We start from the raw sequence: 144,179 nt of genomic DNA, 5'->3' as shown, positions 1-144,179 counted from the left end.
GCCAAACACTACGCACCCATAGAGCAATGTATACCTGCATGACAGTACTGGCACCCTGTGTCTGCATGTGGGTTGTGATGCTCCCAACCACAGTCACTCCCAGTATAAACCTTGTTTGCATACCAACAGTTGTCAAGCACTTTCACATGGCCTAGCCCATAGAACCTCCAGCTATCCCCTGTGGTGCATGTGGTTCTGTGCATTACTGCGGTGTGGCAAACTAAGTAGTTACTTTGTGTATTTGCCGGCCTGGCAAAGGTGTCAATGCGTGTCCATTAGAGGGTGGTTGTGGTGACAATGACATCCGTTCACGTGGACTGACATGTTTGCCACACCTAAATTATGTCTACTATATCTGTTGCAGATGGCACTCACTCACCTACACACATGTTCTTACAGCATTGCAACATGCCGTCTCTGTGGTACATGTAGTAACGTCATGCACATGTAATAATAATGAGGAGTCAGGGGTTTGCCCCTGTACTATTCAGCATGTGCCAGATTATGGTTAAGTCTCCAAGCCTTCCCTGGTGTACATCACCTGTCCTGCACACACATTCTCTGGTGGATGTGAAGGTGTACACCTGCACAGCAGCAGCATGTGTATTGTAACAGATGGAAATGGTCAGGTGATGGCCTCTGCACCTATTGCAGTTCTCCTCTAGCTGATTGCATGTGGTACAGCTGTGATGGTGTTCCCATAGCCATCCGCATGATAAACACAGTACACTATCTAGGGAAACATGTTATTATCTGGCCATGACAGTCGCTGTGAGTGGTACCCGGATGTGGTGTTCTGACACGGCATCGCAGATGATATCTGGATGTACCTCAATCATTTTCAACAATGGTAAATAGCCTAATGACAGGAAAGTGATGTGTCACACAACTACAGCATGTAAGTGTAGCTATGCTGCATTGAGACTACTGCCTGTTTAACATGTGTGTGGTAATGGCTATTCTGCATGTTAAAATACAGACATGACTGTACTCTGTTCATGACAGAACCCTCTGTAGGGCCATCTGTGAACAGGTCAGTGTGTGCAACCATTTGTTTCCTGTGTTACACACTGAACACACTTATGTGCATAGCAGAAGCATGATGTGGGGGTTGCAGACAGTACATGATGATAGGGATGTGTTACTGCCATTGCATCCCTGAATGGTCATGTGTCACATGAGACAGTGGCATGACTGGCACTGTGTGGGATTCCCAGTGACTAGCCAATGATTGGCAACTGTTCACTGTCACACATCTACTACACATTGTACAGTTGCCATGCGGTATATATGCATGTGTTGTGCTCCCTCTGCAAATGTATATGATCTGTTGTGTTGATTTGCTGGTGATATCTGTGCATACTGTCATAGGTAATCCTGTATGCTGTTGTCTATCACTAAGCCAAATGTGGGTTTAAAACACAACACCACAGGCCAAATGGTTGGTAGGTCCCAGCAGATCCTCCTGTCCCACTTTAGCTGACCATGGCACTGGGCACTAGCACATCTGGGGCCCAGCCATTAACATCAACCTCTGTTGGCTCTGCACCACCTTCTGGTGGTACCACCACTGAGGATGGAGCATGTCCCCCTTGGGAGCGGGACTAGACACGTACACATCTGCTGTCGTGTGGTCCCGGGCATGTTGCGTAGGTGGCTCCCTAAGGGGTTACGAAGCCAGATACACCAGTTCAAGGGTGGAGTGTCACATTTATAGGGTGATGCTGCCCCTCCTGGACAGCCCCCAGCACTGCCTTCTTTGCAGCTGTGTAGGTGCAGTGGCAGTTACCCATGGCTGGAGACCTCCATCCCACTGTTCCCATGGGCTTTTGAATGCCAAAGTCCCATCCCCATCCAGGGTGTACCCCCCCCACATGTGTCATATACCAACCCTGTATGCTGTCATTTCTGTGCTCCTACCTATCCTCCACAGCCATACCTACACTCCTTCCCCAATATCTGACCCTCACCTACAGGCACATAAGGCCATTTGGCTCCTAGGACATCATCTGCCCTATACATAGCTGTCCATTACACACACATGCCCACTGGACACATGAAACCCTTGTAATATGCATCATAACATACTACTGTTATCCTCACCACTGTCCCTCAGGCGCACCATCCTGGTATGCAGATCACTCCAACATGGTTCAGGTGCACGTGAGGAGGACAACTCCATTGTACACAAAACACTACCGGTCCTCTGTGGTTACCCCATTTACCTTTATCATGATGATGATGTTGCACACAGCACATTGCAGGAGTACTTTTCACACATAATGATTGGACAGGTACTGTTGTGTTAATGTACATTACATGCACAGAGTGATGTATACGGCCAATGTACAACTATTGTCTGTCTGAGGGAGTCTTGTGATCACATAGAGAAACACCACTACATAATACAGGCATCGCTGGTGTTTCCCATTTCATTCATTTTTAATGCTTTGTTGCCACATGGCATGTCCCTGATACATCTCTATATATGTATGTACCTATATGCTGGACATAAACACTCACATGTACATCTACATGATGGGATACATTCCTATATTGTTGAATGACTGCGCTGTATGATATCCTCTGGTTACAGCTTCTTACGCTTGATTAGCCTCAACATTGCTTAACCAATGCAATACTCTCATACTGGTAGCCAAACACGCTTGCACCCGCTCGACCCCGCACTTGCTAATGCACCGGCATTGGTGCTTGCATCTGTCACTCACACCCCTGGGTGTGATCGAGGACCACAATATTATTTTGTGATGCCTATTACATCGTACTACATGACTCCAGTATCGGGATTGGCCACCAATTAGGCGACGGCATCGCGTTCGACTGTATGGAATCAGCGGCCTGTCCAGTGACACAATCATATTTGTGTGTATCTCATACAATGTGCTCCCACCCTGTGATGCCTATTACATCGGAATACATGAATACAGTATCGGAAACGACTGCCTATTAGGTGACTGCATGGCGTTCGTCTGTATGGAATTAGTGGCCTGTCTGGAGAATCATTCATATTTGTGTGTTCCTCTTGGGCATACCTTGTGATGCCTAGCACATCGGACTACATGACTACAGTCATAGCTGGCCTTAGGCATAGGCCAACTAAGTAGCCGCCTAGGGCACCGCTTTAGTGGGTGCACTTTACCAGTATTTATTTGGTGTAGGTAGACCAGGATGGGGGCACTGGGTGGTATGGTGGGGGGTGCCATTGTGCCCTCTGCCTAAGGCACCAGTTGACCTAAGGCCACTCCTGACTACAGTATCAGGAATGGCTGCCCATTAGGCAACGGCATGGCATTCGACTGTACGGAAACAGCAGCCTGTCCAGTGAATTAATCATATTTGTTTGTTCCACATACACTCTGCTCCCATCTAGCTGATACATGGCAACCGAGACCCTGCATTACAAATGAGTAGTTGGGCTGTGGTAGCCACATCCGTCGGACAGGTCATGCTACCGCATACCTATTATAGGTTTGCCACCTTCTCAATTGGCCAAGGTAGGACTTTAGGGTTACCATTTGTCCCACTTTGCGAGGGACAGTGTGAAAATAATCAAGACATAGCGCATGTCCAGATTACAGGACATTATTATATTCTACGTTTCATTAATAATTGCATACAACTGTTGTTTTATATATGACACTTCTATATGTTATGTGAAGTAGCATAAGTAATTCAAATGCAACTAGATTAAGCTTTTATTTGTGCAAATAAGTGTAATCCTGTACTATGCACGGCTGTAGGTATGTTTAGTCCTGGAATGTCTGACATTTCTATAGAATATGTCCCCACTCTGGCCATTTGGAAAGGTAGCAACCCTATAGGACCTGTATGTAGAGACATCAGACTTTGCAGGGCAATACACCCATAGCCAATTGAAAGGGGTGTACTTCACTGTTTTGCCTAAATAAAAGGTTACTCTTGTAGCATTATAGTTGCTTATACTGTTACCTATAACATTTAGGTGTTTCAGAGGAACATAATTGTTTTATGCTACTACTACAGACAATACAGGTAGTCTTTGCACTAAATCACAGGACATTTGCCTTAATTACAGTTATTATGCTGGACACAACTGCCCACAGGGAAGTGTCCCTTGCAAAGATGGACAGGTGGTAACCACAAACCTATTATTCTATCAACCTTCTAAGGTAGTCGGCGGAACATGCGCTTTCTCTCACTATCAGACCTCTCATACGAATGGGGAAGAATAAACACTGAATCAGGGACACTGCATAATGACCTTAGGGACACATTTAGAAGGCTGGTGCTATTAACCTGACACATCGACGGACACAAAGCACATATGTATTCATACACATTGTCTGAGGTGCATGCAGTTTATGACTCTTACATGTTGTCATTATTCATTATGTGTATTCTGCCACCTTTCCTCCTAATATCACTAGTTCTAGGATGGTTTAGTTGAGACTGTGTTAAGATTCTGATTCGTAATCATGGACGTCCTGGTAGTCGGGGAGAGTTCAATGATATGGTCACTATGTATTCCTCCAGTGGTTTACGGACTATCCAGTAGATGTGCTGTTACGGTTTGGGAGGTATGGGCATCTGCTATACCCACATCGGAATATTACTTACACCCATGGGGTGGTCCTAATATGTGTCTGCCAGCCAACACCTGCACGCCTAGCCCAATAATCGCTTACCCATAGTTTCCCCACCTGCCATTACTCTACAACACTCATACTTACTGTGGGCACAGGTGGACGCAGGTGGGATATGAACACACCACTACACATTGCCCACTCTCCCCGAGTCGGGACACATGTCATACGTTCTGTCAACAAATGTGTCATCAGGCTTGCACAACCTACTGTTCCGTGTACAGCTACATCCTGGTCGTAATGGTGTTCCCCCATTGGTTGAAGGTACCACATTTTTGGTGTCCCGCAAGGGATGTCGATGTCCATGTTTAAAGTGTAGACCTTGTAGATCTCTCCCACTGGTAGTTTCCTGCTGGTGGTCTGTGAAGCAGTGCTGTAACCTAGGTATATACATGTGTATATTTACTGAAACATATATATATATATATATATATATATATATATATATAAATATATATATATATATATATATATATATATATATATCTATTTTCATTAATATATACAGACATATCTGCATATGTATTCTTACATGTATATTCATATCTTGCTGTTTTATATATATATATATATATATATATATATATGTGTGTGTGTGTGTGTGTGTGTATGTATATGTGTGTGTGTATATATATATATATATATATATATATATATATATATATATATATATATATATATATATATATATATATATATATATATATATATATATATATATATATATATATATATATATCTATATCGGTTGTCTGCATGTGAGTATGCATATATACCTATTATGACCTAGCTGACCTCCACGGGGCAGTCCATTAGAATCGGCCCATCCAACCCTGGCATGCCTGGATCCATAATTGCATACCCATAGTTCCCCCACCTGCCACTACTCTACAGCACTCATCCTTACTGTGGACACAGGTGGATGCAAGTGGGATATGAACACACCCCTGCACACTGCCCACTCTCCCCGTGTCGGGACACATGTCGTACATTGTGTCAATCCATGTGTTATCAGGCTTGTACAACCTACTGTTCCGTGTACAGCTACATCCTGGTCTTAACTGTGTTACTCCCACTGACTGTAGGCACCAATTTTTTGGTGTCCCGCAAGGGACGTCACTGTCCATGTTTAAAGTGGAGACCTTGTAGACCTCTCCCACTGGTAGTTTCCTGCTGGTGGTCTGGGAACCAGTGTTGTATTTACCTTTATTGCATGTCTGTATGCCTCACTGGCTTAGCTGGGGGAGCTGATAAGTAGATGCTTGTTGAGTGGATCTCCCACCAACATATGCCCGGTCTAAACATGTTACTCGTAACTGCTGTAACATAACCTAAGTATATACATGTGTATTTCACTGTAACATATATATATCTATTTTCATTAATATATACAGACATATGTATTCATACATGTATACTCATATCTTGCTGTTTTATATAAATATATATATATATATATATATATATATATATATATATATATATATATATATATATGTACGTATGTGATATATATATAATTATATATATGTACATCAGTGTGTCAATACATTCCCCGCTCATACGCACTTACACATGCGTAATGATGTTTATAAGCTTCACCAGCATACTAGTGCCTTATTCATTATAACACCGACACACTCTAATCATCTTGTAATCGGTATGTAGCATGTTATACAGTGGACAGATGTCGCTATATGTTAATGTATGGATTACCGATGGTAATTGGAATGTGATAGTGTGATTCGACCCATCCCTCTTCTGCACAGCCTATTATTCCATGTACTGTCGATGATTGTATGAGTACATTCCTATTATTTATGTCAACAAATGGAATGCATGTGTTACAGAATTTGTACGTCAACATATATTGTTGTCTGCATGTGAGTATGCATATATACCTATTACGACCTAGCTGACCTCCACGGGGCGGTCCATTAGAACTGGCCCATCCAACCCTGGCATGCCTGGATCCATAATTGCATACCCATATTTCCTTCACCCCAACCATGTTAAATTTACATGCGTAACATCCACTATCCACTTGTTATTGCAGCCATGACACACCTTTACACATTTCCCTCTCCAGAGCATTTGGGGCCCTACACACATTCTGTCATGCCTCGTGTATTCACAGGGTCTCCCGCCATCTATATTTGCACATACGTGCCTTTCCTGGGGTTATGGAATACAGCCATTTGTGCTTTCCAATTTTTGGAGGTCCCAGCATGGGACTACATTCCATCTGTGTGTAAAGTAGACCTAGCATTTCAACGATGTTACTCCCACTGGTAATACCCTGCCTATGGTGTGAGTAGTGATGCTCTGCTCACTCCTGAGCAGCTTTTTATGACATACGCTGAAAGCACTTTATAATACCAGCATTGCTCTTGATTCCCTTCAGATCCCTTGTGTATGCTTTACTGTTACAACGTCCATTCTTTATATATATATATATATATATATATATATATTTTTTTTTTTTTCTCATGTATGTAGATATATATCTATACACATATATGTGTGTGCATGTGTGTGTGAGTGTGTGTATATATATATATATATATATATATATATATGTATATACATATATGTGTGTGTGTGTGTGTGTATATATATATATATATATTTTTTTTTTTCTCATGTATGTAGATATATATCTATACACACATATATGTGTGTGCATGTGTGTGTGAGTGTATATATATATATATATATATATATATATATATGTATATACATATATGTGTGTGTGCTTGTGCTACTTTATGTGCTATTGTCGACCTTGAACCGTGAATGCCTTTTCGTTAGGCGAATGCTCTAACCACTACACTGTTGGTGTTCTGCCTCATTTATATGTATATCCATGGTGCATTGTTACCCGAACACAAGCCTCATCACTTCACTTACACAGCAGGCATCCATTTACTTGTTGGGAAAAATGCACTACTACACATGCACGTTTCCCTATTCCCTACTGCTCTGGACTCGTGCTGCATGTTGACTCACTCCGAGGATATTCAGACCTCTACAGCCTATAGTCCTGGCACATACATGTGTTCGATTGTCAGGGTGTTCATATGGTCTTCCGGGTTTAGACTTTTCTGACTGGGGACTGGGACTGCCCTGTACCTAGTTGAAAGTCAGACTTAGCAAGGGGAGATCGTTCGTTCCACTTTTAGCGTTCTACCTGTGGTTGGGGATGCAGAGGTGTGCTCACCTATGGCCATCCTGATATATAACAGCACTAACTATTACAAGGATTTCCTATATTGTGACCTTGTTCATTCTTCATATCTACATATATATATATATATATATATATATATATATATATATATATATATATATGTGTGTGTGTGTGTGTGTGTGTTTGTGTATATATATATATATATATATATCGGTCTGTACATACACATGCATATACACTTACATGTTCATTTACATTTCCCATACCGTTGAATCACCGCCAACTACCGTTGCGCATACACGCTTGCATATCCACTTACGTCTCAGGTTGCCACCTTTTCATATGGCCAAAGCGGAGCATTTTCGGGACACACATCAGACTTTACAGGCCAACACATACCCACGGTCAGTACAAAGGTTAGAACTTTACTTATTTGCCTAAATAAACGCTTATTCTTGTAGCAGTTTGTTTGCTTCATCTGTTTCTTGTAACTTTGAGTGTTTACATAAATAACTGTTTTATGCAACTGTTACATGAAATATGGGACATATTTCCTACAATCACAGGACATTTGTCATTGTATTATATTTGGTCTGGACACAACTACCCAAAAAGGGACTGTCCCTCACAAGGTGGGGCAGGTGGTAACCCTACTTACGCCTGCTTTACAGCGCCTTAAGCACCCTATATCCGACTGTCACTATCTGAATGTGTAAGGTATATATTCCCAATAATGCATGTGGGGAGACGTGCATCATGGTCAGGTGTTTAATCCTGAGTCATAGGTTCTACAGGACTGGCTGGAAGCTTGAGTAGTCTTGTGGACAGCTACTACTCATACAACTTGTGTCCAGATGTATACAGGACTGGACATCATGTCGTGACACCAAGTCTAATGTTTAGAACAGATACATATCCCATGAGAGATATCCAAAAATTGTGGGGACCAATGACCATCTTTGCTTTATGGCTGTAAGGTAGGGTTATACATGCAAGGGATACATAGTTTGCAATCCTGAGAATGCTAAGGGTGAGACTGCCTACTAGATATGGGTAGGGGTCACTATGTGCAGATATGGCCGTGCCTATCTAGCAGCCCGAGTATGGCTGATTTTGGTATACATTCAGGAAGAGGGGGGTGGTGTGCTGTGAAGGGGATGATGGGTATTCAATTATGTATCCAGGTGTGTTGGGGTTGGATGGCTCAGTTCAGGCCAGACCATTATGTGGGTATGTGCCAGTAACGTTTCTGTACATGTGTATTGCACATTTTAATGTTCACATGTTTGTGGGATTGTATTGCAAATGTGTATATTTGTTCTTTGGTTATCTTCCTGATTCACCCACCACTCCCTCGTAGACCTCCAGTTCACCTATTGTGCATCCAACTCAGTCTCCCCTTGGCAAATTATTACATTACCCATCGCCCCCCACCCCATATTCCACAATCAACATTCATCCCTTCTCTAGTTGATGGCCCATGGTACAGTCAACAGAACACATTGCGTACACTACATATCTCTGGGACCAATATGGTTGTGAGGTCTACACTAACATTTTAGATCATCCACATGCTGTACTTCACACACATAGGTACTCACAAATACTTATCTTTCATGACATGGTAGGTAGACCCGGGTAATACCTGTTCATCTATGGGCCATCCTGGCAAGGACGACTTGGACCGCGAATGGGCAGATATTGGGCGAATGCTCTGACCATTGGTAGGGTTGCCACCTTTTCATATGACCTGGATGGGACATTTTCATGGCACACATCTGAGTTTACAGGCCAACACATACCCACGGTCATTACAAAGGATAGTACTTTAGTTTCATGCCTACATATAAGCTTTTATTGTTGTAGTGGTGTAGTTGCTTATTCTGTTTCGTTTACTTGCTTATTCTGTTTCTTGTAACATATAGGTATTTTATATATGGACATACGTATTGTATGGGACTATTACATAACATATGGGGCATAAGTATGTCCTACTATCGCAGGACATTTCACATTTATTATGAATTTGGTATGGACACGCCTGCCTAGAGGGGGACTGTCCCTCACAATGTGGGACAGGTGGTAACCCAAACCATTGGGCTAGGGTTGGCAATTGGCGGAGTGCTAACATGATGCCTTTCACTTCCACTTGGTATAACTAATGACACTACAATGGAATACAGGCACAGGGTTTTAAATATCTTTGTTAGAGGGATGGGGACTCAATATTCAGCTACATGCCTTTGTGTTTACTTCTTATTGTGGTGTTCGCAATGATGTCTTGTATGCTTTGCATACATTTCAGTATCCATGGACACTGACAAGAGTGATTACTATTAGAGGTAGGCTGTACTAGTCAGCATTTTAGGTTGCGCGTATGCAACTGACATGATCATGCCTCCGTGCAGCGCTTGGACACACCCCCTGCACTCGTACACGTTTCCTATGCACTTGGCCGTTACGGCAGCGTGCCTTCATTAATATGCATGTAGTGCTGCTGCGCCATCTCTACGCCGCATGGTTGGCGTATGGCTAACACCGTCCTTGCACTGAGCTTCATGAATCCCGGGCTATATCATCCTTTCAAAGATAGATTGTCTGATTCTAGAGAAATTATAAAAGGTCAGCACTAAATATCTGTGTAAGTTCCTCATAGACATATATTTTTCTTGTTAGCAAACTAGCTATGTTGAAAGAGAGGCATTGCATTCCTCTTCCTTTTTTTGAATTAAGCAACAGGTCTTTCAAGGTAAAATAAAGACGTTAGATGCAAAATTCTGCATGAAGGTAATGACCACAACATGGAAGCATTGCAATAAAACATTTTAATGTCTGTTCCTTTTTAATTCTATTTGACTTTTGGAAAAATAAGTTATATGTTCTATTAACAAGCACTCAGTAAAGGGATTTCTGTCTCATTTTTTTTTGGGTGGGGAGGGGGATCTTGGGGAACTAATACTGAGAATATGAATCTAAACTTCCAAATTATTTATATGGCTGCTTCTAACAGGCTATACATAGAAGAGATTGGATTAGAATTCAAAAATGAACTTTTGCTTAGTTCTTCTGTAATCTAGGATGCTTGCCTTAGCTTTCTCTGCATTCCAACCTTCTTCTTATTCTCATTATTTCTTTCTATATACAGGTTCAGAGTAATTACATGAATCTGAGATTTAACTGCAGACCGGGAGAACAAAGTGTTACATTTGTGCAAGCATTTCCTCTCCATCGTATTTGTGAGTGACTGCCTCATGAGCTGTATAATGTATATAGTTTTATCTTCAGATATGTCATAATGCATAGAAGTATTTGGTGTATATGAAATATTGTATTCATACTTGCTTTTCATGTACAGAGCAATGTTTTATGTGATTTATGTTATTGTTCCACATTTTCCCAAGTGCCCTTGTCATGCCGAAGACAATTTTGCTTAATTAAGCACTCCTAGCTACTTAATAAACAAATAGGCACACGTAACAGAGGTGGCTAGTAACTTCAAAGCAAAGTAGGATTACCAGGAGCAGATGAACAGATAGAGCTAACTGGAATGGGCAGGACTAAATTAAGATAGGGTCAACAGTGGGTATAGTTACATTTCAAATATCTGGTCATACAGCATTTCACATGCTAATGAGTCTTTCAACATCAGTCTTCCTCATCAGATCTGAGAAAAATGTTCATTTCAGACATAAGACATTACAGATAGGTTTTACTCTTATACATAAACTCCACAGGATCTGAACACAGAAGGGGTTGTCCTTGATTGTGTGAAATAACTTACCTGCATACACATGTGATGTAAATGGTTTATGTTCAGCTTATAACAAATCACACCTCATTGAATTATCAAGCTAGATATGCTTAACGTGAAACTATAAAAAAATGTTAAGAATCTATTTTTTGTAAAGGGAAGTCCCCTACCCCCAAGTCAGTGGGGGGCTCACCCATCTCCCAAAATTATATGTGCACCATCCCCGTGGTACTTTTAGGCACAGTCACCCCCACAATGGAGTATCCCGCTGGCTTGCACAACACAAAAAAACATGTAATTTCAACAAATTGTGATAAAGAGAAATTTAAAAAATGTCACTCATAAGAAAATGTCTCAATGAATTATGGGTATGTGGATATAAGCTCATGCACTCTAACTGTATGTTAAGTGCAATGAAAACACACACATAAAAACTAAAGAAAGAGCTAAAAACATTGTTTTTACATATGCATAAGATGTATTTATGGTTTTATGTATTACATATTCACCCTGTTTGAGAAAAAGTAAAAAACAATGGTGTGTTTTCTGAAATTGGATTTAAAGGCATTTTGTGTTAGGAAGATTACAAAATAGCATTAAAATAACTTTTTCAGCACTGGGAAGCCTATTAGAAGTAGAATACTCATTTACAGTCCTGCAGCCTGTATCACTTTAATGTTATGGTGCTGAGCTATATGTTGTGAATAGTTTGCACATTTGGCAGACAAATGTTTTCACCCAGGTAGAATTCATGGTCCAATTCAACTACTAGATTAACAAAACTGAGTAAATAAATGCTGTTATTTCTTTCCAGAGAGTGCTCTGGCCACTCAGCTTAGCCCTAAGAAACAGGGGTTACTCTGCTGAACGTGACATTGAGGGGTTCTCTGAGGGCCTGTATGGCCACTTCTGGGGGTGGCAGAGGCTTCTCTTCTGACAGTGTAACTAAGGGATTTGCCACTCTCTTCTAGTGCCAGCTGTGGACACCAGTGTCATCCAAGGTGCACCAGCTGCTGGAATCTTGCCATAGCATGGCAGAGCAACTCTTGGTATGGATAAAGTTGTATGACCATCAGGCCCTGACCATTTGGCTACCAGAGACACAGTCTAGACATGATATCAGACACAGAGGCAACTGATGGCTATATGTAGTCTGGGTGCTGTTTTAGCATCTAACCATGCCCACTGTTCTGTCCTTATCTAGGTGTTTCTGTTACTATTGTATCATTCACCACACCTTTTCAGTTGACCAGCCCTCAGCATTACCACTTTGTCCACCATCTGTCATTCTGTGTCTATCCACTGTCATCCCTACCTTTTGTGGGTATAGCTCCCCTAGCTGTATGTGCCTGCATTTATGCTTGTCTGGCTCTGCTGCTTTCCCTTCTCCCCCTATCTTTTCCCCAACCAATTTTCTCTACCTGCTGCTTTCCCTTCTCCCTCTATCTTTTTCCCAGCCAGTCTTCTGCCTGTGCCATCAACTCTTCCTCTTCATATGTTGAAAATGGTGCCTTCTACACCATAAGAAAAGGCTGCCTTTCCTTTCCACCTCCAGTCATATCTTATAATGACCCGTGGGTGCCTTCATCTGCTTGTTGTAGATCCCTTTCATACTTTCCTATTAGCACTATATTCTACTAACCCTCTGTATGCTATCTGAAGTGACAGCTATACAGCACTGTATTGTGTGCATGAAAGCACAACTCATAATCCATCTCTTATGAGCCTGCCTTTTCAGCAACATCAGCCATGTTGAACATGTGCCCATCTGTTACACTACTACTCCACTGTATCATCTTAGCATACCTTTCTCTGGAATTAAGGATTTCCAATTTACTATGCAGCAATTTGCTTAGTATCTCGGTCAACTTTTGGGCTTTCTACATATCTGAATACATTTGGGCATATTATGCTACCAGCTGCTTGCCATTAAGCCCCATGTAATCACACAGTGCTTGTCTATGAATCTCTGCCATTGTTTTGATGGGATTTTTTTTCCTCAGGCACAGGAAACCACAGCTAACAACTGTTTATAGAAAGATTTAGTTCTTGAAGCATAGGACTGGCTCTCAATAAATTATGGGGCTGTATTATATGATGAAACAAGGTGATTAGCTCAGGTATATTTTGTCTTAAGATTTTATAGCAGCTTGTGTAGAAACCTTTTTATTTTTATATAGTGAGGGAGTGAATGAAATGATTCCAGTAAGTTAATCTTCTGTTAAGGGATGTAGAATGTTGCTTGCTGCTGCATTTTTTTTCATTACTGATAAAAATAAATCAACAGAAAAAAAAATTTTTGGTGACCATTGTTTTGTATTCATGTCAAGTCGCTTAAGGTGGTTTTAGTGAATGCAAACAGATCAAAAATACTTCAGTGAAACTACTTTCAGTGAAGATAGGAAGAATTTTTTTTTTTTTTGCAGGGGGTGTAAATCCCCCAGCACCCCCAACACTTATATATATATATATATATATATATATATATATATATATATATATATATATATATATATATATATACATATTTATAGCAACTGAAAGGTTGGACAACAGTGGAGAAAGAGGCAATCTCCACTATTGATGAAAGTAGTTTCAGTGAACAGTACTCAGTCTTTCTGCATTTGCTGAAACTACCTTCATTGACTTAACACATTTCTCATTGCATCTTCTTGATGTGGCCATTCATATGAAAAAAGGTTTTTGTCTACAGATCTCTCTTATTTTTGTCTGTTCAGGATTTATGAACTAGTTGCTTCTCTGAGAAGGATAATGTGTTATTGTTGCCTATGCATATTGCAGTTTCCTTCTGCAATGTCCTCTCTGCTACATAATTTGTGTTCATGTGCACCTCTTTTTGTTGGAATACCTTTATGGCCATGCCAGTCACAAATGTTCTTTCTTTGGTCAGCTCTCAAAATTCTACCATTGCCGTAAGATTATTCTCAACTGTGTCGTCCCTTCACTTCATACAGTTTACTCTGTTATTACAAAACTTTCCTTCAAATGGCTAGTTCCACACCCTCAACTCTTGACAGGCTAGCAATGTCTATCTTTTCTACTGCTTCTAAACTGATATTCCCTTCCTGACTTATGATCGACCTTCCTTTTGGATCTTAATGTGACCCAAATATATTCCCATCTGGAGTTCCTTAACTTCCAATTTCTCCCCGTCTTATTGTCCCTACTGAATCTCTACTAATCTTCAGTGTCTCTCCCGCACTGCTTGCCTCTGCCCTAATTGTCTTCATTCTTTCTCCTTCCTACACCCCATCTTCCACTGTTCCTTAACTAATCTCATTCTCTTCCTTCTTTACCCTGCCTCTGCTTCACCTGCCAGTCAGATGCACAGAAGCTTATTTTAACTTTCAGAACAGGAACTACTCCAACAAATTCCTCTTCCGTTTTCCCCACTTGCAGGGTGAGCTTCAGATAATGCTTAAGCATACCTTATTTTTTATTCTTTTCAGATGACTTCTCATATATTAGAGCTATGCATGCTTGAATTATGTCAATATTGTTGACATTTCTGCCATCTTAACATGCTTTTTATAGTCCTGCAACACACCTCCTAGGGAAAAAAAGACATGCCTTGGAATACACAAACAGATTGTTTCCTCCAGTTCAAATACTCATTTGCTCCCAAATGTCTTTTGCAATTTGGATCTGAGTACCCATTGGGAACTTAGAAAATTTCTGTCATGTGCTCTTTTTCTTCTTTTTGCAAAACTATACTGCCTAAGCTTTTATAATTCTTCACCCCTGCTACATAGCTTTTGTAGAAACTATGCACCACTGCTGTTTCATCTGAGCAGCTTCTACCCTGCTAATGTCCTTGCAAACTACGCTACTCTATTATGTGTCTATAAAGAGGGCAATCAGCTTCTGTTTTTCTACCTTCTTTGCTATATTCTTTTATTGCTGTCTTTATTATACATCCAATATGTCTTCTTTATCACAACAGCTATTTCAGGTTCCTCCTTGCCAGTTGTACATGCCCTTTGTCATTTTGCTTTTCAAATTCACCTTCTGCACAGGATATCAGTTGCAGGGGCATCCCGTGCTATTGGACTGCCAGACTGCAGCCCCCTCAACTTTAAAATAAAAAATAAAAAAAGAAATAAATAGAAAAAAAAAATCGGACTGCTGCTGAAACAGTCTGGAGCATGCGCAGATGTCTCAGCAGCAGTCTTGACTGGGAAACATGGACAACAGAGCTCCCACAAGTCAATGCAGTTTTAAACTGCATAGACTGTCCTGGGAACTTGCTGGGGAAACACGTCGGCAGTCAGGGATGTAGGATCTCATGACGGGCAGGGTCGGATTTGCGCGGGTTTTGGATAGGGATCGGATGTGTCGTTTACATGTACTTTGGAGTTATGGATTTGGACTTTACGGTGGTATGTGTGTGTGTGTGAAAATGCCCCAGTTGCAATATACTGGTGGTTAGACACATGGTGGTGTGGTAGGGAATATCTCAGGCTTGAACCCTGTACCTTGTATGCAGGTGTTAAAGACCTGAATTCCCTACCCACCACCATTTGTAAAAAAATTGCAGATTTTTGCCTCATATTTGATCTGATCTATTCCTCATAATATCTGTGGTTTGTAAATATTGCAATGCTTGATATTTGATGGTGCAGTGGTAGCATTGTTTCCTCACAGCTGCAGGTTCTTGGGATTGATTCTTGGCTGGGGTGCCTTCTTTGTGGGGGGGGGTCTGTATCTTCTCCCTGTGTTTGTGTGGGTTTGCTTTTGTGTCCTCCCATGTTACAAAGACATGTCTGCATTATTTCTTCCTGGGCCTCTGCTGAAAATTGTTTTTTTTGTTCCAAGTCAGACTGTCCTGATTAACAAATGTTAAACAAAACTGACAGGCATTTGAATTTCAGACTTCAGGTTTCTGAATGTTTACTTCCTTGCATATTTGATGGTGCAGTGGCAGTATTGTTGCCTCACAGCTATAGGTTTTCTGGTTTGATTCTTGGCTGGGGCACCTTCTGTGTGGAGTCTGCATCTCCTCCCTGTGTTTGTGTGGATTTGCTCTGGTGCCCTGTCATTTTACAAAGACGTGTCTGCAGTATTTCTCCCTGGGTCTCTGCTGAAAATTGTTTTTGTTCTGTCAGCAGTAAAATTGACAGGCATTTGAATTTCGGACTTCATGTTCTTCAGAAAATACATAGTAACACAACCGTAACACAACCTTTTATTCTAGCAATTTTCTAAGGTTATAAGATGAATATTTGAAATTTGTCCCTATTTTTGGGACTGTATTCCCCCATAATTGGCTTTGTCCAGGTTTTTTGTGCTAAGGTTGACAGCTCTGGTGAGAACTGAATTCACTAAATGATAGCCATTTAAGTTTCAGTCTTCCTCTCTTTTACAAAGCAGCTGATTTGGCATAGTGGTATGTTGCTCTGACTGTTTTGCACAGGGACCTTGGCAGTAAAATGTATGGTGGTAACGCAGCATTTCTCTTTCACAAAGCAGCTGATTTGGCGTAGTGGTATGTTGCTCTGACTGTTTTGCACAGGGACCTTGGCAGTAAAATGTATGGTGGTAACACAGCATTTTATTCTAGCAACTTTTCAAGATTATACAAGCAATGTTTAATGTGTCCCTGGTTTTTGGGCTTTTGACCCCCCCCCCCAATACATTTTGGCTTTTTCCAGTTTTCTTGTGCTGCGAAGTTGAGATGCAGTTGAGTATTGAGTAGATTTTACAAGGAGCTGAGAGCTGCAGGGGAACAGAAGTTTAGTGTTGCTTAAGTGAAGTTAGCTTGCCTTGTTAATAGCACAACAGGTTGTGTACTTGCTTTTGATGCAGAAGGCTGTGGGTTCTACTCCCACAAGGGGTGGATGGTGCCATACTGAGAATGTTCTCCTTGGTGAAGATACTAACTATGAGTCTGTTATCAGTTTGCCATCCATTTCCTCTTGCAATATTACTAGCTTATAATTTTTTTTAATGTAATATAGGCAATTTATTCCTGAGGGGCAACAGACACTTTTATTTTTCGATGAAACCATGAAATATAAAGGTGTTTGCTAGCAGCAACCTCTTCATTAGTTACAGATTTCTTTAATGTGGAATTATTTAGATGACTTTTACTTCTTCAGAGATTGTGCATATTTTCTGATAATGGACTGTAGAATTGTGCATATTTACTGATAATGGACTGTAGAATTGTGCATATTTACTGATAATGGCGGACTGTAGAATTGTGCATATTTACTGATAATGGTGGACTGTGGAAGTCTGAGTAGACTTTTATGATAAATATTCTGAACTGGGCAGTTTTGCCATTATGGGTGCATGCGTTTTGTTTCATTGCTTACTGGAAAAATGTTCAAAACAAATTTAAAACGCCCTCTAACAACTGTACTGTATTGTACAAGGAATATAGTTTAGTACAATGAGGAAGGTGTATCAAAGAGCACATGTATGTTTCATATGCAAGGGGCCTATGATTTGAAAACAGCCCAAAATTAATCTTTATCTGCCACTGGCAAAATGTATTTTCTTTGAATGTGGGTTTCAATGCTGTTTCAATGAATGTGAGTTTCAAGGGCAGAGAAGTTTTAATGCTAAGTTTTCATTGTGAGACTGCATTGCTTTGTTTAGCAGATTACTTAGTGTTTGTGCTGTAAAATACAAAATAAAACTTTCAAATGAAGTCCAACTCATCATAGAAGTAAAGCAGTATGCACATTAGTGTTTATGGTAAATGGAGTGAAATAGCCAAGTAATGGTTCATTGGAATGGCTGCAGAGGCTCCATTCAACCATGATTTTGTCAGGAGGGATGGGCAGCAAACTCAGACAGGCCCAGCTGAACTATATCTCCCAACTGTCCAGATTATCAAAGAATGAATAGATTTTTGCTTCTTATTTTTGGTTTGTTCTTCATAAAATTTGTAGTTTTCTGGCAAATCATTTAGGAATTAAGTCACTAAATAATGATACACTGAGTTTCAGACTTAATAACCTTCAGAAAAATGCATGCTAAAGTAAGAACTGTTATTCTATCAACTGTCTCAATTTATACAAGAGCAATTTTAGTACTGTTTATATGTTCCCCCAATATATTTGGCCTTGTTCAGATTTACTGCATTAACAGGTTGAGAGGTACATGCAAATAAATTGCTTTATAGAATTAGGCATAGCCAACCTCTCAACTGTCCCCGATTTTGGCTCAAAATGTTGCTCTTCCCCCTAATAATCCCTCCCCAAAATAGCAATTTTGGAAGAAAACATGGAGGGTTTACAATTAAGAAATAACTGTAATAATCAAAGTTATAGATTACTTGAAATGCATGTAGATTCTTTTATTTTGTCAGCTGCTCAAGTTAGCAGTACTAATATTAAAGTGTCCCTTCTTTGACAGGTTCCCAGGTGTATTGTGTGGCTATTTTATATTTTTGCATCACATTTTTGGTCCATTTTTCATAAAATTGTGTTTTTTGGCAAATTAGTGACAAATCACTAAAGACTGAGTCTATAAATATGACAAGAAAAAGACCTTTCAAGGGAATGTACCCTTGTGAAAATTATAGGTAGCAACCTATTCTATTTATTGCACAATTGTTGTTTTAATGTTAGATTATTTCTGAAACTAAAACTAGGTGCATTACCAATAAAATAATGTAAACAAGGAATCTCATGTAAAATGTGCCAATGTTGTTTAATAATATTAGTATACTGATTAACATTACTAGCATACTGAAAAACCGCTCTAATGCTATTATTTTGTGTATTATTTCTCAAATTACTGCTATCTGACGTAATAGAATTAGAAGTTTGAAAATACGCTTTACATTTAGAGTCCCTGAGTGTCCAAGCATCAGAAATAGTTCTATCTATTTCATCCATATGATATCCTCTTCTTAAAAAAATCAGTTTTCAATTTATTCAAACCTAGTACTGCATCATTATCATTGTTGTGTAATCTTAGTGTTCTGTATACCTGCCCCTTGAGCACATTTCTTGGAATGTGTCTAGGATGCATACTGGTTTTGTGAAGGTATGTATTTTTCTTTGTGGGTTTGTGAAAAATTTTGCTGGTAAAACCTGTCAACACTGATTTGATTATATGTACATCTAAGAAATCAATCTCAGATGTAGAAAATTTGTATGTGAATCTCAGAAAATCAGTAGTTGTATGCAAATAGTTAATAAATAATATAAGCTCAGATATATTGCCTTTCCATAATAAAAAACATCATCCACAAAACGTGTATACCATAAAAGCTGACTAATAAATGGATTCTTATCAGAAAAGACATGTGTTTGTTCCCAGAATGTAAGAGATAGATTGGCATAACTATTTGCACATGGTGTGCCCATGGCAACGCCGATCTGTTGCAGAAAGAATTGTTCTTCAAAATATACAACATTATTTTCCAGAATAATCTCTAACAAACTGCATATAAGTTGTACTTTTTCATTGGTGAAGCAATTATTTCTTGTAAGAAAATTTCTAATCATATTAATGCCCCATGTATTCGGGATACTTGTAAACAATGACTCTATATCCATAGTAACAAGAGCAAAGTCATTAATATCTGATAAACTTTCAATTCTAGTATGTAATTTCTCTAGAAACATTTTGGTGTCTCTTAAAATATTTTCACATTTGTCTAAGAGTACATGCAGTAATTTTTTTGACTGAGAGTGATATAAAACAAGCAGTTGAACAGTTAATTCTTTGTCTGATGAAGCAACGAAGGTTGCGAAAGCGCTCACCTCTCCTTTTTACTTTGTTTAAATAAAGACGTTATTGTGTGGTACCCGGTATAGTGCTTTCTCTCATATACTTCTCTTTTTATATACTGGGTTTTACCTGTATAGCCGTTTTGCTTTTCGTTTATTACTTAGTGTTTGTGCTGTAAAATACAAAATAAAACTTTCAAATGAAGTCCAACTCATCATAGAAGTAAAGCAGTATGCACATTAGTGTTTATGGTAAATGGAGTGAAATAGCCAAGTAATGGTTCATTGGAATGGCTGCAGAGGCTCCATTCAACCATGATTTTGTCAGGAGGGATGGGCAGCAAACTCAGACAGGCCCAGCTGAACTATACCTCCCAACTGTCCAGATTTTCAAAGAATGAATAGATTTTTGCTTCTTATTTTGGTTTGTTCTTCATAAAATTTGTAGTTTTCTGGCAAATCATTTAGGAATTAAGTCACTAAATAATGATACACTGAGTTTTAGACTTCATAACCTTCAGAAAAATGCATGCTAAAGTAAGAACTGTTATTCTATCAACTGTCTCAATTTATACAAGAGCAATTTTTAGTACTGTTTATATGTTCCCCCAATATATTTGGCCTTGTTCAGATTTACTGCATTAACAGGTTGAGAGGTACATGCAAATAAATTGCCTTATAGAATTAGGCATAGCCAACCTCTCAACTGTCCCCGATTTTGGCTCAAAATGTTGCTCTTCCCCCTAATAATCCCTCCCCAAAATAGCAATTTTGGAAGAAAACATGGAGGGTTTACAATTAAGAAATAACTGTAATAATCAAAGTTATAGATTACTTGAAATGCATGTAGATTATTTTATTTTGTCAGCTGCTCAAGTTAGCAGTACTAATATTAAAGTGTCCCTTCTTTGACAGGTTCCCAGCTGTATTGTGTGGCTTTTTTATATTTTTGCATCACATTTTTGGTCCATTTTTCATAAAATTGTGTGTTTTGGCAAATTAGTGACAAATCACTAAAGACTGAAGTTAGAAAATAATGACAGACATTTGAGTTTCAGATTTTATACCCTTCAGAAAATTCATACTAATGCAAGACCTATTCTATTATCTTTCTAAGTTTATTAGAGCAATATTTAAAAATTGTCCTTATTTTTGGGCCTTTGTCCCAATTCTGTGTATGGCTTTGTCCAGATTTCTTGCTCTGAGGTTGAGAGGTATGACAAATGTGTCAGGGCCATCACAGTCAGCCAGAGACATTTCAAATTGTGACATACTTGTTGCACCCCACTCCCCCATGTAGTGACTCTGGATGTGTCCAAGCAAGGCAAGGAGTAGTTATGCAGTGTAAATGTGCAGTGTGTCCCCCATCCAAGGTAGACACAAGTACTACAGTGGCTTTTCATCTGTCCTTGATTTTGCAGAACTGTCTAGTTTCTGTCATATTTTTGTACTGTTGATTTATGCTTATTACTCAGATTTATGCTTATTACTCAGAAAGTGCCTGTTGCTCTGTGTTTAAGTAGCAATGCTTTAATGACCATAAGGTAAGCTTGTCTGAGATCGTAAGATACAAGTAAGCTTTAATAAGCATACTGTTAAAGAATTGCCAACATTGAAAGCCTTTCTGTTGTTGCCATGCAGAGAATACTTGACTAGATAATGTATAAGCCTTGGGTATTAAAGGACAGGATTCCATTATTTTAAAAAGCTCATTACACTTGTTGAAGACTTCCAGTCATCTCTACAGACTTTACCCATAAACTAAACAGAATGCCAATCATGTGTGGTCCATAACCTGTACAGTAATCCTTTAAGCAATGTATCTTGAGCTTGTTTCTTGTTTGCTTTGCTTTTCATTTTTTACTTTGATCATGTTTTCCCCATGAAACAAGTAGATAGTTGTCAGGCAGCAGGTCTTTTTTGGATAAGAAACATTTTTACAAGTGGGGGCATCACAGAGATTTCTACTTTCAGCATGTTACTTGGTACTTTAATAAAGCTGAATATAAATTATAATTAGAACTGCAGTGCAAGGAGAAGTGGTTTGAGTTGAGTGCTTCTAGTTTTTCTTATACTTGATTTTGACTGGCATTCCAGTAATGTATTTAAAAAGTAATTTATTTTTTCATGCCTCACAACCTTTTGTTTCCATCTAGATATTAAGTAAGCTGTCATGCAGCCAATGCATTGAAATAGTTTTATTCTTCTACACTTATTTTTGTCTTGATTGGACTCTCATAATGATGGTTTGCCACCCAGGGCAGCGTATTTAATTAAAGTTAGTTTTTGTGGTTTTAGCTCCTCCCTTTTCTAGTTGACCACATCCCTTCCCCTTGACCCCACCCATTCAGCTGTCTCCTGCAGCCCCCCTTTGATTTGAAGTCACCAGCCGCCACTGCACTGCAGTTGCCATGTGTTTTTGACCAAGTATTCATTCATGTCAAATCCCTTCTCTTATCTAGAGGCTTTTCATTCACACAAATCCTGCTGTGCCTCTTTATGACACTAACAAGAAGGCACTTTACTGACTGTAATGGGCAACACCCCCTTCTTTTGACTTGAAAACACAGAGAAGTACTTTTTTAGTAAAGCATTCTGCCACCTCTATTGACTTTTTGCTGTCTCTGCCTTTGTCTATTGTAGATTTTATGTCAGTAACATTTTGACTCTTCTTCATTGAAATAAATTTTCTCTTACTTTAGGTTTCTAAGTTTTTGACTGCCTTTCTTGATTCATTTATCTTTAATTTTTCTCATTCTGCACTTCTTTATATATCCTAAATACTAAATCTTTCACACGCTAGTAATGACAACTCAATTCATAGCAACGTAGAAAATTATGAGTGGGTCACCGATCATAACTAGCCTAGTCCAGGTACAGATTTGCTGTATCCAGGATTGTTAGTAAGCTTCTGAGCCCCCCAAGCCTTTCTGTGTTGGTGGGAAGCCTTCTAGCTTATCAGTGGGAGTGGTAAGCATTAGGTAGCTTATTTACCACAAGAGGAGTGGTTCCTGGCCCAGAAATTGTAGCTATTGGCCATTTGGGCAATTTTCTTCCCATCTCTTTCAACGTTCTGGTTTAAAAGCAGCACTTGAGCTTGTTTCCCACCTTTCCTGTAACTAGCCTAGTCCAGATACAGAGTTGCTGTATCCAGGACTGTCGGTAAGCTTCTGAGCCCCACAAGCCTTTCTGTGTTGGAAGAAAGCCTTCTAGCTTATCAGTGGGAGTGGTAAGCACTAGGTAGCCTGTCTACCATGAGAGGAGAGGTTCTTGGCCCAGAAATTGTAGTTTATTGACCATTTGGACAGTTTGTCCATCTCTTTCAACTTTCTGGTTTAAAGACCACATCTGTGCTTGTTTCCCATCTTTCCTGTAACTAACCTACTGGGTAGCACTAGAAAGCTTTAAATTGATACAAGCCTTCTAGCTTAGAAGAGAGACTTTGGAGTGATTAATTATCCATTTTCTGTACTTTCTTGCAATACTTAACTGTTTTCCACCTAAACGCAGATTTTCCAGCATTTATTGCGATTTAAAAGCTTGTTTTCTTTTCACATATTGTACGTATTTGACTGCCTGCACTTTTAAAATGTTGTTTTTTGTTTAAATAATTTGTTTAACTGTTGTAGGCTACACACTAAAGTGCAATAGCCTTTTTTGATCGTTTGTAGTCGTTTAAAGCTGTTGTAAGTGTATTTTTTACTGTTTTTGCCTTATCTTTTCAAAAAACAAAAAAATTCCTTGTTTCATCCCTTTCTAAGCTAGTATAGTCTAGTTTACAGGCTAGTGCTGAATTCAGGGCTGTGATACTAGTTTCTGAGTTGCCCATACCTTACTTGGATAGAAGGAAGTTTCTCTGTTCACCTGTGAGAGAGGGGAGCTTTGAGCAACCTATCTGTCCCTGGAGGAGTGGTTCCAGCCCAGAAGTTAGTAGTTTATTGACCATTTTTGGCTAATTTCTATCTCTTTCATTTCCCTACTATAAAAACCACGTTTGCACGGTTTTGCACACTGGGCAGTGCCAGTTAGCTATGGTTAAATTATTCCCGGCTCCACTAAGTCTCTTCAGTTTTTTCCTTGAAACTAGTCTAACTCTCAACCTACGCACTCAAAAAGCATCTTACAGCCCAGCACTTACTCAGACCTAACAGCAAGCACTAATATACCCTGACACTGATTGCCCAGCAGGGCAAGGCTCTTTATTCACACCTCACCAACCAAATGACTAAGCAGCTCACCCTACTATTCAGGCATGACAAAAGGGCAATTTCAGGTGCACTCTTCAGTCCAGCTGGTTAATCTGGGTATCCTGAGGCAATGTTACAACTGGCTCATGTACATAGACAGCCCTCTCCTTCTACCACAAAACACTAACATATACAAAAGATGCAATTATACAGCCAAACTGGAAGCTAAGCTGTCTCCACCCAAGACTGGAACAGACAGTCAAGAGGAGAAGGTTAACACTTGCACCACACCTCCAGCCGCACACAGACCTACTAAAACAGCACTGGCAAAAAATACACATAAATACACAAAATCATACTTGGAGGCTATTAATAAAAACCTGCAAAAGCATCAGAGACCTCCAAAGCAGACACCCAAACAACCTGCACTTCCCGTCACAAACCAGACAACACATAAAACACAAAATCAGTGTGCTGCACAATCACAGCCCTAAAGGCAAAATAACATACCTAACACACTAGTAATAGGTGACTCTATAGTCAGGCACACTGACATCCCACTCACTAGGCTGGACAAGCAGAAGGTTACTGTTAGCTGCCTGTCGGGAACCAGAAACCGCCACATAATACAAGCACTCAGGTCACTCCAGAACAAGTACAAATATGACTCTGTCATTGTTAATGTTAGTGTGAATGACCTGAGATGTACCTCCCTGGACTACATGAAAAGAGACATGGAAGAGCTCTCTGATCATGCAGCCCAGGCTGGTATGACCCTGACCCTGAGTAGCATCCTGCCCTCACCAAGAATGATACCTCAGTATAAAGAAAAAATTATCAATTTGAACAATTGGCTAAGCTTCTGGTGTCATTCAAAGGGGATCCAGTGTCTGTCAGCCTGGAACGACATGCTCAACAAGCCGCGTTGCTTTGCAAGAGACGGCTTGCACCTGTCACCCCTAGGCTTTCAAATACTGGCCAGGGCTCTTGCTGCCCCCATAGTGCCTTTTTTAGGCAAGGCTCAAAAGTCAAACCCACCTCCGTAAACAGCACAACTAACAAAAAACTGAGGGTTATGCTACTCAACTCCAGGAGTTTAAATCTCAAAATGCAAATGCTCGAAGCATTCCTCAGTATGGAAAAAGTCGACATCTGTGCAGTAACTGAAACCTGGTTCAAGGCTCCAGAGAACACCCCAGCACTACCGGGCTACAACTCATACCACATGTTTCGGCCACAGAACATGGACTGAAACACAAAAGGAGGGGGTGTATCCATATTCATCAAAGATACCTACACCTTCAGGTTAGTGGCGCAGCATGATACCTCTGAGATCATCCATGTGCAACTAACATTGGGCAAATCTGTGATGCAAATTGTGGCCTGCTACAGATCACCCTCCATGACCCAGGACCACCAATCCACCTTTCTGGAGACAATGGAAAACATGAAGGTCCTACCGAACACCCTGATATTGTGTGATTTCAATTACCCTACCATTCACTGGGAAAACTATTCAAGTAGAAATTCCCAGGCCCAGCGCTTCCTGGAATTCATCAACTCAAATGCCCTGGATCAGCTGGTAAACTCCCCTATCAGAGGTGAAAACATATTGGACCTGGTCATCACCAACATGGGCGACAGGTGTTCCACACCAGAGGTCATCCCATCACTGGTTAGATCAGACCATAAACTAATCACTCTGGATGTCCACACCCCACCATCACCTCCAACTAAGAAAACCACAGTAAAAAACTTTTCTAAAGCAAACTTCACCTTACTTAAGACAGAGGTGGTAAGTTTCACAGCCCCCACACTAAAGGATAACACTGCCCAAGATGCAGAAACCTTTACAAATGCACTCTATGAGCACCTATAAGGCTGCATGGATCGTGCCATCCCTAGCAAAACCAAGATTCACTCCCCTAAGAGAAGGAAACCAGTTTGGTGGACCCCTGCATTAAACAGGCTATACAATAGAAGGAGGAAACTAGTTCAGACAAAAAGCAAATCCCAAGAAGGAAAGACATCTCTGATCAGTATCAGTAAGAAACTAAGGTCCCTCATGAAATCATCCAAGGTTAACTTCGAAAGAAAAATAGCCAAGGATTCAAAAGATAACCACAAAGCCTTCTTTAGCTATGTTAAGAATCTAAGTGGCAATTCACAGATATGCACTGAACTAGTGCAAAATAGCACAAAATATACTGAACCTACTGATATTGCCAACATCCTGGCAGACAGATTCAGTGCAAACCTTACCCCCTCCCACCTCCAAAAGGGCCCACAACAATACCAAAAAGTGTAGTGTCCCAAAAATCACATCGCACAGGTGAAAACAGCCCTTTCAAAAAGCCAAAAACACAGCATCAATGGGACCAGATGGTGTCCCAGGCTGCATCTTGCATGAACTACAGAACGAACTAACCCCCCACCTAAACACGCTGTTCAACCTCAGCCTCTCCACAGGCTACATGCCCATAGAATGGTGCACAGCAATGGTTATTCCTCTCCACAAAGGAGGGGCCACAACTGACCCTGGTAACTATCGCCCCATAAGCCTAACTAGCCTGGTCTGCAAGGCTTTGGAGTGCATCATCATGGAACTCATTAACAAAGACATTGGGAACCTCCAAACACTTGACCCGACCCAGTTCAGCTTTGTTAAGGGCAGATCATGCCTACTAAACCTAGCTGACTTCTTCAAGACAGTTACCAAGGCCATAGATGAGGGAAAGATGGTTCACACAGCCTACCTTGACCTCGCCAAGGCTTTCGACACCATTTCCCACTCAGGTATTACAGTAAAACTCACCAGCCTGAACATAAACCCCTACATCATGAGACAGGCTTCCAACTGGCTTACAGACAGAACTCACACTGTAAGAATAGCAGGCTCCAGGTCTGACTCTAAACCAGTCACAAGTGGTGTCCCACAAGGCTCGGTCCTGGGACCGCTACTGTTCAGCATATACTTCTCAGAAGTACAGGCAAACACAGGAGGACTATGGCTAACCAAGTTCACTGATGACTGCAAACTGTGAGCCATAATTGACTCTCCAGCTGACACAGACATCCTTCAAAAGGGCCTTACTGAGATGGAGACCTGGTGTCAAAGTCATGACCTCAAGTTAATGCCAACAAATGCATAGTCATCCCATTTGGGAAAAACAAAACACCCACAAATTACCACATAGGTGGCAGCCCCCTTAATACAGAAGAGGTAATAAGAGATCTGGGGACCCAGGTAGATAGTAATCTCTCCTTTGACCATCATATTGCCAAAGTAGTTAGGAAATCCTTCTATGTGGCCCATCTAATTACTACAGAGTTTGCATCTAGAAATAAAGAGGTTATAGTGCCCCTCTACTCGTCACTCATTAGACCCATCATAAAGTACAATGCCCCATTTGGGATGTACCTCAAAAGACACTTCCAACAGCTGGAAAGACCACGAAAGTACCTCACCAAGAGGATTACTGGCCTCAAACATATGTCCTATGCAGTCCGACTGAAAAAACTCCGGTTGTACTCAGTGGCATATCGCTTACTCAGAGGTGATCTCTGCCTGACTTACAAAGCCATGTCCAACTCAGAATTGATGGACATGCTCCACCTAAAGAAATCCAAGTCACTGAGAGCCACACGGTCTAGTGAGCTAAATCTTGCCACAACAATAAAAAGGACATGCTGGAGGGATAGATTCCTGTCCCGGAGACTCCCCATGCTTTGGAACAAAACTCCAAATGACATCAGACAGAGCCCCTTACTAACACTCTCCAAAAGAATCCTTGATGAGTGGATAGGTAGCAGAAAATACACCCCTGGGATCACTTCATTGGTTCTGCTTGATAGAGGATCAGTTAATTAATCAATGGGGTGGTGAAAGCTGACACACTCTGGCTAGGGTTATAAATGTCCTCGGGCAGATAGCCTAGTACCTACCTATGAACCTATGAACCTATAAACATTTTTTTACGTGTTTGAAACATGGATGTCAAGAAATGTGAATCTTGGCATCCATGTCAAAAACACATAATTTAGGGTTATGACTGGAGACCTGATCATAATTCTTTGTAGTGCATGGAGCTTTATCTGCTCCAGGTACTGATACTTACAGTAAAAAAAAAAACACTAAGCGTTTTGCCTGCTTTCAAGCCAAAAAGCACTAAGCAAACACTGTCAGAAAGGCAATGTAATACACAGTCTGTTACAGTTACACTCACCTTTCCATGCCTATAAACTCTACAAATTTTTGCATAATATCCAGATTTTTGTTTCATTTGTTTGATCTGTTCCTCATAAACTCCATGGTTTTCGACAAATCACGGAGGACTAAAGTCACTGAATAGTGGCATACACATCAGTTTCAGAGTTTTATCCTTCAGAGAAAATGCAGGTGAATACCTGCTATTCTAGCTACTTTCTAAGTTTGTAAGAGGAAGGGACACCTTACCAGTACAGACAGCAGGGAGAACCAAATCTTTTATTCTGCAGCTGTCTTTGCTGGTCACTGTTGCTCTTCTTATGTGTGTTAAGAAGACGTTGAGGCTTGGGTGTTTGTATAAGTAGTTTATTGTATACAAATACATCTGGATGAATGGCAGGAATGTTAAACAAATTATCTAACTGACTGACTACATACTTGCATGCTCACACTCTGGTTGCTCGCTCAAAATGGCACTCTAGCTTGCATAAACAGTACTTATATGCATGTGCTGGCTCACTGGAATGCTTCTTAAAGGTATATCACACACTCTGATCTACATCCTCCCTCTTTACTGAGCTATCTTATATAAACAATAACATTTGAATACACAAGCAAATATACAGACACTAATAAAGAAAAACAACAGTTATGTCCAGGTTACCATGCATCTGGAAGTAGGTTTTGAGATGCAAACTGATCTCATGACATAATAGTTAGGACTGGGTTTAGCAACAGGGACAGTCACTGGGGAATGTTCTGCTTGAGGAGTCTCAGGGATTTTCTGAGGAATGGGGATTGCTGATGGAATGTCCTCTGGAACAGTAGCATCAGATAAGTCACTCTGAGAACTAGAGTCTTTGTCACAGGCAAGATGCTGTAATACTAGTTCAGACACTGGTAACAAATACTTCAAATTCATCTGAATTCCACTCCTCGTGATTCTACAATGTACGATCTAAGCTCTTGACAAAAACTTCAAATCCAATGTGATCAAAACCTTTCGATGTCTGCATCTTCACTATCTCCTCCTTTTCTAAAGAACGGAGCAGTTTTCTGGTTTTATCATAGTAAGAGTTATGGGACAAATGTTTTTCAACAGTTGGGCTTTTACTGCTTTGTTGTTCTTAGCACTTGGAACCAATAAATTACTGCTGATTGGTAATGAGGTTCTGGTTTGTTCATAAGTTCATAGGTGTGTACTAGGCTAATGGCCCTGGGGCCTTTACAAGCCTCCCCATAGGATTACCCTGGCATAGTGCCACCTGACCTTAGTTCCCAGTACCTCTGTCGAGTAGAGCCACTGGTGTAATCCCCAGGGTGAATTTTCTGTTTCCCATCCACTCATCAAGATTTCTCTTGAAGAGGGTCAGTAAGGTGCTCTGCTTGACATGTATGGGAAGTCTGTTCCATAGCATGGGCAGTCTCTGGGTTATGAACCTGTCCCTCCAGCATGTTCTGTTAATTGTGGTAATGAGGGTGAGGTCTCTGGAGCATGTGGTGCAGAGAGATTGAGATTACGTTAGATGTAGCATTTCTAACAGAGCTGGGTCAGACATGGCCTTGTAAGTCAAGTAGAGATTGCCTCTAAGTAGGTGATATGAGACAGAGAATAGCTGGAGTTTTTTTGAGTTTGTTCATATAGGACAAGTGTTTAAGGCCTAGTATCCTCTTTGTGAGGTACCTTTGCGGCCTCCCCAGTTGTTGCAGGCGTCTAGTGAGGTACATGCCAAATGGGGCATTGTACTTGATGATTGGCCTAATGAGGGAAGAGTAGCGGGAGACGATGACCTCTTTCTTCCGGAATGCAAAACCCTTAGAAATGAGATGTGCCACATAGAAGGACTTTCTGACCACAGTGGCAATGTGGTGGTCAAAAGACAGGTTGCTGTCAACCTGTGTTCCCAGATCTCTTATAACACCTTCTGTTTTCAGTGGACTACCATCAATGTGATAATTCAAGGGAACCAGGTTTTTCCCAAAGGGGATGAAGACATATTTCTTGGCATTGAGCTTAAGGCCATGGCTCTGACACCAGTCGTTGGTCTCATTAAGGCCTTTCTGTAGGATGTCAACATCACATGGGGAATTAATAATAGCTCCCAACTTGCAATCATCTGTGAACTTTGTCAGCCAGAGTCCCTTCTTGTTGGCCTGGACTTCAAAGAAGTAGATAACACAAACAGGAGAGGACCCAAGACTGAACTCTGTGGGACTCCACTTGTGACTGATCGGCAGTCTGACTTGGAGTCAGCTACTCTCACACTGTGGGTTCTATCTGTTAGCCAGTTTGCAACCCATCTGGTGATATAGGGTTGATGCCTAGCTTAGTAAGTTTTTCTAGGATTTCTGAGTGGGGAATGGTATCAAAGGCCTTGGCCAGATCAAGGTAGGATGATGAACCACCTTACCTTCATCCATAGCTCTGGTGACTGACTCAAAGAAGTCGACCAAGTTGAGCAGGCATGATCTATCCTTCAAAAAAACAGACTGTGTAGGATCCAGAGTTTGGAGATTCCCTGTATTCTTGTTTATTAGGTCCATGATGATGCGTTCCATAGCTTTGCATATCAGACTCATCAGGCTAATGGGGTAATAGTTCCCAGGGTCTGTAGTCACTCCTCCTTTGTGGAGAGGGATGACTGTAGCAGTGCACCATTCTGTAGGGACAAAGCCTGAGGTGAAGCTGTGATTGAATAGGGCACACAGGTGAGGTGCCAGTTCACTCTGTAGTTCATGCAGAACACAACCAGAAATACTGTCAGGTCCCATAGAAGCTGTATTCTTGGCCTTGGACAGTGCTGTTTTAACCTGTGCAGTATTAATACTGGATGGCTGGCAATCTACTGGTATTGTGATTGGTCCTTTGTAGGGGAGGGAGAGGGGTAAAGTTAGCACTGAATCTGTCTGCCAGTATATTTGCAATATATGTTGGCTCAGTATAGGAGGTACCATTGTGCAGCAGCTCAGAGCAAATCTGGGTATTGCCATGGAGATTCTTTACATAACTGTAGAAGGCCTTGTGGTTTTCTTTACTATCTGCTGCAATTCTGTTTTAATAGCTAGCTTTAGAGGATTTGATGAGGGATTTCATCCTTTTGTTGAGGCTGATAAGGGAGTTTTTCCAGTCTTGGGACTTCACCTTATTCCACATCAGTTTCCTCCTTCTGTTGTAGTTTATTTATGGCAGGGGACCACCAGATTGGCTTCCTTTTTTTTTGAGGAGAACATCTTAGTTCTATTGGGTATGTTGAGATCCATGCATTTGTGTATGTGTATGTACAGTGCATTGGTGTATGATTTGGCGGTCATGCAACTATTCTCTATTTGCATGGGTGCCATGAAGTTAGCCACCTCTGTTTTTAGGAGCCCAAAGTTAGCTTTGGAGAAGTTTTTCATGGTGGTTACCTTTGTTAGGGGTGGGAGGGATGTGGACTTCCAAGGTGATTAGCTTGTGATTGGATCTTACCAAGGAGGAGTTGACTATTGGTGTAGAGCAATGGTTGCTCATGTTAATAGTGACCAAGTCAAGGATGTTGCTACCTCTAGTGTGGCTAAGAACGAGCTGGTCCAGGGCACTGGAATTAATGAATTCCCAAAAGCGTTGGGCAAGTGTATTGGTACATGAGTAGTTTTCCCAGTTAATGGAGGGGTAGTTGAAGTTGTCCAGTATGAGAGTCTTAGGTTGGAGCCTAATATTCTCCAGGGTGCTTAGGAATGTGGAGTGTGAATCTTGGGACATGGGTGAGGATCTATAGCAGGCTATGACCTGAATCGCTGTCTTATCCAGTGTTAGCTGCACCTGAAGTATCTCATATGCATTATGTTGGGCTACCAGTCTAGAGGTGTGTACATCCTTTATGAATATGGAAACACCACCATCTTTGGAGCTTCACTCCAAGTTCTGGGGCCAAAAGATGTGGAATGAGTTTTAGCCTGGTAGTGCAGGGGATGCTTTCTGCTGCCTTGAACCAGGTCTCTGTTACAGCACAAATGTCGATGTTCTCCATTTTAAGGAGTACTTCGAGTGAGTGCATTTTGAGATTTAGACTTCTAGCACTGAGCAACATGACCCTCAAATTGCATTTGTTTGTAGCTGTTATGGTGGTAATTTGGTCTTTGGAACACCGCCTAAGAAAGGCACTATAGAGGTGGCAAGAGCCTTGGCCAGTATCCGGAAGCCCAGGGGTGACAGATGCAGGCCATCGCTGGCAAAACATTGAAGTCTGTCAATCATGTCATCCCATGCAGACAGATACTGGATCCCCTTAGAACCCTAACCCCCCACTCCCACTACTTATTGTCACTTAATGGTCACACTGTATTAGAGATTAGTGCAATATACAATTTTGTCTGAAAATGTGCTTTGCACTAGTCTCTGATGTTGTGCAACCTCAGTGTGAGGGTGTCTAACTAGTGGGAATAGGGGATACAACACTCTTAACAGGCATGTGGGGAAGTTTACCCTACTGTATATAAATTACTGTTCAGACTACATTCTTCAAAACTGTGTTGCATTCCAGATTCAACATTTTCAGGACTCTGTGCTATACATATTTTAAGCTAAAGCCTTGTGGTCATCAGTATTGTGCACCTCAAGCAGCTATGGCTCAGTCTTGTGCATTGAACTCATTGTACTTCCTTCGTTTTCAATAGGTCATGTCTCAGTTTTGCTTAGATAGGTCAATTATGTCTTTCATTTTTTCCAAGTTGCCTTAGCCATGTGTGACTGTCTTTGACATTTTTTAATTTACCACTGTTTTACTGAATTTGTTTACAGGATATTTTTTGCGCCACACATTTCCTCCTGATTAACTGAAATATTTGCTGATGGAAAGTTTTTAATGTGTTATTTAGGGTCCTGATTTTCGTCATGTGCAGATACTCATCATCACAGTTTTACAGACCAGCATCCTCTAAGTAGATTCCCAGGATCTACTGAAGTCACAGCCTTAGTCTCTAGCTGTGCCAGTTGTTTAACCAATCATTATATCCTGTGATGAGAAACACCTTAACCATGCCCATGCTAAGAATAGACAGCACTTTAGAGATGTCATTGTTTACTTGCACCTGGCTTTCTTCCTCTTATACTTCTATCTTTTTCTGTGACACATTTTCTGTCCCTATACATGGCATACTTCCTAGATTTATAGTCAGTGTAGGTTTTCCTGAGATTCCAGGGATTCTCTCCTGTCCATCATCTCCATCGTACAAAGGAAGTAACTTATATCCATGCCTTTTCCACTTTGGAGTCCTGGATCTACTGTCCTAAGAATCCTAAGCTATTTCCTTCACTTTGGGCATCCTAACACTCTTAGGTTCATAGGTTCATAGGTAAGTACTTGGCTATCTGCCCGAGGGCATCTATAAGCCTAGCCAGAATGTGTTGGCTTTTGCCGCCCCCTTAGATTAGTTCCCTGTGCCTCTGTCCAGCAGAGCCACTGCAGTGATCCCCGGGGTAAATTTTCTGTTTCCCATCCAATCATCAAGGTTTCTCTTGAAGAGTGTTAGTGAGGGGCTCTGCCTAATGTAGACTGGAATCCTGTTCCAAAGCATGGGGAGTCTCTGGGACAGGAATCTATCCCTCCAGCATGTCCTATTTATCGTTGTGGTGAGGTTTAGATCCCAAGAGCATGTGGCTCTTGGGGATTTGTTTTTTTTAGGTGGAGCATGTCCATCAATTCTGGGTTGGACATGGCCTTGTATGTCAGGCAGAGATCACCTCTGAGTAAGCTGTATGCAACAATGTACAGCTGGAGTTTCTTCAGTCGGGCTGCATAGGGCATATGTTAGAGGCCAGTAATCCTCTTAGTGAGGTACTTCTGTGGTCTTTCCAGCTGTTGCAGGTGTCTTGTAAGGTACATCCCAAATGGGGCATTGTACTCTATGATGGGTCTGATGAGTAATGAGTACAGGGGCACAATAACATTTTTGTTCTAGATGCGAACCCTTTTGTGATTAGGTGGGCCGCATAGAAGGATTTTCTAACCACCTTGGCAATATGATTATCAAAGGAGAGATTTCTATCTACTTGGGTCCCCAGATCCCTTATTACATTTTTTGTATTTAGGGGACTACTGTATGTGGTAGTTTGTGGGTACTTTGTTTTTTCCAAAGGGGATGACTATGCACTTTTTGGCATTTAGCTTGAGGCCATGATTTTGACACCAGATATCCGTCTCAGTGAGACCCTTCTGGATGATGTCTGTATCAGCTGGAGAGTCAATAATGGCCCCCAGTTTGCAGTCATCTGCAAACTTGGTCAGCCATAGACCTCCTGTGCTTGCCTGTACCTCTGAGAAGTATATACCAAACAGGAGGGGTCCCAGGACTGAGCCATTGGAGATGCCACTTGTAACTAATTTAGAGTCACACCTAAAGCCTGCAACTCTCACCGTGTGGGTTCTATCCGTGAGCCAGTTGGCAACCCATCTCATGATGTAGGGGTTTATGTTCAGGATGGTGAGCCTGTCTATAATACTAGAATGGGGAATGGTGTTGAATGCCTTTGCGAGGTCTAGATAGGCTGTGTGGACCTCCTTTCCCTCGTCTAAAGCCTTGGTAACTGTCTCAAAGAAGTCCACCAGATTTAGGAGGAATGATCTGCCCTTATCAAAGCCAAACTGGATAGGGTCCAATTTCTAAAGGTTCAAATTGTCTCATTTAATGAATTCCATGATGATGCACTCCATAGCCTTGCAGACCAGGCTAGTCAGGCTTATAGGGCAATAGTTCCTGGGGATCCGTTGTGGCTCCACCTTTGTGGAGCAGGATAACTGTTGCTGTGTGCCAGTCTATGGGTATGTAGCCTGTAGAGAGGATGAGTTTGAACAGTGTGTTTAGGTGAGGGGTTAGTTCATTTTGGAGCTAGTGTAAGACACAGCCTGGGACACAGTCTGGTCCCACTGAAGCTGTATTTTTGGCTTTGGATAGGGCTATTTTAACCCATGTGTTAGTGATTGATGGGGCACTACCTTCTTCTGGTATGGTTATGGGCCCTTTAAGGGGTGAGAGGGGGGTGAAGTTTCCTAAATCTGTCTGACAGAATGTTGGCAATATCAGTCGGATCAGTGTATTTTGTGCCATTCTGCACTAACTCAGAACAGACCTGAGAGTTTCCACTTAGGTTCTTGACATAGCTAAAGAACGCTTTGTGGTTATCTTTGGAGTCCTTGGCAATTTTTCTTTCAAAGCTAGCCCTTGATGATTTTATGAGGGATCATAGTTTCTTGCTGATACTGATCAGGGATGTCTTTCCTTCTTGGGATTTTACTCTTTTCTGCACTAGTTTCCTCCTTCTATTGTATAGCTTGTTTATTGCAGGGGTCCACCAGACTGGTTTCCTTTTCTTGGAGGAGTAATTCTTGGTTTTGCTTGGGATAGCATGATCCATGCATTCTTACAGGTGCTCATAGAGTGCCTTTGTAAGGGATTCAGCAGCTTGGGCAGGGTTGTCCTTTAGCATGGGGGCTGTGAACCTTTCCACCTCAGTCTTAAGTAATGCGAAGTTTGCTTTTGAAAAGTTTTTCACAGTGGTTTCCTTGATTGGGGGTGGGTGCAGAATGTTGATATCCAGTGTGATTAGTCTATGGTCTGATCTAACCAGTGAGGGTTTGACCTCTGGTGTAAGAACACCAGTCGCCCATGTTGGTGATGACCAGGTCCAATATGTTGTAACCATGGTGGGGGTGTTGAGCAGTTGATCCAGGGTGTTCAAGTTTATAAATTCTAGGAAGCGTTGGGCAAGAGAGTTAGTACTTGAGTAGTTCTCCAAGTTAATGTTTGAGTAATTGAAATCACCCAATATTAGGGCATTTGGTAGGACCCTCCTATTTTCCAGTGTCTCCAGAAATGCGGAATGGGGGTCCTGGGTCATGGTGGGAGATCTGTAGCAAGCTAAAATTTGAATTGAAGTTTCACCCATTGTTAGTTGCACATGGATGATCTCTGAGGCATTGTGCTGTGCCACTAACCTGGAGGTATGGGTATCCTTGATGAATATGGATACACCCCCACCTTTTATGTTTCAGTCTGGGTTCTGTGGCCGAAAAGTATGGTATGAGTTATAGCCTGGTAGTGCTGGGATGCTCTCTAGAGCCTTAAACCAGATTTCTGTTACTGCACAGATATCACTGTTCTCCATAATGAGGAGTGCCTCAAGTGCATGCATTTTGAGGTTTAGACTTCTGGCATTGAGTATCATTACCCTCAGTTTTTGGTTACTTGTGCTATTTACGGTGGTGGGTTTGACTTTTGAGCCTTGCCTAAAAAAGGCACTATGGGGGTGGCAAATGCCTTGGCCAGTATTCAAAGGGCCTAAGGGTGACAGATGTAAGCCATCTCTTGTGAAGCAATGTGGCTTATCGAGCATGTCATCCCAAGTGGACAAATACTGAATCTCCTTTGAATGACACCAGAAACTTAGCCAATTGTTGAAATTGATCATTTTTTCTTTATACTGTGGCATCATTCTTGGTGAGGGCAGGATGCTACTCAGGGTCAGAGTCATACCGGCCTGGGCTACATGATCAGAGAGCTCTTCCATGTCTCTTTTCATGTAGTCCAGAGAGGTATGTCTCAGGTCATTCACACCAACATGGACAATGACAGAGCTGTATTTGTATCTGTTCTGGAGTGACCTGAGTGCTTGTGTTATGTGGTGGATCCTGGTGCCTGACAGGCAGATAACTGTAACCTTCTCCTTGTCCAGCCTAGTTAGTGGGACATCAGTGTGCCTAACTATAGAGTCACCTATTACTAGTGTGTTGGGTATGTTATTTTGCCTTAAGGGCTGTGATTGCATGGCACACTGATTATGTGAAGTATGTGTTTCATGGTTTGTGATGGGGTGTGGAGGTTGCTTGGGTGTCTGCTTTAGAGGTCTTTGTTGCTTTTGCAGATTTTTATTTAGAGCCTCTGAGTATGTTTTTGTGTATTTATGTGTGTTATTTGCCGGTGTTGGTTTAGTAGGTCTATGTGAGACTGGTGGTGTGTTGCAAGTATTTTCTTTCTCCTCTTGACTTTCAGTTCCAGTCTTGGGTTGAGAGAGCTTTGCCACCAGTTTGGCTGCATTATTGCATCTCTCGCATATATTAGTGTTTGGTGGTAGGAGGAGAGGGTTGTCTGTGTACATGAGGCAGTTGTAACATTGCCTCAAAATACCCAGACTCACAAGTTGGACTGGAGAGTACACCTGAAACTGCCCTTTGGACATGCCTGAATAGGTAAAGTGAGCTGTTTTACTGATTAGCTGGTAGGGACGAATAGAGAGCCTTGTCCTACTGGACAGTATAGGGGGTCTAGTGCTAGGTAATTAGTGCTTGCTATGAGTTTTGAGCAAGTGCTGGGCTGTGAAATTAATGGTTTGAGTGCTTAAGCTGAAAGTTTGTCTAGTTTCAAGGGAAAAATTGAAGAGCAGACTTTGTGGAGCCGGGAATAGTTTAACCCTAGCTAACTGGCACTGCCCAGTGTGCAAATGCATTTTTTTGTAGCAGGGAAATGAAAGAGATAGAAACTAGCCCAAAAATGGCCAATAAACTACTAACTTCTGGGCTACAGCAAACAAGGTGCACAAATTTCAGAAAGAAACAGATCAAATAAGCAGGCACAATAAGCCTTTAACCAGAAATTCCCAGCTCAGAAGGGCAAAATCTAGCCTCTCCTCCCACAAGTTTGCAGACTACAAACCTTAATGTAAAATAACTGGCCTGAAGCCCAAGTGCTTAAACCAGAACTAATGCACTTTTAGAATAACAGACACTGAGCCTTCAATCAGTAATTCCCAACTTAGAAGGATGCAAGCTACCTGTCCTTCCACAACAATGCACTCCACAAACCTTAATGTAAAACAACTGGTTTGAAGCCCAAGTGTTTAAACCAAAAGGCTTAGAATAACAGTTACAATTTAATCAGGCTACTACCAAGAAGTAATAACTGCAGCAGAATAATACAATTGAGTATTTTTAAGACGAAGCACAAGCAAAATAAGGCAATAAAGTGGGAAGAAACACAATTACAGTAAAAGCAGATGAATAAAGTGCACTTTTTTTGTTTTTGTTTTTTTTTATGTATATAACAATAGAAAATGAGCAAACTGATTTAAACAAATTACCCAATTAACAAGTAAAAAAACTCAAAACTGAGCCCTGTTCCAGCAGTCTTCAATCTGACAAGTTCTAACTGCACACCCCTGCCACTATGTCGCAGGGGAACCTTCTCCAAAAAAGATGGCTTAGATTAGTGCTCAAGTTATACAAAAAAGCTAAATTCAGCAGGCCTGAATCTAGTCTATGCTACAGCAGACAAGGCGCACCAGTATCAGAAAAACAGTTCAAGTGAACAGGCACAGTAAGCCTTTAACCAGAAATTCCCAGCTCAGAAGGGAAGAATCTAGCCTCTCCTCCCACAAGAGTGCAGACCACAAACCTTCTTAATGTAAAATAACTGGCCTGGAGCCCAAGTGCTTAAACCAGAACTAATACACTTTTAGAATAACAGACACTGAGCCTTCAATCAGCAATTCCCAACTTAGAAGGATGTGAGCTACCTGTCCTGCCACAACAGTGCAGACCACAAACCTTCTTAATGTAAAACAACTGGTCTGAAGCCCAAGTGCAATAACCAAAAGACTTAGAATAACAGTTACAATTTAATCAGACTACTACCAAGCAGTAATAAATGCAGCAGAATAAACACAATTGAGTACTTTTAAGAAGAGGCAAAAGCAAAATAAGGTAATAAAGTAGGAAGAAACACAAATACAGTAAAAGCAGATAAAGTGCAAATTGTTTTTTTTTTGTATATATATATATATATATATATATATATATATAAAACATTAGAAAACAAGCAAACTGATTTGAACAAATTACCCAATTAACCAGTAAACAACCTCAGAAATGAGCCCTGATCCAGCAGTCTTCAATCAGACAAGTTCAGGGCCTAGAATAACAGTATAAAAAAGACCAAAAACTCAAAACAAACTGCCACATAGACTAGAATCCAAATGGATCCAGAATTTATTTAAGACAAATAATCCAAGGTAAGCACTTTCGCTTGGTAGCTATCACCAAACTTCTTCAGGCAAAGTAATAGAGCAAATACAATCCAAGTGATACTACAAGAACACACCCTACCTCATTAATCAATTAAAATCAATTTAAAAAATCATACCAAGTTTTAAAAGGACATATACCCTGAATTATACATATAAATACAAATACATACCTAAATAATGCAAACATTTTATGTACACATATATTTAAATAATGTAATGCAATGAAAAGTTCAGGGCCTAAGTGGGTATGCCTACCCAAATGTTCTCTCTGTATTAGGCAGGATGAGCTAATGAGACTATACTAGGATAGAGCTGTGTTAGGGCTGAAGAGATTGACAGTTGAGTGAGCAATTGAGATGGGCCCAGGAGGAGTGTTCAAGCACAAATTTACAGGAGGGGTGGTCAGTTCCAAAGCCACCAAGATTAATACCACAACAAGAACAGGGAGGATGGGTGGGGAAAACTAAGTGCAGACAGGTAGAGAGCAGATAGAGAACACAATTTTCAATAAACAAATAAATAAGCAGATAAATGCAGTACTATTTTTAACACAATATTCAATGAAAACACAACCAAACTAATAAGAAAGAAAGAAAGAAAGAAAGAAAGAAAGAAAGAAAGAAAGAAAGAAAGAATGAGCAAACAGTTCTAAGGCAAACACCAAATCCTTTTATTTAGTGTTTTTGTCTGCTTGTCAGCCTTGACTTAATCAGAATACATCTCCTACTGGTTCATCTCAAATTTATACAAAATAATCACATGACTTCATTTAATTAATTAAACAATCAATTATATTAAAACATTTTTTAAAAAACATACCATCTCATTACCTAGCTATAAACCTAAAATTATTATTTTAATCTTATTTTAAAACATATTAGCAGCAGAGGCACATAATCGTAACTATGAAATCCATACAGACTTAACAAAACTTGAACGAACAAACTTTGTTAGTCACATAAAGGTTTCATACTGTCACTAACTAAAACCTATATTAACTAAATTCATTTATTTACATATGAAAATCAGCTTTCAATTTAAGGTAACTAGAAAGGCTAACAGTTTCATTAAGTCCCAGGGGTATGTCACATTACATTTTAACTGCCACATTAATTCTCGATACTCCAAGAAAATATCCAAAGGCCCCCCCACACTATTGTTCCTCATCTGTTCAAGAGCACTAAATTTACATTGATGCCCCTCATGTTCCTTGATATGTTTAAAATTAGCATTCTTAAGATTGTTCTTACTAATATCATATAAATATTGATATACCCGCCTGTTCAGACAGTTGATAGTTTTCCCTATATAAAAACTCTGACACTGTTGACAAATCACTATATGTATTATACTTTTACTATAACAGTTACACTTTTGTTTCAAGGCCACCCAACCAAACCCCTTGATGAACAAGGATTAATTTTCCATCATATGAGGACATTGATTACAATGCCCACATTTTAACATCTTACCTTTGGTCCCATTTGTTATGTTGGTCTCTAATAAGTTTTTAAAGGATTTGCCCTTTGAGCCATTTGCTCTTTCTTTCTTTCTTTCTTTCTTTCTTTCTTTCTTTCTTTCTTTAATATTCAATTAAACAAACAGAAAAATTAAAATTTTTCTTCTGAGAATGAAGCTCAAATGGCATCACACGTGACTGTGCTCAGATTTAAAGGTGGAATCTAAAACATCAGTACTCTACTAATAAGTCCTAATAACTATAAAATCATATACATAAAAAGCCCACCTAACTTATAAAGAAAATGTATATAAAAATTCAGATGCTCTGATATTTTTATTTTAAATATGGTGAAATGAAAATGTTATTATTTTATTCCAAGTTTACGTTATGTATGTGATTAAACAACATCTGCATTATACACGAAAACCCATGCTAGTCCACATCTTAACCCCATGGATGATGTCCAAGTTAATGCCTCACTGATTGTTATCTCCTGTGCATGGTTCTACTACTCCACTGGAGGAGTCTGGGCCTGTTTCAGCCCCTCTGTGAGCTTCTTGAAAACCCACTGTAACACAAACTATTCCACCTGAAAACATAGTCTTGCTCTATTGATATTATAACATTACTTCTCCTCTTACCCCTGACTATTAAAGTTTCCTGACTAATAAACAATGCATTCTACTTTAACCCTGCTTCCTCTTGACTACTCTGCCTTAAAACTCTCTAAAACAACTTAAATATGTGTTCCTATCTTTCCCTGGCCCATTCTCAAACCTCTGTCAGAACATGGTAGAGGATATTAATAAAAATATGCTAATAATGCATTGTATACTTCTTAATTGTCATACATTATCAGTGTATTACAATCCTACTGTACACTGGACTTCATATTATATCCATTACTGTACAAATTCTTACAATTCTATTGCATGCTTGACTTCTTATGCCCACTAATGTGCATTAAGTAGCATATTACAATCCTATTGTCTATTTGACTTCATGGTATGCTTATTACTGTAAAAATTAATTGTGTATATTATGTTTGTCTGTCACTATTCAAACAATTTTGTAAATGTATTTCTTTTACAACATTGAGCTTTTCTCCCCAGGATTCTGCTGAAAAGGAATACTTCTTGCTCAATTGGTATACAAACAGAAAATAAATACCCTGCTATTAGCCTGAAAGTTAAAAGCTGATCTGAGACTCATTACTTATCATGTGTTTATTACCAAATCTGCTTGAATGGAGGAGCTCATTGCTAACTTATTATTGCAAAGGCCAATGTGATTCTATGAAGTAAATTGCAAGGGCTGAGATTGTGTGGAGTTTGTTCAAACAATTGATGGGGGTGTTATATTGTATACATGGTTATCTGCTTCCGCTGGGGAAGTGGTTACAGGGTGCGGGGCAGGTAGCATGATCATATGCGGCAGTGCCTTCAGAGCCTTGTAATGTAGTGCACTATACCATATACTATGCATTATTTAATGAACTTGACCACCTTTTCCTGCTATGTATAGAACTTTGGGTTGTAGTCCCTACTATTGCTACTACTTTTCTTGTAATGTTCTTTACAAGATCAAGAAAGAAAAGTCACAAAATTATGTAACTGTACAATGACTTTGAGACTTTAACATAGTCCCACCATGTTCCTCAATTCCATTTCTTACCTGTACAATGACATCCCACTGCCTGCTGTGCAATGATAAAAACATTGATGGGAGCTAATTACTGTTCTAGTTTGCAACCTAGTTTATGATGTTATGCTGTATACTGCAAAAATTATGCTCAAAATGTGAAAGGAGACATGATAACATCACAGTATTTTGAAGCATAAAGGTTCTTGAAGCACAAGATGGACTAAGTCATGTCAGCTGTATAGACCTGGGGAGGTGGTTATGTGCAGTATTGTGTCCTGTATTTGATACAGTGATGTCAAGTGTTGTGAGATTATCTCCTGTAACTATTCCTAAAGTGGATACTACACAAGTGGCACAGTTTGCCAGTGTGTGTGTGTCTAGCATATGTTTGTCATGAGTTGCTGTAAAGTAGCTACCAGTCATATCATGCAGCATATGTATATCACAATAACAATGTGCACCACTCCTGTACTATACTACTGTATCCTTTCCACAGTGCTACAATTAATGCTTCCACTTGTGCTGATGGAACATGCATGAAAATCCTCTGGCACATAGTAGACTGTACACATGCTTATGCATCTCTTGGGTGGCACATGGCACTGTGCTGTATGCAGATTACATTCACATTTCAGAGTTACATTAAAGAATAGTGCAATATGCATGTTTGCGTGCAGTTCTGCTGGCAATGTGTGATAACAACAATCTAATGTAAATTATTTGATGTTGGAAGCCTTGTTGGCATAGTGTGATGAATGATGATAAAGAACCACATCATAATTCCCAGCAAGATGCTGATTTTTATTGCATCTAGCCATCTGCTGATATGCTGAAACTGTTTTCCTAAGTGAAAGGGAAGTATAGGCTATTGCTTCTATGCCTTTAACAGGTTGCAGGTTTTGCAAGAGTAATATGTTGTAACACCATCCTGAATCTAACAAAAAATATATATTTCTTCATGTGTTTATCTCTTTTTGTATTTCTTCTTTTCAGGTTAAACACTTTTAACAGACATTTACTTTTATGGCTGAATGTGATTTCATTAACACATGGTGATGTCATCACCCTAAAACTGCATAATTTTAGTACTCCTGTTTGTTTTCTCTTGTAAGCTTCTTTCTTAGTACACACTGATATTTTCCACATTCTTCTTTCTAAGTTTATTATGTTATTGACTTTTCCTAACATGACTTACCATACCTCTCAACTTCTTAGCACAAGAAATCTGGACAAAGTCTAAAATAAAAGGGCAGGGAAAAGGCCTAAAAATAGGGACAGAGTTTAAATATTGCACTTGTAATCTTAGAAAGTTGCTAAAATAACAGGTATGTGTTAGCATGCATTTTCTGAAGTATATAATGTCTGAAACTCAGATGTATGTCATTATTTGGTAACGTCAATCCTCAGTGATTTACCAGAAAAGCCAAAATTTTATGAGGGACAGACCAAAAATATGAGGCAAAAATTAGCATTCTACAACAATCTGGACAGCACAACATCCACCATATGTAGCATATAACACATAGCACATATATATCACAGTGGCAATGTGGTGGTCAAAAGAGAGGTTGCTGTCAACCTGTGTTGCCAGATCTCTTATAACACCTTCTGTGTTCAGTGGACTACCATCAATGTGGTAATTCATGGGAACTGAGTTTTTCCCAAAGGGGATGACGACACATTTTTTGGCATTGAGCTTAAGGCCATGGTTCTGACACCAGTCATTGGTGTCAGTGAGGCCTTTCTGCAGGATGTCAACATCACTTGGGGAGTTAATAATAGCTCCCAACTTGCAATCATCTGTGAACTTTGTCAGCCAGAGTCCCTTTGTATTGGCCTGGACTTCAGAGAAGTAGATACCAAACAGGAGACGACCCAGGACCAAACCCTGTGGGACTCCACTCCTGACTGGACGGCAGTCTGACTTGGAGTCAGCTACTTTCACATTGTGGGTTTTATCTGTGAGCCAGTTGGCAACTCACCTAGTGATATAGCAATACATTTTCTCTTTATACAGCATTACATATGATATTATAACCGGGAGGTATAATTTTGGAGTTGTTTATTCTGGGTTTAAGCCAAGTTTCAGTTAGAGCAAAAATATCAGGCTTATGTCGGGTAATCCAGGCATGTAGTTCAGCAATTTTATTTCTTATGCTTCTAAAATTTATGGCAGCAAATGTTATATTACCAGGGTCAGGGTATGGCCATTATAAGGTTAGAGAAATGCGTGGAAGATAATTCTCTTGATGTTCATTGTAAAGGGTGCAGCCATGATTAGAGTGAATATATCTTCCTAAAAAGACTTTAGTATATTGGGCAATTATTGATGTTTGTTTTTTGAACAGCATTTTCCACTTAATTCTGTTTTAGTCCAAGTTGAAATGGAGTTGTCTGTATTAGGGGTAAAGATGAGGAGCATCACTAAATAGGTTTGGTGCAATGTGTGGACAGTGTAGGGATAAAGAGAAGACCTGGAAACTTTACAACAAAAATAAGCACCCTGCTACCCTCCTTAAATATAGGCAACTCTGCAATCTAACCCTTCTCCAACCACATCTTCTCCCCTCCTCCCAATCCTACTTCCTCTTCCCCTTCCCAACCCTCCACTCCTAATCCTTCCACCCCTTTTCATCTAAAACCCGTCTCAACCTCCTACATCAAAAAGCTTCTTTCCAGAATTAAGCCATGCTCCAATGCCCCTGACAATATTCCCTCCCTCTTTCTCAAGCTCGCTGCAGATGGTATTGCCATCCCCTTCAGCATTCTCTTTAATAGGTCTATCCAGGAATCTTATGTCCCTAAATTATGTCGTGCTGCCTTTATCTTACTGCACCACAAAGGAGGCAAAAATAATAGCATCAATAACTTCCGACCAATAACCATTCTTTCCCCAATTTCAAAAATCCTTGAAAAATGCATCCACCAACAACTCATGCCCTACCTAATCAATAATCAACTCCTCACCCCTACAAACCATGGCTTCCGTCCTGGCCATAGTACAATAACTGCTCTCTTATCTTTCTCAGACATAGTTAACCATGCCTGGACTCTGTAAAAATTGTCTCCACTGTCCTTCTCGATCTATCCAAGGCATTTGACACTGTCTCTCATATCCATCTTCTAAATCATCTTTCTAACCTCAATCTCTCCCAAAAATCCCTTATATGGTTCAATAGTTATCTCTCTGACAGATCCCAGGCTGTGAAATGGAAAACTGGTAACTCAACCTTCCTACCTACCCCAACCGGGGTCCCCCAGGGGTCTATACTGGGACCAATGCTCTTTAATATATTCATCAATAGTTTGTACGCTGCAATTCCAAACACTCAAATAGTGCAATATGCAGATGACTTCACTTTAGTCTGTTCTGCTCATAGCCTTCCTGAGCTCCAGGCAAAAACCCAACTGGCCTTTACAACTACAGAGAACTGGATGCTTCAAAACCATCTCTCCCTTAATGCCAATAAATCCAAAATCCTTCTTTTCTCCCCCTCAAAAGCCATCTCTTTCAGCAAACAATCCTTCGATAACATCAGCCATACCAACTCGACTATAGAAGTCATTCCTTTTGCAAAACTTCTTTGGGTTACCATTGATGAACACCTGAAATTCGATACACATGTCCAACTAAATATTAAGAAAACTTATCAGAAACTTGGTATGCTATACAGAAACTCTTACTTTCTCTCCCCTTCTACAAGGCAAACTCTCTCCATGACCTACTTGCTACCATCACTACTGTACGGTGCTCCACTACTAACAAACTACTCTTCCACCATCTCTGCAAAACTAGAAATCTGTTACAACAAAATCTCTAAATTCTCTACTAAATCTAACCACTCATCCCATCATTGTAGCTCTCTCTAAATGCTAAACTAGCTAGAGCTTCACAAATACCCAGACTACATCCAACTCACTACAGCCCACAAATTAATCTTTAAACCTACTGCATGCCCTGCTCTAGCAAATATCTTAACATCTTACATACCTCACAGACCCCTGAGATCTGCCCAACAAAATCTACTTTCTGTATACAAACGAAAACGTCCTGCTGGCCAGTTTCTCCTATCCTTTTCCTTAGCCAAAAAATAGAACTTTCTCTCACCCTCACTACGAATCTCTAAAAACTTTGAACACTTCAAATCCCAGCTCCATTCCTTCCTCTCCTATACTTGGAAATGTAATTGCACCCTACCTACTTAATCCTGCTAATATCCCTATACATGTACTTCCACATGTACTTCTACACCTTGCTGTTTTTCCTCTACAGCTTCCCCTCTCTGAATCTAACGTAATATAACATCAAAACCTTGAATGTATATAATGTAAATACTGTACATAGCTTTGTAACTCTACTCTCTCTCCCTATCTGGAAATTTTCTCTTTCCTTTCTACCTACATATAAGGCCCATGCTAAGAGATACTGCTAACTAGCTGCTATAATCATTCCTGATGTGTGTACTCCACTTTTGCTACTAAACAACTGCCTCTCTCTACTTACACCAGGTTTCTTTTTCTTCTAAACAACCACCTCCCTCTCTACTACTCAGCGTTCCCTCTCTTCTCTCACCAGAATCTTGAATGTATACTTAGTACACATCGCACTTTCCTCCTTTATTACTTCCACATACTACTAAACCTATACTTCCTATTTTCAAATATTCAGTCTTTGCAACTACTTACAATTTCATAGTTTTTAAATATTTGTTAGCTTATGCCACTGCCTCAGTTCAACTTTATGCTGTGCAAATGGCTCTCTAAGCAACTACATATATGTCATGAAGAGTATTCATTTTTTTTTCAATTGTATTTTGCTATATATCAGTATATAATTCTACATTTGTTTTAAATAATCATAAGTTTGATTTTCTTGTATGTAATATGGAGCTTTTCTCCCCGGACCTCCACTGAAAACGGGCTCCTTGAGCTCAGTGGACCTCCCCGGTTATCAAACTGGAAATAAATAAATAAATGAATAAAGGGTGAATATTTGGTTGGGACAGAGTTGGAGATATGCTGAGAGCTCTTATAGAGTCATGGCAGGATGAGAGATAGTCTAGTAGCAGGAGAAGGATAGAGCATAAGCTAAAGAGTAGCGTGATTAAGTAAATGGATCTGAAAGTTGGCAGGTAGTGGGGACGTAGAGATCAAGAAAGAAAATGAAGTTGTGGGTAGAAGGATATTTAGTGGTGGTGGAGTCTGAAAGTTTATACAAGGCAGGTAAGAAAGAAATATTTTCTGTGAAGGAAGAGAGTTAGGTTGCCCTAGTATCTTCTCTGCAATGTAAGAAATAGAGGTGTTTAAAAGGATGGAGTATGAAAAAGTAGTTAAAATAGGAAGATGTAGGGCATTATTTGGGAAAAGTATAAGAAACAAAGAATGGATAGCTGCTGCTAGTAGAGGTGTGACTATGAATGAATAGAAGGCAAAGCAGTATGGGAAAGAGAAATGTATTTGGGAATGGTGCTAAAAGATTAAATGGAAACAGGCAATTAGGTAAAAAAGAAACAGGAGTGTTTGCATGATAGTGATAAGGTTGTTTGGGAGGGTTAGAGAATAGGAGTCACAATGAAATGTGCATATAGGAAGTAAAATACTAATGTAAGAGGGGTGGCTGGAAATTGGGGGTAGGAGACCAGAGTGGGATTCCACCCTCAGGTCAAATTATAACACAGAGTAATTAGTTTATAGCCAATAAAAAGCAATTAGCAGAGAGGTACAAAATAGAACAGGCTTTCTGAACGCAGAAACCTGTCAGCTAAAAAAAGTAAGTAACTGGCATATACAATGTAAACTATTGGTTAAGAGAAATTACAGTGGCTGACTTAATAAGTGGCCCTTAGAGTGCAAGAACTGCTTTTTTGGGGGTGTCAAAGACAGTCTCCATCACAGATGGATATTTGACAAATTAACATTAATATATAGCAAGATTCTTCAAGTTAAATTTGATTACATTATACAAAGTTCTTAGTGAAAACATTTGGGAGTTGGTCCTTATGGCAGAGCTCCTGCAATATCATGGACAGATATCGTGACCACAGGCTGTTATACAAAGACAAATTTTCAGTGAAAATGTTTTATATGGAAAGCAACAATTGTGGAGCTTAACATTAGATAGCAGAACATAAAAACATGCGACCTCATCCAGTCTGCAGTTGGCAATGTATTAGAAATCTGGATATAGTTTACATAAAGGTCAAAACATGAAACCCTTGATATTTACATGTTACTTGCACAACACACATTCTTTGATTTACTGTCCTTGCATATTCACATTCTTTGATTTCCTGTCCTTGCATATTTAAACTGGTGCATGTGAAATAATTCCTGCTTTAAAACCTCAGCTTGGCCAGCTAGAACTTGGTTATATTCAACTGGACGTATAAGAGAATTTAAGTACCTTTATCTGCACTTTTGTTTTAAAACAAATACAGTATTTAATTTGATTTAAACTGTGTATAAAGGAGTGTTGAAGGAATTTTTAACTGAAGTTATTCTGCTCTTCAGTAACTTGAACTGAAGCTAGTGTTGGCTGAATTTTGTTATTTGCTAGTAATTACAGGTGTGGGGGTAGCCACATTCTTTGATTTCCTGTCCTTGCATATTTAAACTGGTGCATGTGAAATAATTCCTGCTTTAAAACCTCAGCTTGGCCAGCTAGAACTTGGTTATATTCAACTGGACGTATAAGAGAATTTAAGTACCTTTATCTGCACTTTTGTTTTAAAAAAAATACAGTATTTAATTTGATTTAAACTGTGTATGAAGGAGTGTTGAAGGAATTTTTCACTGAAGTTATTCTGCTCTTTGTTTTTCCCACCCGCCCTGTTTTTGTTTTGGTGTTAATCTTAGTGGCATTGAAACTGCCCGCCCCTCAGCCTGCCTCTGGGCCCATCTCATTTGCTCACTCAACTGAGTGCAGTGAGATCATATTCTGATTTCAGGCACTCCTACTGTGTACAAAGAGAGCATCTGGGAAATAGAATAAAAAAAAAAAAAAAAAAAAAAATTAAGCTTATTTCCTGCCTTTCTTGTTAAGTGGTACAGACTATTTGTAGGCTTCTGAGCCCCCAAGCCCTTCTGTGTTTGAGGGAAGCCTTCTAGCTTGTTTTTTTTCTTATAACTAGCCAGTTTTCTAGTTTCAGCTCTCAAATCTGTTTCTTTGATCTCAGCACTTGTTCAGAAAAAAAAAAAAAAAAACATTTTTCATCTGCTTTTACTGTACTTGTGTTTCTACCTACTTTTTACTTTTGCATCATCTTAAAATACTCAATTGTATTTATTACTGCTTGGTGTAACTCATTCTAAGCCTTTTGGTTTAAACACTTGGGCTTCGGACCAGTTAGTTGTTTTGCACTGAGAGGGTTTGTGGTCTGCACTGTTGTGGCAGAACAGGTAGCTTACATCCTTCTAGGTTGAGAACTGCTGATTGAGGGCTCAGTGTCTGTTATTCTAAAAGTGTATTAATTCTGGTTTAAGCACTTGGGCTTTCAAGCCAGTTATTTTACATTAAGAGGGTTCGTGGTCTGCACTCTTGTGGGAGGAGAGGCTGGACTCTGCCCTTCTGAGCTGGGAATTTCTGGTTAAAGGCTTATAGTGCATGCATATCTGAACTGTTTCTTACTGAAGTTGGTGCGCCTTGTTTGCTGTGGCATAGACTGGATTCGGGCCTGCTGGATTTAGCTTTGTTTGTGTAACTTGAGCACTAATCCAGACATTCTCTAAAGTATTCAATGGTATTTATTACTGCTTGGTTGTAACTTGATTAAAGTGTAGCTATCATTCAAGTCTTTTGGATTAAGCACTTGGGCTTCAGACCAGTTGTTTTACATTAGGAAGGTTTGTGGCAAGCACTGTGGTGGCAGGACAGGTAGCTTTCATCCTTCTAAGTTGGGAACTGCTGATTGAGAGCCCAGTGTCCAAGTGTATTAGTTCTGGTTTAGGCACTTGGGCTTCAGGTCAGTTATTTTACATTAAGAAGGTTTGTGGTCTGCACTCTTGTGGGAGAAGAGGCTGGACTCTGCCCTTCTGAGCTGGGAATTTCTGGTTAAAGGTTTATAGTGCCTGAATATTTGAACTGTATCTTACTGAAATTGGTACACCTTGTTTGCTCTAGCATAGACTAGATCCAGGCCTGCTGAATCTAGCTTTGTTTATATGCTTGTTGTTTGTTTGCTTGTTATTTCCCTGGAAGCTAATTCCACCTAATACGCAACTTCTCAGCACTTCTGTGGATCACTAGTGATATCTGCATTGCTTACTGTACTTATTTCCTTGTTTCACTTGAAAGAAAGTTACTGTTTGTCGTTTTTGCATTTAGTTACTTGTAACACATTGCACTCAAGTTACCTGGCACTTGCTCACTAAAGCAATTATATAAGTCAGCACTAAAAATTAAAAGCACTACACCCTCACTCCCCACTGGCCCTTGTTTTCAATTAAGGATTTCCCAATATTATTCTAGCATGTCCAAAGGTCAGTTGTCAATCTCCTCTCCGGTCCAGCTGGTGAATCTGGGAATCTTATAGGTTCATAGGTTTATACTAGGCTATCTGCCCTAAGGCATTTATAAGCCTAGCCCAAATTTTTGTGGCTTACGCCACCCCTTATATGAAAAAATACTGTGCCCATTAGTTTGTTGTGCCTCTGTCCAGCAGTGACACAGAGATGATTCCCGGGGTAAACCTACGATCTTCCATCCACAGGTCTAGATTTCTCTTGAACAGAGTCAGCGAGGTGCTCTGCCTCACATGGACCGGGATTTTATTCCACAGCATAGGGAGTCTCTGAGTGATAAATCTATCCCTCCAGCACGTCCTATTTATATCCATGCTAAGGTTTAAGTCGCTTGCTCTAGTGGTTTCGGTGGATTTGGATTTTTTGAGGTGGAGCATGTCCATTAATTCCGGGTTGGACATGGCCTTGTATGTCAGGCACATGTCACCTCTGAGCAGACGGTATGCGACTGAATAGAGCTGGAGTTTCTTCAATCTGGCAGCATATGACAGATTTTGGAGTCCCTTTATCCTTTTGGTGAGGAACTTTTGGGGTCTCTCCAATTGCTGCAGATGTCGGGTGAGATACATCCCGAATGGGGCATTGTACTCGATCATTGGTCTGATAAGTGAAGAGTACAGGGGAACAATGACATCACTAGATCTGGATGTGAATCCCTTCATGATCAGGTGGGCAATGTAGAAGGTCTTTCTAACCACTTTAGCAATGTGAGTGTCAAAAGAAAGGCCACTGTCAACCTGGGTCCCCAGGTCCCTGATAACCTCTTCTGTGCTTAGTGGATTGCCACCTATATGGTAGCTTGGGGTTACCTTGTTTTTCCCGAAGGGTATGACTATACATTTTTTGGCGTTTAACTTCAGGCCATGGCTCTGGCACCAGCTATCTGTTTACATGAGTCCCTTCTGAAGGATATCCGTGCCCGATGCACTTTCCACTATGGCGCCCAGTTTGCAGTCGTCTGCAAACTTTGTCAGCCAAAGTCCTCCCATGTTGGCCTGTACTTCTGAGAAGTAGATGCCAAATAATAGGGGGCCAAGGACCGAGCCCTGTGGGACACCACTTGTGACCGGCTTGGAGTCTGACACAGCGCCAGCAACTCTAACCCTGTGGGTTCTGTCCTTAAGTCAGTTTGCAACCCATCTTGTGACATATGGGTTTACATTTAAGCTGGTAAGTTTTTCTACAATACCCGAGTGGGGTATTGTGTAAAGCCTTGCAAGGTCAAGGTAGGCTGTATGGACTGCCTTTCCTCATCAATGGCCTTGGTGACTGTTTCGAAGAAGTCGACCAAGTTCAAAAGGCATGATCTTCCCTTGACAAAGCCAAACTGGGTCGGGTCCAATGTCTGCAAGTCCCCTATATCTTTGTTTATGAGCTCCATTATGATCCTCTCCATAGCTTTGCAGACTAGACTTGTTAAGCTTATGGGGTCGTAATTACCAGGGTCCGTAGAGGCGCCGCCTTTGTGGAGTGGGACCACAGTTGCCGTACGCCACTCCTTGGGCATGTATCCTGTGGTAAGGCTGAGATTAAACAGCTGCCTTATGTGCGGGTTTAATTCCTCATTTAGCTCGTGTAGCACACAGCCGGGGACACCATCCGGTCCCATTGATGCTGTGTTTTTAGCTTTAGAGAGAGCAGCTTTCACCTGCGCATTTGAGATGTCCGAGAGGCTACACTCAGCTGGGATAGTTATCTCTCCTTTAGGGGGAAAGAGGGGGGTGAAGTTTGCACTGAACCTGTCTGCCAGTATGTTGGCAATGTCTGTGGGTTCAGTGATTTTTGTATCATTTTGAACTAATTCTGAGCATATCTGGGAGTTTCCACCCAGGTTCCTAACATAGCTGAAAAAGGCCTTATGATTGTCTTTTGAATCCATGGCAATTTTTCTCTCAAAATTGGCCTTAGTTGATTTTATGAGTGCTCATATTTTTTTACTAATAATGATCAGGGGTGACTTCCCTTTTATGGATTTTGTTCTATCATGTAATAGCTTTCTCCTCTTATTGTAAAGTTTGTTAATGGCTGGGGTCCACCAGACTGGACGTCAATGTTATAACTGCCTCATGTACACAGACAACCCTCTCCTCCTCCCACATAACACAAATACTTGCGAGATGCAGCTATTTAGCCAAACTGGAGGCTGAGCTCTCTCAACTCAGGACTGGCAAGACCAGACAGGAGGAGAAGGCAACTACACACACCACAAAACCAGCCTCACATAATGCTATCACTCCACTGAATCAAACACATAAACACACAAAGACATACTCGGAGGCTCTGAGTAAAAATTTACCTAAACAGCAGAGGCCTCCAAAGCAGACACCCAAACAACTGCTACCTCAAGACACCCCACAAGCAACACATAAACCACAAAAGCAGTGTGCAAAGCAATCACAGCCCTTAAGGCCAAATACAACACCAAACATACTTGTCATAGGTGACTCCATAGTCAGACACTCTGGCGTCCCACTCACCAGGCTGAGCAAGGAGAGGGTCACAGTAAGTTGCCTATCGGCGAGCTAGAATCCGCCACATAATACAAGCACTCGGGTCACTCCACGGCAAGTACAAATATGACACAGTCATTGTCCATGCTGGTGTGAGCGACCTGAGACGTACCTCCCTTGACTACATGAAAGAGACATAGAGGAGCTCTCTGATTATGTAGCCCAGGCAGGTATGACCCTAACCCTGAGCAGTATCCTTCCTTCACCAAGAATGATGCCACAATATAGAGACAAGATGATCAGCTTTAACAATTGGCTTAATGTCTGGTGTCATTCAAAGGGGATCCAGTGTCTGTCTGCCTGGGATGACATGCTTGACAAGCCACGCTGCTTAAGGGCGGCTTGCACCTGTCACCCTGGGATTCGGATATTGGCTAAGGCTCTTGCCACCCCCATAGTGCCTTTTTAGGCAAGGCTCAAATTCTAAACCTACCACCCTAGAAAACAAAAATGGGAAGAAACTGAGGGTAATGCTGCTCAATGCCAGAAGTCTAAATCTCAAAATGCACTTTCGAGGCCCTTCTCAGTATGGAGAACATCGATGTCTGTGCTATAACTGAAACCTGGTTCAAGGCTCCTGAGAGCACCCCGGCACTATTAGGTTTTACCTCATATCATGCGTTCGGCCCCAAAACCCGGACCACACCACAAAAGGAGGGTGTATCCATATTCATAAAGGATACCCACACCTCCAGGTTGGTGGCAACGCACGGCTTCGAAACCATCCAGGTGCAACTAACCATAGGCAAAACTGCTCTACAAATTGTAGCATGCTACAGGCCACCCTCTCAAACTCAGGAACCCCACACAGCCTTCCTGAAGACACTGGAGGGTATAAATGTATCTCCAAACACCATCATATTGGGTGACTTCAACTACCGAATATAGACTGGGAACATTACTCAAGCCCTAACTTTCTAGCCCAACGGTTCCTGGAGTTCATAAATTCAAATGCCATGGAACAGCTAGTCACTGTTCCCACGAGAGGAGAAAATATACTAGATCTCATTGTCACAAACATGGGGACAAAATGCTCCACACGAAGTATATCCCTCATTGGTGAGATCTGATCATAAACTAATCTCACTGGAAATTCACATCCCGCCCCCACCCCAAACAAAAAAGTCCATAGTGAAGAACTTCTCTAAAGCAAACTTCACACTACTCAAGACTGGTGTGGTATCCTTCAAGGCCCCTGAGCCAGAGGAAACCACAACCCAAGCTGCGGAAGCCCTTACAAATGCCTTCTATGAACACCTCCAGGACTGCATGGATCAGGCAATCCCAAATAAAACCAAGACTCTTTCCACAAAGGTAAACATCCAGTCTGGTGGACCCCAGCCATTAACAAACTTTACAATAAGAGGAGAAAGCTATTACACGATAGAACAAAATCCATAAAAGGGAAGTCACCCTGATCATTATTAGTAAAAAATACGAGCACTCATAAAATCAACTAAGGCCAATTTTGAGAGAAAAATTGCCATGGATTCAAAGGACAATCATAAGGCCTTTTTCAGCTATGTTAGGAACCTGGGTGGAAACTCCCAGATATGCTCAGAATTAGTCCAAAATGATACAAAAATCACTGAACCCACAGACATTGCCAACATACTGGCAGACAGGTTCAGTGCAAACTTCACCCCTCTCCCCTAAAGGAGAGATAACTATCCCAGCCAGTGTAGCCTCCCGGACATCTCAAATGCGCAGGTGAAAGCTGCTCTCTCTAAAGCTAAAAACACAGCATCAATGGGACCGGATGGTGTCCCCGGCTGTGTGCTACACGAGCTAAATGAGGAATTAAACCCGCACATAAGGCAGCTGTTTAATCTCAGCCTTACCACAGGATACGTGCCCAAGGAGTGGCGTCGGCAACTGTGGTCCCACTCCACAAAGGCGGCTCGGACCCTGGTAATTACGCCCCATAAGCTTAACAAGTCTAGTCTGCAAAGCTATGGAGAGGATCATAATGGAGCTCATAAACAAAGATATAGGGGACTTGCAGACATTGGACCCGACCCAGTTTGGCTTTGTCAAGGGAAGATCATGCCTTTTGAACTTGGTGACTTCTTGAAACAGTCACCAAGGCCATTGATGAGGAAAGGCAGTCCATACAGCCTACCTTGACCTTGCAAAGGCTTTGACATAATACCCCACTCGGGTATTGTAGAAAAACTTACCAGCTTAAATGTAAACCCATATGTCACAAGATGGGTTGCAAACTGGCTTAAGGACAGAACCCACAGGGTTAGAGTTGCTGGCGCTGTGTCAGACTCCAAGCCGGTCACAAGTGGTGTCCCACAGGGCTCGGTCCTTGGCCCCTATTGTTTGGCATCTACTTCTCAGAAGTACAGGCCAACATGGGAGGACTTTGGCTGACAAAGTTTGCAGGCGACTGCAAACTGGGCCATAGTGGAAAGTGCATCGGACACGGATATCCTTCAGAAGGGACTCACGGAAACAGATAGCTGGTGCCAGAGCCATGGCCTGAAGTTAAACGCCAAAAATGTATAGTCATACCCTTCGGGAAAAACAAGGTAACCCCAAGCTACCATATAGGTGGCAATCCACTAAGCACAGAAGAGGTTATCAGGGACCTGGGGACCCAGGTTGACAGTGGCCTTTCTTTTGACACTCACGTTGCTAAAGTAGTTAGAAAGACCTTCTACATTGCCCACCTGATCATGAAGGGATTCACATCCAGATCTAGTGAGGTCATTGTTCCCTGTACTCTTCACTTATCAGACCAATGATCGAGTACAATGCCCCATTCGGGATGTATCTCACCCGACATCTGCAGCAATTGGAGAGACCCCAAAGTTCCTCACCAAAAGGATAAAGGGACTCCAAAATCTGTCATATGCTGCCAGATTGAAGAAATTCCAGCTCTATTCAGTCGCATACCGTCTGCTCAGAGGTGACATGTGCCTGACATACAAGGCCATGTCCAACCCGGAATTAATGGACATGCTCCACCTCAAAAAATCCAAATCCACCAAAACCACTAGAGCAAGCGACTTAAACCTTAGCACGGATATAAATAGGATGTGCTGGAGGGATATATTTATCACTCAGAGACTCCCTATGCTGTGGAATAAAATCCCGGTCCATGTGAGGCAGAGCACCTCGCTGACTCTGTTCAAGAGAAATCTAGACCTGTGGATGGGAGATCGTAGGTTTACCCCGGGAATCATCTCTGTGTCACTGCTGGACAGAGGCACAGCAAACTAATGGGCACAGTATTTTTTCATATAAGGGGTGGCGTAAGCCACAAAAATTTGGGCTAGGCTTATAAATGCCTTAGGGCAGATAGCCTAGTATAAACCTATGAACCTATGAACCTAAGAACACATCCATTACTTGGTTTTCTGAGAAAAAATTTAGAAAACAGAATCATAAACATTTGGATATAAGGAGCAGTTCTGATGTGGAAGCATTTAAAATAAATCGTATTCATATTTTGTAAGTATTTTCTTTGTGGCACGAGAAAGCCTTTTTGTAATAAATATTCCAGTTAATAAATATTCCTGCCAAATTTTAGTCCATTCCCTAAACCATTCCCTCTGTGCACTTCTCTCAATGGCAAGTATATTATGCTTGCTGTCAAGTGTGTTGGGATTTTGGCATAGTTGTCACCTGCATCACCTCTTGATCTCTTTCATAGCAGTGATATGGCTGTCTAAGTCTTCAGGGCTGATACTTGAAAGCTATTAGGAAAGGTTACATCAGCATTGCACAAAGGAACTGTTAACAAGTTTAATATAAGAAGCATGCACTAAGACAACATGCACTTTTCCCCAAAAGGGAATAATTGAAAAATTAAATACTAACGCATGTGTATTTTCCTGGACAAAAAATACTGGTTAAACAAGACACAACAAATCTGAGTGAGGTGCTGCCTATTTAATTTGTAAGGATTGGCAGTGGTGTCCCACAGGTCTCTGTACTGTGTCCATTTTTTGGAGTATTCTTGTCAGACATAAAAATGAAAAATGGACTTTGAATAACCAGATATGCTGAAATTAGCCAACGTTTTACTTCAACAAAAAAGACCAAAGTTACACAAAATAGTACACCACTAATATGGCATTAATGAATGCATCTGCAATTTAACTTTATCATCATGAGATTTTGTGAAAAGTACATAAATTATGATTGCAAAAAGTTAAATAGCAAAAGTGACATTACTAAATATTGAAGAACACAGTTAGACAACCATTTAAACTCTGACCAGAGTATATCTGTGTCAGAAACTATACTCTATAGCCTGTAGGATTCTAATTCTAGTCACTCCAGGAAATTACCATACTATCTTTACCTTGCAGATCAGACACATTATTGAATGCAGTGCCACAGATTTAACCTAAAAATAGAAAGGTACACAGGTCAATAAGAAAAAAAGTCATAAGTATGAAAAACAAACTATTAATGAAGTTTCATTAATTCCCTGGCCCTATGACAAAGAGGGATAGAACCCTTACTGCAGCGCAGGTGGCTGAGGCTTATTTACCAAACCAAGAACTGGAGGAGCCTGGAAGGAAGGGAGAGAAGTGAAGGGGCATAGCTTGCTTACCTCTCTTGGGATGGAAAGGGCAGTGGGTACTCTGGGAACAGCTAGGGAAGTACGGTTTCTCTGCTAGTGACCAGTGTAACCATTTTCTGTGCTTGAGGGAAGGAGGCAGGACTTCTTACTGAAAATGTCCTTTCTTTAAGTGAGGGATGATCAAAGTGAGCATCCCTTTACACATTCCCTTTAAGACCTGCAAGCAAAGCAACTATGGGTGAAATATAGGACCAAAGAATATGTTTTCTAAGTGGGGGAAACTCTTGGTTGACACTTGCCCATGTGATAGGGAATGAATAGGTCAAATCACAAGGTATGATGGTCAACAGGTATTAGGGAAATGATAAAAAATTAAATGTTTCAGTAACTTCTCTAAATTCACCATCTGGTATTGAACTAGGCCATTACAGGGATTTGCATCTATGGTGGATCAGCTCATTTTGAACAATAGTGCTGGCAACCTGTTCTAATATGAATGGTCCACTATGAATTAATCAGTACCTAAAGCATTAAAGTTTGCATTAATGCAAAGCAAATGGATACTATGTACTTCAATTAGGGCTGGATCTAGCACAGGGCAAGCTAGGCAGCAACCTAGGGCCTGATGCTGTTTGGTGGGGGCCTCCCATAACTATTAGAAAAAGAAAAGAGAGGAGGAAATAAAAATAAAGAAACTGTCTCAGTCTCACTAACTCCCTGATTTACTTCATAGCTGGTGTGTTTTTTGACATAAGATGTGAAAAGCTGCTGGAAGTCTCATTCATTGACTCAAATGTAGAGCCATAGAGCCAATGAGAGAGGCTTCCAGGAGGTTCACAATCGAAGTGCATGCTTCCTAGAGCTTCAAAGTGTGCCACCAATGTGTGTGTGTGTGTGTGTGTGTGTGTGTGTGTGTGTGTGTGTGTGTGTGTGTGTGTGTGTGTGTGTGTGTGTGTGTGTGTGTGTGTGCTCATGTTCATGTGTACATGTGTGTGCCTGCAGAGACCCAAAAGCTCACCCAACTTTCAAAAGACCGAGACAAAAAAAATGAAACTCCAGAACACCAACTGCTCTCAACACCAACATGTGATTGAAGCAGATGTGCTTCAGTTTATGTCTCACACACACACACACACACACACACACACACACACACACACACACACACACACACACACACACACACACACACACACACACACACACACACACACACACACACACACACACACACACAAACTTGGAGAAAAGGAACAAAATGAGGAAAAAGTGATGTTGTTCTACAGCACGTTTTCAGTGTCATTGTTTTCACTGCAGCTCACTTAGTCTGCTGAATTTTAATCATGCAACTTGGCATGGCTATAAATTTTTTGCTATGTTAATGACCATCACCTTCTGCTATGTGGTAGCAAACTATATAACATTATTTTGCAGGGAAACAACTAATAACTCAGGGCATAATAAATTCACAAAACAGTCTGCAGGATCTTTAATGTGTTATGTTTTTGTTTGCTATTCTGCTTTGCTATATTGAGACAAAGCATTCTGGTTTCTTACATATCTCATCTCATCTGGATAGACTTACATTTGAAGTGCCGTCATTTGAATGAAAGGTGATATAGCATGAAGTACATTAGTCCTAAATACTAGAGTATGATTAAATAAATTAACATAGTTTCATGCAAAACCCATTCTAAAAAGCCTTAACTTGCTTTTTTGTGGTTGGAATGGACAGGTTTGGTACAGGCTCGGCTTTTTTAGCCTGTAGTTTAAGTATCCCTCAGCCTGTTATATAGCCCAAATAATGGTTTTCTTGCATGCCAGACTTGCAGTTAGACAATTAGTGGTCAGTCCTGCATGACATGGGGATTTCACAGTGACCTGCACTTTAGACAGATATTGTTCACATTATTTGGTAAATAATAAAACCACAACAGGCACCCAAAGAGGCAGAAGGTAATAATAAAACACGAGCCTGTAGGTGTAAGCAGCAGCAGGTTTAATCACATGTGATTAAACCTGCTGCTGCTTATAACTATACTTCTTCTACTTCCTGTGATTATTTGGTAAATATTACTGCATCATCCATTGAGGCTTAATTTGACTGATTTATGAAGTGAACTGGTCCATATGATCTGGGCTCAAATCTTACACCAAGAATGTGTGTGTGTGTGTGTGTGTGTGTGTGTGTGTGTGTGTGTGTGTGTGTGTGTGTGTGTGTGTGTGTGTGTGTGTGTGTGTGTGTGTGTGTGTGTGTGTGTGTGTGTGTGTGTGTGTGTGTGTGTGTGTGTGTGTGTGTGTGTGTGTGTCTATGCACTGTTATAGATGCAAGGTACACAATTTGGTCTTGACCAACTCTGTTCACCCTTTGCTAGAGCTTGTATGTTCTCTCCATATCTGTGCAGAGTTCCTCCTATCTACTAGTAACAAGGTTGGTGATTTTACCTCAAGGATGGAAGATACCAAATTCAAACCCAGCCCTCTCAGTTGTACCTGACAGGTCTGTAATAAGATCATATCCAATTATGTATGGAGCTATGGACAGCAGCACAGACTGTAGGTGGTACTTATTGGAGGATATGTCTTTTGGACCAACCACTTTAGGCATTAATTGTGGCACATAGTACATTCTAGATAGGAGAACATGAGACACAAACTGCAATGTCATGCCTAGCCATTATGTGGTGCAAAAATTATCTCCAGGTAATGTAACTAAAAGGGACTTGGTTATTTGCCTGTGCTATGTGGGTTGAGGACCTATGTTATTTCTTCACCCTACACAAGGAACTTATGCCAATAGTAAAAGGGGCGGTCTGCATGCCCCTGTTGGCCAGTATGTGTGCCTGCCATAAAGCCCAGAAGCTATAGGTCAGTAAGCTATTGGCCAGATAGTGACCACTTGCCAGACTAGGTTACCTGAAATAAAACTTTGTTGAATGAAAGATGTATATTAACCCCTGAAAGATGTATATTAACCCAAGCATCCTGTAAAAAATGAACTAAGATTTAGTACATGAAATACAGGTGCACTGATTGGACAGAGTGGAAGTGGTAAGGAAAATATTGGATATTCTGTGCATCCAGGAGACAAGCTGGAAGGATATTGCAGCAAAGACTGTATGCCTGGGATACAGGGTAAAGATTATAAATGGGGTGGGAATTGTAGTGAGAGAGAATATTGTGAAGACAATGAGGGATGTCATCAGAATCAGTAACAGACTCATTGCAATTGGACTCCAGTGTAAAGATGGAGCAGTCTTAATGATCTCAACTTGTGCCTCACAGCAGGGCTGCAATGGAGAGAAAAATGGCATTCAGGCACTAGACTGCAGGATCTTCTCAATAAGGTACAGAAGAAAATGAGTTAGTTTTAATAACTGGAGACCTGAGTGCTCATATTGGAGCAGACAGAACAGGATATTATATTTGCATTGGTCCACATAGTTGGGGTACAGGAATTATGTGGCATATGGCTTAAGGTTTGTCAACATGTGGTTTACAAATTAGAGACAGTCATAAGATTACCTACAAGTGACCAACATGAAACTCAGACAGGCTTTCTCCTAGTAATGAAAGGACACGAGTCAAATCAGAGATTGCAAAGTCATCCTTAATGAAATAGTCAGCGCAAAGCATAAACTACTAGTAGTCACAATCATCCACAAGCAGTGGTCAGAGAAGGCTTTAAGATCAGAGATTATGGTGAAGACCTGAACATTGACTGAAATGAAAGCATATGAGTTCAAGGAACTATACAGGACTGCAGCACCTCAGGAAGAAGTGGAACCGGGTAGAGACCGTGAAGGGTGACTCTGCAGATTGTATATATAAACTCTATGTGGTTTTGAGGCAAAACCAGAAAGAAAGATAATCAAATGATGCCATTCAAAAGGGATATCAACAGCAATCTGTTTAGGAGTCCTGAGGTCATAAATGGCAGATACAAAGACTAAGTCAGGAGATGAATGAAGATATGCTTACAGAAGCTGTACTGCCATATGCACAGCCTACAATAAAAGACAAAGGAGATCCCACCTTGGAAGAGGTGCAAAGTGCTCGAAGTAATATGAAGTCACAGCAGCAGATATGATCAAAATGTTGGGGCATTAGGAAAGAAAAGGATCCTGAAAGTACACATTTCACTATGGAGAGAGAGAGGGAGAGAGAGAGGTGTGTCTCAGATGACTGGTAGATAAGAGTTCTAGTTTCAGTATTCATGAACAAATTGGATATTTGCAAATGCAGGCAGCACAGAGGTATCAAACTCCTGTTATACTACATGAAGATGCTGAAGAGGGTGATTAGTAAACAAATGCAAAGAGGAGAAGAAGCAACAACCAAATTGGGAAAAATTTGTTGATGATGATGATTACAAGTGCAGGATATGTAAATGTGAATGCCCCATAGAAAGTGTGAAGATTTTCCAGAGGGTCTCACAGAAAGTGTGAAGAAGGTCCAGAGGGACTAATGTCGTACCAAAGTTTTAATTGCTAAAATATGACTACATCCAGATTAATAGAATTCTGAAGAGTAAATAAATGGTGTGACTATCACCACTATTCCATAACACAGTAAAGGATAGGAATCTTATTCAAATCCTTTGAACCATAAAGAGATTTGGAAGGGTGAAATCAGTAAAATAGACACCCCCAAATGCACCACTTTCCAATTCATGTTCGATCTTTGCACTATTCTATCTTCTGAAGGACATACCATCACTGCAGATTAAAGATGGCACTGAGAGTCTTCAATGAAAAAAATCACAGGAGAGGGCTAGCAACTCCAGGTATGAAGAATGCATCTTGTCTTGGGTGCTTAAAGTACTAGTAGGGTGGAAGACGCAGTGTGACATATTTAAGTCTGATAAAGACAGGAGCAAAAACATAATCAAACGAACAAATTAAAGTGCAGAAATTTTTATGCAATAGGCATACAGGAATACATGACTTGGCTTGAAAAGACATATGAGATATGTAATGGAGAGGGCATCATAAAAAAAGCAGAGTCATTACCAGATGTGTCCTTATCTGTGGCTTGAAACATTCATATATGGTACTTAGCATCACAGTTATCAGTAACTAGATGAAAAACTGATAAACAGATTGAGAATTTAGTTGCATTGTTTAAAAGGAATCCATCTGTAGAAATTCAAATGTATGGTCTAAGTGTTCATGAAATAAGATTCAGGATGTAAGGTGAAAGGATCACAGGTTTCTTTCACACGCATTTAGGGGGCACAGAGTAAACTTTCCAGGAATTTCTAACTTACTCTCAAATCAGTAATGTGCGCCAAACATGGCAGAAAGGTAATGCAGACCATTAAGCCTCTGATAGGATCAAACCTGGACCCTGCACATCATAGCCAACGTGATTTACCACTAAGCCATCTCAGATATACTGAGGCATCCCATTAAGTCAATAAGGTAATGCAGACCATTAAGACATCACATTAAGTCGAATATCCCTTTACAGTCAGACTTCCAATTGTTTTTTCTCTGACCACTACGGGAAAAATACATTTGTAAATATCTTTAACAAAAGAGGAAACTGACTTGAAAATATGGAGAAAAAACAGTCTGAAATGTTTTACTAAGTGTAAATGTGAATATGTGATGGTGAGGAGACTCCATAAGCAGAGTATTAGATCACAAAATACTGGAAGTTATAACCTTGTTAGACTTTATGCAAGAAACTCTTCTAGTAGTGCCTTCTTGATTGACTCATAGCAATTATAGAACTGCTATAGCACAGTACACATTCAAAATAAACAATCGGATGAGCTAAACAATCACATCCAATTACAATAAATGCATCGTAGTATATTGTCATGTTGATATCGTAGAAGAACCTCAGGACACACCACGAGAAGGTATAAATCCAATTTATTCAATGGACATGAAAACAATAAAAAAAATAAAAAAGATAAGCGCTTTCACGTGCTGAAAACGCACGCTTCATCAGATCTCATTCAATGCCATAAAGTGCTTCACTTTTAAAGTAAGTTAAAACCAATAGCAACCCAAACCCAATCAAGGTATGCTTAATCATTATAACAGCTGTATCTAATCAGTTCCCTTTTTTCAATCAAATATGTTGCCCCTGGTATCCGCTCATATGCTGCAACATAAAAATGCGAACTGTAACAAATGTTAATATATTGTGACAAGTTTTAAAAAAATTTTTTGTATGACATAAAACATGACCATTATTTTCATATCTTAGTAATAATCATTAAGGGACTTCATTCATTCATCATAACATCACTATCGAAATTATGATTTCAGATATAAAATAATTCCATGAATCATTCATTTATCATATAGCTTAACAACACCTTAAATATCAGCAAATGTGAACTAATTTTGAACATAAAACTAATGCATGAAAATATGAAATGAGAGCTCTGTGCGTATCACTTAAGGCTATTTAAAGATGGCATATCATGAATCTATTCCAAGTAATGCTTACATCATATAACTTTACTTAATTAAAATTGACAACAGAAACCTGCCCTAACAGAACTTGATCACTTGCATAATTTCCCTCACTGACTTCTCTGGCCAACAACTTACGGAAGTCTGCAGAAATGCCATTGAACACAAATAACTAAATCAGCAGAATCAGTGATTTTTAAAAAAGCACTGTTCTACTGTAAACCATAGCTCTAGGCAGAAAGCACTGTTTCAACTAGCATCTAAAAAGTGTGTACATTACATTGTTCACGTGTCCTTGCTTTAAGAACTCAACCATATAATGGCTGCAAGTCCAAAGGAAAAAGATACCTGAAGACATGTAAAAAATGTGTAGTATCTAAGAAAATGAACATTATGTTCATTCTCAAGTTTCACTTGAGTTCAACCAAGGTAAAAAGATGTCAAAGTTCTGAGTTCTAGACTAGGGTTTGCTCAAATGAGAGTAAATATCAAGTTCAATCACTGATGAGTTACATCATGTAGGCCTACTAAGTGTCTCCAGTGAAGGGACTGAAATCCAACCTTACTACCCCAGTCCAGATCAATTATTCATCTTTAATGTTAATCTATATAATTTAAACTATATTGACTGTCAGTTAACAACATAAAAATAACCATATAAGGCACATTATGTGCAATGAAGTTTTATAAAATGACAAAACCTTCAAAACGTCAAAACAAGCCCATCAAGTCAACTTTTTATCTTATAATAATATTTATAAGAAACATCAAAAGGAGAATGTGAAGCACTCAGAATAAGATTATCTATCAATCAGAATAGGCTTCAAAGATATGTAATTATTAATACCTGGCTCAATATGGGCTCCTGTTTTAAAGATCCAGTCTAATTCTAGTTTAGCCAACTGGTTAGAATTATCACCCAGCCTTCCACTTCTCTTTAAAGTTTGTAACACTCTAAACTTGAAGGCATGTTCTGGATGTATTCCTATGTGTCTAGCTAGAGCATTAGACTCTTTGTTTTTCCGTATATCATAACTGTGATTATATATACGGTCTCTCAGCTTTCGAGTTGTTAAACCTATATAGAATGCTGGACAGTATTGACAGTTGGCCATATAAATCAAGTTGCTAGTGTTGCAATCATAATATGCCCTAGGTTCAAATTCAAAAATCCCATTCACATGTGTAAAGACCTGGGTAGTAGTTATCCATTTGCACATGTTGCAATTAGTGCAAGGAAAAGTACCTACTTTGTTGTAAAAATTATGTGTATCTGCCTCATTGAAGTTCTTGGAAAATATCATTTTAAGATTGTCACATGTTCGAAAAATGAAATGAGGTTTCATACCAACTAAAGTTCTAATCTCTTCAGTGACTGTCAAGATGTTCCAATGTTTGGATACTATCTTTCTAATCTGCTCACTATCATTAGTATATTTCATCATGTAAGAAAGTCTATTCTTATTGAACACACCTTTCTTCTGAACTGGGCCTCTATTCCAAGGGTAACTATGTGTCACATTGTTGGTATTGTCTACATAAATCGGAGTGTTCAATAAATAATGGTATAAGGTTTTCTGTTTTATCTCATTTACCATAGTATTGTCATAGCCTCTGGCTAGAAATATCTTAGTCATATTGTCCGCTTCCTCTTCCAAACTGGTGGGATGCTGTATAATTCTTTGTAACCTAGTAAATTGGGCTTTCACTATACCAGGATAGACATGCCTAGGATGCATGCTACTAGACTCAAGGATGCTGTTCCTCCAGCATTCTTTCCTATAGAGTCCAGTTTGAATATTGCCTTCATTATCTTTATATAACTGAACATCTAAGAAGTTGATCTGTTCCTCAGACTGTTGTAAAGTGAACTTCAAAAAGTCTGTGGTAGAGTGTAGGTAGTGAACAAAATTGTTCAACTCTTCAGTGGTACCTCTCCAAAATAGCAGGATGTCATCTACAAATCTTCTATATAGGCATATTTTATTCATCCAATCATTATTAAACAAGCAATGCGTTTCCCAAAAGTGTAATACCAAATTGGCATACGAATTCGCGCATGGGGTGCCCATAGCCACACCCCATGTCTGTAAGTAATACCTCTGATTGAAGGTAAACACATTGTTGCTGAGTACTGTATCAAGTAAATGGCCTACAAGGATCTGCCTATCATTAGAGAAGCCACTCATACTCACCATGACTTCTCGTATAGCTTGCAACCCATATGCATTGGGAATGCAAGTAAACAAGTTACATACATCCAGGGTAACTAATAAAAAAGAATCTCTAATATTATCCTGCTTGTTGAACATCTGGATATCTTGTAATAAATTTTGTGTATCTTTCAATACTGTTGCTATTCGGTCTACCATGGGTCTTAGTAACTTTTCAATAAAAATTGAAATGTTATATGTGGCCCATTTTCTCCCAGATACAATGGGACGCATGGGAATTTTTATTTTATATTGTCATGTTAAAAATGTCCTGAATTTCTCCAATATTACCAGTACACACAAATGGAGTAGTATTTGTTCAACTTATCTATGAATGGTCATAAAGGATACGTCCTATTACTTGCATGATCACTGAAAATGCATAACCAATAGACAGCATACATACTATGTTTAAAATTTCCACTAAAATGTATTTCCCGGCATTATTTTCTACTCACCTTTATGTTTATGTTACATGTAACCCTACACCTGAATGTTTCTAAGACCTGAGAGTAAACCAACAGAAAGATGTATTATTATTATTATTATTATTATTATTATTATTATTATTATTATTATTATTACTTTGTAAGAATACAGGAAGAATCCCAACCCTTAGGACACAAAATCTCTCAATACCAGCAAAAAGAAAAAGTGCCACAAAGCATTGCATTTTGCAGTTGTGTATAGCATGTTCTTCATTTTGTTTCTTAATTCCAATATATATTCAATTATTCTAACCTTAACAAGCTTTAATGGCTGACACAAATGGCACTACCCCCCACAGGCTTACTGGCAGACATGTTCTGCTACTTGTACAGCAGGTGGCCCAGTAGTTAATGTCATATACTGTATTTGTACTGGCTGGTGCAAAATACTTAATAGTTTAAACATATGTACAGTTCATAGATCTTTCACAATTGAAACAATTCATCTGATGTGATTGCATTTTTTTCATCTGTAAGGACGATATATTCTACTGTGCTTCCCATTTTATATATTGCTTAAGCAAGACCCTAATATGGTAGAACACAAATAGCTGATATATAAATAACACTTTATTATAGTTGACCTTTGGTAGTATCATTGGTAAGTGCATTTGCTAGTAAGCAGAATACAGAGATTTCTAGGAAACGTTTACTCCATTGAATGGACTATAACCAGTTGAGTAACATATGCGTCATTAAAGGGTTATCTTTGGTCTTCCACAATGCTTAGAGAGATTTACCATCTTGCTGAGGACACAGAGTTGTAAAACAGGTTCATTCTAAAGATGGTTCAGAAAGACAGGAAATACTTTTCAAGGTTAGAGGACTTGTCTAAAATGCTGAAGCTTACGAGCAGGGTAAAACTACTGATTAAGCATATGGGGAGAAAAGCACATGAATCTATGTTCCTATGAAAGAATTATGCAACTGTTGTGGGGGATAGTAGACAGAATAAAATAGAAATAGATGTTAAAGCAAATGATCCGAAAGCAAATCAGTGTTATAAACAGGCAGTGATGTTTAGGAGAATATTTGAAAATACAGTAACAAGTGTCACCGTTAAAAAAAGTAGTTTAGAGGAAGCAAATAACCTGACACTTCTGCATCCAAACTTATAGGTGCAGTGGCTAAAACACATTAATGCATACTGTCTTGATGAATGGAGTTTGTAGTGAATAAGCAAGACCAAAATTTTTAACTACCTGAGGGAAATCCACAGAATTCAGTTGGGTACCACATCTTAAAATGAAAATAGCGTGGGCTGGCCTGGAGAAGGGGAAGGAAGTTCACTATTTATTGCTTTTAAAGGTCATTAAGCATTACCTTTATCTCTCAGAAATAGTTCTGAGTGATTGCAAATAGCCTTCAAAAGGTTGTTGAATGAAAGACAATGGCTTAATTCTACAATTTAGGAAGCAGTGACAAGGCCAGTCTTATGAAGACTGGGAAAGAAACTATCAGATAGGTAAAAATTGCAGCTAAAACAATATTGTTCTGTATACTTCCATATTACTTTTTACATTAGATTTATCTAAAAGAAGGAAAACTATTAAATTACAAAAGACAAAAGCTGAATGCTTTGACACCTGTGATATATAACATTCCCCATTAACACAGGGAACAATTCTCCAACAAACAGAAAATGTTATACACTGATTGGTCTAGACCAATGTGTATAGCAAAATTTATCTAATCTTGTTAAGATAATATTAAAACAGTTACATACCTAAGAGTATACTGTTTCATAGTTTTGTTTAACATATTTATTAATATAAATAAGATCCACAGACAGCAATTTATAAATATAGGTAAGGATACTCTGTTTGGATATGTTATGTATGTTTGAATGAGTGACATATTTTCAAAAAGGTTAGATTTGCAAGCATGTAACACTTCTAAATTAACCAGATATTTTTCACTGTGCTTTATGCAAGCAAATGTCATCTTTGAAGAAAGAAACTGCACAGCAAAAAATCCTGTCCTTGTTTGGCAACACTTATAATTGCACAGTCACACTTCTAAATTAACCAGATATTTCACTGTGCTTTATGCAACCAAACATCATCTATGAAGAAAGAAACTGCACAGCAAAAAATCCTGTCCTTGTTTGGCAACACTTATAATTGCACAGTCACTGAAAGCACAATATTTAAATATACTGTGCCTTAAATCTATCATTTAAAAGCATCAGCTTCTGAATAGTATAAATTACTAATTCTTTCTTTTTTTATATGACAATAATAAAGTTTGTATGGCAAGAATAACAGACTGCAGTTCTTGATTTTTATGTTCTATTGATATAAAATGAAGTGTACCACAGAACATTCAGAAATGCAATCACAGACCCATGTACCCAAGTAAAAAAATAACCTTATCACAGCTTACACAGTCATTAGTAAACATGGTTTCTAGGAGATGCAGAATGTTTTTGCAGATGTTTTCTTTTTTTTTTTTCTTAAGTGATGTGATGAATTGTATTTCATTCAGTGTTTTCTGGCAGTTTTGAAAATGCAGGTGAGACGTAATAAGAAATAGAATGTTTAACAGAAATATGCAGACTTGTTATAGTGTTCATAAGTGTGGTAAATGTATGCACAGGGCTAGGACATTGAAATGAACACATTCTAGAGCCATGTGTAATTTAAGTGCCCCTATAAATGCAGAAGTTAACTTACATGACTGTACATGTAGATCAAGCCTAGTATGCAGTACAAATGCAAATCCTCTAGGCTAGTTTTTTTTTCTGTGATTCACAAACATGACACTATTTGAGCCTATATGGCCAATAAGCATGTAAAACTACAAGTCATCTTGTGTGTACTATCCACACCAGACTCAAAGAACAGTATCCTGGCCTCATCGATACACTAACATTTTGCTCAGCAGAACATGGCTGAGTACCTACATCATTATATGCATTTACAGTATGCCCACTACAACTACAAAATATAAAGGGAGACATACTGCAGATTTCCTCCCATTACAGTGCAAAGAAGCTTAGTGCAACAACCACAGTGGTCCACCTTCGCAGAGAGCCGCAATACAAAGCACCCCCCAGTGGGAGTGTACAAAGCAGTAGATCACTGAATGTTAATAACAGTAAGAGTAACCCCGCTCTGCATGAATGGTCAGTGATGATCTGAACGTTATCACATAACCCATTCATGTGGAGTAGCAGGAATATAACAGAGACAGACATGCAACAGTGTCCCCAGTGGCACAAATATGTAATGGCATATATGCAGTTTATGTTCTAGACACCAGATAATTCAGAGTAAACAATTTCCTAAGGAATGTACATTTGCTTACAGGTATGTGTGTGTGTGTGTGTGTGTGTGCGTGTGTGTGTGTGTGTGTGTGTGTGTGTGTGTGTGTGTGTGTGTGTGTGTCTACCAACGTTCACAACCATGCTACTAAAGCAGCAGTACTCATTTTCTGACCTATTTACATATTTATCTAAAGACAATAAGGAAACCCCATCTAGTCACATATTGTTATGTGGTTGTGAATTACCTGATGAATTTTCTGTCCAAAGTCTCAGTGGCTCAGTAGAAATGACATTGCTGGAAAATAAATGGAAAAAAAAAAGAAAACACCTACACAGGAAGAGTTGGTATCATGTCAGAATGCTAATATATTGTGTTCATACTATCAACTGATAGTTTACAGTGCTGTGAGTATGTAAGAGCTCTTAAGGCTGTATTTAATGTGTCATTGGTATTCAAACATGATCTTGACTAATAAAATCAAGGACCCTGTATACAGAACTTAGCCATTTGTCTGTTATGAATTTGGAAATGTGTACTGCAAAAGCACTGATATAAGTTTTTTTTTAAGAACCAGAGTATTATCAAGACAACTAGTATGAAACACTACATACAATCCCATTAACTCTTTTACACTTATTGTGTCTTTGCCGCAAGTTTCCATTTAGCATCTGTAGTTCCTTATGAAGTCGTGATATTTTTTAGGATTGGTCTCCTTAACTAACTGACTTTCCAGTTAATAAGGAGCATAAAAGAGCATGATGTAAGTACTAAAGTGACACTAAGATTATTAATCTAGGCTATTCTGCTATGGACATATTAATCACTGTTACTTGATATACACATTTTCATATTTACATTCATAGCTTCTTGGCTGAGACAGCTACATTACTGAGGGTCATGGTGTCATGTGTCATGGCAGGAGACAGAAAATACACTGTCACTGCCTGTTTATACTACACTGTACTGGAGATATTGCTAATTGTTTGCTAGTGGTTTTGAAGTTATGCAATATTTTAATATGTACATTAATATTCCAAAACCAAACTGACCATTCCATTGCATTAGGTGAAACCACAAATGATCCTGAAGAAAATTGTCACTGATATCTATGCTTTGTGCTGCACTTCATGAGAGATATTCAGTGTTACAGGTTCATAGACAAATACCAAATTAATGACAAGTGGAGCCTTTAAAGGTTAGCCATGCATCCCAGGTTATTCTAAGGGATGTATATTATATATATATATATATATATATATATATATATATATATATATATATATATATATATATATATATATATATAGAGGCTATTGTATGATTTACAGACTGCCTCTCTGTTAGAAACATAAGTGCTAGACCTGGGGTGAATTTCCAATTTGTCATCTGCTGGTCCAGGTAAGTTTGAATAGGGTTAGAGATTGAGTAGTTCTGATGCTATTGGTTTTGCAGATGTGCAAAAGGACCATCAGAGTGGGATCCAAGATGCATTGTATGCCAGGCACAGATTGCCCCTCAATCTGAAGCAAACAGAGTATAAATATATGGCTTTGTAGTGATCACAGCACATGTTATTTGCAATCTATATTTTTTTTATGAAGAACCTCTGTGGATCTTCTCATTCCTGCATGTGCCTGGTTATGTACATACCATAGGGGGAATTAAACTCAATGATGGGTCTGATGTAGACTGAACACAGAGAAACAATGACCTCCTTGGATCTAGATGCCATGTCCATCCTTTTACGTTGAGCATCAGAGAAACGTTTCCTTACTACCTTAGACACATGTTGATTGAAAGCCAGGTTACTATCTGCATAAGTGCCCAAATCCTTGACTTCTGAACTCATTCTTAGGGGGATTGTTGCCAGTGATGTCATTTCTTAGAGTGACTAACTTCCCAAAGGGTACAGTTATGCATTTATTGCCACCCAGTTTTAAGTCATGACTTTGGCAGCAGTCATCTGTCTTTGTTCTTCATGTAGGATGTTAGTATCTTGGGGTGATTGCATGACTACTCCTGGTTTTCAGTCATCTGCAAACCTGGTCAGCCAGAGATGTTGGCTTTGACTTATAAGAAGTAAATGCCAAAAAAGGAACATACCCATCACAGAGCCTGAGAGACTCCACCTCCTTTTTGTGGAGGTGGTCTCCCTATTTTAATTTCCTGGGTCCTTGCTAAGTGTCAACTGGTTATGCGGCAGATAATTTGATTTTAGAATGATATTGCTGTTTAACAGATTCCTTGTTTAAAGGCCATAAAAGCTGATTTACTTTGTCCCCTGGAAGGCTGGGGAGCTGAGCCCCCAAGGACTTCTAAAGTTATTATAATAAAGTGTGCTTTTAACAAAATGTATGCACTTTGCAGTCTTAAATGAAGATTAATGCAATAAATAATTCTATAAAAGAGCAATTTAACTCATTACATTAGAGTGACACCTCTAGATGTTTTTGTAGTTACATCCTACTGACACCTCTAGGCATCAAATATTGCTTGTTCATATTTGCATTAGTAATTTCAAAACTATGTTGCATACAAATTATTAAAAATTTCATCTTAAAGCTTACACAATCACAAACAAAACTGTATTGCTATTTGACCTCTGTCTAGTGCAGGTAAAGAGATATTTATTGTTGTTCATAAAATTTGCATTATTATTGTCATGAATTTAATATTTTTTCTAAATATCATGATAACCAAGTAGCACAGATAGAACTGCTTAGCCTTATACACTTGAGTACAATCCCCCCTAACCAGGCATATCCAACAATTGGAACATCCATAGAGGTTCCTCACTAAAAGAATACAAGGCATAATTAATATGTCCTATGCAGACTGCCTCAAGGCCTTATCCCTGTATTCTGTCTCCTACAGGCTTTTGAGGGGAGATCTATGCCAGGTATACAGGGCATTGTCATACCCCACTCTGAGGGACCTCCTGCATATCCACAAAACAAACAGTACCAGAATTACCCATTCTAAGGACTTAAACCTTACCTGTGATGCAACCTGCTGGAGAGATAGGTATGTATCACAGAGACTACCCTGTCTATGGAACAGGGTCCCGATCCATATGAAGCAGAGATCCTCCCTAATCCAATTCAAGTGCAGCTTGGACAATTGGATTGGAAGCTGAAAATTCATCCTGGGTTTGGCACCTATGTCTCTGATGCAAACAGGTAACCTGTATATGGTTCATGTCCCAGGCCCATGCTTACACTTATCAAGGGTACCAGAACTTGTCAGTGAGTTGGGATGCATGGCTAGGCTTAAAAAGGCCCTTGTGGCTGTTAGCCTAGTAAACACTTATGAACCTATCATATGAACACTCTAAGTTAGATGAACAAGGTGCTGCTGACAGAATGCGGGTATCTTGAGTAGTTGTTGAGATATTGTGAGTTGTTTACAAAATATTGCAAACTTAATAGTTTCTATATTTACTGGGTGCTGACCTTTATATATCCTCAGTAACCTGTATGATTCCAGACATATGTACATTTGTTTGAAATATGAGGAAATAGTTTGATTAGGGTTAGGGGTTGGTATCACAGACAAGAGGTACAGGGCTTGATTCTCACAAAGGGAAATTGAGTAGGCTTAAAATGAACCACAAGGGCAGCTAGCCTATGAACCTGTGAACCTTTCCAAAAGCTTAGGCTCCACCCATTGGATGTTACAGTGCAAAATTCCAGAACTCCATTGGAGGGAATGAGTTAACACAGTTGATATGGTATGAGACTAATGAAAACAGAACCCTTTAAGGAGAACACAACACTGCCCCTGCTATACTAAACCTCAAGTCTTCAGGCTTATGAATAGTTGTACATCATTATAAAACAGGTATTTATTCTAAAAGCTAGTACACAGTGTAAAAATGCACAGACTTTGCTACAAGCCCAGCACTCTCACTGCTGAGGTTCTAAAACTTTAACACCCTATATATGCCAAAAATGTAGAGCAACAATGTTTTCCATGAAAAAGGACAATAGATGGAGGAAAGAACATGCACAGGATTTGCTATAAACTTAACACTTTCACTGTTGAGACTCTAGGCATAAGAATATAGCACCAGTTAAGTTAAAGAGCACTTTTACATGAAAATAGACAATAAATCTAGGGTTGCCAACAAACCAAATAAACCACGAGATAACCAGAACCAACAAAAAACCAAGACGAGGAAAAAGCAAAAACTCTTGCAGGAAATGACAGGAAATAGCGTAATAATATTTTAATAGCCGCTTTCGTCAGAAGACTTCATCAGAATACAAAGTGAACTAAACAACCTACTTAAATAACAAGTCCAATAATCAATTATGTAATTAACAATGTTAATTAAAAAATAATATCATTTAATTAAATAAAGATGTTGCAATACCCTTGTCAATGCATAACTTACGATCCTTTAAAAAACATTTGATGTTAATCGCTTCGTTTAAACCTGGGAATTTATCAGATTTTAATCTGATTTGCCACAATGTTTCCCTTTGTTCAACGTAATTCTTAAAATCACCCCCCCCTCAAATCTGCCTTGCACACTTCAATGACTGTAAATAAAAATTTCTTAAAATTCTTACAAACTAAAGAATGCTTAAATAAAGCATTTGTTTCATCATGGCTATTAATACTATACACATGTTCACGAATGCGTGTCTTTAGGCATCTAGTAGTCATTCCTACGTAAAAAGCCGTGCAGGAACTGCAAATGCTAATGTAAATAACACTTTTAGTACAACAATTGACATATTCTGGCACTTGAAAAGTTCTGTCTATGGTGTCAATAACTATTAGTGGCCCTTGGGAAATGTACCTGCACATGTTACATTTAAAACAAGGAAACATGCCTTTTTTAGTCATGTTATTAGGTCTTGACCAAGTTTTATTTTCCTCCAATGACTTTTTTATATTAAAAGTGTTCCTAAAAACAAAATTGGGCTTATTTCCTAAAACTTTACAAATATTAGAATTACCCTGTATAATTTTCCAATTTTTTTCAAGTAAACTTTTTATTGTAACACTGTCAATACTCATGTCTAAAGAACAAACTAATTTGTCTTGAGTTTTTGTTTTGTCTGATTGAATAGTCGAAACCATAGTATCATCAGAATTGTGATGATTCAGCAATGCTGGATAGTGTGATGTTCGCTTGCTTAACACTTCATTAATGATGTCTTCTAACATCTGTGTGGTGTACCCTCTTTTGATAAACATATTTTTAATAAATTCAATTTCGTTTATCAAATCTTGTTCATTTGATGTCATTCGACAAGCCCTTATAAATTGCCCCTTAGGAATATTCCTAATAGTGTGCCTAGGGTGTCCACTCTGAAAATGAACGTAACTGTTGGTAAAAGTTTCTTTCTGAAATATCTTGCTGTTAAATCTATGTTCCATTTTGTCCCACCAGAAGGAAATGTCCAAGAAATTAATGTTTAACCCCATTCCTCCTAGGGTAAATTTTAAAAAACTGTCAGAACTATTTATTTCAAAAAGAAAACTTTCCACTGTACTCTTATTTCCTTCGATGATGAAAATCAAATCATCGACAAATCTGTGATACAGTAGTATCTGAAATTTAGCTTTTAATGGGGTAAGAAAAACTTGTTCCCACCAAGACATCACTAAATTAGCGTAAGAAGGTGCAGCTGGAGACCCCATAGCTACACCTCTTTTTTGCCTATATTAAGTTTGACCGAATAGAAAATAATTGTGGTACAATAAAATGTCTAAAAACCTACATATTGTTGAAATTTGACCTGCATTAAATTCCTGGTTTTTACTTAACAAAATACGTATAGCATCAACCCCTTCTTCATGAGGAATGCAAGTGTATAAGGAGACAACATCCACTGTAAAAATAATGTGAATATTAGGATCAAAAACGTCACTTACAGCAAAATTCCTTAATTTATTTAAAAAGTGCCAATAATCCTTTATAAAGGATTCTTGTTTGGAGACTAAGGGACCCAATGTAGCATCTATAATGAGCAAGATTCCTTCTGTGACAGAGTGGGGAGAAGACACTATTGGTCTAAATGGTGGATCTGTAAGGTTTTTGTGCACTTTCGGAATCCCGAAAAGAACACCTATCCTAGGTTTGTCTATGGTAGAAAATTCATAAACATCTAAATCAATCTCATTAGACATTAAAGCTTCATATAAATATGAGTGTATTAATCTTTGTTTTTTGTTGATTTCATACAATGGAACAATTTCATATTCGTCCCTGTTTTCCAACATTTCTAACATTTTCTTGGTGTATGAATCCTGTGTCATTATGACAATATTACCCCCTTTGTCACTCCTCATAAATCTCAAGGTGTCATTTTTATTACGTAGCTCATTAAAAGCTTTCCTTTCATTAAATGTTAAATTATATTCACATTTAGTGTTCTTACCTAAAACATAATCAAGTTCTTTTATACATGTTTCCTCAAACACCTTGATGGTATGCACTAATTGTGGATTATAAATAGAAGGTTTGATCAATGCTTTATTTGTTTCAGGAATATCATGCAGTATATATGAAAGGTTTAGTTTCATAGCATATTTTTTAATGTCCACAACTGTTTTACTAAAGTTAGCCTTGGTTGTAGGAACAAAATTGAAACCTAGCCTTAGCACATCCGTTAAGTTGATAATGTCAAAATTATCCGACTGTAATGTTAAATCTCGTCTCCCGATGAATTTGAACCCAGAAAGGTCCGACTCCTTGTAAATACTGTTTTCTTGACTGGTAATCCTTTCTTGCCTAAAAAAGGAGAAGAAGGATTCAATGAAGCACCTGTGGCGGGTTTTGTACTGCCACCGCCGATCTTTGCCTTAATGGTGCTTTCATCAGTACTGTTGTTGTCTGTAACGTTAATATCAGCCTGATTAATATTAACAACAGTATCAGTTTTGTCGACATTTGCTGAGCCTTTATTAACAAAAACCCTGCCTGTAATATCAGGTTTTTTAATTGGAAATCTCTTTACGTTATTAAAGTTAAAGTTGAAACCAGCATTGTTGTCGGTATTACTAACAACTGAACTATAGTTCTGTTTATTGGTGTTAAAAAAAGCTGGTGCTTTGGTATTATATTCCTTGTTACCTGGTACAAAAAAGTGATAAGCAGTGTTTGATTCATATGCGGTAATATCCCGCATTAACTTAACATGTTTCCTATTAGTGATCTCCGTTGAATGTCTCTCAACGTCTTCCGACAGTTTGTTAAAAAACTCAGTCTGATTTTTATTAATAACTACAGCTTTGATTTGACTTTCTAGTTGGCAAATTTCTTCTCTTAAAAAAACCATCTTTGCGGAATTGTTGTCAATTAACAGTCTTAGGAAAGACATACCCGCTTCGTTAAAAAAGGAAACCAACGTGTCAAACATTGGATCACCAATGTAAACGCTGTTGGGGCATTTAAAAAATCTAAGCCCTTTCGGCATAATTTTCAGCTCTATACAGCGCTCAAAGTAACAGTTCTCAACAGTTAAAGAACGGTACCTTTTTAGCAGTTTTGTTAATAATTCACACTTTTTGTTGATTTCCTTACCGCAAAAGGACTGCAAATATACGGAATGTTCACCAAAAGGATTATTGTAGGTATCCAACAGTGGTTTCACTCCAGAATCGCCAGTGTGACATGGGCGAGAAGTGTTGGTATCAACTGCTTTCATTTGATTTTTTTGAAAGCCGGTTTCTTCCACTTCAATGATAGTGTCCATCTCTTTAAACGAATCACTTGGACTCGAGGCATTCGCCGCTGACTGTAATATAGTAGCCCTTGCTACTAGGAATTTCAACGAGTTTTGAATATCAATTAAGGTGGTAACCAGCAAATTGTTAGTATTACTTGAATCAGTTCCCGGGGTGGGATGTATGCTTAAATTCAGTAACTGCTCATCAATTTCCTCAGCCATGGGGTCGTGTTTTTAGACGAAACAAACCAAATAAACCACGAGATAACCAGAACCAACAAAAAACCAAGACGAGGAAAAAGCAAAAACTCTTGCAGGAAATGACAGGAAATAGCGTAGTAATATTTTAATAGCCGCTTTTGTCAGAAGACTTCATCAGAATACAAAGTGAACTAAACAACCTACTTAAATAACAAGTCCAATAATCAATTATGTAATTAACAATGTTAATTAAAAAATAATATCATTTAATTAAATAAAGATGTTGCAATACTCTTGTCAATGCATAACTTACTATCCTAGGGTTGCCACCTTTTCAAATGGCCAAAGTGGGACATTTTTGGTACAAACATCAGATTTTACAGGCCGACACATACCCACGGTCAGTACAAAGGTTAGAACTTAACTTTTCAGCCTAAATAAAAGCTTATTCTTGTAGCATTTTAGTTGCTTATTCTGTTTCTTATAACATTTAGGTATTTTAGATACAGAATAACTGTTTTATGTAACTATTACATAAAATATAGGAAATCGTTTTGTCCTAAAATCTCAGGACATTTGCCATTTTTAGAGTTTTTCACAACTGCCCAAAGAGGGACTGTCCCTCGCAAAGTGGGACAGGTGCTAATCCTAAATAAATCAGTAATCATGAAAAGCCTGTATAAATGTACAGGTGATAGCAAGTGCTGACTGAAAATGCAATAAAGTAAAATACTTGTAGGACAATTTTAACTTTAGCAGCCAAAAGGGGAGGAACCTTCCAATTCAATATATTAGTTCCCAGCAGTCAAATAAATGAGATGAGACTAGGAGGAGTTTTCTGAGACAATTTACAGTGAACTTAGGTTATTCAAGAGCAATACTAGTTACATAGGTGGGCATTTAATATTATGGATTTTTTGAAAACAGTGGGTGGAAAGAAGTATTTAAATAACTTATACAATGGACAATAGCAGTGAAACAGGAGAGGGAAGGACTTAGGCAGTCTGATAACAAATGAGGGGTGGAAACAATGAATCTGACTGTTTAAAATCAAAACAAAAGGGGGGGTTGGGAAAGCCACAGCCATACCTCTCAACTGTCCAGGTTTTCACAGACTATCCAGATTTTTGCCTCATATATTTGGTCTGTTCCTCATAAAATTTGAGGTTTTCGGTGAAATCACTGAGGACTAAAGTCACTAAATAATGACATACATTTGAATTTCAGATTTTAGATCCTTCAGAAAATGTATGCCAACACAAACTTTGCTATTCTAGGAACTTTAAGTTTATAAGAGCAATATTTAAAATATGTCCCTATTTTTTGGGCCTCTGCCGCCCATTATTTTAGGATTTGTCCAAATTTCTTCCACTAAGAGGTTGATATGTATGGCCACAGAAACTCTTACTGAAGCTATCCTTGATTCTGAGAGCTATTAGCTAGTTTTAACAAAGCTAATTGATCTAATGAAAAAATATATTTAATTACAACTAGCCAAATAATTTACTTACAACAAGCCAAAGATTAACTAAGGACAATACAGTTCTTACTTTTCTGGTGCAGATAAACGTATAGGCTAGACTTCTATTTAAATGCATAACCTCAATGGTTATTTATATGTTAATTATACAAATAAGCATAATGTATCACATGTCTGTAAGTATCTGAATACCAAATATTCAGAAAATATTTTTTTTACTGTAATGAGAAGTCTGGCTGAACAAAAATTAAATAATTCTTTGACACTAAATATCTGTGTTGTACAGGGTTTGGGAGTTCACAAAATGGTTAATATGGTACCCTATAAATGCAAAATACAGGGTTAGATTCTCACCTTTGGGTAGGCTTAAAATGGCCTACAAGGGCAAGTTACCTAAGAGATGGAAAACTGTGATACTTTACAGGAAAATATAATTCTTGACTTGTGTGTATTTTTTGAACATCAACCAGACTCTTTCATAAGAAACACTGTTTAAAGGGAAAGGTAAATTAGTTCTCCTAGTGAGGCAGACATCCTCCAAGATGGTCTCACCCAAACAAATGACTGGTGCCAGAAACATGGCCTCAGTCAGAATGTCAAAAATACATCATCACCCCCTATGGGGAGAGTGATGTCCCCACACATTTTCACATTAATAACAAGATCCTAAGCACGCAATCAGTTTTGAGAGACTTGGGCACCCAAGTTGATAGCAAACTGACTTTTGACCACCATATTGCCTCCATTGTACAGAAAGCTTTCTACATGGCCCACCTCATTAGTAAGGATATCTCATCCAGGGACAAGGAAGTCATAAGATCCTTGTATTCTTCCCTTATAAGACTCATTATTAAGTACAATTTCCCTTTTAGCATGTGCCTCACAAAGCACATGCAGCAGCTGGACAGACCAGAGGTTCCTCACCAAAAGAATCCAGGGCCTCAAACATATACCCTAGACAGATAGGCTAAAAGCCCTATCCCTCTACTCAGTCTCATACAGACTCCTCAGAGGTTATCTCTGTCTGGCATACAAAGCAATCTCAGACCCCATGATGGGATTGCTGTATATCCACAAGTAAAGGTCCACTCGAGTAACCCACACGTGCAACCTCAACCTTGTCTGTGACATCAATAGGACTTGTTGTAGGAACAGTTTTGTGTCCCAGAGACTGCCCCCTTCTGTGGAATAAACTTTCTGTCTACATCAAGCAGAGTACCTCATTAACTCATTTTAAGCCTGACTTGGATAACTGGATGTAGAACAGATAATACACCCCTGGGATTCCACCTGTGTACCTGCTGGACAGGGGCATCATGGGCTGACTTGTCGGAACATGGACTAGATTCTTGGCTAGGCTTGTAAGGGCCTCAGGGACAATAGCCTAGTAACTTCCTGTGATAACATGTATTCCTTGCATTGTTTTCTTTTATTGCAATGTGTTAAAGTCCTTCTTCTTGCATATTAAAAATACTACTTAGAACAGAAAACATGTGTATATTGGTGAATCATAGAAATTAGAAGACTGTCATAGAATAGACTGTGGTGTGGGAAAGGCATATTTTGTGGTATATATTCCTTACGCTGTCATCTTGTTTGACTGCAATGAATATTTTTCATTGCAGTGGTAAAGTCATTTCTCCTTGCATATTAAATGCTTTATTTAGAATAGAAATTAATTTTGTGTCTCATAGTCAGGAATTAGAAGATTTTCCAGCCATTTGCCCTATTCCTGTTGTATTCTTAAACTTAGTGGCTTTCTGCATGTCTTATTGACTGTCTTTAATAAGCACAAAAATATAATTTTGTTAAAGTTCTGCCCTGAAAATAAATACTTTCCCTTCCCAGTGTGCTTTACAGATCTTGATACTAATTATCTAAAGATTACAAATGCAATGATCAATCATCAACTAAACTTTCAATTAAAACTGATCCTACTTATTACGGTAACTAAGCTGTCATAAAGTGTGACTTCAGCCATCACTATTATGAAATTTTTTAATTTCTTTTTATAGTTTTAAATAGTTATTTTGGCCTGCTCATGGTGAGGAAGCTCTCCCCAGCCCCTTTTCAGTGTGTACTCTTGGTCTGCCTTTATCATCGCAGCGCCCCCCCCCCCAAGCAACTGCAACATTGCCAAATAAAACCAACTGCTATGGCCTGGTATCTTCCTACAGTTATTTCAAGCCAAGAATAACATTTTTTTAATAAGGATACCCACCAGAAAAGTCTGCATAGCATACTTGGTCTGCCTTTATCATTGCAGCTCGGGTCCCTCCCCAGCAACTGCAACATTGCCAAATAAAACCACTGCTATGGTCATGGTTCTTCCTACAGTTATTTCAAGCCAAGAATAACACTTTTTTTAAGAAGGATACCCACCAGAAAAGTCTGCATAGGTGGATGTTACCAATTCATATTATTAGCAAATTTAGTGCTTTAATAGTTATTTTTTAAACATTCTGACTGGATGCTTACAATTCTTTTTAATAGCAAATTTGGTAATTTTACTAATTATTTTTTAAACATGGTTTCAGCTGGCGTGCACACCTGAAAGGGCTCTCCACCACCCCAGGCAACTATAGCTTCATCTCTCACCATTAGGTGGCACAGCTAACATTATACTTGCTGTACCTTGTCCCAAATAAATCTGTCTCCCCATTGGAATTCCTGTAAAGTAAGCCTAGTATCATTTACTTGGTGTATTTTGTCCCCAGATAGATTTTCCTTCCTTTGTTGATTTATTTACACACCAAGGCCATAAAAGTAGTGTTTCTGCAACTATCTGTTTACACTACTACATTTCTGTCTCTACCTCCTCCTTGCTTTCTCCTGCTTTCACTTACCTTTCAGCTCCAAGGTTTCCACTTCTCATACTGATTGCTTTTCTTTGCACTCATCTCTGAGAGGGGACACTCCAAGTGGGCTCACTCTGCATCATTCACTTTATAAACACCATCCTCTCCTTAGTTAGAGGGAACAATTCCACCCCTCTGTCTTTTCCACCTAATGTGGAAACTAACAACAACTCTTTTGATCTCAAACCTGTGTCAATTAACATCATAAGAACAATGCTGAAAAAAACTGAAACCTTCATCCTTAGCAGCTGACCAACTTCCCAATGAGTACCTCAAACATCCAGCTGATGCCTTAGCTCTGCCTATGTCTATTCTAGTAAATAGGTCTATAGCAGAACAATGTCTCAAAATTATGGAAATTTTCCTATATCACCCCTCTACATAAAGAAGGAACATTAACAGAATTAATAAAATTAAATAATTACAGACCCATAGTCATCCTTTCCCCCATGTCAAAATTCTGGACAAATGCATACATGCTCAATTACTGCAATACCTGTTATCTCACAACCTTATCTCTCCCTCCCAACATGGTTTCAGACCAAAACACAGCACCACCACAGCCTTAATTAATTTCTCTAACACCATCAACCAACTCAGGAATTCAAACCAGCAAGCTGCATCAATCTTCCTAGACATGTCAAAAGCATTTGAATTTGTCTCCCATCAAAAACTCCTTAATACTCTTGCCTCACTAAACTTATAAAAGATGTCCCTCCCCTGGTTCCTAAGCTATCTTTCTGACAGACAACAAGCAGTATGATAGAAATCTGAACTTTCACAACTTCTGTCTGTCTTAGTCGGAGTCCCTGAAGGATCCATACTAGGGCTCCTTCTTTTCACCATCTTCCCTAATGATCTAGCCTCATGCACAACACATACTAAAGTAGGTCAGTATGTGGGCAATTCAACTTTAATCTGCTCAGCAGATACCTTATCAGACTTCAAAATAGTAGCTCAACAAGTTTTTAATGATATTGAAACATATGTAAGTAAATCACAACTAAGCCTCAACCCGAAAAAGACACATTTAATGTTGTTTACCAGTAGCAAACAATCACCTAACACCCCCCCTTTCAGTATTCTCTCAGCAAACAGCGCAGTCATCCAACCAGCTAAGCATACAAAACTCCTTGTGTAACTATCAGCAACAAACTCAGATCTGACCAACACATAGCCATCACAATTAAGAAAGTTCATGTTAAGCTTGGCTCACTGTACAGAAGCAAGCCTTTCCTCACTGACAATACCAGACTAGCCATATCCAGAACCTTACTCCTCTCAATGCTCCTTCATGCTTTACCAAATTAAAAAAAATCAAACTTAAAAAATTGGGGAAACTTGCTACAACAAAACAGCCCGCTTCGCAGCCAACCATCCTAACCAAACTCACCACTGTATTACTCTACATCAATTAAATTGGCTAGAGCTACCTAACCTTCTCCATCTCTACCAATTTAAATTCACACACAATATCATATTCCATCCTGACAATTCCCCATCATTCAAGGAACTTGTTCCCTTCTTATGTCCACAAAGTCTAAGATTTACAGACAGAAACTTGCTCACAGTAAACAAAGCTAACAACGCTCATGGTAAAGCCCTATTAAATGAAATAGCCAAATTATGGAACTCACTACTCCACACCCTCCAAAACACACCTGAATCTACCAATTTCAAAGAATTACTATTTGCACCATACTGTCCACGTCTTACCTTATTTTCTCCCAGTCCTTGGTGTTACTACTGGTCACAAAATGGAAAAAAATATAAAGGAAATCTCATTTGTTCATAACTATTATTTAATAGGTACACAGTACTAAGTTTTATTATTCTTGCAATTAATTTTACAGAAATGCTTGTGTTATTTTCTTTTTTGAACTTGTATCTACTAGAGAACAGTATTGAATACTTCTTTGTATAGACTAAATGGGCGATGAGTATTCTGCATCTTACTATCCCCTGGATTCTGCAAGCCCTGCACGGCGTGCAGGACTAGTGCAGGAGCTCCACCAGGCAATATGTCTGCTGTGCGATCCAGGAATAACCTGTAGGGGCATGCACGAGCGCTCCTGCACTAGTCCTGCATGGCCTCAGCCCCTGTATGCAAATTACCACATTTGCAGGAAAAATCCATGCAAATGAGTTGAATTTGTGATCCAGGAAGCTGGAAACCAACCATGCAGGACTAGTGTAATCTGCAGAAATGTACTCCGCCAGTAACGGGAGTACATTTCTGCAAATTACAAAATGGAGTCATGACAGCTCCAAATAAAGGGTGGTTATCATGTATAAAACATGCCAATGGCCAGCTTTAAGGCCATTGGCATGTAAAACACTTGCAAAAAAAAAAAAAATCAACTTTTATTTTTTTTTTTCCAATCTCGGTTGTTTAATAGTAGGGCAGCGGTGGGCAAGTGGGATTGGGGAAAATAAGAAAATAAACATAAAATAAGCATTCTAACCAAAATCACTAGTTTGCTATTATACTCAATGGCAGGAAGAAGACAACATGGCCAATGAATAGTGGTTGCTAAGGGGGTAGGCTCAGTGTGGGACATGTAACTAAGCATTAGCAGGCAATCCTATGCAAATGAGGGGAATGATAGTGAATTCCAAATTTCCTCTGCATGCTAGTCAGCAACTAACAGTGTAAAAACAGGAATAGTTTGGTGCAAGCCTAGGAGATAGCTGACATCATGGAGGGAGGGGTGTCAGGCATACTGTAAGCGGATTGGAGCCCTGTGGCTTGGGTTTGCTCCTAGCTTAGCACAGCTAAGCAAGGGGTGTGTCTGAGGCTGCCTAGCACTCTTTACATTGCCTAAGCGGGTGTGCGCAGCGCGCACCGGGTTTTAAAGGAAAAAAAAAGTAAACCAGGAAATAGCAGCTCCATGCACATCTGAGCACTGTGTTTGCACGGCGTGGCCCCGGGCTTATACAAGAAGGCAATGAAAAAGGAAAACAGCAGTAGGAAGGTAATCAAGGAGAACTAGCATAGCTGGCAGATGAAATGTATCAGAATCAGTCAATTACACAGGCATCAAACCAGCCCAGAATACTACTACAAACTATGCAAACACCTTTCCCTCTGATTTTCCCCATACTCTACACCACCGGTGTATACAAGTGGGGAAGTTTTAACAAACAAAACAACAAAATGACAGAGGCTGCAATAGCTATCATACAACAACATGTGGAAGAGGGTGAGTGTGGTGAGGATGTGAATGCTGTCTACCAGCCCACAGTGAGAAGACGGAAAAGAGTGTATAGACCCAGGGTAACCTACCAGGGGCTACATGAACCAGAGGTAGTGGAGCACTATACGGTGGACAGGGACCTCTTACAGCAAATTGTGGAGCTGTGCCGGCCATGCCTGACACACAGAACTAACAGAGGGGAACCCATCCCAATGGATACCAAGGTATGTGTAGGCCCAAGAATACTTGCTACAGGTACCTTCCAAAGGCCAACTGTGGATATGATGGTGATCTCACAGGCATCAGCATTAAGGGTACTCCACCAGTTCCTGGATGCCATGTCAGCACATGCCGGTGAGCACATATATTTCCCCACACCCCGTGAGGAGTTGGCCAGCAATATGCAACTGTTCCACCAAATAGCAGAATACACTGAGGTAGTGGGTGCTATAGACTGCATGCACATATGCATCAAAACACCTCCCGGTGAGCGGGGTAGGGTCTACATCAACCGCAAAGGCTTGCCCTCCATCAGCTGCCAGGTAGTGTGCGATGCCCAGTTCATAATGAATGTGTGTGCTTGCTGCCCTGAAAGCTATCATGATTCCCACATCTGGCATCTGATGCAGCTGTACCAGAGATTTGTCATTGGGGATATCCTTTATGGTCACATAGTGGGGGATGCTGGCTATGCACTGGAGCCATGGCTGATGACACACATCAGAAATGCACACACACCTGAATAAGAACTCCATAATGAGGCACACGCATAGACCAGAATTATAATAGAGCATGTGTTTGGGATGCTGAAGTCATGTTCCAGTGCCTGGACACATCAGGTGGAGCCTTGCTGTACTCAACAGCTACATGTACTCAAATTGTCATCATATGTGCCATGCTACACAATAGATCCTGCAGAAACAGCTGCAGCAGGAACAGCACAGGATAGGGCCACACAGCCACCCACCACTGCCAAGACCTACACAGGCACAGAGTGACTTGGAGGGGAAACAACCTGAGCCTGCCTCAGTAGGCAGAAGGAGGCATGCGCAGTATGCCCTGGCCTTGGCAAAGAGGCAATGCATAACACATACACTGACACAGGAGGGACCCAGGGAATGACACTTCTCTCTGCCTCGCACATACAGTAAAAGGGATGCCAAACATGACACTACCTGTGCTCAACCATGTGTAGGGAGTGTGCATCTGACATAGGCAGCCCTGCAGCACTACCCTCAGTATTGAGACACCCACAAGGTAAGCCACTCAACCTACCAATTGCCAAATGGAGTAGAATGTGTTGTTACCTGTATCTATGGTATGGATGTGAGCATGCAAGGGAATCGGGTGGTTGAATGGTATGCCAGCAGATAGTAGACACGTATAGTGGCACCATGAGATCTGTAACAAATACTGGTGTCACCATAGTAGCCAGTACTACACAGGGTGACAAAATCCACTGCAGGAAATGTGCTGGGCCACATGTGTGTCCATATGACTCAGACATGCCAGTCAGGGAGGTTCACATACCCAACAACAGTCTCAGTCACAGGACAGGTGTAGAAAAACATAAACAAAGGCTGTGCTATGGCCCCTGAATGATGCCTATGGGTAACCTCCCCCGCCCCAGGCCTACTCAGACAGACTACAGCAGGTCAGGCAGTGGGATGTTAGTTCTGAAGGGTATGAAGTCAGAAACCAATATGTAGGTCAATCAAAGCTAAAACCTGTAGTACACTGATATGCCTCTGTTCAGCATGATAGGTTAGAATACAGAATGAAATGGAGTAACTGACATAACAGTACAGTCATAGCAAATGCGTGCAAATGTCAGGTGTGCCCCCCCATCCTATGTAGAAATGTTGAAACAGTCAGGTGTGCCCCCCAATCCTGTGTAGTAATGTAGCAACAGTCAGGTGTGCCCTCCAAATCCTGTGTAGAAACAGTCAAGTGTGCCCCTAATCCTGTGTAGAAATGTAGAAACAGTCAAGTGTGCCCCCAATCCTGTGTAGAAAAGTAGTAACAGTCAGGTGTGCCCCCCCAATCCTGTGTAGAAATGTAGAAACAGTCAGAAGTGCCCCCAATCCTATGTAGAAATGTAGAAAAAGTTAGGTGTGCCCCCCCAAACCTGTGTAGAAATGTAGTAACAGTCAGGTGTGCCCCCCAATCCTGTGTAAAAATGTAATAGCAGTCAGGTGTGCCCCCCACAATCCTTTGTAGAAATGTAGAAAGAGTCCGGTGTGCCCCCCCAATCCTGTGAACAAATGTAGAAATAGGCAGGCGTGCCCCCCAATCCTGTATAAACAGTCAGGTGTGTCCACCTACACTCCTATGCAGACATGTAGAAACAGTCAGGTGTGTCCCTTCCCCCAATCCAGCATAGAAATGTAGTAACAGTCAGGTGTGCCCCCTCCCAACCACTGTGTAGAAAGTAGAAACAGACAGGTGTGCCCCCTCCCCCAATCCTGCATAGAAATGCAACAGTCAGGTGTGTCCCCCTCCCCCAATCCTGTGTAGGAATGTAGAAACAGTCAGGTGTGCTCCCCCAAACCCAACTTAGAAATGTAGTAACAGTCAGGTGTGCCCCCCAAAACCTATTTAGAAATGTAATAATGGTCTGGTGTGCACCCCCAAGCCAATGTACACACATTGTAACAGTCAGGTGTGCCCCCCCCATAACCCTATGTAGAAATGTAGTAACATGTATGTGTAGGTATAATAACAGCGGAGCACAGATGCCCAGAGGTGGCCAAGGTAGCAGGACAGGTTGTAGCATTTGCACAATATGCAGGTATGTGTGTGTGTGGTTGGTGTGTGTTTCATATTGTGTTAGAGTGGTCAGTATCTATGCATGTTGAGGTAAGACTTGGTGGCTATTGCCCACCACTGCTGATGACAGGACAAGTCCTCACAACTGCAGTGCCAAAGACAATTCCCACCAGTATAACACATGCTAGCAGTATGCCATTGCAAATGTATGGTGGTAATATGTGTCACCATCTGAAAGACTGACATGGCATGGCTGTCGGGCTAGATATACTGGCAGCACACAGGGAAAAGTACCCCAGACATACAGTATATATTGTATAACTATGAAATGGAGACACCCTTTGGAATTGTACATGCAGGTATACATCACATAATCTGGTCATGTAGTAGGGGGATACCGGTGTTGTCTGGTTGAGCACTTGCAGATCACAAAAGAGGTAGGACTGATGCATTGGGTGTTATGAAACAGCTGATGTACCTGCACATGCTAGCATAACTGGAATGCCCCATGCATATCTGTGTGTCAGATGTAAGTTGTGTCCATAGTACACATGCACCCAGCTCACACAAACACCACCCACAGGTACCTCTCTGGTTGTATCCCTGCTGTGGGGAATGGGTACAATATAACCCCACCTGTATATGACAATAGCAAAAGAATGCAGCATGCAGTGCAGGTGTCCCATGCAGGTGTATCCCTAGCCATTGGTAGCACCCTACCAGCATCCACACCACCTGATCAAGGCTGGTAAAAGGTATTGGCATGAAAACCTAGCACACCTACCCTGTCACCCCAGGGGAATATACAGTATAGCGGTCTGAGACTGTAGGACTGACAGAATGCAATGGCCTGCCACATCTGGCCCGGAGCAACACCTAATGGCCCACTGGCCTCTGCCAAAGGCCTGTGTCTCACAAGTACTGCCAATGCATGTTATGTCATGGACACTCAAATAACAACATAACACACTCCACTAAAGCCAAATGCAAGGCCATGTGGACAAACCACAGTAACATGTCCACCATGTCCCACTGCATGAACTGTGAATCAACACCAACAAACAGCTGTGATGGGGTGATAACTTTAGGGAAAGTATCAGAGAATGTATGCATAATGTATGGAAGAGGATAGAATCACAGAAGGGAGGTGGGAACATGGGCAGCATGGAATGTGCAGGGTCTGACACAAAGCTGTGTGCACACACGATCCCTGGCTGCAAACACATAAATGGGTGGCTACATACCTGCCCATACACCACAATAGGGGTAATGTCCTGACTCATGGTCTCTGCCTCTGGGTAACCTGTGCGAATCTGTACAGCTGTGAGGTTTTGCCGCAGCAAGATAAGGCCATACATACTGTCATGTCAATGGATATACAAGTATGGGATCCTCTGCCAGCACTGTACCAAGGTGCCAAACTGGCTACACAGACCCAGCAGCAAGTGTCTGCAGCTCCCCCTCCAGAATGGCATAACTTACCATGAATATGTAGGCCTCTGCCCACAATACCGGAGACAGCTGTAGTCACCTTTGTCCCCAAGACATCACTGTGAGCAAGAATGTCCACCTGACAGTACATGATGACAGAAACATCACAGTGTATAACAATACACATCTGAATATCTCTGCTAACAGCAGTAGCATGCAGCTGAAGCAGCACAGACACAATAACCTACAGTACACACTATCCCCTGCACAGTTTGTCCCCATATTGCCAAATGATCGATGGATACCCTGCAGAAACAGTTTGCTACCTGTAGGTGTACAACACAAAGGTCTGCACTGGAGTACAAACTACCTGGAATCTATCGACACATTCAATACAGAAGGGCATACTGGGCATGCTCACACACTTAAACAAATGAAGCCCATGTCTGCAAACAACAGTGGATCATACATATCTGGCAGCTGCAGATGTTAGTGCATGCACTCCTCAGTATGCACCAGTCATGCTTTGCACACACAGTGGATAAAAATACCAACATATATCCAAGGACAGCACACTATAATAAGCCAAAATTAGACGTACATAGACGTGTGGAAGAGAGTGACTGTGACAAGGACATATCCATTATGAGGCCTGTCCCACCCAGCACAAAGCCAAATGGCTACAACCACATGAGGTGTAAATGTCACTCACTGAAGACATTAGCCACCGGTATCCGTCAGCACTACAGACTATGTGGTGCATGTGCTAGCTGTGCAACATGACCGTACAAGGAACTAGTCATCTAGCAGCTGTATACACTTACCTGTGAAATATAACCTTGAGTGTGCCTGCATGTGGTGTCTCAACCTCTAGATGAATGGGTTATGGCCCACGCACACACACTGACCTCCCTATAGCCCTACTATGACAAGCCTGCTGAGGTCATCCACTTTGAAATACATCTTTGGGAAAGGTATAGCCCAGTATCTTTTGTGGTGCATCCTATAACTGCGTACTGCTGTAGTGTGCCAAACTAGTTAGGTAGGAGTTCTAATCCCAGACATGGCAACTGTGTGTGTGTGTGTGTGTGTGTGTGTGTGTGTGTGTGTGTGTGTGTGTGTGTGTGTGTGTGTGTCTCTGTCTGTGTAGAGAGCAATCCTTTTTAGGATAGTCACACTCATTACAATTCAAATGCCCTACTTTGGCAAGGCTGCTGATGTCATTCACTAATACACCTTTCGTAAAGCTGTAGCCGAGTAATCTCAGTGGCATGTCCTATAACTGAGTACCGCTGTAGTGTGATAAACTAGTTAGGTAGGATCTCTAATCCCAGGCATGGTGACTGTGTGTGTCCCTGACCCTGTCTGTGTAGAGAACAATGCTTTTTAGTCTAGTCACACTCACTACAATTTAAATGTCCTACTTTGGCAATCCTGCTATTGTCATTCACTGTGAAATAAACCTTTGGGGAAGGAGTACTCCAGTAATCCCCATGGCGTGTCCTATAACAGCATAATGCTGTAGTGTGATATAGAACTCTGGTAGGGGTTCTATTCCCACACATGGCAGTCAGGGATGTTTATGTGTGTATTTCTATGTCTGTGTAGGGAGTAATGCCTTTTAGGCTAGTCACACACACTACACTTCAAATGCCTTACTTTGGCAATTCTGCTGATTTCATTCATTATGAAATTCACCTTTGTGGAAGGAGTACTTCAGTAATCTCCATGGCGCATCATATAACAGCATAATGCTGTAGTGTGATATAGAACTTTGGTAGGGGTTGTATTCCCACATATGGCAGTTGTGGATGTTTATGTGTGTGTTTCTATGTCTGTGTAGGGAGCAATGCCTTTTAGGCTAGTCACACGCACTACACTTCAAATGCCCTGCTTTGGCAATCCTGCTGATGTCATTCACTGTGAAATACACCTTTGGGGAATGAGTACTCCAGTAATCTCTGTGGCATGTCTTATAACACACATAGTGATGTAGTGTGATATAGAACTCTGGTAGAGGCTCTATTCCCACACATGGCAGGTGTGGATGTTTGTGTGTGTGTTTCTATGTCTGTGTAGGGAGCAATGCTTTTTCTGCTAGTCACACTCACTACAATTCAAATGCCCTACTTTGACAGCCCTGCTGATGCCATTCACTTTGAAATACAACTTTGGGGAGGGAGTATTTCAGTAATCTCCATGGCGTGTCCTATAACTGCGTAGTGCTGTGGTGAAATAAACTAGTTAGGTAGGAGTTCTAATCCTAGACATGGCAGGTGTGCGTGTGTCTGTGTTTGTCATTCGTATTCTGTGTGGAGGTTGCTTTGAGTGTGTAATGACTGGATCCATTGTTGAGTGGATTTTGCAAATTTCTTATATGGTGGCCCTAGTATATGTCACAATGTCCACCATACAAGGATAACAGATGTGAAATATCCGAGCGAGAGGCTGGGGTGCAAATCCATAGCCCTACATGTGACATCAAGGCCAGGCGAACAAAGTTAACAACCCATTTATTGCCCAGAGAGCACTCTCAACACCTGTAATGCCATCAATGTGTGACCCACAAAGGACATACCATGCCTGACACACATGCCCTGTATGGACAGATGCCACTGACACCAGGGAATACCTGTATCATGCTATCAATGTAGGTGCAGGGTCAACCTGCTGTCCATTAACTGTTCCCACCACATGAGGTCAGGACTGGCACATCTGGTGATAATCTCTGTACACAACATGGGCCAGACACTCCAGGTACAGTTCCACATGTCAGTGTACATGCATGTGGGAGGTGTGCACATCCAAGACACCGTCCATGTCATGGACTAAGGAACACATACATGGCAAGCAATGCACAGCAATGGCCACACACAATAGTTACCCAGGTGACTGGATGGTGAATACAATACCCACCTGTGTAGGCAACCCTAGACACTACACCCCTGAGCTACACTGCAGACCCTTGGCATGTGGCCTGATGCCAAGGTATACCCATAACCAAGCCTTGTATAGCCATCTGGCACAGTCAACCACTACACACCCATAAAGCAATGCACCCATGCATGTCAGTACTGGCACCCTGTGTCTCTGTGTGTGGTGTATGATGCCTATGACCACAGTCACACTCACTACAACCTCCATTGGCATACTGAAGCATGCTGTCTGATGTCAGACACCTCCATATACCCTTTGCCCATATAATCTCTGTATAACCTCTGTGATGCATGTGATACCTGCACAGTACTGTGTTGTGGCAATCTAACTAGTGATGCTTTGTATTCCTGACCCTGCCAAGTGTGTCAATGTGTGTGGGTCCCTGTGAGAGTGTGACTGTGTTGATGCTGACACCTGTTCATGCAGACAGGCACGTGTACTACACATACCATATAGCTACCATATCACTGTTGCAGATGTCACTCACCATCACATATACATTTGGAGGTCTGCACGTAACCTATGCGGTGCATCCAATAACTGCATAGACATGTGATAGCAATACACTGTCAGTCAGGGGTTTGATACCCTGTACTGGTAGGTGTTTAACACAAACATGCTTAGGTTTTACTCTCATACCCCTCCCTGACTTATCTTTGCCTCTGTCTGCCTCTCTCACTCCCTCTCTGGTAGATGTGGAAACCTACACCTGCTTTGCTTAGGCAGCAGCATGTGTATTGTGAGTGATGCTCATGATCAGCTGATGGCCTCTGCACGAATTGCAGCCCTCCACTAGCTGATTGCATGTGGAACAGCTGTGGTAACATTCCCATAGCCAATTGCATGGGAAAATACTCCAATATCTAAAAACATCATGTTGGTGTTGGGCCTTTTCATTCACTGTGAGCAGGAACTAGATCTGTTGTTTGGCAAACAGCATCACAGATGGATTGGGGGGTTACCTCTAACAACATACACTGTGGAAAGAGGACAACATGCAGGAGGGGGATGTGCCTGACTTGACTACAGACTTTAACTGCTGCTATACTGCATTTGGAGTAATGTTGGTTTCACAGGGTGTATGTGGATATGGCTGTCCTACATGTTTTAATACCTGTCATGTCAGTGCTATGTTTATGAAGAAGTCCCCATCCGTAGGGTCATCTGCAGACTGGGCAGTGTGTGGTGTCTTTTGTTTCTTGTGTTACTCACAGCGCACCTATCTGTGAACTGCAGAAGGTAGTGTGAGGATTGCAGTCAGTAGATGATTACTGAGTTCATATCTCTCATAGGACATATGTTGCAACAAACCCTGTTACAACAGTAAATGTATGAGGTTATCACAGCAACATGTCAATATTGGCCCTATGTTTGTGCCTCCAGCCACAACTCTGTCAACCTTTGTACATATGTCATGCAGTAAGGGGTGCATATGTGCTATACACCATATTTATTGACATCATATCTGATAAGCCAGTGAGATATCAGACTGCTACACATGTTATGTATAGTAGGGGCTATATTTGATGACATCACCTGGACATTCTGTGGTTGTGTACAGTACTGAGGTCTGTGTACTTATGGTGATTGTCAACAGTGTGTGTATTGTGAATATGTACCTTAGTCTGTGTACAGACTGTGGTAGATGTCATTGTTCTTGATCTTGTTCTAGCTGATGTTTCATGCTGCTCCACTGTATGTTACCTTATCGGCTTACATGTTTGTAGGGCCAAACACACACATGTCCCATACTACAGACAGGCATCGGGCCACACTGTATAGCAGTCCAGTATATGTAGGGTTAGTGTGTAAGTGCCACATATGAGGATGGTGTTGATCAGATAGTCCATATACTGTAATATTATGCTAGCTTACCATATGTGGCTGTGGCTGTGTTCACATCAGTTGGGGTTATGGACTGTCACACAGGTGTCTGTTACTCTGTGCTATGACATGCCTGTAGAGCCTGCTATATATGCAGGCACATGTGTATTCCACCACAGGAAATGTAGGCCAATGTTGAGTCAGTCTGCTTGTAGCCTGACAGTGCTTTGTTACATGCCTAGCAGCTTAGTGAGATGTCATGTCCAAATACTTGCCAGATGTACTGCTGCCGAGCCACCATAACAGTCATGTATGTCAGACAAAGCAGTGGGATTCTGTACAGATGCATTTCTCTAACTAGTGGGTGGTATGTGGCCATGGGACCTCTGTACCAGTGGTTATTATGTGTCAGGACAGACAAGGGTGGGTGAATGCATAACCTATGGGGGCAAATGTATACCAGTATTTACGTGATATACCCATCTACATGGCTGTTAACATTCACATTGTCAGGCCTGGTCCACATGTCTTGCACTAAGTAGTTCTGAGTATACCTCTGGACTGTCCAGAGTGTGTCAAACTGTCCACATATATTGGCCATATCTCTGTTGTACTCCACAGGAGCATTACTGTGCTTGCAGTGATACTGCACTATGATGTCCTTAGGATGTCTGTCAGTAGCCAATGGTGAAAATTTTAAAAGCATATGTGACCTCCCACACACACCATCTCTGTGAAGACAATCCCTATTACAGTAGCAATAGTCTACAAATATGCCTGCAATACATACCTGAAATCCCCTTGCACTAAGAGGTTGGAACTATTGGGGCTGAGGTAGGGCTCCACTCCATGTTCAGGACATATGGTGAATGTATATGTATATATAATTATCCATATATCTATATAGACATATACACATATACATACCGACATACATAGGTGGATATGTATATGTACTATACATAAATATATATATAGTATATATATATATATATATATATATATATATATATATATATATGTATATATATATATATGTATAAACACTCAGATATATACATATACAGAGCATATATGTCTACACATATACAGATAGAGATACATATGTACATATACGTATGGATATCTACACATATATTGACAGTAGTGGGTATATCAGAATAGATATGTATGCACATATAGTTATAGATATCTACATATATACCAACATAACTAGGCATATCTGTACACATAGGATGTGCATACATATATATCTATATATACATATATCTATATATACATATAGGTATATATCTATATATATATATATATATATATATATATATATATATATGTACATACGAAGAGCTGTACACTTGGCCATATATATTTTGCACTATACAGATGTGTATACAGACATATGTATGAGTAAACATATGTATGTACATGTAGACATATATCAACCTATTATATGTATATAACCATATTCCTGTCATGTGTAAACCTCACCTCACGGTTGTGTATACCCTCCCAGATGTATCTCACCATATGTATCTCCTATGTGTACATTATGATAAAACAACATATGTGATGCAACAGTCATATTAATAACAAGGACTACACAATTGTGGAAGTAAAGGCAATTGTTCAATACTACTCAATATGTATATTGACAGCTATATTGGTAAAACAACAGTTGTCTTCATAGTGGTTAAGTGTTGTGACTTTAGTGTACAGGGTCCTGGGTTCAAGACCTGCAAGAGCTGTTTATTTTGTTGCTGGGCAGAACAAGGGCTGTCAGATACAGAGTGGTTAAGGGTTTGCACAAAGCTAAGCGGTGCTAAGCTACGGGTAAATGTACGGATGCTTACACATTGTAGGCTTCGCTTACCAGTGCACAAATCAGCTCAGCTGTTATATTGCAGCAATGTTGATACTTGCTAAGCCTGGCTTAGCCCTGGTAACAAGGTCACACCACCTAGTCTGATAACATACCAGGGTAATGACATAAGTGTATGTAATGCCATGTACAATACATGCGCCTATGTGCTGTCATTACTGTAGCAAGGGGTGTGAGTGTCATATGTGGGACACAGATATATATAAGGCCTGTGCAGCACTGTTATCCATGTGAATGTGTTACATACAGGGGTAGTAACGCAGGGTACGTGCTGTCACACTGGCATGTAGCGTATCATGGCAGTACTACAGTTGACAGTGCTTACCCAGGCAAGAGCAGAGTGCTAAATATAGTACTGACAACAGGCACACCTGCAGGTATAGCTGGACAGTGAGGCCTCCCTGTTGTAACCCTGGTGTGTTAGCTGTGTCACAGTATATACCCCTTACTGGGTAATGATCTGAAATGTGTAATGTAACTGTAGACTACCATCTGTACAGTACATGTTAGTGAGGGCTTCTGACATGTAGTTATGGCATACATATTGTTGTCAAACTTCTATCTGTCCACACACTTATCCTACTGCATAGCTACTTGCCAAGCTGATGACTGTCAGTCCCTGTACAGATGTGCAGATGGTAAGTATCCAGCTGGGATATGTACAGGCAACCTAAGCTTGATTGACACTAACAAGTCTGCCCAGCTGTGTAAGAACGGGCACATATAGGAGATGTCACCCTGTATGCACCACATGCCACAGGTACCTCAACTACACTACCACAGTCAACAGAACATGCTTGGGTACAGGTCTCCATCACAGACACCAACCATGTGTTGTAATGCATGTTGCATACATATCAACTTGATCACCTCAGTGGCCATGTGCAGGAGGCACCTGGAGGATTGGCTGATGCATGTCATTCTCACCCTGAGGGTCACCACAGTAGTGTCTGTCAATAGATTACCTGCTGCCACCTGGCAGGTGGCAGGATACCACTGTACACACAACCCCTACACAACCCATCTCTCCTTGAACAATAGCTAGGTACACAGCTATGACCACCTGCAGCAATGCACCCCTGTACTGACACATGTGTACATGTGCATGACTGAGTATAGCAGTGTCTGTGTGTTAGCACACCTGTACTTGAAAATTCCATGAGGGCCTTCACAACCAATGCAACACCAATTGCCATAGTCATTTGTGGCTGTTGCTATATGGGACATGACATGTACCCTGTTAAGCCCCTCCCCATACTGGCTACATGTGTCTTGCAGTACCAGCACAACAGTGTTGTACAAATGGGTTGATAGGCATGGGATACCCATTGTGTTCTGGCATGTGTGTGTGTATGTGTGCATGTCCGTATATCTGTAGGGTACAGCATTCTGAGGCCACATACTCCTGTTACAATGCCCATTGGCACACAATAGTACAGATAGTGTTGTTGCTGCCCATAGGTGAGGCATGACAATGCAACACCATACTACGTGTCTGGCATATGCATTAGATGCATATCCCTGTAGTACCACTATTGGGGTATACTATGGGTTGTATCACAGTCACGGCCAATGTGTGATGGTGGGTATGGCAGAGTGTCATCATGGGTTACAGGGTGTACAATATCCACTGGGTGATGTGGGTGCTGTGTACACTGTCATTACACCAAGGTCCACCCGGTATATGTCTCATGTACCACGTTATGGTTACCACTGTCACCATCAACCATACAGGTAACTGATACCACAATCCAGGCCAGTTATACATGTGCTGTGTGCAGCCTACCTGTAACACAATGGACACACAGTCAAGTTAGTTAGCAGCGATAGGCCCTGGTCTCTCGGATGTGTGTCTGCCTGTTATGTGTCTGTTAATGTGTATATGAAGGTATGTCGCACTGTGTATTGTCCATATACCCCCATTACATCCCCCATTACCATACTGTACATGTCAGGGGATGTTCTGCATGTAACATGTAACCTGGGACACACCTCACCCTGAACACTGTGTGATGTGTGCAATGTAAGCCACACACTTCAGTATCACTACATAGCTAGGTAAGGGTCTAGTCTCAGTTTTGCCAAGTAACAGTGTGCATGTATGTGGATGGGTCTACATCAGGTTGCAGGGTATACATGCCCCAGTGGGTCACCTGTCCATGTGCACAGGCAATAACCATTTTAGTAACCTGTGACATGTGTTCAACTGTACCTCAGCTATGTCATTGCTATGGTGTTACCAGAGTGCCATACCCCATTGTGGAATATGACTGCAGAAAATCCTCATGCTGACACATGTACACCTACAACACAAATGGATAACATTATAGGGACCATAATCAGCCAGTGTTACTAGCAGCTATAATGCATCATTGCTGGATGGCTACACTACCTGCAATATATGCATTACACTTTACTCCTTACAACATGTTACACTGCAGTACTGTGGTACACTGTAGTACAGTCACCATGTACATCATAACCACATTAGCCTGACCCTGCATTGATGGTATGGATGACAGGGATGTGGCACAGTTATCATCATATGCACAGGTCATCCTTGTGCTGACACATGTACACCTACAACTCAAATGGATAACATTATAGAGACCACAATCAGCCACTGTTACTAACAGCTATAATTCATCATTGCTGGATGGCTACACTACCTGCCATATATGCATTACACTTTACGCCTTACAGCATCTTACACTGCAGTACTGTGGTATACGGTAGTGCAGTCAGAGTGTGCATCAGAACCATATTAGCCTGTCCCTGCATTGATGGTATGGATGACAGGAATGTGGCACAGGTATCATCATATCCACAGGGTGTGATGCTGGTTTGCCAGAGGCCGAGGGTGTACTGCAGTGAGCTGGGGGTGGTACTGTGGTGTGTGTAGGTATGGAGTTGCCCTAGGTGTGTTTGTATAGTGTGTGGGTATGCATGCACACAGTTCTGCCATGTGGCTGCCCTACACAGGTGTTTACAGACAGCTGCAGACCATACTTGGCAGGGTGTGCAGTTCACTGCCTCCGGCGACAGACACATGGACTGTGCCTGCCAGGGGTTCCATGGGCATGTCCAGGTACAGGCCTAGATGTGCTACTCTCACCTGCTGAAGACAAATGTCCGCTGATACCAGGTCCCTCCTGGGACTGGCCAGGACCAAGTGCACATGGCCTGCTGTGGTGTGATGTGGACAGCACCCCACTGCACTGTCGGGGCTGGTTCTGCCACTATGGGAGCCCCTTGGTGTCCTAGCATGTCCACATTGACTGCCAGCTGTTGGTGTTGCTGGCCTATGCCCACGAGGCCATTGCCACACCCCACCACACGTTCAAGCATGGACACACCACGGCCGATGAGGGCCATCATCTCACCATGCCATCTATCCATGAGCTCAGTATAAGCACGGATGGCACTAGACAGTTCACTGATGTTGCCACTTACAGATGTGAGAGCAGACCTCTGCAGCCTCAGGCCCTGTCTGATGTAATGTTCCATATGTGCCTGCACTGCCATGACAGCCTGCAACATGCACCTGCTTATACCAGCTATGTTGCCTCTGCCAGGGGCATGAAGTCCAGCGGCACTACCATGAGCACCCCGGGACATCTGCCTATGTGGTGCCCTGCCGGACATCCGGCTATGCTTGCTGTGATCAGACACAGTAGGCATGGTTTCCACACTTTCCTGTGCACTGCCACCAAATGCTAGCTGTTCCTCTGCTATGGCCACTGGTGATGGGGTATGTATAGGCACTGAAACTGTGTGCAGGGATGGGGTTGATAAAAGGGGGATGTCAAATGATGATGCAATGTCAGCCCCTTTCAACCCCACCTGTGTCTCAACAGTACTATCATTATCTTCAGTGTATGTATGGACACCAACATCCGATTGCATGCAGGAGGGACCCTGACCCACCTCACCACCTGTGGGAGAAACAATAAATGCACTTTAAAACCTGTACAGCATTGCCTAACAGTACACACACACACACACACACACACACACACCTCCATAATACCTACCTGTCCATGACTTTACAGAAAGTCCCACATATATGTCCATATGGTACCCCATCCTGCATCACACTTGTTAACATGCACACATTGATACCACTCATTAACATATCAGTCCTCTAAATGCTTACACAAGCAGTCATAATACAAGACCTGGTACTGCATTACCTGCCTGACCTGTGTGCAGTGGTTTTAGATGGCCTCACTGCTGTCATTCGGTATTCACCCTGTGTATGTTCAGACATCATGAGCATGGCCTCTATATGTGTGGACTACTATGCTCTACCCATAATATCACGCACTGGTGTGTCATGTGTATGTAATGCTCAGTACATGCCAAATATGCTGCTCATTCAGCATATCATGTGACAACTGTAATATTTGGATACACTCCCTGGTGTTGACTAGTACTTCTCCAATGCATCTGAAATGCAGCATACATGGGTTGTAGGTGACCTGTCTGCTGAATGCGATATTAAGGGTGTACCTGGTGTCTACCTTCCCTGACGATGCCTGTTCCATGCTACAGACCATATTATACTATCGGCTGTCCTGTGATTACACACATGACAAGTATTCCTGTTGTGTAATGTGGCAGTCCATGTACATGGACTGCATGATCCCAGAGGGAGGTGCTGCTGTATGAAATCCCACAATCATACATGGGCATACATGGCCGGCCACAAAAAAAAATACACACATGCACATAAGCATCCTACATGCATCAGCCTCCCTCCACTTCACCAGAGTGACTCTACAGACAAACTAACTACCCACCAAGATGCATACACACACACACACACACACACACACACACACACACACACACACACACACACACACACACACACACACATGCACACACACACAGGTAAGGTTGCACAATGATAGTACACACAGTCCTCCTATTACCCCTCTGTCAACATGCATAACATATGGTACCCAACAGCATGCAGTGCAGCTATAGTCAATCCATGCTAGCAACAGTATACATGTGTGTGATGCATGTGCTGTGTCACTAGGTGAAGCCCCTTTCCCTGGATACCACTGCACTAATGAGCACGGTATTTCTGTGCACCTGTTCTGCACCCTGCCATTTACTGTGCACCACACCTCACAGGTGTACAGCCCATTGCTGAATGTGTACTACTGTGTTGGTTATGTCAGCTTTAATGCTCACAGCCCCTATGTTTTCCAGCAATAGATACCTGGTATGATATGTGGACAAATGTCATTTGTGAATGCCTGATGTCTGATGCACAGCTCTCAAAATCAGCAGACCATGTATGACCAATCCAGTACTCTTACACTGACAACCATCAGAGCATACCATGGCTATGGGGTGTGTACACATCCTTATTGATATGACGCACCCATCCTTGATCTGCCATGGGACCACATCACAGCATATCTTAGCAGTACAAGAGCCCGATATGTGACAAATGTTCTGTACTTTCACATGCAGTGTCTACAGAATGTGTTAGGTGTGTGGATGCTGACCATGATGCATACACACAGTGTGGGCATATGTGTGCACACTCTTATCATGTCAGTTTGTTGCACCTCTTTTTGTGTGTACTACAGCAGTCATGACTCCTGGCAGGGGTATACCAGAGTGGACCATCTGCTTTTGCCAGTGTATGTTCAGTCTGCCCTACACATGTCCCCCTAGTCTGCATGATTGCAAGGTCTACTCATGTGCACATCCCTTGGTGTTCAAACCCTGCCATCACTATTGCTGTGGGGATAGGATTATGGCTGCCACAGGTCCTGGACCTGACTATGTGACGATACAGCCATTCTTAGCATCCTTAGTATCCCTGCTGCAGTGCACTGGTGTGTCATGCTGACACTCCTCCCCCCTCATTCAGCCTTTTTGCAGATAATGAAATGTAAGCCCTACACGTGTGCCACTTTGCAGTGTCCCATAAACTGAACACCACATGTTGCAGCATAGTCCCAGTTGATAATGTGAACCACTGTAATGCATTATGCCATAGTGTATCTCTGCAGCATTTGCTATTGTCCTACAGTTATATACGCTGGTGTTGCACTGTATATGGGTGTTGTTCCAAACATGTCCCTACTGTAGGCCATGTCTCCCACCATTATGTTACTCCCTGTGGACACATTCCACAATGATAGGAATTTAGTTATCATGCAGGTGTCTGACATACCCTTCCAATACCTCATCATGGTCACCCCTGTGATGCCGTGCATTCCACAGTAACAATACGTGCACATGTACAGCATGCATTCGGGGTAGGTGTGTTAGATGTGTGCATGGCATATGCCATAGCCATTACATGCCCGGTGTATTGGCAAGGATCTACATAAACCATACTCACAAGCTACAGACTGCTGCCTTGCTGGTATCCCGGAGGGACCTAGGTAAGAGAGTGAGAGATGCAAAGTCAGTGGCCATAACTGTGGAAGTGCTACAGGGTGGGAGCAGTATTACAATGCAGCAACAGTACATTTCCACAATACTACCACACATGGACATCTGTTTATCACTACTATGCAGCAACAACATATATCTATGACATGTCAGGTATGCATGCTCTACCTGTACCGATGCAGATGTATATGCAATAGTGGTCTACAGATGTGCCCTGTGGCCTTACCTGCATGCTCCTCGGCCGGTGTGTGGGCGGCACCCATTCCACAAAGGTGTCTGGCTGTTGGTGGGTGTCCGGATGGGCAGGTGCCATGAGGCTGGCCAGGAGCTCCTCCATACATGTTGGGGGGATAGATGGCATAGCCCTCCCTGTGGTGAGGTGATCCCCCGGACTGCAGCAGCACACTCACAGGGATTGCAAAGCAGGTCAGAACAATGATGCCGGACCTGCTCATAACTGCGGTTGTGCAGTCTAACATCATTGACCCTGTGGACTAGTTCATTCCTCAGGGTGGTCCACTCCTGCTGATCATGGGCAGCCTGGCCAAACAAGGTTGCATAGTGATGAATTTGTCCATCCAGCAGGATGTCATTTTCCGCTGCTGAGTAGGCTGGCAGCCATGCATGAAACATCGTGCCTGAAAGACATAAAGATGGACACAGGTGTGAGCAGGTCATGCAGCAAGGTTACCACAGTTCTTAATACACATCAATGTCACCCCCCCTACCATATCAGCGACAACAAACCATACACACAACTCAATAGGTATGGCTACAGCATACCTACCAGTGGGGCAGATATTGTATTGTACTACACTTTGTGCAATGTGTTTGTAGCCATGTTCCCTGTGTGGACACTATCATTGCTGGCCTTTTTCAAACTATTCACCTGCATGCCATTGTCAGGGTCACAATGGTTTCATATATGCCTGTGGTATGCCTGCTGTGTATGTGCTGCACATCTGACATACTGTGTTATTGCGGTTATCTATGCATGCTGTTGGATATGTTCTGGGATTGTGTAGACTATTGCTACCAACATATATTCTAAATCAGTGACACAATAGCATGTATATGTACTATTGTTCAGCAGAACCACCTCTCCAAACTCATCTGTCCATGTTACCCAGCCACATCACATGTGTGTCCCATCCTGGGGCCTCCTCATGTACTTGTCCAGCATTACCATCAGGTAGAACCAGCCCAGGGGATGTTGTCCCCCCCCCCGGGGGCATACACAGACATGTTCAGGTTCATATTAAAAACACAAATGTTTACTTACCCGAACACCTAAATGCCGGCACGTCCTCATTGAACTGCAAAAACATCGATCGTCCTGAAGCACGAAATCCTAAACATTGAATTGTCATGGTTGGCCCTTCTGCTGTATAGCTCCGTATGTTAAGTGTGTGATAGTTACGGACCTTAGGGTTAGGATGCGGGTTAAGTTAAGTGCATACATGGTGGTATATGCAAGATTTGGTGTAGGGTTAGAAGTAGGGTTTAGTTTAGGGTCAGAAGTAGGGTTTTGGTTAGTGTATCTTTGTGGTTTATTTAGTTTGTTTGTGTAGGTAGTATGTAGCGTGCAGTGAGATGGGACAAGTATGACATTTCGAGTTTTTGAATTTCATGGTTTAGGGCATTCGGTGTATTTGTGGTTCGCGGAATATGTTTCGGCGTTTAGGTGTTCGGGTAAGTAAACGTTCGTGTTTTTAATATGAACTTGACATGTTCCTGTCCCCTGAGGTCAGGTCTAGGGACTGTTCAATAACGGGCTCCATAGACACATGTGGGATGTGCGATATCACTCTAGGCCACCCAGTACACATTCACAGGGCCAGCATGCTCCTCCTGCTCAGCCTCCAGGCCAGGCACCTTCAGGACGTGGACTGCTGTTGTGAGTAGTAGTGGGTGGGAGGGTTGTTCCCATTGTGTCCATATTGGTGCCCATGGGGCATCCACACACACCATCCAGGGTGTTTACCCACCACATGTGTCACATACCATCCCTGTAGGCTGTCCTCTATACCTATCAACCCTGACCACCTTCACAACTATACCTGCCATACTTCCCCATATTCTCATTCCATATTTCTCAGACAAGGGCAATGTGGTCCCAACAAGGAGTTCATATGTGAAATTCCTATCCATGTTGCACACACTGACAGCTGTAGATATCTGTCTGTATTGCTATGTGTGCAGTTTCCTCACACATAGCATGCAGCACTGTAGTAATATCATAGGGGCATGTATTTGCATACATATATGTTTGTGTGTTTGCATATATGTAGACATGTGCATATAGGAATATATCTATATATTTGTAAATATATGTGATGTATATATATGCTCATATATATGTCTACACATGGGTATCTGTATATTTATGAACATACATGTATATATATATATATATATATATATATATATATATATATATATATATATATCTTTATATATTATATATGTGTATATATGTACACATATGCATACCTATATGTGGGGTACATTCAGACATCAGGTCCACAGTCTCTCAACACCTTATTGCACAGCTGCACTGTTCTGCCTTGCAACAACACAGACAGGTGACATTAAGGGGGTATATGTAGGGCCAGATTACAGGTCACCCTGTTACACACCTATGGCATTCCTGCCTGCTACAATACAGAGTATCTTGCAAGGGGCGGGCTGTGGATCCCACGTGTCTATCATAATGGCATTACTTCCACTACCAGCTATTGGCCACATAATACAAATACTTCCCATTACACAACACACACTATGATGGTTTACATTCTATCAGTCAGTGCTGCTCTGCATGGCTGATGGGTATGGCCCACTATCCACAGGGATAGACTCTATTGTCCTTAGCAGTTGTTCAGCTGGACATCATTACAACAACAACACCTGAAGGCACATATAAAATATTCCACATCATCTATCTCATTATTATGGATCAAGTACTACGGTCAGTTACATACATATATAATTCACATACCTGTTCTGGGACTCTCACTCTCAGTCTCTCTCTCCAGTAACTGGAATGAGCTGCTTTGCATAGATTGCAGCATGGAATTTGTAGGTTATGCACATGATTAGGTGATGGCCTCTGTACCAGTCAGTGTCCTCCACTTGCTACCTGCATGCAGCATGCTGTGTAGTACTTCCAATTACCACTGTCATGGCAACCAACTACTGTCAATCACTACATCATGTAGGTGTGGTCCCTTTACCTTTCCTGTATGATGGACATCCTTCCTGTGTGTGGGCATCAGTGTTACAGACAGCAGGTAGCAATACCTCTTACAGGCGAACCTGCACACTCAGGCCAGCTACATATTTGTAGGAGGTTCCAGAACTACAGACAGAGTGTGAGTAGTGTTGTTCTATGCATTGTATAGCACTGGTGTTACAGGGTTTGTGTGTACATACTAGTTTAACTTGGAATGCAATCTGTATGCATAACTCTCAACTGTGGGCCTATCCTCTTGTTGGCCAGAGGTGTGCCTATTATGTTTTGTCTGTCCGCCACACAGGTCTTGTGTTGGACATATCACTAGCAGTGTGTGTGTTGAGTGCTATCAGTAGATGGCTACATCCATTTCTGTTTCCAACATCATATTCCTGACTAAGGGGAAGTTGCAGACTATCCTGTGACACCAGCAACTTGCTTAGTGTATGACAACAGTTTTACACATATGGGCCTGTGTTCCAGATTCTGTTCTCCACCTACATACCAGGCTTTGCACATATGGCATGCTGTCAGGGGTTGTTATGTAGTGGACAGTGAGTATGTCATGATGCCATTCCTGTCATCAGTCCACTGCTGTTGTGTCCCCCCACACATACTGTGGGGTGGGGGCCATATATTTGTGGGTTTCATCTACATACTACATGTATGTCCTTATGCACTCCAGAGGCCAGTGTATGTAACAGTGGTATATGGCCCTGTATTATTGAGTCTAGGGGGGGATGCACCATAGCTAACCTAGGCTGTTACAACATGTGGGGGTATCAGGGGTAGGCTTCCTTAAGGTATTTGGATGTACATTACCATACAATCCACCTTGGGTAAATGCAGGGTAAATGCAGGCCTACTACCTCCTGCCATACAGACTGTTCTGTTTGTCAGTGTGATTGTGATGTTGTCAGTTATGCCTTTTTATGTAACAGATACATACCATTGTGTCAGCTGAGGTCTGTACCCCCTAGGGATTGTGTACAGCATGTAGATAGAGGCTGCTGGACTATACATCTGCATCACTTACTGTTGATTGTTTGGCATTCTGTGACCCAGTCTGTCTTTACTATTGTACTACTTGAAGGGCTCGGCCTGGACAGAAACATATGTAAACCTTTCCAGACTACTGTATTAGTATAACTGTTTCACAGTTGCTTTACTCTGTTTATATGGATGTCAGTGTCTAAACAGCTATATGACATGGCATATACAAGTGTAATAGTACACAACTAAAGCTTTCCCATGTATGCAAACCTGTGTGTGGTGTTATAGCCTCTGACCTCTCTGTGGGTATATGTTGCGGGCAATGATTGTCATTTGTATGGGTGGCTCATAAAGTGTCCATTTGGTAAGGTGGTAACTGTAGGCATAGTGGCTGTTCCATATTGTGTGCACCTTCTACATAAGTATCTTCCTACACATATCTGTGTGTGTGTGTGTGTGTGTGTGTGTGTGTGTGTGTGTGTGTGTGTGTGTGTGTGTGTGTGTGTGTGTGTGTGTAGTTACAAATATATCTTCTTCCTTCTTCTTTCGGCTTTTCCCGGTTTAGGGGTTGCCACAGTGGAACTCCGGTCCACTAATGATTGGCAGTAGATTTTTACTGTACCGAGGTGCCAGCCCGATGCCCAACCTTCAACGATGGCACACCAATTCACGCATGTTTTTCAAATGCCACTTGACCACAGGGAGGACATGCAGACTCCACACAAAAGGAGCTGCAGCTGAGAATCGAACGGGAGAACCTCTTTCTGTGAGGCGACAATGCTACCGCTGCATCACTGCGGCTATGTAGTTACATATATATATCTATATCTATCAATCTATCCATACACATATATATATATATATATATATATATATATATATATATATATATATATATATATATATATATATATATATATATATATATATATATATATATATATATATAGATATGTGTATGTGTATAGCTGTATCTGCATACATGTGTCTGTGTATATGTATCCTAGGGATGTTGATTGCTTCCACATTGTACATACCCTATGGGAGCCAGACTGTATTGCATGATATGTTACTGATACCAGCTTGGCATCATACAGGTGGGATGGAGTACTGTTAACATATTGTGCCCATGTTGTGTCAGGTCCTGGTTATGAGATCTGCAACATTTGGTAGTGTATTGCAGGGCAGATGTATTGGGCTGGGGGAACTACCTATTCGTACAAGACGTATGTTGTTTGGGGCCTCTCAACCCCATTAACGGTGCATGTGGACATATATGTTTTTATGTTCCCATTTTTATCTGCAGATGTATGTTTCTATATACATATATATATATATATATATATATATATATATATATATATATATATATATATATATATATATATATATATATATTTATATATATATATATATATATATATATATATATATATATATATATATATATATATATATATATATATATATATATATTGACATATAAATGTAGACATATATATATAGACGTATGCCTACCTATGTATGTATGCATGTATATATATATATATATATATATATATATATATATATATATATATATATATATATATATATATATATATATATATATATATATATATATATATATATGTATATATATATACATATATAGATATGTATATATCTATTTAGATATTAATATATGTACACACATGCATACATCTACTTGTTTACATACATTTCCTGTACTGTTGAATGACTGTGCTGGATGATATGTTTTTGAAAACATCATGGAGATGTATATGTGACATGACTTAGTGACAAATCAATTTGGCTATGGTGTGCAGGGTCCTGGGTTTGAGCCTTTCAGAGGCTGCTTATTTTGTTGCTGGGCAGAACAAGGGCTGTTGGATACCAAGTGATTAAGGCACTTTTAAGCAGCTGTAAGAGGGTTTGCATGAGTTTGCACAGATGTAAGCACTGCTGACTTCCGGTTACAATTTCTTATACACAGTTAGCTGCTAAATTGCTTAACCTGTGTAGGCATTGTTTACCCCCATGCAAACAGGCTTAAACCCGCTTACTGCTGCTTAAAAGTGCTTACTCCTGCTTATCCTCATGCTAATTTCTTTAAAAGAAAAGAAAAAGGGTTGTTAGGCAAGTGGTGAAAAAGGGGCACAAAGAGGGAAAGACAGCAGGGAAAATAGCTAGAGATGAGCAGGAAGGGTGTAGGGAAGGTCCATAGCTGCCCATTTCTTCTACAGCAACAGCTGTGCATATACACTGAATTTGGAGGTAGATTTGGACATTTAAACCCCTGAGAGATGGGTGAGGACAACAATAATATGCTGTGATGCCAATTAGACCAGATTACCTGTGTCCAGTGGACATGTGTGCGTAATGGGCAGCTATGTATGGGGCGAGATTTTTTGGGTGGAACAGATTGCCCTTTTTTTGCAGGTGAGATTGGGATGTTGGGGAGGGATGTTAGGCATATTCGGGGAGGTAGGTTGGGTAGGTTAACAGACAAGACAAACAAGGTGCATACAGGGGCGGTATATAAGAGATGTGGGGGATAAACACCTTGATGGGGAGGGGTGCTGGGAAATCTGAAGCCCATGAGCCTCCTTGTGGAAATAGTGGGACTGAGATCCCCACCCATTGGCAATCACCACTGCACCTTCACAGCCCCAAAGGTGGCTGTGCTGGGGGCTGAGTCACAGAGCCAGGCCAACCCTTTAGTCATGACATGCGGCCCTCGAGCTGGCATAGCAGATCTCCGACCTCCCTGTGGAGCTTGCTACGCACCACGACCCAGACCTGGCAAGGGGTGACAGGTTTCTGTCTGCGCCAGCTCCTGGGGGAGGTGAGCCCCACCCCCCGAGGTGGTTCCACCCAAAGGTGGAGCAGGACCAACAGACATGGAGGTCCTGGGTTGGGCCCTAGATGTGCTGGTGCCCGGTACCTTGGCCAGCTGAGGTGAGACTAGTAGGTCCACTGGGACCCGCATTCCCATACATGCTATGGTGTTTATGGTGTATCAACATGTGTGAGTTAGTAATAGTCAACATATTCCAAGGTTAAGTATAACAGCATGCATAGATATTCCCATTAACCCAGACACCAGATATGGAAGAGTTGCATAGCAAATAGAACGCATGCATATATGGGACCACAGTGGTAATAACAACAGCATGCAGGTACATTGATGGCACCATGCCACCAATGTTGGAATATTTCAACATAGCACATGCATGGAAACAGCATTAGATAATTATGAACCAAGAGAATATATGTCCCAACAGAACAGTGAAGTCATTACATACCGTTTGAGGTAGGTATTTAGTTTATTGCTAGAGATATGGTGGGAGGAGAGAAAGATGTCAATAAGCAGCTAGTATATTCCTGTAGTTCACATTACGTTCCTAGTCAGTGCTGTTATCTGTACCTTACAAGTATTACTACACTACCCTATTGCCTTAGTTTGGACAGTGATATGGCTGTTGTCATCTTTATACATGAACTGGTTTCTCCTGCAGTATGCACCTCTTACTTCATATACCTGTGGAAGAAATGTTTGTTAACACTAACTGTTTCTACACATACTCCCAGATTCCAGGTTGCTGTTGTGCACATATCTGTCCATCTCTTTCTGCACAGATTCTGGCCATGTCTTGACCACATGCAGTTGAACTGGGACATATCTACACTATTGCCCTCTTCAACCTTTAGTGACTTACCATACTCTTATACAGGCTTTTCTACATGATTATATTATGTAGCACAGTGTGGGTGACTGTGATCAGTGATTCCTTATTATTCAGAGCAACTGCAACAATCACAGTTCCATACAATACCAGAGTAAACAGTGCCAGTACAATGTATCAAGCATTTTAATTTTCGGCACAGTGTTTGTATCCGACATACCTGTGGGAGCAATGTTTGTTAGCACTATCTAAATGTTGCCACACAAAGTACCAGATTACACATTAGTATTATGGACATACATCTCACTCTGTTACTGTACACACTCTGGTCACAGCTTGACAACATGAGGGTGTAGATAGGATATACTTGGCTTATTTCTCTCATAACAGTTCCGGGAGTTGCTAGAGTGACAGGTTTGTCCTCATAGATGTGTGACAATCAGTTGTATTCCCTGTTTGCTGCCTAAACATCTGGGATCATCCCACAGACTTCCCAGGGGGACAGGCAGTAGATATGGGCCCATATACTAGAAATTCTGGTCTTATCTGTACAGTTGTGGGGTATGATTCTGTATGCAGCCTACTTCCACTTCCAGGATTCAGACCATAGCTGTGTCTGCTTCAACTAAAACACTACCCATCAAAGTTGTGTGTACTATATATATATTGCTGTATATCTCCTATCTGCTTTCTGTCTTATAAGTCTTCTGTGGTTTTGCATTCTGACCTTGTATTACAGCACTCTTATACAGGATTACATAGACAGTTACATTTTGTAGGACAGTGTGGGTGACAGTGATGAGTAATACCTTATTATTCAGAGCAACTGTATCAGTCACAATGCCATACAATACCGGAGTAAACAGTACCAGTACAGGATATAATTATTGTATTACTGGGCACAGTGTTGGTATCTGACAGACCTGTGAGAGAAATCTTTGTTTGCACTACCTGAATGTTGCCACACACAGTACCAGATTCTACATTACTATTATGCACATACATCTCACTCTGTTACTGTACACACTCTGGCCACAGCTTGACAACATGGGGAGGTGTAAATGCGACATATGTGGCTTCTTACTCTCATAAGGTTTTGGGGAGTTGCTAGTGTGCCTGCTTTGTTCTCATAGATGTTTGTCAATCAGTTGTATTTCCTGTTTGCTTTCTATACATATGGGATCACCCCCACTGATTTCTCAGGGGGGCAGGTTGACAGGCAACAGATATGGACCACTTTACTGGACATTCTGGACATATCTGTACAGTTGTGGGGTATGATTCTGTATGCAGACTACTACCACTGCCAGGATTAGAACCATGGCTGTGTGTGCTAAAAATACAACAGTTCACGTCTCAGTTGCATGTGCTATTCAGATTTTGTTGTCTGCGTTTTCACTGTTTTCTGTCTATGTGTCTCTCAGTTGTACTAAATGGCCACTGGGGATTACACCAGTCATATACAGGCATTCCTACACATTCTATTTATGGTGCACAGTGTGGGTAACATTGCTTAATACAACAGTACTATTACATGTTGCAAATCTGCATTACCATATGATACCAGAGTATGCACATGCCAACAAATTAAAAAACAATACCAATGAAAGAAATCCACAAAACGGTACTCCACCACAGCCAGAACGCTTAACTTCAAGAATGCAATTTTATTAGTAAAAATGAAAGCGTTTTCGCCTCCAGAAATCTGGAAGCTTCATCAGCAAACAAAAAGCAAAAAAGCTCACAAGTTTAAAACGTTGAGGGGGTGTGGCGCCAATTGGCATCACCTCCATAACCACAACTAAATTATTTAATTAAATGTGGTTTTGCTTTTTGTTTGCTGATGAAGCTTCCGGATTTCTGGAGGCGATTCTTGAAGTTAAGCATTCTGGCTGTGGTGGAGTACCGTTTTGTAGAGTATGCACATGCAGTCTAGCAGTTAAACCTTTATTGTCAGGCTATTATGCTTTTATTTGCATACAAACTATATGTGACTCTTCCTGCCATATTCTCCAGTGTATGCAGTACTTGCCTTAAACAATACAGGTTTTATACTGGCAATTAATTTACTAACACTTTTAGATTATTTCCTATGGCAGTACATGCAAGAGTATTACTGACCTGCCTCACATCACAACCTCTCCAGGTGACATCCATGGGCCTCCTGGTTTGCGGCCCACTCACTTGCAGCTGTGGAGGACATAAGAGGGATATTTAGCCATACCTATCCATATTCATGAGCTGGCAATTATTACACACATAGTGGAGTGATACTTACACACAGCTGGGACAGCCTCTGCCATTCTAGCCTATTGGATCGACTGCTCCAAGAGGCCGCCCTTATGCTGCTTCATGTCGGCATAGTGATGCCTGACCTGTTCACCAGTTCGTGGTATGCCAGTGGCACTGGTGAGGTCACAGGCAAGATGGTCCCAGGCTTCTGCCTTATATTGAGAACCCTGGAAATGGCCCTGCAGCAGTCTCTGCTCATGGTCTTTGACAAGGAGTCCTGCCATGACTCTGGACTCCTAGCTGCACCAGTGCTGCACCTGGAAGCACACACCTTCTCCCCTTTCTGCCATGGTGCCTGCAAGAGGAAGCTACAACCAATTATGAGATGTATTACCGCCTGTTGGGTTTAAGTAGGGCTGATTTCCTGCACTTTGCCGTGATTGGCCAGTTTTGAAAAGGCTACGCTATGGGCAAACCTGCTTACCAAAGGTTGGTATTGTTTAAATGGGTATACCACTGGGGTTACCTATGAAAACATCAAGCATGTGAAATATCCAACACCATATGGTTGAGCCCATATAGTTGAGATTTCACATGCACGATCACTGTAAAGTAAGAAAAAAAAACAATAAACACAAAGATGTTATTGCAGGGGGGAAAGCCCCCCTGCACCCCTACACCCCCTTACTTAAATATACCAACTCCGAGATCGTGCTACACCAACAATACAGCGCAAAATGGGAATTAGTCCTATTCCCTGCTGTAGCGCGATCTCGGAGTTGGCATATTTAAGTAGGGGGTGTGGGGGCCCGAGCCCCTCACATGCAGGGTGCAGGGGGGCTTGCCTCCATGCAATAATGTCTTTTGTGTTTGTTGTTTTTTTTTTTCTTACTTTACCGTGATCGAGCATGCGAAATCTCAACCATATGGTCTCGACCTTATGGTGTTCGATATTTCACATGCTCAACCACCATTGGGCACATTGAGTTAGCTGGCCTACACATTGTTTACACCTCCTAAGCTGGCCTGTGCAATGCTTGGCATTGCTTACAATAAACTTTGCATTATATTTTCTTTTTGGCATTGATTTATCATTCATTACATCTTTATATATATATATATATATATATATATATATATATATATATATATATATATATATATATATATATATATATATATATATATATATATTTATATATATATATATATATATATATATATATATATATATATGTCTGTTATCCATGATTCATATGTACATACACTGTATGGGGTCATTGTGTTTTATTGGGGACTTCAACACTCTATTACAATTACACCTCACATCTAGGCTTACTGCTGTACTCCAGTTCACATATTTATGTTATGTAGTGGGTTATAGAACATATGACTGTATGCTGATTCCTTTCACAGGTTCAGTTTGACTTTACTATATTGAGGATTTGTTTGGTGATTCCTCATTCTTCTGTACTGCTGTGATGGCCTGGTGATGAACTACTGTGACTATAGTATATAGGGTCCTGGGTTCAAGACCTGCAAGGCTGTTTATTTTGTTGCTGGGCAGAACAAGGGCCATTGGATACAGGGTGATTGAGGCACTTTTGAGCAGTTGTAAGCAGGTTTGCATGGGTTTGCGTGAGGGTAAGCACTGCTAACCTCTGGTTAATGATGCTTACAGAGAGTTAGCTTCAATATTGCTTAACCTGTGTGCACATTGCTTACCCCCACACAAACAGGCTTAAACTCGCTTACTGGTGCTTAAATATGCTTACTACTCCTTACTGGTGCTTACACTTGCTTGCTAGTTTTTACTCCCGCTGACAACTGCACTGATTTAGACAGTAATATCTAATGGCTCTTGGGAAGGAGGGGGATTTGGAAGCTGTATGGGGTTATCATTCATTACACATTTTATCTTCCATTTGTATCCATGATTCCTGTGTACATATACTGTATGGGGCACATGTGATTATCTGTGGACTTTGCAAAATTATGACACTAACACCTCACACTGCATTTAATTCAGTACTCTAGTTCACAGATATATGTTATTTAGTAGGTTATGCAACTAAAATATTGGTCATAACATGATTTGATATGGAAAATGGAATGTGCTGCAGTGGAACTCGAACTGGGAATGCCTGCTTGTAAGGTGAATGCTCTGCCCACTACACTATTGCTATATTATGTCATTTGCATATATCTTCCTTGTTATCCTCTTCAGCCATTTAAACTGCATTAACCATAGCTAAGCGATGGGAAAAACCCGCACACATACAGTTTGCTTTAATCGGATTAATAAAAAAAATAAATAAATAAAAAAGTTTTTTTATTTGGTTTGTATTTACTATTGCTGTTGTACATGTGGGGGGATGTTGCTGGGGATATGTGGACACCTATGAGCAGTCTCACTCATTCCTTTGGCCTTTCTGCTGTTCTTCATTGTGGGGGTGTGTATATTCTGAAAGCTCTGTTCTCAGACATGCCCCCTGCACTTTTACATGCTCAGTTTAAGATTAGGAGCTCAGGCAGCGTGCCTTCATTAATATGCATGGCGTGCTGCCACCCTGCCCCTAAATGTCCGCTTCTGTGCAGGACTAAGCTAGTCCTGCACAGAAGATTAGTAAATCTGGGGGTATATGGTATACTACTGGACTATCTAATTATTGTATTTTGCTTATATTTCTGTGGAGCTTTTTTCCACTGAAAATGGACTTCTGACCCAGTCGGACTTTCCCCAGTAAATAAATAAATAAAATGAACTGATTTTAGATATATATACTGTGTGTATATTCTTTCAGATGTTACCTGCACTATTAATTTGTCCTAAAAAGCACTACCTGTCACCATGGAGCCCCAGCATGCTTTAGCTTCATCCTTAGTCAGCCTATTAGTTCTTGATTTTGAGGCAGTTTAGTCATTGCCTCATGTTTATTGAAATCCCATTTCTTCTAACACGTATTGGTTCCACCTGCAAAAAATACACATTTATCTGAACTAGAGACTAGATTCCCTGCCCTCCCATGGTCAAAAAGCATCATCACAACAATACTACATTACCACAGCTCCACAACATCACTCCTGCATAGGCTGATGTAGTTAAAAATCCTTAGATAAGCCTTCTAGACCTCTTACACATCTAAGCTCACCACAGCCATGTAACAAAATACTAAAATCTCAGCTGCACGCAAACATACTGTTACTATAAATCATACTGCAAACATGCACCATTAAGGTCCCATAATCCTGCTGAACATCCCAGATATTGATGACTTCATTGTAAGACATACAAAGTCAAAATCTTCCCCAGGATGGCAAAAGATGGGGTTCAGTTAGTTGCCTCTCTGGTGTTAAGATTAGGGATGTAACTGGGGCCCTTAAGTCCCTGCAGCATCTATGATATAACTCTGATCTTGTATTTGCATAAGTGAGGGTAAATGATCTTAAACATTTCACCTAATGGGGGAAGCAGAGATACATTGCTGAGTTCTCCACACGTCTTTGAAGAAGGTGTTAAGGAGAATTCAGCTTTTGCCAAGAATGATGCTTAAATTCAAGGATAAAAAATTTTGTTTTAGCAATTGCCTGGTAAACTGGTGTAATTCTAGGTGGATCCAATAGGTGCATGCATGGGATAAAATGGTCAACACACCCCACTTCCATCTGGCTCCATTGCACAGAAGGATGAAGTTCTCACTGCAGCCCAGATGACCCATGTTTGAGTGGTGGCATGAGTGCTGGAGGAACTGGTTGGAGAGGATGGAAGTGAGTGGTCAATGTGGCTCACTCCTCCTGTGACAGAATGGGAGGCTGCATAAATTCTCTGCAGTAGCATCATTAAGAGCCTCATGACCTTCACACTGTAAGCAACATACCACTTTGATCAGTAAGTTGCATATATGTGGAAGCATGTATGTACCTCCTTCGGCAGTAATTACAGAGCTTGCATGGCTGGCATGGAGTAGTACGCAGTATGGGCACACTACATGGCAGGAGTGTTACACTATACCATAGTATTCAATTTACTCACTGGTTCAAGACATGGGTCTGACTGATACCATGGGAGGCTAAGGTGAGCCCACTAAACCCAATGAATGAGGAGAGGAGTTGGTACCAATTAATGGGCAGTTGCAGGGAGAAGGAGAAAAACAACTGACCCCCACTGTTTTGACATGGATGGCCTGCAATTCCCATTTTTGAGTACTGGCTAAGATGTTGACTACACCTTTAGTTTTTTTAGTCTGAGTTCACCTGAGGGACATTCTCACATAGCAAATTGCAATCTGGATAATATCAAGTTAACACATCTTAAATAATAACATTTCTAAACTTGAACTTCAGACCATCCTTACCTTAGAAGAGATCAGCTTTTGTGTAGGTACAAAAACATGGTTCCAGTGTAATGATTCCACTCTCTATTCCAGGAAAATATCTGTCATGTAATTAGATCCACTGGCATCTGCAAGGTTGTATCTATATTTATTCATAAAACCATTATCTTGCGAGAGGATTTGCATGACACATATAAGGAAATATCTGAAGTCCTAGCAATATTCAATAAAATGTTCACATAATAGCAAACTATAAAACAATGTCTATTACCCACTCAGATCATGCAGAATACCTTAACAAGTTAGAAAAGTTAGCCATTGACTTAAATACCTTATTAATGGGTGATTTCTCAATATGTAAATTGGCAAACACATGCACCAACAACTAATATACCCATCAATATACCCATCAATTTCTGACTTTGTAAATGAAAATATAATGAACAAAATTTCCCCATGCCCACTAGAGGTGATAATCATCTTGATTTTGTCCTCCAGAACAATTCTCCCAATTGAACCAACCTGTTTGTCACCCTCTATCTTATTAAATCTGACCATCTTGCTATGACCTTCTTACTAAAAAAACTGTTTTGTGGCACCTAATAACTCCATTACATTCAGTGATTACTTCAAAACCAATCACTTACTATTTAGGGATCTTATTTATAATTATAAATGGTATTATTGTTCTCCAGCAACATCCGTACTAGGGGCTGCTGCCAACTCCTCTAAATTTTAGCCTCTTTTGGGATAGCTGCATTCAGGCAACCGTACCTATGTGATGCAAAAATAATGGCAGGCTTAAAAATAAACCCATATGGTAGGACTATCAAATCAACAAACTGTACAAGAAAAAGAAAAAGCTCATGGTTAATTCTAAAACATTTCCACTTCACCTTTATAAAAGGGATTTAAAATTGGTAAAGCCTTCATGCTTACCCTCAGGAAATTCAGGACCAGCTATGAACTGAGGCTGCAAGATGCTTAGAACAATTGTTGTATTGCCCTTGCATAAAGGTGATTCATCTACTGATCCTGAGAATTACAGGCCTATTATTCTCTCAAGAATAGTTTGCAAGGGTATGAAGCATATTATAGCTTAACTAATAAACAAAAATATAGGTGACTGTGTATCCCTGGATACACATCAGTTCAGTCTTGTAAAATGCAGATTTTTTTTATTTTATTTATTTATTTAACATTTGTTGACTGGGAATGTCCAACTAGGTTCCACAGAGCCTGTTTTCAGCAGAGTCCCGGGGAGAAAATGCTCCAGATGCATGTCTTGTAAAATGCAGATCATGCCTGCTCAACCTTGTTAAGTTCTTTGAACTGGTTACTGAAGCCATGAATGAGGGAAATATAGTCCTCATTTCTTTCCTAGCCATTGCCAAGGCCTTCAAACCTATCCCCCATGCTGGGATTATTGACAAACTTTCCAGTGTGTCATCATTAACTCATACATAGCTTGCTGGATACAAACAGAGTATCTGACAGAACTCATTCGGTTAGGGTCAGGGGCTTCACCGGTGGTGTTCCACAGATCTGTGCTCTGGATCCCCTCCTCTTTAATATATACATTTCTGGCTTGAAAGCTGGTAGAAATGAATTTTGCCTAACCATATTTACTGATGAATGCAAACCAAGAGAAGTTATCAACTCCCATTTCGATATGCAAATTCCCCAGCAAGGGCTAGAACACACAACTGTATGATGTGCTAATCTTGGAATTACCCTCAACAGCCTCAAATGCAGCATAGCTTTTTTCACAAAGGCTATCATCACCATCACTTACCATGTAGATAATATTCCATTTAAATCGAACAAGAGACATCAGGAGCTTTTGACAAACATGTCTCCTTGGTGGCTAGAAAATCTTTTTACTTTGTACAACTTCTTTGTCTCATCTCTTCAAGCTCTAAAGAAATTATATTCCCACTCTATTCATTTTTCATTATATTCATCATTGAATAACTGACATGTACCTCACAAAGCACATAAACCTCAGATCTAAGTACCCTTAGCTACTCTGAAAGATTAGAAGCCCTGATCCTTTACTGAGTGTTGTACAGACACCTGAGTGGTAAGCTTTGATTAGCTTTCCACGCTATAAACCCCTTTACTTAAGTTGAAATATTCATAAAACAAGCACCTGCACTACAGACCTAAGCATGCACTACTACATCAACAACTCCAGATAGTGTGATAGATACCTAACCCCAGGAATTCTTCATTTCTAGAACAGGATGCCCTTACTTATCAAGCAAAGTACTTCTCTAACAACATTGAAAACCACTGTGGATGATAGGATAGGTGATCTCACTGATAGAAAATTTTCACTCAGGATATGTGAGGAAAAATCTGGTTTACTAGCAAAATCTCGCACCTTCAATGTGCAAATGTTCATGTTTCCGACCAGAAATGTCAGAAATCAAATCTACGACCATGAACATGACCAAATGAGGTATTTCAGGAAAGTTGATATCTTCTCAGAAATGTCTGCTTTACCAAAACTACCACACTTCCAGTCATAAGCAGTGAACGTTTTGCAGGGGACAAGCCCCCCTGCACCCCCCATGCCCCTGCTACTTATATATACAAACTCTGAGATCGCACTACAGTGAAGGAAAGGGTACATTTCCGGATCCCCACTATAGTCCGATCTGCATTCAAAATGCTGAATCCACAACAGCGAATGCTAGTGTGCATTTGCTTTTGTGACTTCAACATTTTATTTTCAGTAATTTAAAATGCTGAAGTAGGGACTTTAATGTTTCCAATTCGGACATAGTCAGATCGCCCTTTTGATAGTAAACTGAAAAACTACTTAATGGGGGGAGTTTTAAGTGACCCACTAGTACTGAGTGATGTGTTTAAGCTTTTCAATGGTCTGCTTGGCCATCACCTTAGTAAGAATCTGTGAAGCTTTAAACCAATAATATATTATGGTTCTGATGTAAAGACTGTGAATATATGTGAATATATTGTCTATTATCACTGTAAGGATTTTTTTACTGATAACATTGTTGCTTCCACCTTTTCAATAACATGAACTGTTTACAAGATATTTTCATTTGTTTGTCTTATGCTTTTTAAATTTGGTTTTCCAAACATATTCTAAAATATAAGCATATGTGATATCTGACAGCACAGAAGAATTTGTAACTGTGCACCATGTTTATGAAGATGATGGCTATCATTTACATACAAACATGCAAAAACATGCATGCACAAATGCAAACACATGCATGCACACACACAACTGTCAGGCTCACATATGTTCTGTACATGAATGTGTTTTTGGAGCTACAAATAATAAAGCATTATCTTCAAACACATACCTTGTAGATAATACAGGTACTTCATAAGTATGAATGTGCACTTGAATGACAGAAAATATTTTATTTATCAGTGTTTACTGGTCAGCAGGTCTAACTGGGTGTGATCAAATTTTAGCTGGGAGTGAGAGAAAAGATGCACAACAAATCAATTAACAAAAAAAAAAAATCAGGCATAAAAGAATATAAAAATTAACTTTCACAAACACATCAAATAATGCAAGGAGCATAAAAGCTAGGCTTATCAGGTATCCTAACATTCACATTTGAATAAATACAATTGCAGGATTAGAACCAGGCAGTATAAAATATATGGTATGCAAAAACTATGATATAAATGAGTTGTGGCACCAAAGACAAACAAAAATGGTAAGGAAGAGAGAGAGAGAGAGAGGGAAAGAAAAGAGGGAGAGATGTTAAAGGCATGAAAAGGTATGGGGAGAAGTTTAAGTGGCTGAATTTAGATGTGCTGATCATTAACTGAAACCTGTTAAACTTTATATGTTCATCTGAATAAACAGTGCCTGAAACATGCAGAAAACAAAATTGGAAGACATCCGTCACCCTCTACTTAAATGCTAACTATGAAGTCAGTACACCTCAGAAGTAGAGGAATAACCTTCCCAAATGCAAAAGCTAAGTTTTGCTGACCTAAAGTTATTGTTGATTTACAAAATACAGTAAAAATACTGTTTAATAATTGCTGACTTGATAACATAGTGTTTACCATTTTGGGGAAATTTCTTATGGTCATTGTAGGAGTTTCATGTGTGTCATTTATATTCTGTGGGACTTTTCAAAAGTGCATTTATCTATTGAGTTGTTTAGTGTTTAATCTTTTGATTGAATAAGCTGGGCCAGTGTTCATAAATTACCATTCAACATTCACAAACTAACAGTGGATTTTCTAACATCTCCATCATGACTTCAGCAATATTTCAAGACTGACAATTAAATTGTTTTTATAGTAGCGATGTAGTTTCTTCATATCCACATTTACCCATCCTTTGAAAATCACTAGGCAAAAGTACTAAGTTATTTGACAGCAATTTGTTGACACCAGATCAACTTATGACCAGAACAGAAAAAAAAATCAATCTGGGAGTGGCTGACTGAACACAAATTTCTTAAGGAGTATTTGATAGCTTCTTCTAAGGTTGAATAACCGCAGAGCTGGGAAAGAAAAATAAATATATATATATATATATATATATATATATATATATATATATATATATATATATAGATCAGCGTCTATTTACTGAAAATCCATTTCGCCGAAAATGTCTGACATAGGGTCCAAATCACCAAAAATTAATTTTGCCGAAAATACTGCTGACAATGTATCTGCCCTTTTCCCCACTGTAGTGCGATCTCAGAGTGAGAATATTAAAGTAGGGGGTGTGGGGGGCACATCCTCCCTCAGTGGGGGGCATAGCCCCCCCACCCAGTACAGTTTAATATTGTCTAGTATTGTTTTATATTGAGCAGTCCCTATTAAAAGGGTGAGTAAGTAGTTTATAACCTGAGTAAATGGGGGCCTATACCCCCCACACCCCCTATTTTAATATTCTCACTCCAAGATCATGCTACAGTGATGGAAAAGGGTAGATACACTGTCAGTACTATTTTCGGCAAAATGTTTTTTCGGCGATTTGGACCCTATGTCAGAAATTTTCAGTGAAATGGGTTTTCAGCTAAATGTCATAGACCCATATATATATATATATATATATATATATATATATATATATATATATATATATATATATATATATATATATATATTCTTTTTTTTTTTTTTGTCTGTGAGTTGCTTAAACTGAGAGGTGCTTTCTGTTTTACCTGCTCCATTTTGTTTTCTGTTTTTGTTTTAAGAGATTTGCTAAACCTAGTGTTTTTGTTCTGTGTGGAAGATAGACACTTACATTACCTAGGCTGCACATTTTTCCCCATTAGTTAATTTGCTTCTTGGGCAATACTTAAATACATAAAGAATTTCTGTGTCTTTGTTTTTTTCTGATACAATTCAATGCCTGCAAAATCTAAAAGCACTGTCGGTGAGTCCTGCTAGGCATGGAAAGTAAATCTATATTTTTTGTCCATTAGTTGCTTAAATTGATAGAGCTGCTTTCTGTTTTACCTGCTTCATTTTGTTTTCTGTTTCAAGAAATCTGCTTGGCCTGGTGATTTTGTTCTATGTGGCAGATAGACTCTTAAATTACAGAGGCTGCACTTTTTTACATTTTTTTTCATTAGTTAATTTGCTTCTTGGGTGATAATTAAATGCACAGATAATTTCTGTGTTTCTGTCTTTTCTGATAAGACTCAAAGCCTGAAAAAACACAAGCACTGTTGATGACTCCCTGCTAGTTATTTTCCCCACTCAATCTCCCATTCTTTGATCTGCTTTTTGAATTTGGTGATTTTAAGCTGCCCACCCTTACTATAGATAGAGCTTTATAAATTCCTCCTTTTCTACACTGCTGTTTATACCTTGAATTATTTATTTGCCTTTCATTGTGCTTATTTTGGAAAAAATGCATTTTGCCTCTCATTGTCTGGTCTCCTGATTTACTCGCTCTGACTTTACTATCCAGCTAGCTGTTGGATAAAGTAGTATATTTTTGCACACTAGCAAGCTTGTCTCTATTTTTACATCAAGAGGACAGTGGATTTTCTACTTAGTGGCAGTGGGTGGTAGCCTGACCTGTATATGTTGGGGAAACACACTAGTGAGTCCTGCATGTAGTTGCTTTATTGGCTGGAAAGCTCATTAATCAGCTTACCTAGTTTAGACAACGGAGTACCACTTGGCTCACTTCTTCAAAGTGAAGCACATTTATCAAATCTTACTTTTATAAGCTGTTTAAAGTACACTGCTGTTATCTTAGATTACTTATTGCCTTTCCTTAAGTTTGTGTGTTTGTGATACCTTAGATTACGTATTACCTTTCCTTACATGTTTGTGTGTTTGTGGTAGCATTTTGCTCCAGACACTCTTTTACTGTGCTTTTACATTTAGAGGACTGGGATTATTTATCTAGTGGCAGTAGGCATTTACCTGGTCTATCTGAGATGGGAAGCACACAAAAGAGCTCTAAGTGTAGTCATTTTATTAGCCAGAGGGCTCACTGTTCAGTTTTCTTTATAGTGCTGGTATAAATTCAGCACATTTCTATGGAACTGCTTGCTGTGTCCTGTACAGTTGCAGACATTATTTTCATCATACTGTGAAAGTTTATTGTGCTAGTCATTGTTTTATTGTTTTTTTCTTCTTTTTTTGCACTTTAAAGTTTAAAATTCCATTTTTAAACTGCTGTAAGGGCTGCTGTCCTGCACTGAAATACATTGTATCTAATGTTTCTTAGTATTAGGACGCTGTTTGAGGTTCCTTAGCACTTTGGTTCCTCACTAGTCATCTTAAAGAGTGTCAAAGAAGTCTGCACTCTTATGGCATTAGAGGGCTGATGTCACATATCTGAGCTGGAAATATCTGGTAGAAAGCTCATTGTGTGCTTACCTAACTGGCCTTAGGGCATAGTTAGTATAAAACTTGCTTTTTTCTAATTGTATGTAAGCCTTGTGTTTATGAGAAAATGCCCTTCATGCAGCAGTGATTACTGATGCTTTGTATAGACTCAATTACTAAAAGTTGAAATTTCCCTATAAAATCCACCTCAGAACATCACCTCAGTCCATCATTACTGATGGGATAATTAGTTTGCATGGAAAACAGCAATTATGCATTTAGTTAGAATTATTTCAGTATACTTTACCTTATTAAAGGACCCCAGACTATTGCTACTCAGAGAGCATCTGGTTTGGCACTTGGCAGCATCACTGGTGAGATTAGCTACAGATTACACCAAGTAAGCACCCTTCCCTCATCTGGCTACAAACACCCTCCAGTCTTATCCTTTCAAGTGCATATTAGGACCTGCAATCATGGATGAGTACTCTCCTGCTATCTCTGCATCCAGCTTGGTGGACATGGGCATCCTGAGGCAATGTAACTATTGCCTTATGTATGCTGACAACCATTTAATTCTTGAACAAACAAATACAGTATGTGGCAGATATCATTACAACTTGACACTGGAGGCTAGACTCTCACATGCAGACACAAAAAGCAACAAACAACTGCAAAGGACCACACACATAAACCCACATATACGGACATTCTCACATGTAACATACCCAAACCTCAAAGGCCTTTTAGGCACAATCCTCAGAAACTCTGCATGTACACAAACAAGACAATTCCCATCCCAACACATAAAATTACATCTCATTATGCCTCAACTATCAAGCCCATAAGGCAAAACACTCCACAACCCAATATTCTGGTCATAGGAGACTGCATTGTGAGACACACTGACATCCCTTTTATGAGCTGGATAAGAGGAAGGTTACAGTTAGTTGCTTGTCAGGGGCCAGGACTCCCCAGATCATGCAAGAACTCAGGTCACTTACCCTTAAGTATCAGTATGACACAATCATAGACCACGTGAGTGTGAATGACCTGAGACATACCTCCTTGGGCTATATGAAGAGAGACATGATTGAGCTCTCAGAATGTGTCATAGGCAGATATGAGCCTAGCATCGAGCAGCATTCTACTGTCTCCAAGGATGATGCCATAATAGCAACAGAAAATGAGTGAATTTAACAATTGACTTAGTTGCTGGTGTCATTCCAAAGGGGTCCAATACTTTTCAGGCTGGGAGGACATGGTTGACAGGCCACACTGCTTTGCCACAGATGGTCTTAACCTGTCACCTCTAGACTTCTGGATATTGGCCAAAACATTATCCAGCCCTATAGTGTCTTTTTTTAGGAATTGCCAAACAGACAAACCTTCCAACATAACAAAAGCTACTCAGGTGAAACTAAAGGTGTTGCTGCTCAAGGCTAGGAGTCTAAACAAGAAACTGCAGGCTCTGGAAGCTCTCCTCACCCTAGAGAATGCTGGCATCTGTGCAGTTACTGAAATACAGTTCAAAGCTCTGTCAGTGTATGGCTATTATGCCTTTCATTCATTCTAACCATCCAATGAACATGAAAGAGCAAAAAAGGATAAGCACACCTCAAGGCTGGTAAAACAATATGATATGCTTGAGCTACTCCATGTTCAAATAACCATGAGAAAAATCCATTAACATATTCTTGTTAGCTACGTGAACCAGCAAACCCATATATCATACCTGAAGTTACTAAAATCACTCACCATCCAGCCCGATACTATACTCATGGGTAATTTTAATTACCCCTCCATTAATTGAGAGGAAATCATGACCATTATCATGAAAGACCGAAGATTTCTTGACTTTGTAAATTCAAATGCCCTGAGCAGATAGTCTGCACTCCCACTAGGGGAACAAATATCCGACATCTGGTACTCACAAATGCGGGAGACTTCTGCACCCCCTAGTGTGATGTCCTCACTAATAAGATCAAGTAGCAAAATAAAAGTACTCCTCCCACCTAACCAAAGAAACTTTAATAACTTCTTTAAGGTAAATTATCCCCTATTAAGGGATGACATAGCTAGTTTCCAAGCTCCCCCAAATATAGAAAACACAAACCTTTGCAGAAGTGTGTACAAAAGCCCTGTATAACTGTATAAACAAATGCATAGTAACAGCTGTAGCAAACTAAAATAAACCCAGGTCAAACCACAAAAACAAGCCACCCTGATGGATCCCTGGTATTTATAGGTTTTACAACAACAACAAAAAGAAATACAATCCTGTTGAGAAATAACAGGAATGTGCACAACAGAGCAAAAAGTCTCTCATTTAGTCTAAACAAGTGAATTAGGGAACTAGTCAAGTGTCTGAAAGCAAACTTGGTTAAAATAGCCTCCAAAGCTAAGGATAACCATAAAGCATTTTTCAGTTAAAACCACAGTTTTAAGGGCAACACCCAATAATGTACAGCATTAGTTATAGATGGAATCATCTATTCTCAGCCCGAAGATATAGTAAATATGTTGGCCGACAAATTCAACTCAAATTTCCCATCCCCATCATCCCCAGTTGTCCCCCAAGAAATACTATCTACCACTCCACTGCAAATTATCACAAAAAAACAGGCCACTGCACTCTGTAAACTAAAAGCATGGCTTCAGTGGGTCCTGACAATATACCAGGTTGCCTCATAAGCACCTTAAACCAGGACATATCAGGCCCATTAGGATGTGTATTTAAATAACCACAACTTTCAAACTGGCTTTGTCCTGATAGAGTAGAGGACAGCAAGAGTTATATTTCTGCATAAAGGGGTTTCATCTATTGACCCAGAAAACTACAGACCCATACGCATGACTAGTCTTATATGTAAGGCCATGGAAAGTGTGACACCCATGCACTGGCCCAGCAATCAAGGATCTTCAATCTTCACCACTAACACCAGTGAGGGGCATCCATATAGGGAAAGGATAATAACTAGGAAAGGATAATAACTACACACGCAGTAAAGTATAATTTCCCTCAAGAGCACACAGAAATCACAGTCAATCTGGGGCTGGTTTCTCCCTTTCTCTCCTGGTCCCTAATAAGACTCCCCACTGGCACAGCTATAGGGTCCAGATCTCAGCCTAGTGGGTAAGCTAAAACATCCAGCACCCTCTCTGTCCAACCAGTTCTTTTTGTCCCTGCCCAAGTAGCTGACACACACCCACTTTGAGATAAGAGATGTATACAACCACACAGACACTCCTGGGGAAGGCTGGCACAGGTTCTCCAGCTGTGCCCCTTTCATCCAGACTATATGGTAGTACCACTTGCCCCCCATCCACTAATATTTATTAGCTACTAAAAGGACCTTATGAAAGGGCGTCCAATTATACTGTGCAATATTATTATCCAAATGGTAAGTGCAACTGAACAGTCAATGCTTATCGGAGTGGCTTGGTCAGTATCACTATATATGTGCAATGTACTCTAGAGCTTAAATTATCTCTACATGAAACAGCCACAGATGAAAGTTTAAAAATATTTAATAATAAATAATAAAAACAGAAGACAATACTTCTACTACACAGTGCTAGTCAAAAGTTCAGAGATCACAGGGAAATGCTTAAAATAATACAATAGAAAAGTTCTGACATCAATACAGAAAAAAAATAATCCAATCTTCCTATTTCCTAGCTATATCTAAGAGAAAGCACAGTTCTAAAATAAACTTACATATAGAGCAAGACAGTGCTGGTGATGTTGGATGTTCTCAAGACAAATGCTAAATGCCCTAATTTTTTCTGTCTTTAAATTGATAACACAGTATTTCATTTCAGATTACATCATTTCTTTCTGTTTCCCAGGCTAACAGAAACTCAGAGGTTAATAGCCCTTTTGATCTTGCAGCTGGTCAGGAAGCCAGAGCAATAAAAGAAATTATACATGTAAATTCTAGCTATTAACTCTGGCCTTGAAACAATAGGCAGAATGCCTCCCTCTAGACATCTCGGCTCCGGGTTTTAGATCAAAGAATTTCACAATGCTTGACTTATCAGCTTTCTTACAGCAGAGTGCACTGTTGCATTTTTTCAGTTCAACATCCAATGCAGTCTTTTCACATTTAAGAGAACAAGCCTGTGGCTTATATTAAAATTTACAAATGACAGAATTATCTGCAAATTCTATTTAGCTAGGCTGGCAGCATTCACCTATCTTCACAGAAAGCATAATTATGGACCTGATAAATAATGACATAGGAAACCTCCAAACAGTGGAATGGACCTAATTTGGCGTTGTCAAGGATAGGTCATGCCTACTGAATCTGGTGGAATTCTTTGAGAAAGTCACTAAGGCCATGAATGAGAGTAAAACAGTACATACCACCTACCTCAGCCTGGTCAAGGCATTTGATACAATTCCCCACTCTGCTATAAATTAACTTACAAAACTGGGCATAATTCCCTACATTACCAGATTGATAACCAGTTGACTCACAGATAGGACATATGTGGTTAAGATGGGTGAATCCAGACCCAGAAAGAGGCCAGTTACTAGTTGTGTGCCACAGGGCTCAGTGCTGGGACCACTCCTGTTAGGAATATACTTTTCTGAAGTCAAGGCTAGTGTGGAATCACTCAGTGAGGTAGATATTTTTCAGGATGGTCTAGATCGCACAAATGATTGATGCCAGAACAGTGGCCTAAAACTAAATGCAAAAAAATGCATTATCATATCCTTTGGGAAGTCAAATGCCCCTGCAAATTACAACATCAATAGCACAAGCCTTAGAGTACACTCAGATGTAAGAGATCTAGGTACAAAGATACATAGTAGCTTACATTTTGACTGCCATGTATCCACAGTGGTGAGGAAGTCCTTCTATGTGTCATACTTTATAAGTAAAGGTATGGCATTCAGATCAAAGGAAATTATAGTTCTGTTGTATTCCACCCTCATTAGACCAATAATTGAGTACAATGCACAACTTGGCATGTACTTCACCAGGCACTTGCAACAGCTAGTGCAGCCTCAGATGTTCCTCACAAATAGAGTGTAAAAAACATGCCCTATGAAAATAGACTAAAAGCCCTATCTCTTTAATCTGTCTCTTACCAACTATTAAGGGGTGACTACATTTGGTCTATTTCATGTGACTTATACCTAACCTACAAGGCAGTCATAAATGCAGCCCTAATGGAACTGCTACTCATCTGCAAGTCAAACAGCAGAAGGATCACCTGATCTAGGGATTAAAACCTAGTCAGTGACTCAAACAAAACGTGTTGGAGAGACAGAGATGTCTCGAAGATTGCCTCTTCTTTGAAATAGGCTTCCCATTCACACTAAGCAAAGCCCTTCCCTGGCCCTCTTCACAGTATGGCTCAATGGATGGGGAATTGCAAATTCACACCTGAGGTAGTGCCTGTGTCCGTTATGGACAGGGCCATCTGCAAGATACTCAATGCACAGGCACACATCCATATTATTGTCAGCAGTTGTGTCACACACCATGTGAATAGTGCCAGCAGCTGTGTCACATACCATGTGCCCCACTCCCCAGTCCCACCAAGGAAGATATAAACAGACTTGGCTTTGTCAGCCCTCTCCCATCCTGGACAGCTTTTTCTATAAATGGACCACTACTCAGTGGAGAGTGATAGTCTAGGCTCACTCCATGTACGCCAGGAAACAGCTGACTAAACTAGGCTGCTGAACTAAGTAAATACTTGAGATGGCATGGGGGTAACTGGTCATGTACAATGTAATGCATAGTGTCAAAATTAAATCTTGAAGGGAAGCTTTTTTTTTTTTGAAGAGAAGCATTTGGCTCACTGAAATATATTAGCAGCCTAATCATTAAATATATTAATGAAAAAAGGGGATAATGCAACTAGGAATGAAGGCGAGTGTGCCCACAATACTGCATCGATATTATCTTAATGGCTGTCAAGTTAAGACACAAAAGGTTTAGAACATTGCAACTCTTATTAGATACAAAATGAATAATTAAAAAGGTGACACTTTATATTCAACAAAGGAGTCATTCCAATATTCTAAACTGTTTTTTATTACTTTATTTTTTTATATTTAATGGCTATATTACATTAGTTGTGTCATTTATTCTGGAGTCCACTTAAAAGGTTTTAACATTAAAATTATATTTAACAATATATTTAGGATATATTCTGCAAAACAGAACATTTACATTTGGAATGGGTAATAGTAAGGGAACTTGGTGTACAAATTGTAATTTCCTTTGCTACATTCTTACTTAATCTCTTTATTTGGCAGTAAAAAGCAATTTAATGTCTGTATTAAATTTTATCAGAGTTTTGCATGCTGTATACATTCTTTGAGCAAAGACTGAGTTTTATTACTGATGTTGGGACCTTACTCTCTTCTTTTACTCATCATGGCATTCTGCTTATTTCAGTGTCAATCCAAGTCATAAAAATCTGTAACATCTTGGTATAGTTATCATTAATGTGACACATATTTGATTTGCAACTATAAATATTAACTGCGTGTTCATTTTCAGTTACACTTTGATAAGAACATACTGCACTGTGGGTTGATCTGCTGAGTCCTCATAGCTTAACCAGAAGAAATAAATCCTGCACATCATGCTTGATTTATACACACATATGCTTTTGTAACATCCTTTTCTGTGAACTTAATAAGGGACTGCAGATCTTTACATCACAATCACTTTAAGGTCCACCAGTTTAACTTTCATTCCCCAGTCAGGTTTGGCCTATCTGAGATATGTTTTTCTGGATTAACTTTCACTAGACATGACTACTGGCCCACTGCAGCTTCACAAGCCAGTGCCATCAGGTAGTCCTTTTACATGATGTCTGTTTGCATACCACTTACATTTGGTGATTTCTTCTAACCAATCTCACCACCTACTGATGCTAAAATTCTTAATGCAACTACATTTAATTCCCATATTGATGTATTTAAACCCACTTAACACTCTACTTGCTCAATTGATCAATCTGCACTGCATTTATAGATTGTCAACTAGATTAATTTCTTAACATCATGGTTTGTTGGTTTGGTTTAAAATACTGCATTTATAGACTGTGCTGATGATGTCATAAGAAGGCAGAAACATGCACGTCCATAGCTAGAGGGGGTTGGCTTTAATGGCCTGAAATTGTCCATAAATAGACTTAAAAATGAAAGTAAAAGAAAAATTCATCTACATTCAGAATTGCTATTTAGCTGAAACACCTGATATCCTTAAAGGTTGATTTGCATATATCCCATAAGGCCTATGATGCAAGAGGTTTAAGGTATCACATAGAAGTCTAGCTTTGATAGATTTTTCTTTTTGTGTTTTTTAACCAGTTGGTTATCTGTGTGACCTTTTTATTCTTTATTAAACTGATAACCACAGGAAAATCCAAAGAAGAAATAAGTAATGTATTAACAACTTCAGGAAACTTTATTAAATAAAGAAAACACAAAAAATAATGTGCATAAGCTTCCGTGTAAAAGTTATGCTTTTTTGAGTTCTTAAAAATATTCTGACCGCAATCAGATTTTAATGAATTAAAAAAAAATTTACACAACTAGCAATTTAAAGAAATATCAGTTAAAATAGCAGGACAAATAAAATGTTAATGCCTTAAACATCTAAGCTGTAAAACTAGATTCAAACTGGTGTAGTATTTAATCTTAGTGATAAATCTACATGTCATTATTTAATCAATTTATACTTTGTAAATTCAGTATTACTAACTAAAGTATCCTCATGTGTACTTAGAATTATGGAAAATAAATAATTGCTGTGATCCATCTGCCACAACATACTTGTACATTATTACTGCTTATTTTTTTATATCAGAGTATGTTCTTTAATCCATGTCATTAGTTTGAAATTAGTATTGCCAATATAAAATTCAAGACATATTGTGCATTTGGTGAAATAATCTACATGGGAACTGTTAACAGCCAGCATAAAACTTAAAACTAAAAAGTCTTCCAGAAACAGTGTACATAAAGCAAGTTGCAATTACATTGTTTTAGGTGAATAAGAAGTATAATCATAAGTAAAACATGTCTCTCTTTTTCTTTCTGTGGAAGTCAATGATGTAATACATTGTGGGCCAGATTTAGAAAACATAATGTACAAAGTTAATTTTTGTGATAAGAGGCCAGGCACTGGCTGTGTGTGTAATTAAAGAAAGACAAGCTACATGGCATAGCTAGTCCAAATAATTGGGTGTATATGCTAATGACCATATAACGAGGCACCATGTATGAAAATGAGGCAAAAAAGCTGGCAGAGTGATTCAAAAATGTTAAAATGTTGTACAATGCAGCTGCACTTGCAGTATGTTTGAACTCAGCCATGTGACCATGTTCAGGTGAGGTAAACTGCAGAAAAAAAGTATAAGGGTTGACATAGCCATTGTTAATGTGTATCTTCAGGAAATCTTAATTGTAGCTACTATACCCACTGGTACACAACATTGCCCTCAGAGGCACAGGGTCATCTAACCATACTTAATGTTTCATATCCTCCATGATACTGACAAAGTAGACCTGTGGGGTGTTGACAGGGGCACCATGCCATAAATAATGTAAATGTGTCAACTTCACCTGCAGCAGCCTCAGAATCATGCAGTACCTATCCCAGTAGATACCAACGTATGTGTGACATTATGAATATTAGCTACAAGGACCTTTCAGTGACCTACTAGGGACACAGTAGGGGTATCTCAGGCATCTGCCACAAAAATACTGCATCAAATTTTCAATACCATGCTTCAGCATGTGTGGGAGCATATGGGTTTCCCAGGTACTCCAGAGATGAGTCAACACCATATGAGATTTCTGTAATATAGCCCATTTCCATGAGGTACTGGGAGCCATAGACTGTACCCACATTAAGATCAAGACTGGTATACTGGGAAAGAGGTATGCGAACCACAAATGGTGTCATTCCTTCAACTGCCAGGTGATTTGTAATGCACAGGATGTCATCTGTAATGTGTCTGTAGACCACCCGGGCAATTTTCACAACTCCAACGTATGGCACGTGAGATCTGTATCAACTGTTTGAAGAGTGACTTCCCTAGGGGGACATCTTGTTAGTGATGTTGGATATGTCCTGGAAGCCTGGTTCATGACACACATACAATGCAATACAATCAAACAGACCATGGGTACAACAGTGTACTATTGCAAACCAGAAATATTATTGAGCATGTATTTGGGCCTTTGAAGCACACTTTTGCTGTCTAGAGACATCCAGTGGTACCCTGCTGTATGACCCTGCTGCATATGCCAAAATACTGACCATGTGTGCAAGGCTACACAATATTGTACTTTAAAAGCAGTTGCAGTAGGGTGGACTCTTGCAGGGTCAGCAGTTCCCACCACAACAGGCAGTGGAGACTGAGTCAAAAGAGGAGTCAGAGGAAGAGATCACAACAGAGGATGACCATGCCAGACTGAGGTGGACCCAGTATGCCATGGGACCAGCAAACAGGCAGCAGATTACATATAGCTTCCCAACATCATAAATAAAAGATAAGAAGATACACTACAATAAAAATATTGCATGCAAAACCAATACCAGACTGTGCTTTTACCCATGTTGTGCATTAGACATAGGCAACCTAAGTAATAATGTATAAAAGGAAGAACACATTTATCATTTGTAAGGGTGAAGAAGGAAGCACAGGAGGGCATGTCTTTCACGGGGAAGAGTTTTAGTGTGAAGAGTATAAAATAAAAAGAATTTAAGTGAAGTAACAGAATTGGTATTGGGGGATTATTGTCGAGAAGATCTGGAGTCAGTGGGTGTGTGTAATGTGCTGGGGGCTGGGGTGATGTCAGACTAGGTCTGCACGGACACAGACTCAGGCATTTTGTGCAGCACTGCAGTGCAGCCTACTGGATAAGTCCAGGGAATGCATGCCTTTGCACATGAGAACTGGCCTGCCAAATGTTACACTGGATGTACTATGACACTAGCAAGATGCTGGTATGCTGCATGACCTCAAATGACATCTGCTAGGAAATATGCCAGTATGACAAGGGCATGAGCACAGGGATAGCCTCTCCATGATGTGTTCATCTCACAAAAGATGTTGTTGTGGAAGTGCTAACATTTCAGGATAGGGATCTCACATCCTTGCCCATAATGATTATCACTTGATGATGCAGAAGATGACGAGCTCCAAGAATGGCCTTATATCCCTCACAGGTGAGCCAGAGAAGACATGGTATGGTCCCATGTGTGATTCAGTTTGTCCAAGGAATCACGCATATGGAACTTGCACACCAGTAGGTTACTATGCACTCCCTGGATCATACAAACTATCTCTGTCATGACTGTTGTAGTACTAACCTGTACCTCCACAGTGGCCTTGGGCATATGTTTGGTTGTAGCCATTGACACCCTAAACTTAGGGGGAGGGCAGAACTGTGTCCCTAGTGAGCATTATTGCCAAGCACCTCAAGTAATGAGTACTCTTGATAAACATTGTGCAGATTTCCTCACAATGCTATGCATATCTTTTGGGGGGAGTGAAGTGATATTTAATCATCTGAATATGCAGTGACTGAACAGTATGCTACCTGAATAGCAGACACTGGCATCAATGACTACCATGTTTCACACCTTAAACTGGCATTGCAAATCATAATAGAGTTTATTTTTCTGAGGCTTCCGTCCATCATGCAAATATAATGCCCATCGATGGCTGTCATTGAGCAGAACAGAGGACATGAGAAACCTAATTTGGACACCAATTCCTTTCCATTTTTTCACTGAAATTCTTCAATGTGAGACATCATGGCTGGAAGAGGAGAAGGTAGCGCCACTTTTTGAGTGTAGAGGTGGTGTTAGGAAGAGTTAGATTTCTTTACCTTCTCCATAAGGATTACACATGGAGGCTTATACTGGGGGGGCTGTACAAGTCCACAGTATGACTAAAGCCTGTAATGGTCTCACCAAGATGGCCACCTGTCTCACTGGCATTCCACGTATGAGGAAGCCGTGCTGTCACGATTAGTGACCTGAGGTGCCACAATCCTGTTCTCATATGCCGACGGCAGGATGACTTCAAAGAGTTAAGACCACCTATGTACTTTAAGTATAACATGTTATATACACATTTAAACTGTCACCTCATGCCACCCACAAATATTGCACTTAATATTACAGTTAAGCGCCTTTACTGCTTACTCTGTTACCAAAAATGGAATTCTATTCCACAAGCTATTAGAACTGTACCTTACCATCATTCCTGCAAGCATCTTCTGAAAGATCACCCATCAAATTCAAGGCTCTGCTCATGCTATACCCAAAACAGGATTTCATGATTGCAACACCCCTCAAGTATGTATTTGCCTTGTCATAGTGTTTTTTTTATAGATGATGCCATTATTATTAGATGATGTGGGTAACATATCCTGTTATGAAAATGGCGTCCAAAGTGCAGATGTACTATTTCCTGTTGTGTTTCTAATGAAGAGCTATACTTTAAGAGTTAGCTTGTCAAACTAGATGCAAAAAGCTGTCAGGAATGCATATAACAGAAATGAAACATATGCAGCTGTTTCCCAGTATGTTGTATACATTACATACATAAATTGTCACATACAGACACACACATTTTTTGTGATCATATTTGTGTGTTCATCTTTGTGAAGAATTGCTGTCCATATTAATGCATGTATAAATAAGACAATCTGAATGTCTATTGTCATTGTAAAGGTGTACATGGTATGTAACAATGCAGTGTTCCTATTTATTTTTGTAGTGTAATTGACATTTGGGAACAAGTACTGACATACCAGGTTTCAAGAGCATGGGTGCAGGTAACACATGACTGAGTGAAAATGTGTCCAGTCATTAAAAAGGGCCTTCTCTTTGGTTATGTTTTTACATGGATTTCAATGGGATGAAGACTAACTGAGCAGTAAACATAAGTAATACAAGCTAATAAGCACTTTCCATAGCGCACCACTGAGTAACTGGTTTTTGTGATCGATGGCAAAGTGTTTGTGCATGCAAGATGCACATTTAAAGAATTGAGAAGTACTTACCCATACTAGCTATGGCAGATCATTAACAGATATGATGGTGTTCATAACTAGTTCCTATCTGAAATGCTATGTCATAAAGTGTATGACCTGAAAAAAGTACGAACAAAAATGCTGTACAAACTTTTAAAACACAAGATACGAGGAGGTCAATGTTAGGTACTGCCAAACTTGAATTGCAAACAGTCACAAAGATCAGGTCTCCTTAACACAACTTTATTAGTGTTTTCGGAAACGACTATGCGTTTCCTTCCTCAGAAACAAAGACAAAAACAAAGCAGTCACATACAACCCTTACTTTAAAACCTTCTAAAATGTCATGTGATGCTAATTGAATAATACATTACTTGACATTAACCCTTATTCAGCTAAGCATATTCTCGTATCCTGCAATGCCTCGCTAGTGGTTATGTGTACCTAAAAATTAATTAAAATTACTATACAATAAATATGTTATACATTATTAAATATTATAAAAATAAAAATAATAATAAAAACGAAAGTGTAAAAATGAATTTGTTTTAAGTATAAACAATGAAACAGTTGGCCAATAATGTTCCATATATAGTATTTAAGCAATATCTGACCACTTTTCAAAATTCTTAACACTGGTTTTGATGTAATAGACCAGTTTATAGTATGCTATATTTCAAGAGAATAGCTTATAAAGCTGTAACCTATGAAGAACTAAAGAAATAATAATAAACACAAAAAGCCTCACCCTCCAAAAATGTTTCCAAAACCCACCCTACGGCGCCTGAAAAAAGTATTTATACTGGTTTCCCCATTTGCGTGTAGTTAAGCAATGAGAAAACAAGGGTCTCTGCTTCATTGAGAAAATGATAAGAGTTCTATTGGTTACTGAGTTTGTGAAATATTAAGCAGAGAGCAACAGTGCCAAACAGAGAAGAGGCAGTATATGAAACAAAAAGTGTAATGTGACAGCTGCCTTTAGTTTATGGGTTGGTTGCTGATGTACCTGTTAGTTGCTTTAACTTTGCCAATGTAATGGGTGTATACATTTTATGACCTGGCACATTCTTTGGTGTCTTTACACACTGATAAAACTAATTTGCAGAATGTGGGATTCAAACGTATGTAAAAACAGACAAAACATATTCTTCCACACAGGGTTTTATTCATCCTTGCCACAGCAGAAGTACTTATCAGATATGATCACTAATTATATATACACTTGATATAGTGTAGGATTAACCATGTATGTGTGACCAGACAAGGTCCTGCTTTATACATTTATGTGTGTATGACTATTACTAAAGTAAGAAGTCCATCCAAAGCCAGAAAAGAGAATTATAATTACAGAAACAAAATTGTCAGTATACCCTCAGTCACACATAAAATTCATAAAAGCTCCAGTGTTACACATAGTTATTGTTATTTATAATTATGTTTACATTGTTCTTTATTTTTTAAAACTGAGTGGACAAGCATTAATAAAATTTGAAGTGTACTAGATTAGAACCTTGGTTTTCCTGTATTATGAGCATTAACTTATACCAGTCGTCACAGGGAAGGTTGGGTTACAAGTCTATTTTTACACTCATTACTGTGCAGAGTGCTCATTGCAACTGAGACCTTGTTTGTCAGACCTGGTCATTAGTTGTACATATACACTAAGAGTTGAATGTTTAACCATGTATGTGTGTGACATGAAAGTTCAGAAAATAAATGTTTAATTGTATAACCATAATTCTACTGATACACACAGTTACACATTTAATATATATTCTGATATCCTGTATATGCTCAATGCACCTGCTAAATATACTTTTTCTATGTGTAATTGTTTTTCTAATGTTAATGTTTATATAAAGTAAACTGGAACAGCAGTATATAATTATTTTTCTAATGTTAATGTAAAGCAAACTGGAACAGCATTAATCAAACTTTAGACTTTGCTGCATTAGAACTGCCACCAAGCAATGCCGCTTAGTGTGTTTGCGCAGAGGCAAACAATATATGACAGAATGCATCCATTTTGAAATTAACAATTGTCTCTTTGGTGTCTGCAGGTGTTCTGGACCTCCAAGTGTTGTCTGTCAACTAGATTAGATGCCGCTTAAGGGTTTGCAAGATAGTGAGAAAAAGATGAAAAAATGTATGCTTTTTGAAATTGACAAGTGTCTGCCTATTGTCTGGAGGTGTTCTGGACCTGAAGGTGCTGTGGAAGCTTGCTGACTGTCACACAACACTGCTTAGCAGAATTGCATGATGGAAAGCAAAAGATGTAGCAATGCATCCTATTTGAAACTGACAATGTCTGCTTGTTGTCTGGGTCATGTTTGTGTGGAGTTGAGCAATGCACAAACAAGATTAACAAAGCTCAACATGCATTATTATTGAAAAAAAGTGTTTCTTACATTTCATCACTAAAAGATAAATGCGGGGCTTGAACCCTGATATACATATACTATGTACTGTGTGATTCATCATATCTAGCAGATGCGTTGCACACACAGTTGATTCATAGCTTCATTTTATGTTGTCTTTATCATACAAGCGACTTTCATTAGTTTTAATTTATTTTCTCCATTTCACTGTATTTATGCTAAGCTGTGTGTCTCGCAAATATTAAAAAAAAAATAATTTAAAAAGGAAACATAAACAGCATTGCAAACTACATTTTAACACAACTGAAAGAATTCTTCACAACTCTGGATTTGAACTGTCAGATTACTGAACCTGCAAAACAGAGTAAGGGTGTCTTATCTCTCTTTGCCACCGAAACAGTTTTACAAGAGGAAAGAAAATCTATTTTCATATAAGCAAGTCCCATTTCTACCACAGTATTATAAAGGCATATAACACTTGTAAACTCTCAGTTGTTTGTACATGTGTTACTTACATATTAAGTGTAATGACTGATAACAACCATTTATCAATATTGTTTACACCAACGCAGCTCTGTCTTCTATTTGTATTATGTTCTTCTCTTATCTGTGCTGTACTCTCAGACATGCAGTCTGCAGGGCATTTATGAGAATACTACATAACAGTAATATGCAGTTTTCAACAAAAGCAGAAGAGTTTGGTTATTAGTGAACAAAAACTGAGAAATGTGTGCTGATCATTTCCATTTAACAGCTTGCTACAATTACTTACACACTTTCTAAGCTTATCTTGGGTGACACACTCACTGCAGTTAAAGGGGTCTGAATTGCTGTTGTGTTTTCTTTCTCCCCACCAGTAATCATTCACAGTTGCAATCCATTAGCAATTAACACTGAGGTACTCCCTACACTATGTTCGCACCTGCTACACAAAGTCAAAAGTTTGGCATTCACCAATTCTAATGAGTTCACACCTCATTTGCAGTGACACCATGCTCAAAGGCCTGTATCTACACTATAAAAATGTAACTGCATAGCTAGGCACCTTAAAGTTTAGGAGAACTGTGTATGTGGAGATTACCTTAGATCAATATTAATTAGGATTTATTTGCACATAAGTCTTCTAAACTTGCTACAGTATTATTGTATTTTTCAAGTACATGCTAGATTTGCTAACATGTTACAAGGAAAATATTTTCTACATATGCACTAGAAAATGGAACTTTTATCTGTATACACTTCTTATAAGTTCACTATTGACACAGGCATTTTTGTCAGGCATTTTATTTTACTTTCTCGATACACACCCTTATTTACTTTCATCACAAATGTTATTGTTGCAACTCGTTATCTTACACTCTTCTGTTATTTTGGTGAAAAATAATGTCCTATATCATCAATGACACTGGGTTGTTAGGCTTCTTACATGGCCCATAGACACTAGACTCTAGTGGAGTGCTGGGCACAGGGATAGGTGACTGACATTCATATAAAATTGAGCTTTCTCTTGTAAATGTGAACACATTTTGTGAGAATTTTTTTAAGCATTTAACAATTGATTAATGTGTTATTCCTTGCTTGGTACAAACTGTCATTTGCCTGTTTTTTTGGAGGGGTGGGGGAACCAAATACCATTTGTGTGTTGCCACAACAAAAGTTACAACAGTTATCCCACTCCATAAAAGGGGAGCTACCACTGATCTCTGGAACTATCGACCTATTAGCCTGATGAACCTGGTCTGCAAGGCCATGGAATGTATCATCATGGAACTTATAAACAAATGACATTGGTAACCTCCAAACTCTGGATCCCACCCAGTTCGGGTTTGTGAAAGGCAGATCATGCCTCCTGAATCTGATCGACTTCTTTGAGGCAGTCACCAAAGCCGTGGATGAGGGTAAGGTGGTTCAGATAGCCTATCTTGGCCTTGCCGAGGCTTTCAACACCATCCCCCATTCTGGAATTATAGCTAAACTTACTAAACTAGGTATAAATCCCTACGTCACAAGATGGGTTGCCAACTGGCTCACTGACAGAACCCCCACTGTAAAAGTTGCAGACTCCAAATCTGACCTCAAAGCAGTGACAAGAGGAGTACCACAGGGTTCCATCCTGAGACCTCTCCTGTTTGGTATCTACTTCTCTAAAGTACAGACTAACACATAAGGCCTCTGGCTAATGAAGTTCACAGATGACTGCAAACTAGGATCCATAGTCAAGTCCCCAAAATGATGTGGACATCCTACAGAAGGGCCTCACTGAGACAGATGCCTGGTGTCACAGCCATGGCCTCAAGCTCAATGCCAAAAAGTGCAGTGTCATCCCCTTTGGTAAAAACTCTGTACCCATGAACTACTACATAGGCAGCAATCTACTTAACACCGAATGTGTGATAAGAGACCTTGGGACCCAGGTGGACAGTAGTCTCTCCTTTGATAGTCACATCATCCCAGTAGTCAGGAAGTCCTTCTACGTGGTACACCTCATCATAAAAGGGTTCTCATCCAGGAAAAAAGAGGTCGTTGTTCCCCTCTACTCGACACTCATTAGACCCATTACAGAGTACAACTCCCCTTTTGGAATGTACCTCACAAGACTTCTGCAGCAGCTGGAAAGTCCACAGAAGTACCTCACAAAGATGATTACTGGCCTCAAACAAATGCCCTACACTGACCGCCTCAAAAAAAACAGCTTTACTCCTTAGCATATTGCCTACTCCGAAGTGATCTCTGCCTAAAATATAAAGCTATGTCAAACCCAGAGCTGTTGGACATGCTACACCTAAAGAAATCTCAATCCCTCTGAGCTACACAATCTAGGGACCTAAACCTTGTCACCACAATAAACAGGACACACTGGAGGGATAGATTACTGTCCCAGAGACTTCCTATACTCTGGAACAAGCTGCCCATCTATGTCAAGCAAAGTTCTTCATTAGCACTCTTCAAGAAAAATCTTGATGAGTGAATGGGAAATAGGAAATACACCCCGGGGATCACTTCTTTGTCTCTGCTGGACAGTGGCACAGGAAAATAACTTTCTTGGGTGGCATAAGCCATGGAACCCTGTTGGTTAGACTTACGTAGGCCCTTGGGCTGATAGCCTAGTACCTACCTATGAACCTATGAAGAGGCTAGCTCTTGAAATTGTGTAGTCATCCAATTCTTTCTGTGGTAAACAATAGTATTACTTCATTGCTATTCCTTGTTTTGGATCAAACATTTGGTTTGTATGTTAGTGTGATATAGTACAACTACATAACCTTAAATTTTAATACCTGAACTGTGTGTTTGCAGTGGTTAATACTGAAAACATATACATGTATATAAGCAGGAATTTAATTATGTGGTATTTTTGTGTTGTATCCTTCTCTGTTTTATGTCATCTGAGTATGGCACCCAAGAGTACCAATTCACATAAATCCCATTTCAGTGACTCGAAAAATGATGTAATTGTGCAAGCATTTAAGTGCTACTGTGTCTTTCTGCTTGAGAGACAACATGAGAATATGTCTGACAGAATGCAGATTTGGAACCAGATAGTCAATGAAGTAAATGCCATTGGGGGGGGGGGTGCAGCAGGACATATGATCATGTGCATCAAAGGGACACTGATATGATTTTGTCAGCCTGGAGGAGAGCAGCTGTAGCTGTCCATGAGCTGCTGGCTATGGGGGGTGGGGGGTTGCTACAGAGCCACCACTGACACCAAATTAAGAGTTATTCTCCACTGTTAGAGATCCAGAGAGCTCAGTGGAAAGTGCACAACATGTGATTGATGTTGGTGTTGATGTTTCTGGAAGGACAAGTATGTGAGAGGAAGAGCTTCCAGGTAAGCTTACCTATGCCAATTTTATAGCTAAATATTTAAAGTAATAATTCATTAACATACTTTAATATTGTTTGTATATGTATTAATCATTCTACATGTCTTTGTCAGTGCTCATCTTTATTGTCTTGTTCTATATACTAGAAGCATGTTAGAATATTTTGTTTGTATGCCTTGCATTTATGTTTCTTTGGAGCTTTTCTCGCCGGGCATCCACTGAAAATGGACATGTACCCAGTTGGACTATCCTAGTTAACAAATGTAAAATAAATAAATAAACACGTTATTTTTATTAATTGTTTTTTTTTTTTTTGATTGAACACATTGATAAATATATATGGTTAACAACACATTTTGTTCATTATACATGGGCTTTGGGTGGACATGTCAGAGAGGTTTCAGTTAAAATTCTCTCCTCCTTTGTTATTGGAATTGTGGTGATGGTGTTCTTACCTTATGCTTAACTTCTTCTAGGACTATCCTCCCTATGTGGAGGGAGTGTGGAATCATCTGCATATGGTAAGTGAACATTTTTATTTGATTATTGATGAACATTTATCGGAAATATGCATTTATCCATATGTGTGAGGTGGGTGTCATGAGCGTGCATGTATTACTGTACCATCTTTGATAGTGGAACCAATGTTAGTTTGCTATCATATATTAAATTGTAGTGTAGGTATTCATTTCTTTCCTGTGTTTGTTGCTTATTATCAAAGGTGATCCTGACAGTGGAAGTGTAGGACTCTTACCACCTGATGTCAGAGTACTGGCAGACTGTGATGATGAGGGTGGCTAAACAGAGGCATGACATCCAGCCATCCACTGTATTTCCATCAGGCACAACCAGTAGGCCTACGCATACCTATTACACTGAGCCCTAGGTGGAGGATGACACACTTGATCAGGGTAGTGTGGCTACTGCAGCTTCAGTGTCTGTTAACTCTGGCTGTAGCCAAGTGTGGACAAGGTGCCATATAGTAGAGTCATTAAGGGTGCTCAGAGGAGGCCTGCTGTCCACCCTCCACCTGATCCTGATGTGTCTCTACATGCCACTCAGTGTATATTTAGGGCCATTATTGGGTTGCAGACACATTTCAATAGTGCCTCCAAGGCCATGCTAGGGGTAGTAGATG

This window comes from Protopterus annectens, chromosome 4.part0 (assembly GCF_019279795.1).
Source record: "Protopterus annectens isolate FY-2018-M chromosome 4.part0, PAN1.0, whole genome shotgun sequence".
NCBI lineage: Eukaryota > Metazoa > Chordata > Ceratodontiformes > Protopteridae > Protopterus > Protopterus annectens.
The sequence above is the reverse complement of the archived record's forward strand: the minus strand, read 5'-3'. Positions refer to the sequence as shown.